The sequence below is a fragment of the Chionomys nivalis genome, chromosome 10 (genome assembly GCF_950005125.1).
Source record: "Chionomys nivalis chromosome 10, mChiNiv1.1, whole genome shotgun sequence".
NCBI lineage: Eukaryota > Metazoa > Chordata > Mammalia > Rodentia > Cricetidae > Chionomys > Chionomys nivalis.
The window spans coordinates 44,344,707-44,488,885 of NC_080095.1; the positions used below are offsets into that span (position 1 = coordinate 44,344,707).

Genomic DNA, 144,179 nt, shown 5'->3' on the forward strand with positions numbered 1-144,179 from the left:
CCTTTTTTCTTGTCACTTTTATATCATATTCCCCTTTTTTTCCTTTAGAGATTTTTTATTATTTTTGTCTCAGCAGTTACCTGCACACACACACACACACACACACACTTTAAAAAGAGGAAATCAAATTCCCATATCATAATTAGGATCAATTGCCCCAGTAGCCAAGGATTTTCTCCTTGTTCAGGGCCTGACAAGCCCAAACTGGCTAGGTAGCATCTCAATTTCTTATTCAAGGAAACTGTTGTGTTTCAAGGCAGAGCCTGTCCTGGAACTAGCTCTTGTAGACCAGGCTGGCCTCAAACTCACAGAGATCCGCCTGCCTCTGCCTCCCGAGTGCTGGGATTAAAGGCGTGCGCCACCACCGCCTGGCCAGAAAGAGATTTCTTAAATTTAACTCCTCTGTTTAGCTTTTTTCCTGGTTGTGACTAATAACAACTTGTAACCAACCCTTTTTAACTGATGACAAAAGTGCACAACCAATCTTTTGGGAATGTGGGTGCTGTTTTTCTAGGGTGCTTCCTGTTGTCTAGGGGTACTGGCACCTTTGAGGGATCCTGAGAAAAAATAGGATAAGTCTTGGCTGAAGTATTTTGTGAGGTTGGACCATCTCAGCAGCCCTGAAGCTGTCTTACATACAGAACTCTGAAGAAACTGTAGAAGAGGCATTTGGAGATGCTGGATCATCTGGGTCATCCATTTTCAGTGGTATCTTGTCTCCGTGTTTTGAAAACGCATTAACTTCTAAAGTAACGTACATTTTTGTGTGAATACAAGTATAGACTGTGTGTTGTACACAAGTTAGCCAAAGATGATTTTTTTGTTTTATGTTTGAGCAGGTAAAATATGTTTTGTATTTTTTTCTAGGTTTATTTATTTTTATCTGTAGTCATGATTTTCAGAGGGTCTTCCCCAGTCAAACCTGATCCATGTTGACCTGAAATGAATCCATTGCCTCTAATTTCCCGTGGGAAATAAAAGCATACTCTCAAAGCAACACACCTTTTGACTTCAATTTTGAAGTTGAGATATTTTAGAAATTTATAGGTTAGTTTAATCTAGTACCTTCCACAATCCACAATCCAATGTGTCTTAGTAGCTATTGCTAGCTCATCAGCCGTCAAAAAATTCAAAGACAACACAACATATAACATAACATATAGGATCCAGACTCTCTGTGTATTTTCTATCTTTCCATGACTTATTATCTTTTATTACTGTTACGCCCAGTTCACAGAGTTCCCCCAGAACCAACTAGACCAAGTCCTGTATGTAAAAGCAAAGAGCCTTTATTCTTTTGTTAAGAATTTTTTTTTTTTTTTTTTTTTTTTTTTTTTTTTTTTTTTTTTTTGGTTTTTCGAGACAGGGTTTCTCTGTAGCTTTGGAGCCTGTCCTGGAACTCCCTTTGTAGACCAGGCTGGTCTTGAACTCACAGAGATCCGCCTGCCTCTGCCTCCCGAGTGCTGGTATTTATTTATTTATTTATTATTATTTTTGGTTTTTTTCAAGGCAGGGTTTCTCTGTAGCTTTGGTGCCTATCCCGGAACTAGCTCTTGTAGACCAGGCTGGCCTCGAACTCCCAGAGATCCACCTGCCTCTGCCTCCCGAGTGCTGGGATTAAAGGCGTGCACCACCACCGCCCGGCTCTTTCATTAAAAATTTTATTGATTTGTATTGAGCTCTACATTTTTCTCTGCTCCCTTCCCTACCTCTCCCCGCCCCTTCAGCCCTCCCCCAAGGTTCTCATGCTCCCAATTTACTCAGGAGATCTTGTCTTTTTCTACTTTTCCAAGAGCCCTTATTCTTACACAAGTTTGCAAACTTGGACTCGTCATGTGTTTAACGTATTGGAGTGATTGGAGAGCCCCAAGCTCAGTTAGGGTTCGTTTTTTTATAGTAGCACAGGTGAAGGTGAAGGATTTCTAAGGTTCAGCACCCCTCATTGGCTGACATTTGTCTAGGGGTATCCTGGTGAAAAGCAATGGGTGTGTGCTGGCAGGTGCTCCTATCTACAATGGTTGGAAAGTTAAGAATTTCCTTTGGATGGTCTGTTCCTAGGTGGTGCCTGGGTGGTCTCAGTTTGTGGTCTTTCTTCGAACCAGGTATTGACTTAAGATAAAATACCGAGACTCAGGCCTCTATTGAGCTTATCATGACTAGGTCCTAAAATTACTTTATTCCTTTTTAAGGACTTTCTTATTTTTAAATTTTTAAAATCTATGACTGTATGTATCCTGTTGCTTTTCTCCAAAGTCTATGCATATTTTAAACACACTGTAACATGTTTAGAGTTTTTTTCCCATCTACATCTGTCTTTACTGAGTATTTGTATTGTTCTTTGATCACATGAGATGAATCTTAAACTGCTATGTCAGCCACCAGCATTGCTCAGTTTAGTGAATGGCAATAACACATGGTGGCTGGCTCCATCCTATAGGCAGCTGCCAGGTGATGTGTCTCTATACTGCGGGCAGCATGAGAGATACAAGACTAGGAAGGCGTGTTTGACTCCATTTTTGTATGTTTAACCTTTTTAAAGCTTTCTCAGGTCTTGTCTAGATGTAGGTGTTAGACATTTGGGTGCCATTTGTAGATAGAGTTTCTCTGTGTCCTAGCAGCTGCTCCCAAATAACTTAATATTAATTTAAATGTTTGGCTGATAGCTCAGACTTGTTACTACCTCTTACATTTTAAATTAACCCATATTTCTTATCTAAGATTTGCTACATGGCTTGGTACCTTTTCTCAGTATGGTAAGTTCATCTCCTTCTCTCTGTCTCCTTGCGACTCCCCAGACTCTTCCTTTTTCCATGAATTCTCTGTCTGCTTCTCCCTCCTAACCTTATCCTGCTCAGCAGTCAGCTTCTTTAATAGACCAATCACAATGACATTTATCCACACAGTATAAAGGAATATTCCCCAGGCACTGATTGACAGTGTAACACTGAAGCTTGGAATAAGGGTATTATTAGGTCAATTCAGAGTTAAGATCCAGTGATGACCAAATCTCTTCACAAACTTCCAGTGCCAATGTTAGTGGCTTTTCTCTTCTCACAGAGGCACTGAAACTATCCCCAGCACTGAATGGGGGAAATTCCCAGTTTTATAAAATACTTAAATTCATGCCAGGCAGTGGCCATACATGCCTTTAATCCTAGCACTCAGGGAGCAGAGGCAGGCAGATCTCTGTGATTGCAAGATTAGCAAGCATCATCTACAGAGTAAGTTCCAGGACAGACAGGTCTACATGCAGAGAAACCCCGTCTCAAAAAACAACAAAACAAAAAAACATTTAAATTCAAGGTAAATGATTCAAGTGAATCTTTGGAGAAGAATCTTTTCAAGGAAAAGATTCAAGTGAATCTTTGGAGAAGAAGCAGGAAGGAGGAAGGACAGGTAGATGAGAGTGGGGAAATGTGCTGCGTCTGTGGAATTCATTCATTTGTCCCTATGCATCATCGTCCATAATCTGCTGGAATGATTGTAACGGATTAATTGATGAACTAGCTGATCAATGCCTATGGCTTCAATGCCAGTGCTAGAGAGAGACAGCACCTTGAATGACTTGGGTTCTTATAGTAAAATTTATAACTGTCTGGAACATAAATTCTTCCATATATGTTGCTACTTCTCCACAGGCAGAACACAAGGATCTAGGAATTCAGGATTAAAGATGGAAATGAATTGTTTCTAAATAGCCACTTCCAATTCTGAGATGTGCAATTCCATTTCTGCAGCTTTGAGTCCTTCAGCTTTGTCGTTCTTAGTTCCCAACAGGGAAATGCTCCTGCCTTGAAACACCACAGTTGCCCTGAATAAGAAATTGAGATGCTACCTAGCCAGTTTGGGCTTGTCAGGTCCTCAACAAGAAGAAAATCCTTGGCTACTGGGGCAATTGATTCTAATTATGATATGGGAATTGGATTTCTTCTTTTTAAAGTGTGCGTGTGTGTGTGTGTGTGTGTGTGTGTGTGTGTGTGTGCAGGCAACTGCTGAGACATAGATGAGGGCCTTGGATCCCATGGAGCTAGATTTACAAGTGATTGTGAGCTGCCCAACAAGGGTGCTAGAAACAGAACTTGGGAGTCTCTGAAGAAACAGCAGGAGCTCTTAATGGCTGGACCATTTCTCTGGCCTCTGAATTTCTGTTACCTGATGGGGACTGGTATTCAAGTTTCTCTGGAATCAACGATTCTCTGGTCTTGTACATCCTGTACAAGTCTCTGTGACTTCATATGTGCATCACCCCCGTTGTGTCTGGAAGATGCTATTACCTTGGAGTCATCCACCACCTCTGGCTCTATGATCTTTCCACCTTTGGCTTCATGACCTCCTCCAGAAGCTAGCACAGGAACAGCTAGGCAGTTTCCTTCTTTTAAACTCATGTTCATTTACTTTATGAGTGCCTGGGGGTGGGGGTGGTACCACGCCATATGTGGGAGGTCAGAGGGTAAACTACAGGAGTCAGCTCTCCCCTTCCACCTTTTCAGTCCCGGGAATTGAACTCATGGTCATCCTGAGCCAGAGGGCCGCCACTTGGTGAACCTGCTTCTTCTAACTTCTTATGTATGTATATTCAGAAAAAAAAAAACAAAACTCTCCTGATTCCACTTTTTTCTTTTTCTTTCTTTAAAATATTCAGCTAGGACCCTGATAATAGACATTACCTGTATAGATAATAGGCATTACCTGTATATGGATGCTCTAATTTACTAATAAGTGGACATTTCCTCTGCTTACAATGCTCATTCCAGGGCTGACAAGATGGCTGAACTGGTAAGAGTATTTGCCACCACATATTTAGGCTTTTAAAAAAGTTGACGTGTATGAGCATTTTATTTGCATGTAAGTTTGTGCACCAGGAGCGTGCCTGGTACGTTGGAGGCCAGAAGAGGGTGGTGTCACTAGTTCTGGGACTGGATTTACAGACAGTTGTGAGCTAATGTGTGGATGCTGTGGATGGAATCCTGGTCCTCTCAAAGATCAAACAGTGCTTTTAACTGCTAACTGCTAAGCCATCTTTCCAGCCACCAGTTCCACCATTTCTCCCAACACCCCCTCCCCACAAAGTCTCACTGTGTAGTGCTGGCTGGCCTGAAATTCATAGAGATCCACCTGTCTCTGCCTCCTTAGTTCTGGGATTAGTGTGCTAAACATTTTTTTTCTTTTTTTCTTTTTCTTTCTTTTTTTTTTTTTTGGATTTTCGAGACAAGGTTTCTCCATAGCTTTTGGTTCCTGTCCTGGAATTAGCTCTTGTAGACCAGGTTGGCCTCGAACTCACAGAGATCCACCTGCCTCTGCCTCCCGAGTGCTGGGATTAAAGGCATGCACCACCACTGCCCAGCTAAACATTTTTTTAATATTGGAAAGTATTTGAACATATTAACTTTGGGAGAAAGGCCAGTAACATACAAATGTATTAACATAGCAGAGAAAGCAGGGGCAGTTAGCTAATGGAACAGGCCAATGATGAGATCAAATGAGAAGTTTCTTTGATGAGGTGGTATTTAGAGAAGAATTTTGCAGTGGGGAGACCTGAAATTCAGGAAGGTCTCGACTGCATGATCCTTGAGAAATGGCATAGAAGTCAAGGTTAAGGACTAGCTCTTGGAAGTGTGCTCAATCTATGAAGCTTTAGAAATGTTACTTTTTTTTTTTTGCCGAGACAGGGTTTCTCTGTATAGTCCTGGCTGTCCTAGAACTTGCACTGTAGACCAGGCTGGCCTCAACTCACAGAGATCCACCTGCCTCTGCCTCCTGAGTGCTGGGATTAAAGGTGTGCGTTTATCACCTGAGGTTGGTTTTTGACCTCCTGATCCTCATGGCTTGTTGTAAGAAGGAGGCCACTTGTTGGTTTCCTGCTGCTTAGCCCCTCAACAATCATACAGATCCTGAATTAATTAAATCACTGCTCGGCCCACTAGCTCTAGCTTCTTATTCGCTAACTCTTACATATTAATTTAACACATTTAAAAAAAAAATCTGTGTGTCGCCACATGGCTGTGACTTACCAGCTAAAGTTCTGTCTGGCTCCAGCCGGGCTACATGGCTTCTCTCTGACTCTGCCCCCCAGCATTCAGTTTAGTTCCTCCCCCTCGCCCCTACCTAGCTCTGTTCCCCTATAGGTCTGCTATAGACCCAAAGCAGTTCCTTTATTAACCAATGATAATCACAGCATACAGAGGGGAATTCCACATCAATGGCTCTACCTCTTGAATTCTGAGATTTCAAGTGTTTAGTATCACACTCATTGAAAACTTGTTTTTTAATGTTAGCTCAGTCCAAGGAGATGTTTTTATCTCTACAATAGCACTCCACTTTAAAATTTGTCAGCTCAATGGTTACCTAATTTTCACAGTGGATGAGTGATGGAGGCATTTTGGGGAGTTCTAGTTTGACCTTTCTGAAATCAAGCCCCTGACTATGGATGTCTCACATTCTCCAACACAGAAAGGGTCTAAGCCACCTCATCCTCTAATATACCAACCTCACAGTAGAGTGGGAAGGGCACACTCACAGGGTGTATGAGTCATTTGAATGTGGAAGACGTTTCTCTTCTCCATTCATCTGTGTGTGTGTGTTTGTGTATTGTGTAATTTTGAAGTTTTTTTAAGACAGTGTCTCACATAGGTCTTGATCTTCTGATCATCTTCTGTCTGTCTGCCCCTGGAATGTTCAGATTACAGTAGTTTTTAAATCTAAGAAAAAACAAAATAATCCAGCTTTGCTATTCACTACATAGATGAACCTTCTTATCCCTATTTTGTCTGGATGGTTTTGAGCCATCTTGGTGTCTTGACATAACACTTTTCTTTTTTGTTGTTGTTTTTAAGGTTTATTTATTTATTACGTATACAGTGTTCTGCCTACATGCCAGAAAAAGGTACCAGAACCCATTATATGTGGTTGTGAGTCAATATGTGGTTGTTGGGAACTGAACTCAGGACCTCTGGAAGTTAGTGCTCTTAACCTCTGAGATGGCTCTCCAGCCAGAGACATGATGTTGTTTTGTTTTTGTTTTTTGAGACAGGGCTTCTCTGTAGTTTTGGCACCTGTCCTGGAACTAGCTTTTGTAGACAAGGCAGGCTTCGAACTCACAGAGATTTGCCTGCCTCTGCCTCCTGAGTGCTGGGATTAAAGGTGTGCGCCACCACTGTCCCGCGACATAACAGTTTTATAGCAAAAATGGAACCTGGTGTTCCCTGAGTAGTATTTTTGGGGTACCAAGAAGTGGTGTTACTTTTTGTAGGAACATAAATCTTACATAGTAGGATTTTTCTTTCTTTTGTAGAAGATTTTATTATTTATTTATTTGTTTATTTATTTATTTTGTTTTTCGAGACAGGGTTTCTCTGTGGCTTTGGAGCCTGTCCTGGAACTAGCTCTGTAGATCAGGCTGGTCTCGAACTCACAGAGATCCGCCTACCTCTGCCTCCCGAGTACTGGGATTAAAGGCGTGCGCCACCATCGCCCGGCAAGATTTTATTTTTTTAACTATGTGTTTGTATGTGGGTAAGTGCACATGATGTGAGTGCCCTCAGAGCCCAGAAGAGGGTGCTGGATCCTGTGGAGCAGGATTTACAGAAGGTTGAGGACCATTCAATAGAGGTTCTGTGAACAGAACTTGAGTCCTCTGCAAGAACAGTGTGTGCTCTTAACCTCTGAGCCACCCCTTCAGCTCCCCCCGCCTTCCACCCCAGCAAGATCTTTACAATAACAATGGTTCTTAACCTGTGAGTCCTGACCCATTTGGGGGTTGCATGCCAGATATTTATATTCCAATTCACAACAGCAGCAAAATGACAATTATGAAAAAGGAATGCAATGAAATAATTTTATGGTTGGGGTCATCACAACATGAGGAACTGCATTAAAGGGTTGCAGCATGAGGAAGGTTGAGAGCCCCTGCTCTACAGTCATCTACAAGAAGGGATTGGTTTTATCCAGGGATAGGTAGGTGTCTCTTGCCAGGTATTAAGATAGTTGTCAGAATCGATAAATAACTCATGCTTTTACAAAAAGTCAAGCATTAACAGTCTGCTGGCTTTGTCAATGATAATAAGGCGGCTGTTAGTTGTGCACTACTTTGCAGATACTAAGAAACAATATTTTTAAATTCTGTTCCAATGTAGGCTTGGCATTTTGACAAGTGAGAAAACAACTGCTTTTCAAAAGCTGTTCCAAAGGATATTTTGAAAAATGATATTTAGAAGTATTTCCATTATGGTGTGTTTTATGTTGTATTTATTTTTTAAAATTGCTAGGGTCTCTGTGTGGTCCTGGTTGGTCTGAAATTGACTATGTAGAGTACACTGGCCCTGAGCTTGTGGTAATCTTCCTCTCTCAGCTTCTGTAGCTCTGGGATTAGAGTTGAAGTCATTTTTCTTTTCGATAAGTGTGTCATCAGGCATGTTGACTCACATCTGTAATCCTGCAATCTATGACACTTCGAGGTCAGCCTGGGTGTCACAGTGACACCATGTTAAGACAAAACCCAAAACTCAAAACAACACATATACCGTTAATTTCTAAAAGCTCACATACACCTGCATGAAAATAGCCTCGTGTAGCCTTGTGGAGCACTAATCTTTCAATGACTCCATTTAGAGCTGAGCTGTGGCTTTGCATGCTTGAGGCCTGAGGGTGAATCTCCAGCACCAGAGCAAGATATAGTGACTTACTCAGTACTCTCCAAAGATCAGTGTGTCAAAGGCTTTGAGGTTGTAGAAACACTGAGAAGTGGGCCCTAAGGGAGGTACAATGGCTACTATCTTTTGCCCCAGTCAGGGTATCTCTGCGTAGCCCTCATGTCCTGGAACTTTCTCTATACACCAGGCTGACCTCGAACTCAGATCTGTTTCTATCTCCTCAGTCCTGGGATTAAAGGTATGCACCATTATGCCCTGGTGACTAAATATGCATTCCTGGACGATTTAAAAAATTGTTTACATAATACGGGTGTTGGGGTGGGGTGTGCATGCACACCGGTGGAGGTCAGAGGACAATTTAGTGGAGTCAGATTTTCCTTTCAACTTTATGTGGCTCTGAGGTTTGAACTCCAGTTGTCAAGCTTTCAACCATCAGGAAGCAAGTGCCTTACCCACTGCAACTGCTCACCAGCCCAGTATTTTAATTCTTCACTTTTTAAGATTTATTTTTAGACAGGCACGGTGTTGCACACCTTTAATCCCAAAACTCGGGAGGCAGAGGTAGACAGATCTCTGAATTCAAGGCCAGCCTGGTTGGCTTACAGAGCGAGTTCCAGGATAGCCAGGACTACACAGAGAAACCCTGTCTCAAAAGCAACAACAGAGATTTTTTTTTATATCACGTGTATAAGTGCTTTGCCTGCATGCATTGCCTATATACCACATGTTGCATTACCTGTGGAAGCCAGAAGAGGACCCTCAAGTTCCTTGAAACTGGAGTTACGGCTGGTTGCCAGCAGCCATGTGGGTGCTGAGAATTGGCCATGGGTCCTCTGCAAGAGCAGCCAGTGCTCTGAACTGCTGAGCCATCTCTCCAGCCCCCAACATTCTCAATATAGGCAAATAACGTGGTGCTTCACCTCCTGATGTCAATTATTATAGGTAGAGTTAATTTGGCAAATAAAAATTATAGCTTACCCCAGTGAGTATGAATTTCGAATGAACAATGATTAATTACTTAAAAAGTGTATTGCCAATAGTTCATGGACATACTAACACTAAAATCCAATTCACCTGAAAATCGTATTGAACTGAATGAATGCCTTTTATTTTCTCTGGCAACCCTATTTATAGAGATGGGAATAATCCAGAAAAGCTGAGGGTATAGTTCAGGGTGGAGCACTTGCCTAGCATGCACTGAATCCTAGATTCAATAAAATCTCTCCAGAACAGCAGTAGGCTGTTAAGACTGGGTGGTCCTCAGCATTGCTCTAGTTGGTCACTGAATAGTTAGAGAACTTTCCAGCAAAGCCCTAGAACTGAGCTAGCTTGTGACCAGATCCTGAATTATTTTTAGGCTGAGGTTTTTCCAGGGACTGGGGGAAAAGAGTCATATTTAAAGTAGCGGATTAGAGTATGTACTTAAGAAGGGGAAAGAAGGTATACCTTACATATTGATGGGGTAAAGGCTACTTCAGACACATCATCATGATGCCTCTCTCCCCTACCCTAAGCAAAAATGGCATGAAAGAAGGACGGTTTATTAATTCAAAGGAGCCAGAAGGCCCTTTTTAAATGTGTAGTTGAGTATGCCAAGCAAAGGAACTGAGATGGGAAATAACCTTGCAACGAATGGATAGAACTTTGTTATTGTTCTGAGTTAGTCTGGAGCAGCCCAGGCTGACCTTGAACTGATTCTCCTACCTCCACTTCCCAAATCCTTGGATTACATCCACGCACCACTGTGTGCATAGGATAAAACCGCTTTTGTTTTTTGAGACAGGATTTCTCTGTGTAGCCTTAGCTGCCCTGGAACTCGCGCTTTAGACCAGGTTGACCTTGAGGTCATAGAGATCTGCTGTCTCTGCTTCCAAAGCATTGGGAAAGGCAAGTGTCCTGACAGTCCAGCAGGATAAAACTTTTAAAAACAAAGCATCACATGCCAGGCGGTGGTGGTGCACGCCCGGTCTACAAGAGCTAGTTCCAGGGCAGTCTCCAAAGCTACAGAAAAACCCTGTCTTGAAAAACCATAAAAAAAAAAAAAGCATCACATATTTTCCTAAAGGAGTATATTCCATTAGAGTTCTCATTTTTGAATTTGGTGACTTTTTAGTCAGTTTAGAATGTTACAATGTGGACTTTCAAATGAACTATTTGCAAAAAGACATGATTTTGCTTAGGTGAACCTCTTCCATGTCCATCCCATCTTTATCTTAAGAATTTCTTTAGTACATTTTTCATCAATGGTTATATTCAACCACTCCTGTGCCATCTCTGGTCCCGAGGATGTAATTTCTGCTAAATAGAAAGGGCAAAACCGACACCTGCCTATTTCAGGAATTAATTACCACTAACGACAGAGGATAGTTTCTTGGAAAAGCACTGCATTGAAAAGGAGACTTTTCAACTGTACCTGGTAAAATTCCAGTGCATTTACCCGGTTTCCTCACTGAGGTCATCTTGGGGACTCCTGCACTACGGAAAGGCAGCTCCTTCTGGCCCCGTATTGTGGCTGCTGGCTAACAGCTGTGCATCCTCAGAACTCCACACTCAAGACCTTTGGCCTCACCACTACCAATGAAATAAGATACAGCTATGTTCCTATAATGTTTCTTGTGGCTTGCAAATGCATCTGGAACCAATGGACAGAGGACTCTCTCAATTTAATTTTGGCAATTTTCTTTTCACTTTCTTGGGGTGGGGGGGGAATGGAGGGGATTGTTAGTGCTAGAGGTTGAACCCAGGTCTTGAAGCATGCTAAAAGCATGTGCTCTCTACACAGAACGACAGACTCAGTCCCTTTTTAACCCCTTTCTCTTTTCACCTCCGTATACCAAGTGTCCTATAACACTGAACAATTCTGTCTTTTTATTTTTAACCGCTGGGCTGGGGGTGGGACGGGTAAATTAGAGAAATGAATTGGGGACTTGAGGGGTAGCGATAAATTTTTGGAGGGGGGCAGGTGCACTGACAAAAAACACAGACAACCTTCTTCCAGACGTCCAGTTCAATCCCGGGTTCCGGGCGCTCCAAGAGGCGGCGAGCAGCGCTGGGCGAGCCGCTGCCCCTCTGGGGGAGGAAGCTGGGGGAGCCCGCAGGCCGGCTGCCACTCTGATTGTTACGCGTGTCCAACTTCACAGAGTGCGGCGCGCCGGGGTGCACCCGGGGGCCGCCGTCCAGCGCCAACCGCGGCTCGGTTCGGGCAAGCGGCCGCGGCAAGCCTCCGCCCGCCGTCTCCCGGCAGCCGTCCGCGGGGGAGGGGCGCCTGGCGCCCGCGTTCTTCGGCCCAGCGGCCGGCGGAAGGGCCCCGCACCGCGGAAGCGCGACCGCAGCTGGGGATCAGCTGCTGGAGGAGGCGGAGAGGCGGAGCCTAGGGGGGGAAGGGGAGGGAGGGAGGGACGCGACCGTGAGGAAGCCGCGAACGCCGCCGACCGTCTGCACACCTCGCTCCGTCTGCCATGGCTGGTTAAAGAAGCCTCGGGCTCGCCGCGCGCGCGGGGAGGGACGGGGAGGGGAGCGGCGGCCGGGCGTGCGGCCGAGGGAGGGGCGGCGGCGCGAGCGGCGGCGGCGGCGGTTCCAGCATGAAGAGGAGAGCTGGCCTGGGGGGCAGCATGAGGTCAGTGGTGGGCTTCTTGTCCCAGCGGGGCTTGCATGGGGACCCCCTGCTCACTCAGGACTTTCAGAGGAGACGCCTGCGGGGCTGCAGAAACCTCTACAAGAAGGACCTCCTCGGCCACTTCGGCTGTGTCAATGCCATTGAATTCTCCAACAATGGAGGCCAGTGGCTGGTCTCAGGTAAATCAACCCCCTTCCTTCCCCTCCCCGCGCCTCCCGGTCCCGTTGCCAGCTGCCCCTCGCCTTTCCCCGCCACCCTCCTGCTGCCCCGAGTCCCCACCCCCGCCCTTCTCAACCCCTCTCCAGCGGTGGGAAGATTTGGTGTGAAATTAATACCATTGCAGGGGGAAGGGAGGGAGGGGGGAGGGAGTGGAAGGAGAGGATGTCTCCTATAAAAAAAAAAAAAAAAAAAAAAAAAAAAAAAAGACCAAAATGGTTGACAGGTCCTTAATGCGCTTTATCCCAAGTGCAAAGTGGTCCCTCCAGATGCCTGCCCCGCAAGTGCGGGTCGGGGAGGGGGGCGAGGTTACGGCTTGACTAAGTTGGATGGCAAACTCTTCCTCTGCGTAGTTTAAAAGGTGCGGGGGGCACGGGGTGGGGGCTCGCAGTGGGGGAGAGGCCGAGGCGCGCCGGAGGCCAAGGGGAAGCTCGAGCCCGGGTCCTCAGTGTCTTGGAAGAAAAAGGGGGCCTCGGAGCCTGAGGCCGGTGGTGACAGGGAGGGACCCCGAGGGGCCAGCGGGGTCGCGGCGGGTGGTGACGGGTCGGCAGCTGAGAGGCGTCCCCTCCCCTGGGCTCTCGGAAGGGCCCAGTCCCGGCTCCCTTCACGCCGCCGTGGTAGCCTCTTCCGCGTCTTGTTTTTATTATGGTTCCGAGAGTAGCGAGGGGAGGGGACACCATCAGCCTGAACTTGGCTGTGCTGCTCCAGAGGCAGGGGTTCGGGACGACCCCAGAGGGACTTGCTGGCGGAAGGCGGACCCCGGCACCCCCCTCGACACGCGGCTCCTGTGGCGGGGTTGTTTCCCCTCCACCCCTCTCCGGTTTAGCTGGGCCTACTTGTCTCCAGCCCCCCTCCCCCCGCTCGGGTGGGGAAAGTGGTGCAATCGAGGCCGGGGCTCCGGCCGGGCGGTGTAGGCCTTGCTCTCCCGGGGCTCCTAGCGACAGGCAGCTGAATCGATAGCCTATTGCTCCCGGGGAGGCCCGGCCCGAGCGGCGGCGGTGGCGGCGCCTGCGTACGCCGCGGTCAGGGTCGCCGGCCGCCGCCCGCTCCTCCCTGGGGTCGCGGCCCCGAGCGAGGGCGGGTGGGGTTGGGCTCTCGCCGGGGAAGGGGCGGCTCCCAGAACCCCGACTGCGCTGCGGACGGCCTAGACCAGAACGGGCGTTCCCGCTCGCCTCCTTCCTCCGCTCCTTTTCTACCTCGGGAAGGTTGCTGGGGGAGGCCAACGCTAGACGTGGCGCTTAACTTCACCCGGGTGGGTCCCCGAATGGCTTTCTAATTTGCCTCAGTGGACCAGCTCTCCAGAAACTTAAGCGATTAAGGCAAAGCATCTGTCTTTGCAAGTAACAGGCGGAAGTGACACCATGAGTATGGTCCAGTTAGTCGGTAGCTGAGATAAGAGGTCTGTGACTGTTTCACGGTAAACCGGGAATTTCTCCAGAATTGAGCCCTCCTTTCACACCAGATCATTTTCTCCTTGTATAGAGTTTGGACTCTAGATGGCACCCCACTCCACACCCAAGAAACCTGATATACCACTTCAAGGCAGACCCTGCATTAAAAAGCTTCCTTACACACAGCACACCGTAGGATTTTTTAAAAATAAATTTCAAGTACAAAAAATGGAGAAAGACCCCCCCCCTTTTTTTTTATTTTTCGAGACAGGGTTTCTCCGTATCTTTTGGTTCCTGTCCTGGAACTAGCTCTTGTAGACCAGGCTGGCCTCGAACTCACAGAGATCCGCCTGCCTCTGCCTCCTGAGTGCTGGGATTAAAGGCGTGCGCCACCATCGCCTGGCAAAGACCCCCTTCTTTAAAGGCTGTTTTTGTGTTAGTAATACGACTCTCTCCTGAGACTAATGTATTAACGACCGAGGCTCCTAAGACAGTTTACCTAAGGAATGAGGGACTCAGGATACTCTTACAAATGAGCTAATTAATCCTAACCGATCACACATAGCCCCAGTTTAACACACTTTAAATATAAATTTGAAATATGATTACACATACCATTAAGTTATCCCAGTCAAAGTTAGCGCATTTTACATTTGTTTGTTTGTTTAGTGTTTTGGAACAGGGATTCAATCTGTAAAGCAGGCTGGCTTCAAACTCAGCTCTGCTTGCCTCTGCCTTCTGAATACTGGGATTAAAGGTGTGCTTAACCACTGTCCGGTGTATTTTATACTTAAATCTTAGCCAAAAGGCAGAGAAATAGAGAGATAATAGTTAATGCATTTTAAAAAGCACCAGTCAGGTCACTGAGCGGTGTGTACTCCCAGCATTATTTTGTGATCCTTACCTTGAGCATCTTTGTTTTTGTTTTGGAGACTGGGTCTTGCTATGTATCCCATGCCTTTCTCTATATCCTCTGTATTGTAGTTGAATCCCATTATCTCTAGTGTTTTAAATTTTTGTTTGAGAGTGAGTCTATGTAGTTCAGGAGGGTCTGAACTCCATAACACCACCTAGGATGACATTGAATTCCTAAACCTGCTACCTTTACCTCCCAGGTGTTGAGCTTATATTGCTTTCTTTTTTTATCTTTAGGAGACAGGGTCTCAGACTTCTCCCAGGTTATTGTGGAACTCACACTGAAGTTCTGACTGGCCCCAGCCTCCAGAGTGTTGGGATTGTAGGTGTGAGCCATGATGCCAGGCTCTTCCCTTCAGTGTATACTGTAGAAAAGGACGGTTTTTCTGCATAGGGGCAGGCTCTGGTTGTAGGTATTGGATTCCTTTTCTAGTCCTGAGTTCATTGCTATCCATCCATCCATCAGTACTTCCTGGGTTCCAGCCCACCTGCCCTCCCCAACACTCTTCCTATCCCTGTTCTTCCTGTTTTTGTGCACACGTGTGTTTGTGTTTTAATCTACTCCTGCCCTTGCTCTTAGTCCTTCCAGCAGTCAGTTTGACTCAGATTTCTTCCCAGAGCACAAGGTTTTGTTAAAAGCAATTCACCTTCTGTTATTTGTACACAGTTCGAGTTAACACAGAGTTCTTCCTGCTTGCTTTCGACAAGAAAGCCTTGGGGATTCATAATAACACCGTAACTTGTTAAAGCTAATTAAAAAATGTTTTCCCTTGAGAGGTCCCTCAGTGATCTTCTCATGTTTAAATCTATTTGAAGTGCTATATTTTCATGCTTTTTTCCTTTGCTTTATTGATTATTTATTTTACTGGTCTTATAGCCCAGGCTAGTATAGAACTCAATATGTAGCTGAGGATGACTCAGTGAACTACTTGATCCTCTTGCTTCCTCCTCACAGGTGCTGAGATTACAAGCATGAGAACCCCTCCCCTTTGTATTTTTTCCCCCACCCATCGCTGTCCCTTATTAACAATTATCACCTGAGAGGGTAATCACACACTAGTGCAAGACGAGTGCATCTATTCCCAGTAAGTCACAATAGTATTCACAATAGTATAGTGGGATAGCAGACTCTAGGCTTGTTATTAGAGTTGTTTGGTGTGTTTTGTTGTTTTTATGTCTTGTTTGGGTTGCTGAAAGCCCTTGGAGAATGGCGCTACCTCTGTCAGATTGCCTCCAGTTGCTTTCATTTGCTAATAGTTGGGGCAGGCCCACATTTATTTCAACAATAAATATACAGGATTTGATAGAATTAAGACCCAGACAAAAATATTTGTGTAATTCCTGTGACCATATAAAGTGTTATTAAGGATACATCCTGTCCTATCGCTGTCTGCCAGGGTACAATGAGGCTTGCAGGTAGTAAATGTAGTGGCGAGGAAATCAGGACAAAGAAATGGTGTTTTGTTATGACGGCAAGGGAGAGAATGTTTGATGCTTTGAATTATTTGACACTTTATTTTTTTATCTTTTAAATTTTTATTTGTCTTATGTATATAGTTGGTTTGTCTGCATTTGTCTATGTACTATATCTATGTCTAGTGCCTTCGGAGCTCATTGGATTGGAGTTACTGATGGTTGTGAGCCACCAAGTGGTTCTGGGAATTGAACCCAGATCCCCTGGAAGAGCAGCCAGTGCTCTTAACTCATGAGACATCTCTCCATTCTTATTTGATACTTTTAGGTTGGGAAAACTGGCTATGGTGACTCACACTTGAAATTCCATCTGCTTGGGAGGTTAAAGCAGAAGACTGGAAGTGACCAGTGTGGGTGTAATTTAGCAAGAGCCAGTATTTAAAAATGCTTAGTTGTATGTTCCTTTATAGAGTGATTGGCCTAGTTTTCAAGGCTCTCTGTTCAGTTGACACAATCTGGGATATGCATAGATACTCCTTGAACTTCTGGTCCTCCTCTTTCCATCTCCCCAGTGCTAAGATTACAGATGTGTGCTTCAACCATGACTGGTTTTAAGGAAAATTAGGCTATTTTCATCAAAAAAGTTACTTTTGTTATTTATTATTGACCAAACAAAACAAACGAACAAACAAAAAACTAGTATCACTGTGACACCTACCATGGAAACAAGTGTGGTGTTGTGGCATGATATGTTTAAAATCATTGCTAGGCTGCTTAAACCTTAGTTAGGTTACCAAGCCTCTCTGTAGTTTTCCTGGTCTGTACAATAGGAATACACTACCTGAAGGGTTATTGTAACATTTACATTAAGTAAAGTATATGTTGGGGGCTGAACAGAATACGAATATCTCATAATAAAAGCTGTTGGTGCTTATGTGGTGTCGCTCATAGTTGATGATAAACCTGTGCGAGTTGGGCAGACAGTATGGTCATGTGACTTTTTTGTTGTTGCCATGCTGAGTACTCCGGGCAAGTGCTCTCCCACTGAGCCATATCCTTAGCCTTTAGTAGATTTTTTGTTCTCTGAGACAAGGTCATATCACGTAGCCTTGGCTGACCTTGAACTCGTTATTAGGTCTGGCTGTCCTTTAGCTCTGGATCCATTCCCCTCTGCCTCCTGAGTACTACTATGCCTGTCAGCCCTTAAGTATTTTTGAGATATCTCACTCTCAGGCTGGTCTTAAACTCTGTATTTTTGTGTTGGCTCAAAGTGCTGGGATTGTAAGTGTGACTTACAATGTCATCCTAGGTGGTGTTATGGAGTTCAGACCCTCCTGAACTACATAGACTCACTCTCAAACAAAAATTTAAAATACTAGAGATAATGGGATTCAACTACAATATAGAGGATATAGAGAAAGGCATGGGATACATAGCAAGACTTCGTGAAATGAAGAGGCAATGTGATATGGAAAATACCTGGGAGAGGGTGACATATGATTTGATGTTAGCAGTCTTAACAGTCACAGATTATGTGAATTTAGGTAAATTCCTTCGTTTTTCATAAAATAAGGGTAATAGATTGCTCCAAGTACAGGACAGGTGGTAGGGAATGGTCAGTGAAATTACTGTGCACGAAAGTGCTGAGGCAACGGATGTAGTTCAGTTAACACACAGCTTGCCTAGCAGGCACATAGCCCTGGGCTCCATCACCAGTGCCACATAAACCTGGCGCTGGATAAAGCTGTCAGGGTGGTTCATGCTTGTAATCCTAGTACTTGAGAAGTGGAGGCAGGAGGGTCAGAGATTCAAGGACATCCTTGGCTACACGGTGAAACTGAGGCCAGACTAGGTTCATGTTTCCAAAGTCTAAAGCAAGCCTGTAGAAAGGCACACAATAAAAAAATGAAAACACTGAAGGCAGTGAAGACTGTACATCGTGGAACTGGGAATGTAGTGCAGTGGGAAACCATTTGCCGAGCAGGCATGAGACCCTAAATTCAAGCCTCACAACTCCAGATAAATAAACTACACCAAAGTGCTCCTCCATAGCTAAAAGGTTAAATCCAGGATATCCCCTCTGTATATATAGTACTCTAACCTTATTAATATCTTTAGCATTGCTTGCAAGAAACTTTCGTTTCTTGAATAATAATACAATATATATTATATACGTATGAAACTAATAAAGCACAAAGAGCTTTTACAGCTGCTTTTTGTTTGTTTTGTTTTTCAAGATAGGGGTTATCTGTGGCTTTGGAGCCTGTCCTGGAACTCACTCTGTAGACCAGATTGGCCTCGAACTCACAGATTTGCCTGCCTCTGCCTCCCGAGAGCTGGGATTAAAGGTGTGTGCCGCCACCACCCAGCTAAACTAGACTTTTAGGTTTACACAGCTGGAGTGATGGCTCCGTGGTTAAAAGCACTGACTGCTCTCAGAGAGATTCCATTACTTAATCTGTTGCATTTACATGGACCCCCAGCATCGATGATAGGAATCCATAGTTATGAAGAGAGGTTGAGATTCTTCACTGTTGCTAACTTAGTTGCCTTTGACAAGTCCTTTGTCCTCTGTGTCTCTCTCCTCTTTGAGGTCATGAGGTCAGCAGTATCTCACAGGTTATGAAGGCTGAATGAGCTGACACAAGGGACTTCATCCTGGCTCTTGTCTAGAGGTCCTCTTGCTGCTACAGTTGCTGTGTCATTTGAACCTCACAAATGAACAGAAATAAAGATGTGCTCAAGTAGGGTCAAGCTTTCTAAGTGGGTCATTTGCCAGTATAGTCTATCTGTAGTTTCATTGCCCTAAACATAGTAGTTTTTATTTAATTGGTGCCCCATAAGGGGACGTTTTGCAGGGTAGAGCTAGGAATTCTCTCCTGCTTAGTTTCCAGTGTTAAGCTGAGCTATACTTCTTACTTTGGAAGGTTTTTGCTTCCTTTCTAGAATATTACTCAAGAGGAATTTGTTTCATTCTTAAGACTGGTTTCATGTTCATGGCATTGAACTTAACTATGTAACTGAGAATGATCTTGAACTTATCCTCTCTTACATCCTAAATGCCGCTATTACAGGCGTAGTCCACTGCATATAACTCAGGAGGAGGGAGTTTTTTGTGTTTTTTTTGTAAATCTAGATACCTGTCAAAACCTTGTTACACAGTTTCCTTTATTCTGAACTCCCATTCTTCAAGTCTTTATCAAAATTCTAGTTATACCACTTGGCCTCGCTACTACTGAAGATGAAGTTTTTCTTTAGAACCTCCGGCTCCCCAAATAACCACATAGGAACTTAATATTAATTATAAATGCTTGATAGCTTGGGCTTGTTACTAACTAGCTCTTACAACTTAAATTAACCCATACTTCTTATGGATTTCTCTACCACGTGTTGTTACCTTCTTTCAGCACGTCATGTTTATCTGTTTCCTCTGCATCTGGCTGGCAACTCTGCCCCACTTTTCAGTCTGGCTCTCCTGCCTAACCTCTTTTTGCCTAGCTACTAGCCAGTTGGCTCTTTATTAAACCAATGAGAGTAAAACATCTTCACAGTGTACAAAAGGATTATTCCACAGCACACTGCTTAATTGATCCCCCTGAGGATTGTTTTTCTTAGTGATAAGTTGACTGAGTTTGATGGCTTCATAAATGTACTTTCTTTTTTTTTTTAGATTAATTTATTTATTATGCATACAGTGTTCTGCCTGCATGTATGCGTGCATGCCAGAAGAGGGCACCAGATTTGATTATAGTTGGTTGCTAGCCACCATGTGGATGCTGGAAATTGAACTCAGGACTTCTGGAAGAAGAGTCAATGCTCCAGCCCCATAATTTGTACTTTCAAAGTTACTTTTGAGAGCATGTGCATATCTGTCTGCTATCTCTCTCTCTCTCTCTCTCTCTCTCTCTCTCTCTCTCTCTCTTTCTTTTGCGTGCATGCACGCACACGAGTGTGAGTGTGTGTGTGTCTACATGCACACATACGAATAATTCTTGAATGTGGGTTCCAAAATATGTGTCAGTGTCAGAGGGCAATTTTTGTAGACTTGGTTCTCTATTTCCTCCTCTATGGTTTCCAGGGATTGAACTCAGGTCTTCAGGTTGTGCAGTACATTTACACACTGAGCCATCTCCATAGCCCACCTTGTTACTTGTTGCTATAACAAGCTCTGTGTTGCACAAGTTCTAATTGATCTTAATAATAAAAACCTGGAGCAGATATTGGGGCAAATGTTGAAAGATCTGAGAGAGAAAGGAGGAAGCCACACTCTTACCTTGCTAACTCCTCAGCCCAAAAGGGCCGAACTATTGTGTCCTCCCACCTTAAATTCCTCTCTTTGCCCAGTCATAACACTTCATGTCAATCTGTACAGACCTCCAGATCTCTATGGTTAACTAGTGGCTAGCTCTGCCCTCTGATCTTGAGGCAAACTTTCTATTCCCCCCCTTTTTTTTCTAAAATAAAAAAGGTTATAAGAAAAACTATATACAATAAGTATAATAGCTATATACAGTATATGCAGGCAATAAATATCAACAATGTCTAGTCCTTTAGCAATTGATAAATTCAGGGAAAATATTCCATATCCATCTATCTTGATGAGTCCAAAAGGTTGTACCTAGTTTACTTTCTATTTTAACTTGCATTACCAAAACTATCTTTTAATGTCTCTCCACCACACACACACACATCTTTAGTGAATTTCTTTTTGAATCTGGTAACAAGGAAAACTATAACTATAAAGTCTTCAACTCCTTCAGAGACCCAAGAGGGTAATAATATTACCTGAGTAAGCAGGAAGTTCAAGCGACTCCCCAAAAATGTGAGCTGTAACAAACCGCTGGCTGCCTGAACAGTACCCCAAGGTTCCTCTGCAACGTGGTGCCATATATCCTCAGCCTACAGGTCTAGCATATCTGACAGACTTTTCTATGACACAGAATATTCTGAAGGTCTGTCCTACCTTGTCTTGACAAAGTTCAGCAGTCCTTTCTTTTGTGTCCTGCTTGACCGATTAGGACAGCATAGTGTCAGCAGTTGAGGCAAAGGCACTTTCTTGCCCAGTGACTTACTTTTGCCTCAAAGAAAGTAAACTCCATTTGGAGTTTCTTCGATGACCATCATCTTCTCCAAAGTAGGTTCTGCCAGGAGCATACATATCTTATTGTCATAAAAGAAAAAAAAAAAAGAACCTATGTTATTAAAACATCTTAAATGCCATATTCTGTAGCTCTCTGAGTGTTTGAAGATATATATATATATATACATACATACATACATATATAAATAAAATATATCTGTTGAACCTTGTAAACATACCTAATATGACTGCAAGTTTTACTGTAATAGATGACTAATTACTAATCTGCATTTTTTTATTATCCTAAATAGTTTGTAATAATAAATTTCAAGGACTAGAAATTTGCATTACTCTGTTAAATGAGCTGTATATTGTATAGGCACAGTACTTTGAGCAAGATTAAAAATGTATGCACAGTACGTTCTAACAAAAATAATTTTAAATTTGTATCAGTATACAAAAACCCATCAGTGTAAAATATTTAAAACCAGTAGTGTTTTTTTGTTGTTGTTGTTGTTGTTGTTTAAAAGTAGATTCAAGGGGGCTGGAGAGATGGCTCAGAGGTTAAGAGCACTGTCTGTTCTTCCAAGGATTATGAGTTCAATTCCCAGCAACCACATGGTGGCTCACAACCATCTATAATGGGATCTGACACCCTCTTCTGGCCTGCAGACACACATACAAACAGAATACGGTATACATAATAAATAAAATATTTTAAAAAAATAATAAAAAAAAAGTAGATTCAATTGTCTACCTTTTTATTCTATTTCTATATCCTCTTTTTCTTTTCAGAGTAGACTCAGTAATCTACCCTTATATCCTATCATATCTATATCCCCCTTTTTTCTTTACAAAACGAGAATCCTGAATCTAAACTCCTTTGTTTAGCCTTTTTCCTGATTATTACCAATAACAACTTGTAACCATCTTCCCCTAAACAATGACAAATATCCATAACCCAAAGACCAAAACCTATCCATCTCACCTCTTGGGAATGTGGACTTTGTGTTCTTAAAGTTACTTCCTGTTATCTGGGGCTGGCAGCATCTTTAGGGGATCCTGAAAAGGAAAAATTGGGCTGTCAAGTCCCAGAAGTAGCTGTATCATTTGTGTCCAGTCTCTGTGTAATGGAAAGTCTAGGGCTTGGCTCAAGTCTTGGCTAGAGAAGTCAGTGAGGCTACTTATCTTATCGTCCTGAGCAGTTTGTAGTCCAAAGCTGATTTTTAGGTGGTAGTTTTTCAGCTTAGTGGTGTTATTATAGTCTGGTTGAAATTGTCATTGTGGAGTCCTATCTTTCTTTTAGAGACTTCAAAAGTTGCTGTTAGGCATGGTCTTGGTTCACTGCAGAAAACTTAAACGTTTTAAGTGTCATATGCAGCAGATCTCAAATAGGTTAAAGGATCAACATTGTTATGTACATCCAGACTACAAAAACTTAATTGCTAGCTACCTGATAAAGACTCAAACCTGAAATCATGTACAAAAAACTAGATGAAGCCCAATTCTATAATTAGTACTCTATATGACTATTAATATTATGACAAAAAGTTTAATATATATATTCTTATAAATTTTGAGATAATGTTTATACTTAAGAAAAGCTGTCAAAGAGTCAAAATAAAACCAAAGGATTATGTTATTAGTGACAATAAAATAGTCCCTTAATTTTGGTTTTTCTTCTGTCCAGTATCAGGTGGCTCTTCTGACATGAGACAAGAGATTTTGGATTTTACTTTAACAAGAATGCTTGGGTTTAGAGAAAGCCACATTTCAACTCCAAAGCCAAGTTGAATTTCAACTGGACTGGGTCTGCAAAAAGACTGCATTATATGTCTATAGACATACAGGTATCGATGGTGTGGTGTATGTATTTTATTTTCCAAATTCTACAAAATGGAATACGTCCATTTTCCAGATTTCATTCCTTTGAGTACTTCATGCAGGTAATGAAGTTTGGTTCTATAAGGAACAAGTAGGACATTTCCCTATAATTTCCTTGTCTTGTTGCCAAGTGATGGAAAAGTCTTTTTTTAAACCTTTGCTGTTGACATGTTTTTTATGATATTCTGAGGCCTCCAGCCCATTTCCTGTCAATAGTTGATCAATTTCTTCATTACCGTGTGTTAGAGGACCTGACAGACCGTTATAGAATCAGATGTGTGTTATGTATATGGCATGATTCCTATTCCTGAGTACTTCTTGTGACTGAATGAATAATACAGTCAATTCTGAATCATGTGGTATAAATTCAACAGTTTCAGTATGCAAAGCAACTCTCTCTGCATATTGCGAATCAGTAACTATGTTGAGGGTTCTGTAAGATTCATTAATATCATGAGAATAACATAAAACTGACTTTTGAACAGTTATAAGGGCTTGAGCCACTTTGCTTAAATTTTCTGATTTGTAACCTGTCTTTCCTGATTTATTCACATTAATATAGAATGTAGGTCTCCAGATAGTGGTTTTCTTGTATAATGCGAGAAACGATCCAGTTAGTTGTCTTTATAAACTAAAATCTCTTGCTTTTGGGATGTTTGCTATTAACCTCTCCCCCAAAAATTATTGCAAGCTCTTTGCCAATAATTTGTCAATTTCATCATTAGTAAAAGATACTATAATTTCTGCTGGGTCTATTCCTGCTAATTGATGAAGTCTCAGTTTTCCCTTAGAATCAACTCAGAGACTTTTTCCATATAAGTTTTTATGTTTTTACTTTATTTAGATGGTGAAAAGATCCATTCTAAGATAGTTTCTTCCCTCTGTATTAATATTCCTGTAGGAGAATGGTTAGAGGGTAAAATAACCAAAATGTAATCAACCTTTGGATCCACACAATCCACATGTGCATTCTGTAATTTCTTTTCCATCAAAGCCAATTCTTTCTCAGCTTCAGCTGATAATTCTCTTGGACTATTTAAGTCCTTTCTACCATCTAACGTTTTGAACAAATTACTCAGTTCATCAGGTTTTTACCTCAACAGTGGGCTGTAGATAGGAATTATCTCCTAGTAATCTTTGAAAGTCGTTAAGAGTCTGTAATTGATCTCACCTAATTTACACCTTTTGGGGTCTAATTTTTGTAGACCTATTTTATATCCTAAATAATTAATAGAATTTCTTTTATACATAAAGCAAAGAAAACCAGCCTACAATTCATAACTCCAGAGAACCTAGGCAACAAAGAGGATCTTAAGAGAGACATACATGGATCTAATCTACATGGGAAGTAGAAAAAGACAAGATATCCTGAGTAAATTGGAAGTGTGGGTATCATGGGAGAGGTAGAAAAGGAGGAGGGAGGAAGGGAAAGGAACAGAGAAAAATATAGCTCAGTAAAAACAATAAAACAATAAAAAATAAACTGAAAGAAAATCAAAAAATTAATAGAATCTCTTCTTTGTGTTTTTTCAGGAGAAATTTATAATCCCAACAAGACAAAATTTTCTTTTTCAAACAGTTTTTATAAAGTAACTACATTTGAATGAGCTAGTAAAAGGTTGTCCATGTTAGCTAAACTATAGATTGAGGAAATTGCTGCATATCATTTCCTGTGACTGATGTAGAAAATATTGTCACAGAGTGGGGGCTATTTAACCTGTGGGAGAACCTTCTATTGATATCTCTTAACAGGCTGAGAATTATTATAAGTTGGCACTGTGAAGGCGAATTTTTCTGTCTTTTTCTTTTAAAGGTATAGTGTAGAAAGTGTCTTAAATCAATAACTTTAACAGGTCAACCTTTAGGCGATAGAGAAGGGCAAAGAAATTCCAGGTTGTAGAGAGCCAGCCCATTGGCTGAATCACCTTTTTAACAGCACTTAGATCTGTTACCATTCTCCAGTTTCCAGATTTCTTTTTAATAATAAATACAGAAAAATTTCAAGGACTGGTTGATTCTTCAATATGCTGAGCATTTAGCTGCTTCTATACCAGCTGTTCTAAAGCCTGCAGTTGCTCTGTTGTTAAAGGCCATTGCTTACTTATTCAGGTTTGTCAACCATTTTACAGCAGCAGCTAGCTGTTGTGCCCTGTTCTTTTTTTTTTTTTTTTTTTTGGTTTTTCGAGACAGGGTTTCTCTGTGGTTTTGGAGCCTGTCCTGGAACTAGCTCTTGTAGACCAGGCTGGTCTCGAACTCACAGAGATCCGCCTGCCTCTGCCTCCCGAGTGCTGGGATTAAAGGCGTGCGCCACCACCGCCTGGCTTGTGCCCTGTTCTTGTACAACCTGAATGGTCGGTGACTGTTCTTTATAATATTTTGTAATATTTTTCCCAGAAATATTTGTTAATTTATGGTTATTTTCTAAGATTTGTGGAATGTTAATCTGAGTATTCCATTGCTGTAACAAATCATGTCCCCATAAATTTATTGCTATGTTAGCCACATATGACTTTAATTTTCCTCTGTCCCTCTGTCCCTATACATTCGATCCATCTCACACTCTGTTTTATCTGAGATAATGTTTCAGTCCCTAAAAGCTGAACATTTACTTCCTAAAGAGCCAATTTGGATGCCAAGATTCTGATGGAATTATTGTTACTTCTTCACCTGTGTCAACAAGACCTTCAATGACAATGCCATTTATTTGTATTTTTAATTTTGTTTATTTTTTATTCATTTATAGAAGTTTGCCAAAATATTTGCTTTACTGTTTCTCCTGAATTTTTTGTTCTCTATTCTATAGCTTTTCTAATATCCAGAGCAGTATGTTTTTTTTATAAAAAGCATTAGGTTATTTAATTGCTCTGGGATGATGACAGGAAACAACTGAACTGAATTTGGCTTGGGATCCTGCGAGGGGGCCCTCAAGGTGTTTCCCCACAGCAAAGGGTTACCTTGAAATCTCTTGTTGATCTACACTCATTAGTCTAATGACTGCCTTTGCCACACATCTACATAATCCCAGAAGGGAGGGGCGTCTGTTTAAATTAGGTTTAGAGAAAACATTGTTTACAATCCTTTTTTATGTGATTTTGTTTGTCACAATTGAAACATTTGACATCTAAAGTTTTCTTCAAACCTTTGGAAATCATCATCTCTCCTCTCCGAGCATCATCAGGGTCATGAGATTCAATATTGATTGTATCTCAAATCTATTCCTTCAAGGATGCTGATCTCGCCTTAACAGTCTAATTACCCTTTTGCCTTGTGCATTAGCATTTTCAAAAGCCAGAGACTCAATTATTTGTCTAGTTTTTGAATTTGGTATCATTCTGTTTATTGCTGAAGTCAATCTTTGTAAGAAATCTGTGAAGGTTTCATTTGAGCTCTGCCTAACTTTAGTAAATGACTCAATTTTTTTCCCTACTTCTCCAGTTCTGTCCCAAGCATTCAAAGCTGCTGTGCAGCATAAATCCAGGGCATTGTCATCATATACAGATTGCCTTTGTACATCAGCATAATTTCCCTCTCCAACAATTTGGTCTTGGAAGATTTCCATAACTCTAGCCCTACATCTTTGTTCAATGGTCTTAGCCTCATCTTTCCACCAGGTCATCCATTTGTAACTGAGGATCAGGTTTCAAAACTGCTGTGATCAAGTCTCTTCAGTCTTAAGGGATAATTCTTTTACAAGTTGACCATGAGTTTAACATTTGCTTCAAAAGGTGAATGCCTGTCCATATGAGACTATTGCTTCCTTGAATCTCCTTAAATCTAACATTTCCACAGGAGGTCATTTAATTTTTTTTTCCTTTTGCATCTTTTTTTTTTTTTTTACTTTTTAAATTGATTTTTATTGAGCTCTACATTTTTCTCTGCTTCCCTCCCTACCTTTCCTCTCCCCCCTTCAATCCTCCCCCAAGCTCCCCATGCTCCCAATTTACTCAGGAGATCTTGTCTTTTTCTACTTTCTACTTGCTGTGTAGATTAGATCTATGTAAATCTCTCTTGGTGTCCTCATTATTGTCTAAGTTCTCTGGGATTGTGGTTTGTAGGCTGGTTTTCTTTATGTTTAAAAATCACCTATGAAAACCGGGCGATGGTGGCGCACGCCTTTAATCCCAGCACTCGGGAGGCAGAGGCAGGCAGATCTCTGTGAGTTCGAGACCAGCCTGGTCTACAGAGCTAGTTCCAGGACAGGCTCCAAAGCCACAGAGAAACCCTGTCTCGAAAAACCAAAAAAAAAAAAAAAAAAAAATCACCTATGAGTGAGTACATGTGATAATTGTCTTTCTGTGTCTGGGTTACCTCACTCAAAATAATGTTTTCTAGCTCCATCCATTTTCCTGCAAAATTTAAGATGTCATTATTTTTTTCTATATGTAGTACTCCATTGTGTCTCACATTTTCCTTATCCATTCTTCAGTCAAGGGGTATTTAGGTTGTTTCCAGGTTCTGGCTATGACAAACGGCCATTTAACTCTTGCACAACTTTGGGGATATCTATCATTTGGCAGTTGTTCCTGTAAGGTGACTGAATAAATTAAAGTTGGTTGTTTGAAAACCTTAAGGTATTCCTCTCTAACCTTATAATGCAATACGTTTTTTTTAAAGTTATAAACTGATTGGCCTAGTAGCTCAGACTTCTTATTAATGCTTATAATTTATATTAACCCATTATTCTTGTCTGTGCTAGCCATGTGGCTCAGTACCTTATTCAGTGAGGCAGTCACATTTTGCTTCTTCTGTGGTGGGATCACAGTTGCGTCCTCTTCCCAGAATTCTCCCGTTCTTATTGACTCGCCACAACTTCTTGTCTGGTTGTCCTGCCTATACTTCCTACCTGGCTACTGGCCAATCAGCATTTATTTAAAATATAATTGACAGAATATAGACCACTGTTCCACACTACTTCCCCCCCTCTTTTTTTTTAAAACAAAGGAAAATATCCATAGTCTATTTTTTGGTAGTGTGGACATAGTTTTCCAGCTACTTCCTGCTGGTTGGGGGTACTGATAATCTTATGGGGACCTAAAGAAAATTTAGAATTATGATCAAGTCCTGACTGGAGTATCCTGTGAGTCTTGATCATCTCAGGCAGCAGTCTTGAATATGTTCTGGGTGTAGAACTCAGTCATCTGGGCCATCTGTTCCAACCGCAGATTTCTCAGGTGGTCTTTCTTATTCAAACCTGATTTTTTTTTAATGTAGAATGAATCCATAGTGTCTCATTTTCTGTGGAAACAAAAGCAAAGCCTCTTCTCGAAAATAACATATCTTTTGACTTAATTTTGAAGTCAAGGTATTTTCAAAATACCTATCTTAGATTAATTCAGCAGCATTTATAAACAAATATATTTTAGCATCTGTTGCTCCTTCCTCAGCATTCAAACAATTCAAAGAGAACATAATAACATATAGTATCCAGACTCTCTGTATTTTTCATCTTTATGTGGCATTATTTTAAACTCTGTTAGTTTTATTTTTACTTTTTGGCTTTTTGAGACACAGTTTCTATGTATCTTTGTCCTGGAACTCACTCTGTAGACCAGGCTGTCATTGAACTCACAGAGATTTGCCTGTCTGTGCCTCCCAAGTGCTGGGATTAAAGGTGTATGCCACCACACCTTGAACTCGCAGAGGTCTGTCTGCCTCTGTCTCCCTAGTGTTGGGATTAAAAGTGTGTACCATCATACCCAACTACTATCTTTCTTTCTTTTTTATTTTAAGGACTTTAACCTTTTTCTTTTCTCTCTCAAACCTGTATACATTTTTAACACATTGTAAACCATTAAGAGGTTTTCTTCATCTTTGAATCTCTCTTTACTGTATATCTCTCTTTTTCTGACCACACAAGTTTTTAATTTGCTAGGCAATAAGGCTAGGATTAAAGCCGTGGCTTTGACGGCTGGATCCAGCCCATTCCCTAGCTTTCTGAGATTCCAGCCTCATAGCAGAAGTACCGGCTATAACCATGTTTATTGCCACAACTCTATTCTGTCTCAAGGTTTCTGCCAGCAAGCAAGCTGCAGCAGTGTGCTCAAACCACACTCAAATGCTCTGTAGCTGGACCTCTTGCCTGAAAGAGTCAGAGTTTGCGCTGTCAGTACGGCCCAGAAAGCTAGCATTTTAAAATGGTGCAGCTTTTTTCCTGCTACGGCTGAAAACCAAAAAGCATCCAGTCAGCTTTTCATCAACACCATTTAAGTGTTTTGTAACGGGGCCTCAAAAGGGCTGGCTGCAAAGTTTTTGCAGCTAAAGCTGAGTCAGGAAGCCTCTCTTTAATGAGACGCATTTGCCTCTAGCAAACGAACTCACCTGAGAAAATGCTGCTATTAAGAAGCCATGCAACTCTATTCTTTTTTATCTAGAATTACTTCCCAACCTCTGTCAGGCTTTATGTGGATGCAGGCGTCCACATGTTGGGCACCATTTGTTGTCTGAAGTTTCTGTCCTGCCCGGTTCCCGCAATAATTAAGTCCCAAACAAATCGCACAGAGGTCTACATTAGTTATAAACTGGTTGGCCTAGTAGCTCAGACTTCTTATTAATGCTTATAACTTATATTAACCCATTATTCTTGTCTATGCTAGCCACGTGGCTTGGTACCTTATTCAGCAAGACAGTCACATCTTACTTCTGTGGCGGGGTCACAACTGCACAATAAGTTTTTCTAAGGCCTGTATCGTGGCACTCAAATCAACAACATTTTTAGAGATAAATGAAGAATTATTAAACCAACAATAAATATTATCAAAATGATAATTAGCATGTCAATCCCAGTTAAATTGATTATCCCTTCAGTTAATTGTTTCAGTTTTAAACCATCCATTGTGTAATCATAGAGACCTAACTTTCTCCATCATAGTAGTTTTTCCATTTTTTAATGTGGGGAAAAAACCTCTCTCTCTTTTTTTTTTTAATTTAATCCCTCCTGTAAGAATTCCTAATTGTCTCATCAAATCTGCTCACGGTGGAGCATGAGGCTGCCACTGCATAGTACCTGTGAGCTGAGAACACAGTGAGCAATCTGGCTGAGGACACTGCAGCTGTTTGCTTACAGCCGTGAGCTCAGAGTGTGTGGCAGTTACAACAACAGTAGATGCCTGAGTGGGTGTCAAGGCAGCCACCTAGTGTGGCAGCAGCTTGAGGAAGGGGTTCAGGAGAGAGGGAGTCTGCTGTCTGGAAAACTCACATGGGATTGTGCAGAAACAGCACTTGTGGCAAGAGTTGTTTGAAGGCAGAGCCAGCCAACCGGTCTAGGGTGGTAACTCCTGTGGTGTTTGGAACCCAGGTACTTCTGGAGTTTGGGTGGCAACTGGAGACTGTTGTGGAGGGAAAATACCAAACTCTCAGATGCTTAAAGAAAACCTAGCTGTCAGTGTGGTGACTCCTGCGGGAGCCCCCACATGTGTCAGTAGCTTCAAAGCCACAGGCATGTGGCTTTTTCATGAATTTGTGCCATAAGTTTGGGTGCCAATTGTTGCACGAGGTCTCATTGGTCTTAATAATAAAAACCAGAGCCAAATACCAGGGCAAATGCTGAAAGATATGAGAAAGGAGTAAGCCACAGCCAGCTCTTACCTTGCTAACTCCTCACAATTGAAAAGGGCCAAACTACTGTCTCCTCCCACTTTATATTCCTCTCTCTGCTCAGCCCAGCCATGTCATTTCATGTGTGTCTGTATAGACCTCCAGACCTCTATAACTAGCGGCTAGCTGTGTCCTCTGATCTTCAGGCAAGCTTTATTTATTAGGGCACAAACAAGATATCACCACAGCTCTGACAAGAACCGAAATGTGAATATTTGGCACCTTTGGTTTAGTCTCAAGTGCTGCAGGTGAGTAGTGACTAGTGGGGTCTGTATTGAGTCGATCTTAGAATTGTTAAAAAAAAAAAATAAAAAGCTTTATGGTGTTCATTTTTCCTTTGCAAAGAGTTTTTTTTTGTTTTTTTTTTAAGATTTATTTATTTATTATGTATACAGTATTCTGCCTACATTCATGCTTGCAGGCCAGAAGAGGGCACCAGATCTCATTACAGATGGTTGTAAGCCACCATGTGGTTGCTGGGAATTGAACTCAGAACCTTTAGATGAGCAGGCAGTGCTCTTAACCACTGAGCCATCTCTCCAGCCCTGCAAAGAGTTTTGTAAAAGTGTAGGCAGGTACAAAAACGAAATCATAAACTACTCAGAAGGTGTGCATGGAGCATCTGATATAATCAGAAAACTTATAGAACTCAAGTTATAAAAGAGTTGGGACTGGAAAGACCAATGGCTTGTGGTCTGGAAATATTTATATTTGCAACAGCTACTACCTTAAATACCCTTCCATGGATCCTTGCTATTTAACCACTGAAAAAAGCTGTTTGCAGTGTCTAGTTCTGTTCTAATTGCTTTTGTTCTTTTGACTGTCAACGATTCTATACTTGTATGATCCAATAAGACATTCACAATAGTTACCAGAATATGACAGTTATAAGATAATCCTCCCATCCATTTTTTATTTGTATTTTGTTTTGAGACAGAGTATCAACCAGTAGCCTAGGCTGGTCTTGAACTCACAAATAGCCAGTTGCTTTCGCCTTGAGTCCTGGGACTAAAGCTGTATGCTTTTTATTTTATTTTATTTTGTGTGCATATGTGAATGTGCACACTTAGGAGTCATGGCATTCATGTGGAGGTCAGAGAACAGCTCTTAGAAGTCATTTCTTTCCTATCACCTTGAAGGATCTGGGGACTGAGCTCAGGTCATCAGGTCTTTGTGCAAGTGTTTCTACTTGCTGGACTATCTTGCTCACACTCGCTTAGTTCTTTGTTTGTGTGTTGTGGCTGGAAGCATATGTCTCATGCATGCTAGGCACGCATTCCTTCATTGAGCCCTACCTCCAGCTTCCATTTGTAGGAAGTTTAATTTAAAGAAAAAGTAATTCTGGGGGCTGGCTGGCAAGATGGCCCAGTGGTTAATAGCACTGCCTGCTCCTCCAGAGGACTGGAGTTCAGTTCCTCGCACCCACATCAGGCAGCTTCCAACTGCCCATAACTTCAGGGGAATCTGACATTCCCTCTGCCAGCTCCTGCACAAATGTGGCATACAAGTGCATAAACACACTTAAATAAGAATAAGGAAAAAAAGGAAAAGTAATTTTTCTTACCTTGGATGACTATTGTTAATATCTGGAATGTATTTTTAGCCTTTTTGTTATGTGTATGTACTTTTTTCTTTCTTTTTTTCTCACCGGAGTCTCATATAGCCCTGGATAGTCTCAGACTATACTTATAGCTAAGGTTGCCCTTAAACTCCTGATCCTCTTATCTCCATTTCCTGAGTGCTAAGAGAGGATTGTGTAGTGATTTGAATAAGAATAGTTCCCATAGGCTCGTCATATATTTGAATACTTGGTTCCCAGTTAGTAGAACTGTTTGGGAACAATGAGACACTTCCTTGTTGGAAGAGATGTGTCACTGGGGGTAGGCCTTGAGGTTTCAGTGATTTTCAGTCCTATCTGCCTTGTGGTTGTGGATTAAGATGTGAACTCTCCTATTGCTTTGCTCTGCCATCATGGACTTGAGCTCTCTGAAACTGTAAGACAGATTAAATGCTTTCTTTTATAAATTGCCCTGGTTATGGTGTTTTATCAAAGCAGTGGAAAATGACTTAAGTCATTGTGCTTACAGGTGGGCAGCACCTGGCCTAGTAAACCCTTCATTTGGGGGCAGGGTCTCCTTATGTAGCCAAGGCTGATCTCTGTTCTTTCATGTCAGCCTCCCTGGTGTGCATATATAGGTGTGTGCCAACATGCCAGCTCTATTTTTAAGGTTTTATTTATTTATTTAATTTTAGATGCAGTCTTATAAAGCTTAGTCTGGCCTTGAGTTCACTATCTAGCCTAGAGCAGGGTATTAAATTCCTGATCTTCTGTTTCTATTTCTGAGTATTGGGATTATAGGTATATATCACCATACCCAGATTATGTGTATGTTTTAAAAATAAAATTGGGATGAGGTCATCTTTAGCGTTTGGTCACATTTTCTAATTAAAGTGAATATTTTCTTCGTGTGTTATTGACTATTCTGGAGAACATTTTCCTTTTAACTTAGCACTGTTGCCATTGGACTGAATATGTTTTAAAGTGGGCTATTCTGTGCACTCTAACAACCTTTACTCAGTATATCCCTTTGGTAACTGCAGTTCCCAGTTATAACAATGAAAAAATTTCTGTAGATATGTCCAGTGCCTATGGGAGACAAGAATCACTTGGGTTTTTTAAAAAATATTGCCGTAAAACAAAATTCTCAAACTTTTGATCTCAAGACTTTTTTTTTAACATTGAAATCATTGAAAATCTCAGAAAAACTAGTTTATCCCCTTTATGATTTATTGCATTAGAAATAAAAATATGAGAAAGCTTAAATACTCACTTCAAACAATAATAAATGTGTGAGTGGAGGAGAGAGTGTGTGTGTTTGTTTCTATTTCTGTTTATATTGGAGATAAGGTCTTAGTGTATAACTCAAACCAGTCCAAAATGCATTTTCTAGTTCCATGGGCTGGTCTTGAACTCAGGGTTGTCCCACTTAGCCTCTTGAGTGCCTTGCCATTACTTGATCTTGAAGATAATTTTGCTTTGTTTTGTCTTTTTTTAAAATTTTTTTTATTTATTTTATGCGTATGAACACTTTATTTGCATGTATGTCCTACATGCCAGAAGAGGGCATCAGATCCCACTATAAATGGTTGTGAGCCACCACATGGTTGTTGGGAATTGAACTCAGGACTTCTGGTAGAGCGGCCAATGCTATTAACCTCTGAGCTATCTCTCCAGACCATGTTCTGCCTTTTGAGACAAGTTTCTCTGTGTAGTCCTGGCTGTCCTGGAACTCTCTCTGTAGACTGGGCTGGCCTAAATTCAGAAATCCACCTGTTTCTGCCTCCCAAATGCTGGGACTAAAGGTGTGTGTTACCACACACAGGTCTCTTTCTTTCTTTCTTTCTTTCTTTCTTTCTTTCTTTCTTTCTTTCTTTCCTTCCTTCCTTCCTTCCTTCCTTCTTTCTTTTCTTTTTTTGTCAGACTCTCAGGTTTCTCAATCTGGCCTTGAAATCACTTTGTATCCTAGGATGACCTTAAACTTTTGATTTCCTGTTTCTACCTCCTGAGTATTGGCATTGCAGAGACGTGCCACCATGCCATGGTTAATCTGGGAACTACATCTACGGCTTTATGTATGCTCAGCAAGCACTCTACCAGTTGAGCCGCACTCTGTAAACAGAGACCGAATAATCACACAGAAACTATATTAATTACGACATTGTTTGGCCAATGGCTCAGGTATATCCCTAGCTAGCTCTTACATCTTAAATTAATCCATTTCTATTTACCTATGAGGCTGTGGTTTACCGTAGGTGATGTTCTGGCATCTTTCTCCTTCAGTGACTACATGGTATCTCTGACTCACTCTCTATATCTCTGTTCAGATTTCCCACCTGTCTTTACTCTGCTAAGCCACTGGCTTACAGAAGGACATCCCACATAATTTAAACTTTCAAATATTTTATTTATTTATTTATTTATTTATTTATTTATTTATGCGTGTGTGCAGAATGTTAGAGGACAATTTATAGGACCTGATTCTTCCCTCCCATGGTCAGGTTTAGCAGTTGGTGCCTTTACCCACTGAGCCATTTCACTAGCCCCTTAAGCTAAAAGACGTTAAATCACTTTGTTAGTATTGCCACAAGTTTCATCAGAAATACATGAATAACTATTGAATTCCCTGGCAGATACAAGTTTTTGGAAATTCTTTTTACTTTAGAAGTTGAATTATATCATAGGAGATATACTGCTAATTATTTTCCTTGAGATCACAGGCCACAGGCTTATCTTGTTCATTTTTGAGAAAATATTGCTAAGTCCCTGAGTCTTAAACTATAATTTGTCTGTTTTAGTAAAACTTAGTAAAAATGGAAAAGATATCTAGCTCAGCTTATGATGAGCAAATCATTGTTCTTCTGTGAGCTTATATTTTATTGAGTACTTTGAGTTTTATCATACGGTGTTAGGGAGTATTCTGTGGTTGAAATTTGTTTTAATTACTGTTTTATCAAGGACGTGCTAAATATAGATGACATTTTTAGTTTTGTTTTCCTACAAGTGATTAGCAGTTATGAATATACTAATGAGGGGCCTGAGAGATGACTCTGGTCAAGAGCACTTCCTGTTCTTTCAGAGGACCAGGGATTTGTTCCTAGCACCGCTTACTGACTTACTGCCATGTATAGCTCTAGTCCAAGGGAACTGACATGTATCTTCTGACCTGAAGACACCAGGCCACACACACACACCTTCAGGCAAAAGGCTCATCCACATAAAGTAAATAAGCATAAAATATTATAAAAAATATGCTGACCAGCACAACTTGTGTTATTGCTCTAATCGGCACTAAGGCATCATTAGTTTTGGAATATCAGTACAATGTCAACACACCTAAAAAAATAAGACTGATGAGATGACCCAGTGGCTAAAGGGGCTCACTATGCAATCCTGATACCTGCAGTTTGATCCCTGGAACCCACAGTGGGTAGAAAAAAATCCGAATCCCAAAAGCTTTCCTCCGGCCTTGTGGTGGTTTGAACTAGAATGCCTTCGTAGGCTCATATATAGTTAAATGTTTGGTTCCTGTTGATGGATGGTGTAGAAAGGATTCGGAGGTGGGGCTTTGTTGAAAGAGGTGTGCCAATAGGAGTGGGCTTTGAGGTGTCAAATGCCTACACCTGCTCTCAGCTACTGATTCAGCTCCACACCTGTCTGTCTGCCTCCATGATCCCCACCATGATGCTCATAAATTCACCATGTGAAACTGTAGCCAGCTCCAAATTAAATGATTTCTTTTATAAGTTACTTTGGTCATGGTGTCTCTTCACAGCAATAGAACAGTAACTAAGACAGAAGATGTTGCCAGGGAGCAGTTCCTGTTGCTGTGACAGGCCTGACCGCATTGCTTGCTGGTGGCATGTAGGCTTTGGTTTAGGAAAGTGGTTGAATGCCCTAAATGTTGGGATTAAAGAGTCACCCTTGTATGAGCATGGAAGACAGTAGTCCTGAGAGCAGTGTGGACCAGGAAGACCCAGCTAAAGATTTCATAGCAGAATGATAATATTAGCAGCTATGCTGGAGACTGTTCCTGTGATGTTTTGGCCAAGAATATGGCTGCTTTTTGCCTTTGTCCTATAAATCTACCAGATGTTAAATTGAAGACTTTTGGACTAACGCCATTGGCAGAGATTTCAAGACAACCTAGTATGCATTGTGCCATGTGGTTATTAAAAATCACTCTTGTACAGATTGCAATGGAAAGGAACAAGTGGGGCAAAAAATTCTGAATGTACAGTTTAGGAGAAAAAGAGCGCCAGGAAGTGTAATGTTGGAGCCAAGTCCTGTGTTCAAGGAAATGAGAAGTTTAAAGAAAGGTCTGTTAACTAAATGAAATAAAGAGAGTGGTGCCCTCAGGGCAAGACCCCACCCAGCTAAGCTTCCAAGTTGTGAAATGCCTAAGGAATCATGTCCAAAAGCAAAGGAAAGTTATGAACAAAGGAAAGCATCAACAAAAATCTATGATAATTATTTCATGTATGGGGCCAGATTCCATCCCAAGCAAGCTGTAGAACTTGGCATCCTCAACTAAGGTAGTTCGGGTTTTAAAGCCAAGAGTGCTGGAGTTAAGGAGTTGTGGAATCTTCCTCCAAAGTCCAGGAAAGCTGCTGAGACCAAATTTGTGGCAGGGGTATCCCTACATGGAGGCCCAGAGAGACCATTGAGTGAAGCTGTGAAAGTGAAGCCTGGGTTTCCTTGGAGACCCCAAGATGTTGAAGATGCCAGAGCCATGAGGTACCTGCCAGAGAGAGCTGCAGACATGGTGTGGAACCAGACCAACAGAGAGAAGTATGTAAACAAAGCTGAAAGGAGTGGGAGATTTGAAGAACCGGCTAATAAGCCATTTGACATCAGAAATAGAGTTACAGGATTTAGAGTTTGACTTGGTAGGTTTCAGTCTTGCTTTGGTCCTTTATTTCCTCTTTCGCCCTCTTTCCTTCCTTGTGGAATGGTAATGCATAATCAGTGCCACTGTTTGTTAGAAGTATGTACTTTGCTTTTTGATTTTTTCTCAGGGGTTATAGAAGGGAATCTCACATTATTTATTGGTGATATTAATAGTGCAAATTTCAAACCAAGCTGTACTTTTTTTTTTTCTTGACAGAGTCTCAATTTGTAACCCCCAACTGGCCAGCAACACAGTATTGTAGATCAGGCTAGCCTTGAACTCAGGAGATCCAACTATCTCTGCCTCTGGAGTGCTGGGATTAAAGACATGCACTACACTCTAGTCTTGAGTTCCACTTTTGGGGAACAAAAGGGTCCTTGTTTTAAGATAGTTGCATTGTTAATTCTATAATAGCCTTTATAGGGTCACCATTGTTCTTTTTCAAGGCTTCCATAACCTTAACATTTAACACACCTACTTCTGACTTGACCAGTTCTGTTTTTATTTTCCACAACAACCTCTTTCTCTTTTTGTGCAGTTGGAGTCTTATTTTCTTGAATGTTTGAAATACCTTCACCTTGGTTTTTAGCAGTTGTCATCTGTGTGTGTACTGAGATAAATCTTTAATATTGGCTTCCCGAAAAACTGTATAGGTATCTGAAGCTGGGCTCCTGTGACCAACCGTCTGGCTTTGTGATGACAAGAGGCTATTCTTAGATTTCTGCATAATGCCTCTTGTAATCCCTGGAATCTGCCGAAGACCCAGCTGGGACATAGCCTTTTGTTCATCGCTGACTGGCTCGTCATTGACTTGGGCTGCCGCCACCACCTGGGTGTGTGTGTGTGTGTGTGTGTGTGTGTGTGTGTGTAGCAGGTGTGATGTAGCCCTCGAGCTCTGCTACTGATGACTGTTGGTTGGATTCTGTGCAGACCCTGTCTCAGCCTGAGGCTGTGGCAACTGTAGCAGAGGTGGTTTCTGTGGGTTCACTCAGTATTTTGTGTAGAGAACATGGATCCAAGATGGCAGCAGAAAGAGAGCAATACCTTGGCTGATGCTTTTTTTAATTTTCATTTTTTAATGCTATGGATTGAGCTCAGGTCCTCCTGCTGGCAAGCATTCTACTGATAGAACCATCTCCCTAGCCTTTCAAAGTTTATTCCCCTTAAAAACAGTGTTTAAAAGGATTTTTTTTTCCAAGACAGGATTTCTCTGTGTAGCAGTCATGGCTGTCCTGGAACTCACTTTGTAGATCAGGCTGAACTCAAATTCATAGAGATCACCTGCCTCTGCCTCCTGAGTGCTGGGATTAAAGGCGTGCACCACCACTGCCACCACATACACACATGCACACGCACAACTTAAAAGGAAATCTTTTTTTTATTATTATGTATACAATATTCTGTCTGTGTGTGTATGACTTCAGGCCAGAAGAGGGCACCAGACCCCACTACAGATGGTTGTGAGCCACCATGTGGTTGCTGGGAATTGAACTCAGGACCTTTGGAAGAGCAGGCAATGCTCTTAACCTCTGAGCCATCTCTCCAGCCCCTTAAAAGGAAATCTTATATTACTATAATGTCTGTGGGTTTTGTTAGGTAGTCTTTTTTTTTTTTTAATAACATCTGAAAACTACAAAAATAATTTCTCCACTGCCTAGAATCATCCAGTGGTGTTTAGGAAGAGCAGAAACATGTTGAACTTCAGCTCCCCTCTTCCTCTAGTTGGTGGTAGCTTAACCTCTTTTGTATCAGTTTCTTTATGGGTAAAATGGGGCCACTGGAGAAAATGATCTCCCAGGTACCTTTCCAATCCTGTCCTGTGACTGGTGTAAGGAGACTACTTTAAAATGAGAATAACTTTTCTCTCTTACCTAGTTGGGAGTATGAAATAAAATTAGATAAAAAGGTTTATCTTTCAAAAGAAAAGTACTAGACAGGGCACTAGCAGAAGTTAGTACCTGTAGATGCTATTCCACCTCTGACTTAGTCTGTAGCTTAGGAATGCCTTGAAGTTTTTATCCTCCTGCCTCAGCCTCCAGAGTAGTTTTAATTACAGGACTGCTACAAGGCCTGATTCTGCTTCTGGCAGCTTCTGCAGTAAGGTGCAGAGTCCATATGTAACCTTTATCTCTTCAGACCTGCCAGTGCTTGGCATTTGATTTCCTTTATCCATTCTCTCCATTTAAGACGTGAACTCCAGCTTTGTGCCTTGGCAGATCACCCAACCTCGCTTACCCATTGGCAGAACGCAGCCATCATTGAGCCTACAAACGCTTGGGCAGGTAGTGTAGCTAGCTCAGCTAGTAGAGTGTTTGCCTAACATTCGGGAACCCTGGTTCCTAGCACCACACAATACCTGATAGTGTCTTGTCTGCTGCCTGTAATGGAAGCAAGAGGATCAGGAGTTCAAGGTCTATTTAGCTACATGGAAATTTGGGGGCCAAACTGAATCCCATAAGACTGTCTTTAAAAAGTACTCAATAGGCTGGATTGGTGTAGAGTAAAGAGCAGTTTCTGGAGCCAGATTACCTGGGTACATATCATTTTTTTCAAGGGTCACCTGTAGACTAGGTTGGTCTTGCATTTCTGATCCTCCTGCCTCTACTTGCTAGGAGCTAGGATTACAGCACCTGGCATGTGCCACCACACCCAACTAATATTCTTTTTAATTATTTTTTTAAGTTGAGAATCTCACATCATGCACCCATATTGCAATCACATTCCCAGTCTTCTCATGTTTACCCCCTTATGACCCTCCCCTTTCCCCCCAAAAAGACATCCATTTTGTGTTATCCATATATTCACTGGAGAATGACCATCCAGGGAGGATGGATGAGTCTTTCTCCATCTGCATCTGTGTCGTAAGCCATGAGCTGAGGAGAGCCATGCAGTGGCTGGAACTGGGCGTGACTAGTTCTCCTGCATCCACTGCCTTGCTTCCGTGTGGTTGCCACATTGCAGTTGCCAGTGAGGGGTGAGACCAGCTCTCCCTATGCTCACAGACAGTAGCATGGCTTCAGTTATCAGCCCTGCCCATGCAGATGTAACATGGGCCGCATACATCAACAAGGCCCTTGGCTGTATCAGGAGCACTGACCAATTTATGGCCCTCTGTGGCTACACAGACCGCAAACCTCAGCTGGTCTCAGGTGGTTACATGTGCCATTCACATCAGCATGGCTCCCCGAGGCAGCAAAACCTGAGGATGTCACAAAGGCATTGGGCAGTGCACAGGCTGCATGTGTCCATATGAATCTCAGGCTTCAAAGTAGCCTGGACCACAGACAACAACATGACCTCCTGTGGTGTCTTGGACCATGGTGGTCATTTGAGGAGGTCCAATCCAGAAAGTGAACCTTTCCTCATCTCAGGCCTACACCATTGCCCAGATCCAGAGCCATCTCGAGGCTGGCTGGGCGGCAGGTTTCAGGGATTGAGTTTGTATATCATCCTGCTAACCACTGCTGGTCAATGACAGCATGTAGACCTTAGCCCTCTCTCTCATCTGTCACCGCCATCGTGTCTCTAGTTCCTCCTGTGTCCCCAGTGCATTCCTACTTTGTTTTGGTTTTAGTTTTTCAGGGCCAGGTTTCTTGGGCACTTCTGGTGTTTTTGTTTTTAAAATGAGTCTGTGATTCATAGTCTGATATTATTTAAAAACATTTGAAAGACAAGGATAAATTCATGGATGAATAGTTATTATTATCATTATTATTGAGACAGAGTCTCTCTATATAGTCCTCGGCTGTTCAAGAGCTCACTATGTAGACCAGAGTGGCCTCAAACTCACAGAAATCCACCTCCCTCTGCCTCTCAAGTGCTGGGATTAAAGCACTTTAAACCATGCCTGGCTTGGTTTAAAATTGTGTGTATATGGTGCTTCTGCATGTGTATATGTACACCTGCATACAATACCCACAGAGACCAAAAGACAGTATCATATCCCCTAGAGTTATATAAGGTTGTGAGCCACCTGAAGTGGTTGCTGGAAACCTAACCTAGGTTCTCTGGAAGAGAGGCCAGTGCTTTTAAATACTGAGCTATCACTCCAGCCCCCATTTTGGCTTTTTGAAACAGGGTCTCACTCTGTACTCAAGTTGTCTTGGAACTCAGTATTCATATCCCAAACTGGCCTCAAACTCATGGAATCCTCCTACCTCAGCCTCCTAAATGTTGGGAATACATCATTATTGATCAACGGTTTTAACCAGACTAGTTGCTGGGTGTTTAAATGATTTTCAGTCTTGCTTCCTCAAGCATTGCCCAGAGTCTTGGGGTATTCCCGCAGTCTTGCCCTGTGCTCCTGTAATTTTTTGAGGACACTCAAAGCAAATTTTTTCTGTGCTCAGCTGTAACTTCAGCTGGGAAAGGGAGCTCGTCTGTAACTTCAGAACTTCTGTATTGTTGTTGTTTTTTACTATATTATTATTTAATGATTTTAGTGCAAAGGGAAATGAACCCAAGTGTTCATCAGCTGCACTTTCTTCCAGTTCTCAGAGAAGCTGAAGTTAAGCCCTGTCTGAGGAAACCCGGCCTTCTCTACAGCTGTTGCTCAGGGGTAGAGGACTTTTGTGGCGTGTGGAGGCCCAGGGGTGGATCCCTAGTGCCACCCAGGAAAAGCAAGCAACAAATGAACATACCCCTGAGTCTGCTTGTCCTTTGCGTGGCACTAAAGGCCTCGCCTTCTGTGAGGGACCTTTGTGTTTCCTCAGGCGCTCACAGACGACCCTGAGTGGAGTGATAGGAGATAAAGAAAGGGCAGACACCCATGTAGGACAGTTGGGATCCAGTGGTCTGTGCTCACTCTTCTGAAGCAATGCCAGCCTTTCAGGAGCGAGTGTAAGCACAGCACTGCTGGAGCACAGTGGGGAGTGGTTAGCTAGTCTGGGTAGAGGTTCTCTGCAGGGGAGCAGTCTCAGGTTGCAGTCATCCAGGAAGAAGCTACAGTTGCTAAGACTTTTGTTTAATTTTATGTATATGAGCATCTTGCTTGCATATATGTCTGCGTACCACCTACATGCTTGTCAGCATTAGCACTAGACCAGAAAAAAGAAAAAGGCTTTGCCATTCCTCTGAGCCTCACTGGGAAAACACTGGGATCTTTCACATGGCGGTGTCCACGTCAGACAGTCCACATTTACTCAGTACTTTGTCCTCTCCGTTCACATTCTCTCCTGGTTTCCTTGGCTCCCCATACTAAGCCTAGCTGGACTTTTTACTAAGGCTGAATCTATAAAGCAGCCACATGCCAGGCTCATGATACCATAAGTGATCATATATTTTACTTGGATGGTTTTGTTGTTGTTGTTTTCCAGACATTCATTCTACCTTTAAATTTGACTAGATGGGGCTGGAAAGATGGCTCAGTGGTTAAGAGCACTGGCTGCTCTTCCAAAGGTTCTGAGTTCAGTTCCCAGCAACTGCATGGCAGCTCACAACCATCTATAGTGGGATCTGATGCCCTCTTGTGACATAAAGGTATGCATGCAGACAGAGCACTCATACACATTAAATAAATAATCTTTTACATTTGACTGATGAGGAAGCTGGAGAGATTATGCAAGCACATAAGTACCAGAGTTCAGATTCCCCAGTATCCACAGAAAGCCAGTTCTGGAAACATTTGTAGTAACCCCAGTGCTGTAGGTAGAGAGTTTCAGAGGGACAGAGAGATATCCTGGGAGCTTGCAGCTAAAACAGAGAACTGCTGGTTCAATGAGAGACCGTGCCTTTTTAAAAAGAGAGAGAGAGGAAAGATTGAGTGCTATAGAGGAAGACACCTGATGACCTCAGACCCCAACACATTCATACATATGTAAGCAAGCATATTCTCACGTGAGTGAACACATAACCCATACACACAAAAGTTTTAAAAAATAGATAAAATCTAGTGAAGGGTAAGGATGTAGCTTTTAGTGGTAGAGTGCTTGGCCTAGTATGTGGGAGGCTCTGGGTTCAGTCCCCAGCACCACACACATAAAGGTGCTAGGACTGAAGAAGAAATAAAATTGGCTAGGTAAAGGGGGTGTGGTGGTACTCATCCATCATCCCAGCAGGGAGATGGGAGTTGATGGCCAGCCCTGGCTACATGAGAGCCCCTCTAAAAACAAAGCAGTAGGATTTGATGAGGGAGTCCGACAGGAGAGTGCTAGCTTAGGCAGGACTGCTCTGACTCAGGGCTGCATCAGTGCAGGCCTCAGTTTCTTTGCCACTTGTGGTTCAAAGTGTGGTCTCTGCGTGGGAATCTTAACACCTTGCCTAAGGAGGCAGAGGAGGCAAGAAGGGGGTGAGGTGGAAAGTGTGGGTGAGGGGTGGGACTTCCCAGCTCTGCCACTGTGGTTTACCTCAGTGACTTCCGTGGAGTTTGCTGCAAATCATCATGCTCAGTGTTAAGGTCACTGCTGCTAACCCCACGGCACTCGCCAGGCAGCCATGCATCCCAGCGACTCAGTACTTGGTACAGTTAACTCGTCCTGCAGATGCTCACAGTGGTTAATGATGATGCTGTTTGGATGGTGACACAGCCCAGACTTTAAGTACAAAGATGACACACTTTGTTTTCAACTTAACAGTTTTCTTCTTTTAAAATATTGTAAACATTTATTGTGTGTGTGAGTGCCATAGCATAGGTGTGGAAGACAATTTTCAGTAGTCCTTGTGGGTCCCCAGGATTGAACTCAGGTTTGGAGCCCAGAGTCTTCCTGTTGAACCATCTCACTCTTCCTGAATGCTCTTTTTTTTTTTTTTTTGGCCTGTTTGTTTATTTTGAGAAAGGGACTCGCTATGTAGCCTTGCCTAGCCTGGAATTAAGTATGTAGCCCAGACTGGCCTCGAACTTCCAGAGTTGCTCACCCCTGCCTCCTAAGTGCTGCGACTAAAGTTTAAAGTTATGTGCCACCACTCCCTGCCTGTCTCCTCCCACCCCCACATGCTCTAATTTGATTCCTGGCCAATGTTTTTTTTACTCAGTAAGAACGTTAGTAAGAGGTGTCTTCCATTGCTGTATTTCTTTGCCATAAATATTCTAGCCCACTGCATGAGTCCTTGTTTTCCTTTTCTATTGTGAAGTTTAAAAAGCCCGGAATATTTTATTTTAGAAGTGTGTGTGTGTGTGTGTGTGTTTACGTGTACATGTATGCAGATTCCCATGGAGGGCATAAGCAGGTGTCAGTGTGGTGCTGGGACTAGAACTCAAGTCCTCTTTAAGAGCAGTCTTAGCCTCCGAGCCATCTTTCTCACTCCATCTTTAGGAAATTTTTTTTTGTTTGTTTTTTGATACAGGGTTTCTCCATGTAGCCCTTGCTGTCTGGAGACCAGGCTGGTGTCAAACTCAGAGATCCACCTGCCTCTGCCTCCCGAGTGCTGGAATTAAAGGTGTGCGCCACCACTGCCTGGCTCCAGCAGAAGTTTTTAATAATACAAAAAGTAGAATAATGCAGTATGCCCAGCTACAATTTTCTACATTTTCTTAGTTTTTCTTTTTAAAAAATATTTTTAAAAAAATCCAGACATATGCCTTATCACCTCTTAGTATAATATATTCCTTACTGATAAAGACTTTTTGAAAAAAATATAACCGCAGCACCATTATTCCTATAAGACATAATATAATTCCTTATTTAAATATAAGGAACTATATATACCAATCGTATTTGACAAAATGTTGATAACTTGTTAGATTTACTTTTAATCACATTTGTTTTTCTTTTATTGAAAAGAGATTCTTCTCTCATACAGTATATCCTGATTATAGTTCTCCCTCCCTCTGCTCCTCCCATTTCCTTCCCTCCCCCTTCTGTTTCTCATTTAAAAAGAACAGGCTTCTAAGAAATAACAACTAAACATGATAAAATATAATATAATGCAGCAAAAACTATCATATGGAAGTTGGACACATCAGCTCTGTAGAAGGAAAAGAGTCCAAGGGCAGGCACAAGAGTCAGAGACCCAATCATTCTCACAGTCAGGAGTTCCATAAAAGTACTAAGCTAGTACCTGTAATCTACATGCAGAAGACGGGTGCAGACCCACGCAGGCCCTGTGCTTGCTGCTTCAATCTCTATGAGCACATATGCTCTTTACTTAGTTGATTTGGAGGAAGTTGTTCCTGTGTCCTCCATTTCCTGATTCTTACAATCTCTGAGGGATTCCCTGAGCTTTGAGGGAAGGAATTTGATGGAGACTTCCTATTTAGAAACACTCTCCGCATACTGTCTGGCTGTGGGTCTCTGCATCTGTTCCTATATGTTGCTGGAAGAAGACTCTCTGATGAGTGGATAAAGCACTTATCTATGAGAATAGCAGAATATCAGTAGGAGTCATCTTATTGATACTTGGTTTGTTTTGCCCTAGGTCTCTGGGCAAATCTACATATATACATACAGTAGTACCTAATTATTTTCATTTTCCTGGTAATGTTTGCCTATTTTCCCTTTGCTAATTTTTTTGATGAAGTATTTGTCATTCTAAAGTCAGATTGATTTTTTTTTTATTCTTTTAAGTGAGAGTTTATTTAGATTCAAAGTTCACGGAAGGGAAGCCAAGGTTGCGGGAGTTTGAAGTGGCTGTCATAGGACACCCGCAGCCAGGAGGAGCAGCGCATGTGTTCAGTGCCCACTTCACATACTCAGGTTATTTCTCATCAGCTGGTTCTAGGGATCCCTTACAATTTGAGTAATTTGTCAGATATGTCTGTAATTTTTTTCTTCTCTGTGACTTGTTTTGTTCTCTTAACAATTTAGTTCTTTTCCATTTTTACCATATTGAAAAGAAGCATCCCAAGTACAGTCTAAGAGTTATAGTAGTCACTGTAACAACTTCCGTAAAGTCACCTATGCATGGCTGTGAGGTACATGCAAGCACTTTCAGGGTTTACTTTAAAAAAGATTTTTATTTTAATTTTGTATATGTATATGCCTTCGTACATGAGTGCATTGCCATGGGAGGTCACAGGAGGGTGGTGGATCCTTACAGGCGATCCTGAGCCACCTGATGTGAGTGCTGAGCCCTGAACCCTGTTCCTCTGTAAGAGCAGTGCTTGGCCTTCTCTTCATCCCTAGCACTTTTTTTTTGAAACTGATATTTTTATTTGTATTTTTAATTTTCTATTTAATTTATTATTTTTTTATCTTTATCTTATTTTTATTATTTCTTTTTTAGTTTTTCTTTGGTGGGGGAAACTACAAGGGTAAGGAACAGATGAAGAGGAACTGGGAGATTGGTGAGATTGGGGTACATAATGTGAAATTCCCAAAGAATTAATTAAAAAAAAGAATAAAACTACATACTTTTCTCCAGCCATTACTTACAGAAGTTGTCCTAAGTAAGGGTGACTCTAAGGTACCAGCCACCAGCCTTTCACTTGTCCTTCCATGTCCCTTCACCCAATAACTAAGTACTGAAAACTTAACTCTGTCAGAGATAGGTCATACTGAACTGAACTCACTCTGTAGACCCCATCCCTAGCACTTTTAGTTCACTCAAAACTGCCAAAACTCCTGCTTTTGTGTAACTTAAAAAAAAAAAAAATGACACGGGGGCTGGAGAGATGGCTCAGAGGTTAAGAGCACTGGCTGTTCTTCCAGAGGACCTGAGTTCAATTCCCAGCAATCACATGGTGGCTCACAACCATTTGTAATGGGATCTGATGCCTTCTTCTGGTGTGCAGGTGTTCATACAGAGCACTCATACATAAAATATAAGTAAATAAATGAATTTTTTTTAAAAAGAAATGACACAAATGGGTAATGAATCACATACCTTTACACCCAGTTTTTACCCTTAGCTAAGACCTTTGGATATCTCTGCATTGGCATAACGCTCTATGGCATGACCTTTTATAGGTGTGCTTTAAGTGGAGCTAAGTACATAATTAACACAGTGCAGCTTCACCACTAGCTCAGCTATTCCATTCATTGTAGATTTTAATCTTTCCATCTATGCAAGATTAAAGAGGTTCAGAGATGCTGTGATTTGCTTTTCTTGTAACTTAATTTGGGGGAGGCATGGTGAAGTTGTTATAAAAGTCAAACAGGAAGTGTAGGAGATATGGCACTGCAGTTGTGAACATTGGGTTCTCTTCCAGAGGACTCAAATTCAGTTCTCATCACCCATGTCAGGCAGCTCACAACTGTGTTACTCCAGTTCCAGGGGATCCAACACTTCTAGCTTCTGTAGGAAGCTGTACTCTTGTGCACATAACTACATGCAGATATATTTGCACCTACACATACTTAAAAAAACTCAAATAGGGAGCTGGAGAGATGACTCAGTGGTTAAGAGCACTGGCTGCTCTGCCAGAGGTCCTGAGTTCAATTCCTAGCAAGCACATGGTGGCTCACAACCGTTCGTAATGAGATCTGGTGCCTTCTTCTGATCTTATAGGCATACGTGCAAGCAGAACACTGTTTACGTAATAAATATAATCTTTTTTAAAAAATCAAATAGGAATGGGTATAATAAATAGTTTAGTGGTGAACACTTGAGACTTGATATTACACAGCGCTTTGCATTCAGACTCCAGTACACATAACAGTTTGTGTATGTGTGTGTACATTTGTGTATATACCAAGTGAGAAATGTAATCTAAACTTCTCTTGTTTTCTAGAAGTAATCTTTGCTTCCTTCCAGACACTTGTTAACACATCTACAAGTATATAGAACAAGTATATTCTCATTCTCTAGGAGCTAGCTTATACAGTATGGCATTGCTTTTGCAATTCAGACACTGAGAATTGCACAGAGGTAAGAGTTGGGCTCCCATGAGAACTAGGTTACATCAACCTCCTATTAAGGCCAAGCAGGCCCTTAGTTGTCTGTATACTGTCCTATAGTCACTAAGTCCACTTCATAGATTGCTTTGTAAACTTTTATGCTAGAAATGCTATAAGAGTTTTTTGGTTGCAAAGCTGTAGAAACCAGTTCAGGTTCTATTGGCTATTCCCCTCTCCCTTCCCAAAAGACTTTACTAGAAAGGTTCCAGGTAATAAACAAATATTTTTAAACACTAGATTTCTAGAAAGACAAGAGGAATAAAAGGTATTGGGTAGGGAGTGTGTTCTCAATGTCAGTGCTTATTCATAATTTCTGTATTATCTGTTTGAGTCAAAACTTGGGAAAGGATAGGAATATAGTGGTAGAGCACTTGCCTAGTGTGCACAAGGCTCTGGGTTCTCTATCACCACTAAAATAAAGCAGTCAATCAGACAGCAAAAATAAAACTCAAACAATTCCTGGGAGAATATTGGCAGTTTAGAGTTCATGTCATGTACCTCACAGATAAGAATCCTGGATTTGTGTGCCTTCTCAGAATCTTCTATAGTTGTGGAGGCGTAGATTCAGAAAGGATGGGAGTTGAGGTGGCAAAATCAAGTGTTAGCCTTGCAATATCAATGGTTTTAACCCTAGATTCTTGGTCCTTGCTAAAGGAGGAGATGACCGCCGAGTTCTGCTGTGGCACATGGAACAAGCTATCCATTCCAGGGTCAGTCCCATACAGCTGAAGGGAGAGCACCATTCCAACATTTTCTGCCTGGCTTTCAACAGTGGCAACACCAAAGTCTTCTCTGGAGGTAAGAAGAGAGACTCTACCTTGGGAAATTAGTTGAAAGAATGGTCAAATAACATATTTTTCTTCCTAAATCTTACTGAGCTGTGAAATTACTGCCTTTCCATAGTTGGTTTGAACATGTAAATTAAGGTTCCATCCTCCTTCTCCCTGCCCTACATCCCTCCTTCCCTTCCTTCCTTGGTCCTTTCTTCAGCAGAACAGTCTTCATACAGAATACAGGAATAACCTTAAGTATATGATTGATTCACTGATTCGTGCTTTATGTTCTGTTTTATCTCTTCTGGGATTTTACTTTTTGTTGCTACTGTATTTATTTATTTATTTATTTATTTATTTTTTTTTTTTTGGTTTTTCGAGACAGGGTTTCTCTGTGGTTTTGGAGCCTGTCCTGGAACTAGCTCTTGTAGACCAGGCTGGTCTCGAACTCACAGAGATCCGCCTGCCTCTGCCTCCCAAGTGCTGGGATTAAAGGCGTGCGCCACCACCGCCCGGCTACTGTATTTATTTATTTTTAATTATTGCACATGTAGGTATGTGTACTCCTTCCAGTTTTCACATAGCTTCCGGGAATCGAACTTGTGTTACCAGGCTTGTGCTGCATGCAACCTTTTCTTTTTCTTTTTTCTTTTTGGAAAAAGGGTTTTTTCTGCATAGCCCTGATTGTCCTGGAACTCACTCTGTAGACCAGGCTGGCCTCAAACTCACAAAGATCTCTTGAGTGCTGGCATAATAGGTGTGTGCCTCTGCTTCCTCAGTACTGGGTTTGTAAGTCTGAGGAGTTTAGAGTTGCTTGAATGTCTTTGATTTCTGATTCTCCCGTATACTTTCTCTCTGAACATGAAGGGGATAATTGTCCCTAAAACTAAAAGTCCCATTTCCCCATAGCTCACCCTCCTCCTCCTAGTTTATGTAACTGGACACAGTTCTTTCCTTTTTTTTTTTTCTTTTTTCTTTTCTTTCTTTGATTTTTTTTTGAGGGGGGGGTGGTTTTTTGAGACAAGGTTTCACTATGTAGCTTTTAGAACACACTTTGTAGACACAGAGATCTCTCTGCCTCTGCCTCCTGAGTGCTGGGATTAAAAAGGTGCAGACCACCACCACCCGGCCAGACTCTCTATTTTTTTTTTTTTTTTTCGGTCTGGGGGAGGGGTTTGAAGCAGGGTTTCTCTACAGCTTTGGAGCCTGTCCTGGAACTAGTGCTTGTACTTGTAGACCAGGCTGGCCTTGAACTCCCAGGGATCTGCCTGAGCCTCCCAAGTGCTGGGATTAAAGGTGTGCGCCACTGCCTGACTTTGAATTCGTAAAGGACTGGACAGAATCTTATTCTCTTGTCCCTAGTGCCCCACTATTTTGGGCACATGGAAGTTATTAGTGTGAGTTTACTTATGCCATTAGTATGTACCCACTGGAGAATTTATAGCTAGCACTTTGAAAGTTGAGATGACTTAGACCACATCCTTACTGCTATTTTTGCTGTCTATTTTAGATGGCTTTGGCTGTGCATCTGAGAGTGGGATATGTCTTTCGTCCTACACAAATTTGCTTTAATTGTTTTTGGCTTTATAAACTATTTGAAGACATATCATGAATAGTGTTTTAGATTTTTAGAATAAGAATATAGAGAGAGTTGTGGAAGAAAGCTCTACCATCACTTAGGATCACAGTCACCAGATTTTAATGCTATGAAGGATTAGGTAGAAACAACAAACATTTATTGGAGGCCTATCAAGTTCAGCCTGATTGTGAGTGCTTTTATAGGCTCATATCCTTGTAATAGCCCAGTAAAGTAGGTGGTTATATTATCCCTGTGTTCATGTGGACTGCAGAAGCCTAGAGTTGTTAAGAGATTGTATTCTAAGTTTTAGCAGCTGATGGTTGCTTTGCCCCGGGGTGGGTGGTTTAGTGTGGATGAGTGAAATGATTGTCCACTCTTCCTGAATGGCGGCTAATGGTTTATTTTGGTCTGATCCCCTCAATAATGTATTCTAAAAAAGTTACCAGGTTTTACTTGCTTTTTTAAACAAACAAGACAAAAACTCGGTAAAGACTATTCTGCCCTTAATGGTTTTTTAGAGAAAATATGTGACTTGTGAGGCAGTTTCTCACTTATCCTAGGCGCCCTGAGCCTCCTCATTCTCCCCTTCCACCCCCCCATGTGTTGGGATTACAAGCAGGTATACTATGCCTGACCTCCTAAACGGTCTTCATATTTTTTCTAACTTAACATTCCTATTTTGTATTATTTTGTATTTTGAGTGTGTTGATACTTTGTGTGTTTGTGCGTGCATGAGAGAGAGAGAGAGAGAGAGAGAGAGAGAGAGCGAGAGAGAGAGAGAGAGAGAGAGAGAGAGCGCATGTATGCGTGCACACACGTGCACCAGCTCAATGCACATGCCATGGCACATACGTAGGACGACTTGCAGGAGTTAGTTTTTCTCCTTCAGCCATGGGTTCTAGGGAATCAAACTTAGGAAATAAGTTTTCAAGACAAGAGCTTCCACCTGCTGATGCCATTCATCATTTTTTTTCTGGAAACTTTAAAATTCCACATTATCATGTGGAAGGAACCACGTTGCAGGAATTATGAAATGTCTGTCTTTTTCCTTTATAGGAAATGATGAGCAAGTTATCCTCCATGATGTTGAAAGGTAAATAGATTATTGGTGTGACAATGACTGACCATGTTTTGGATGAACAGAGGCAAATATCTCCTTAGACGTGGATTTTAGTTTTTGAAGAAAATAATATGGAACCAATATTAGTTTTCTGAAAAAAGAAAATGATTTCTATAATAGTTTGAGGAAATTTCATATTTAAAAAAAGAAAAAGATTTGCAGAGTTGGCATATAAGTACAAGAGATAAGAGGGAAAGATTTTTCTCCTTTATTATATTTATTTATTTGATATTTATTACTTATACACAATAAAAATTAATAGTTGATAGCAGTTAGTATTTATTGAGTTCTTACTATCATGTTCCAGGCCCTGTTAAGGGATTTTTCTGCATTGAGTCATTTAACCATCACATTTATTTTGTGAGGGATACTGCTGTGATATCCATGACAGGAGGGCGTAGAGGCCCAGAGTTAGGCACTGGGTTCTGGCTTGCATGTTAATCACCATGCAAGTCTGCTGAGAGCTCTCTACCTCTGCTGCTACTAGGTCTGGCTGCCTTTTAACCTCCCCTCTGTTTTGGGAAATCTTGTACCACTTTCACCTCTCCATACAAGTAGATGAGTTTGTAACAAATAGAAACATGAGCTATGCTTAGTATGAAAATTATGAAATTTATAAAAGTAATAATACTTTTAAATGTATACATAGATATTTTATGGACATACTTTATATATTTTTTTTTCATTTGAGCATTGAACTAATTAGCTAATTCAATATCTTGTTGGTTTACTCTGGGAATGAGAGAAACTGAATCCTAGCTAGGTACCTTAGGGCTGGGACTCTGCACCTTGTCTGTGTGTGTGTGTTTGTGCCGATTGCCTCTCTGTTCTGTTTCTCAGCAGTGAGACCTTGGATGTGTTTGCTCATGAAGATGCAGTGTATGGCTTGTCGGTGAGCCCAGTGAATGACAACATTTTTGCCAGCTCTTCAGATGATGGCCGGGTTCTCATTTGGGACATCCGGGAGTCTCCCCATGGAGGTAGGCTACTGTGTAAGGAGTTGTTGGGTTATGCTCAACAGTGTGATAGCAAGTTAATCTGTGTGTGAGTTACAGCTATGGAAAAGAAATCTGGGACTCTGATAGGTAGCCCAGGTATGTGACACTGGAGGGCCCATCTTGCCCCAGGTAGTCAGAAGTAGACCACATTTACCAAACATTCTACAGCTGCCTGTGACTGTACAAACCCTGCCTCTTGGCACTCAGTGGTCCCAGAATATGTGATGCTTCATTGTGGGGGTAGCTGCCAAAGACTCCTCTTGTGTGGTGCTGGTCCACACTTTGTGGATTGTTTGCAGAGAAGAGGGACACTGTGTACTTCTTGTTTCAAGACCACACAGACCCTCACCTTAATTCCATGTGGGTAAGTGTTGGCAAGTACACTCTGTCTCTAGGACAGCGAGCTCCTCCTCCACTTTACAGTTGCTGACTGAAGGACTTGTTTTATCGACTCTGAGGTTCTTCAGGAAATGTATCTTCTTAGCTTATATCTTGCAGAGGGATTTCTCTTACTGTTTCTTCTAATTCTACCACCCTGCCCACTTTTGTCCTTAGTTTGATTCAGTAATGAACCCACAGTCTCTGTCTCACCTTCTTTGGCAGGCAGGACCAGGTCTGTATTTGCTCATATATCAGACTTTTACAGGTTCAGGATGACAAAGAAGCCTGTCCTTGGTCAGCAGAGCTGGTCACAACAGACAGTATCTGTTACTGCATTTCTGTGTGCTTGTATTCACACTAATCCCTTTTCTGCATGTTCTATTTCTGAGGTGTCTGAGTGCTTCCCCTGCCCAAGGCCCTGAACATGACTTACTTGGAAACCATAGATAATGAAGTTATTTTTGTCTTTGTTTGATTGTAATAGATCTTAGAGGAGTATGTTATTCCATGTAGCAAGGTGATTCTTTCCTCACCAGGAACTGTAATTTATGCAAAGAGAGCAGAGTTCCAGGTCAAGTTGATTAGGAATTGACTGGATTCAAAGGCAGCTCAAGTGTTAAACTTTAAAACAAAAACATATTGTGGGTATATAAATCAGGCTGGCTTTGACCTCACAATTCTTCTCCCTCAGTTACAGAAAAGGAACACTAGGCTTTTTTTTCCCCCCTTGAGGCAGGGTTTTTCCTGTCTAACAGCTGCCTGTCCTAGAACTAGCTTTGTAGACCAGGAACTCACAGACATTCCCCTGCCTCTGCCTCCCAGGTGCTGGAATTAAAGGTGTGTGCCACCATCGCCCAGCTCAGGCTTTTTTTGGATACCGGGAGTCTCCATTTAGGGAGCATCGTGAACCGGAAGGGGAACTGCACTGTTGCTTTGCTTTGTCTCGATCTTTCACTGTTTCGCTTTGTCTTCATTAAATCTATTTGTTTATAAAACTTTCAATTTTATAAATATTAAAGGTATAATAACTTTGCCAGGAGTTGTGAAATTTTCTAGCAGAATTCATCTTTCCTTTTGTAAGCAGCACATTTTTTCCTTTGAAACACTAGGTCTGAGTATTACAGTTTAAAGTGTAAACAGCTCACTTTTCCCCTTGAAACGCTAGGGTCTGAGTATTACAGTTTAAAGTTTGGCTATGCACATTTAATTGGTAATGGAGGCTTAGGGAGACGTGGAGGTGCTCGTGAGGTGTTCACTACACAGGAGTGGCACCATCTTTCATTGACTCCTGCTCAACTGCCTCCCCTCATAGAGTGGTGTCTCGTTTCTGTCTTCACAGAGCCTTTCTGCCTGGCAAATTATCCATCAGCCTTTCACAGTGTCATGTTTAACCCCGTGGAGCCCAGGTTATTGGCCACAGCCAATTCAAAGGAAGGCGTGGGACTATGGGACATTAGAAAACCTCAGAGGTAAGCCCCAGTTGAGGAAGTACTTCAGCCTTTGCCTTCTTCATTTCTCAGGGAGTGGAATCAGCCAGCAAGTGTTGCAAGAACTTGTGGTAGCAGCTAAGCTCAATTGAGGATCTTTTTTTTTTCTTTCTATTTTCTTCTGTCTTGTTTTTCAAGACAGGTTTTTTTTTCCACGTTACCCTACTTGTCCTGAAACTCTCTACATAGATCAGATTGGCCTCAAACTTACAGAGGTCCATTTGCCTCTGCCTGGGGTTAAAGGTGTGGGCATCTCTCTTAACCTGTCCTGCTTTTATAAAGTCAACAGCAGATGAGAGATCCACTCTCCTTCCTGTGGAGTCAGAAGTTGTAGTCTGAACCCTAGACAGAGTAGTTATGGAGCAATTGTATGAATGGGTAAACACCTCCCTTCAGTGCTTCTGGACTTGCACAGCTCTTCTGGGTGGGGGTGGAGTTTCCACGTTCATTGCCACAGAACTAGGTAGTTGGTTTTTTTTTTTTTTAACTTTTTTTTTTTTTTTAAAGATTTAAGATTCATTTATTATGTATGCAGTGTTCTGCCTGCACACCAGAAGAGGGCATCAGATCTCATTATAGATGGATGTGAGCCACTGTGTGGTTGCTGGGAATTGAACTCATGACCTTTAGAAAACCAGCTTCTTTGGAAGATGGCTCTTAACCCCTGAGCCATCGCTCCAGCCCCTGAACTAGAGTTTCTTAACTTCAGGCCACAGGGTGTCCCTCAGTATGCTTTAGTAGAACTGTAAACTCCTAAAATTATATGGAAATTCTATGTTATCTATTCATGTGATGTAGTTTTTGAGAAGGAAATTGGTTCACCTTTTTCATTCCCTTAACAGGACTAGAGACAACAACAGAAAGTTAATGGCTGATACCATGGGGTTTTGGGGAGCTAGCTTGTTTCTTCTGTTTTTTATATTAAAAAAAAGTACAGCCGGGCGGTGGTGGTGCACGCCTTTAATCCCAGCACTCGGGAGGCAGAGGCAGGCGGATCTCTGTGAGTTCGAGACCAGCCTGGTCTACAAGAGCTAGTTCCAGGACAGGCTCCAAAGCCACAGAGAAACCTTGTCTCGAAAAACCAAAAAAAAAAAAAAAAAAAAAAAAAAAAAAAAAAAAAGACACTGGCCCAGTCCTAACTTGATCATCTAAAGCACTAACTGGGGAATATCAGGAATTATTAAAAGTGGTAGGGGTGTAGGATGTAGGATGTTATTTCATGTTCCTTAAGTCCTGTGATGGAGGCAGGGCCTTTTGGCACTTGTACATAGTCTTTAAGTTATACAGGTATTACATATTATAGGTCAATAGTTGTTCATGTTTGTTGTACATACAGTCAGAACAATTAGGTTTTTTAGACACATAGAAATTGTATTCTGTTTATAAGGTAATCTTCAACCATTTCAAGGATCTGTAGAAAATGGCAACCTAGGGTTCTGCTGTCATGAGACACAATTGCACTAATTACTCCCGAGAGAATGTTGAGAACCAAAGACACTCCACTCAGAGTTTGTTTTCTTGGCACAATTGGCCTTTGGGCAAGGAACTGCCCATGCCTCAACCACTGACAAAGTACATAGAATCCAGAAATAGATAAGCAGGACACAAGGAAAAAAAACTGTCAAATTTTGCCAAGACAAGGTAAGACAGTTCTGAAAAGTTTACTGCCTCTAAAAATGGTCTGTCAGTTATGCTAGGCCTTAGCCAAAGTTGGTTGCTTCAGCATTGCTAATGAGACTTTGGGTGATTGCTCAGGTAGCTAATTGTCTCTGTCATATATTGCTCTCTTTGGAAGCTGCTTGATTGTACTTTCTGACTGCTCAAGTAATATTATCTCCCTTCTCAGGCCTTTGATGAGGTTGAAGATTAGATAGCTGTGGTTACTGTCCTCTTTTGATCTAGCCAAGCCATTTCCTATACAAGACTAGACTCCTTAGGATAGAATGTTTATTAAAACATTTAGCATACATTCGTTGCTTAATATTGTTTATGCTGGTTGTAATTCTAATCTTATACTTGATATTTGTTCCTAGTGTATATAGTTTTGTATTGGGTTTGGAACTCTCTTACTTAAAAGGGGGAGGTGCTGTGGGAACACATTCTGTCTCTTCAGCCAATAGCCTTTAAGATACCGGCCCACTTGGGTGTGATCTCTTATACTATTTATGCCGATGTAAAGTGTGTGTCCGGCCTCCTTTCCAGCTGGGGGATTTGGTTGCTGTTCTCTGTTCCAACAGATGATTGTGATCTGTGAGTCTACCCCTAAATAAATAACCCTCTATTTTCAATTCTGAGCTAGTGTGGGATTTTTTTTAAGCGTCTGTCTTCACCTGCATTGTTTATAAAAGGCAGTTAATGTCTCCGGAGATCCTGTGTGTAGGTAATTGCTCACTCCGTGAAGCAATGTTGCAGAGTGCCATAAAGAATAAGCAAGGTACTCCTTATTTAATGGACCCTCAGTGAAGCAGGCAGTTAAGTACAGAAGATTATCTTCCTTGATTTCCAGTACTGACTGAGTCTCTTCACAGGGCAGTTCAGGGAGTTGGAACTACTGCAGTGGAGGAGTGTCCCTCATGTTGAGCAGGGTTCCCTGAGGCTCCACGTGACTGAGGAGATTGCTGTTGCACTCTTCATCACACAGTCCCTCACCCCTCCTGCTTTTCTAGTGCACAATAGAGGCAGACCCTTCATGTGCCTTTGCACTATGTGTCCAAAAAGAACACAGGCTCTTTAGGTTCTTAGGTTTAGTTAGTTCTGTCATCGCATGGTGTTTCTGAACAATGGTTCTAGCTCATCCGTGCTACACAAGGCAGAATGTGAACTGCCTATGCCTGCCTGTTCCCAGCCTGCTTTCTGCTCCACTTAGAGTTGCAATGACTAGCTATTGCAGAAGTTGGTTTTCTTTACCATGTAGGTCCAGGGGATCAAACTCAGGTTGACAGGCCTGGTGGCATGCCTTTAACCACTGAACCACCTGGAGGTAGGGTGTGGTATTTTAAGTTTCCCTCTTTCTCTTTTCTTCCCTCCTTCCTTTCTTTGTTTTTGGTTTGTTTTTTGAGACTGCATTTTATATAGCCCCTCCCTGTGTGCTCCTGATTCTCTTTGCCTCTACTTCTGAAGCACTAGGGATTAGTGTGCACCATCAGTTTCTATTCTCTTTTTTCCTCCTCCCTCCCTCCCTCCCTCCCTCCCTCCCTCCCTCCCTCCCTCCCTCCCTCCCTCCCTCCCTCCCTCCCTCCCTCCCTCCCTCCTTCCTTCCTTCCTTCCTTTCTTTTGGTTTTTTGAGACAGGGTTTCCCTGTGTAACAGTCCTAGCTGTCTTGGAACTCGCTCTTGTAGACCAGGCTGGCCTCGAACTCACAGGGATTCACCTGCTTCTGCCTCCTAAGTGCTGGGATTAAAGGTGTGCACCATCACCACCTGGACTCCCTTTTCTTTCATTGAGAGCTTGCTTACTGTAAAGCCAGGATGCCACTAAACTTAAGAAAAGATGCTATTATTATTATTATTATTATTATTACTACTACTACTACTCCTTTTCCTATTGCTGTTATTGCGGGGAGTGTATGTATACCACGGCATGTGCATGGGGTGGGGGCAGGGACAACTGTCAGGAGTCAGTCTGTCTTTCTGCCTTGGGATCTGGGGATTGAACAGGACATCAAGCTTGCATTGTAAGAGTTTTTTACCAGTGGCCATCTTGCCTCCTTGAGCTTTGAACTTTGATCTTCTTGTCTTTACCTCAGAGTGATTACAAATGTGTGTCACCATGCCTAAGGAAGGTGTTTTTGATTTAAAAAAAAATCAAATTTTTACCATTACCACCAAAGGCTACGGTGACTTACAAACTACTAACTGTAACAGTGGCTGTGTGTTTCTCCAGACCTGTGTCAGCAAACTGATGCTAGTCTTCTGAAGGAAAATGATATTTATTGTTTTTATTTCTTTAGTTATGGCTGGAATTTTGTGTTTTCTCTTATAACCTATAGGTTTTTTTAAAGCCCATATTAAAGAAAAGCATCTAATAAGGCCAGTGGCAGTCTAGCCTGATTCTGTTTTTGGCATCAGTGAAGCACAGTCCCATGGGAACAAGGTCTTTGCCTTGCTATTTCAACCCTTCTAATGTTGTACAAGGCTTTGTTGGTGCCAGGTAGAAAGGGGCATGGCATACTCTGAGAGGCCTTCTTAATTTCACATACCTTGGAATTAGGGATTCAATTACAGCTCTTCTCTGTTTGAATTCCCTTAGTACAAGTTGGTGTAAAGGAGAGGGAGGGAGGCTGTCAGTCTTTTCCTGGTAGGATTAATTATGCCGAGTTGCAGTAGGTAATTTGTTTCTTGAATACAGCTCCCTAGACACCCCAGCCCAGATCTTCGGATAGTTTGGAGTCCCTCAGGAGGACAAGCTTTAGGCAGGATAGAGCTATTTCAGAGATATTTATAGAAATAAGTTTTAGGAGTCTTGTAAACCCCTTATAATTGCAAATAAAATTATATGTAGTCGTCTTAGAGAGTAAATGAAATTTTTTTTTTTTTTATCTAGCACAAAAAGATTTTACTTGGTGTTGTGGCACACACCTTTAATCTCAACACTTGGGAATCAGAGGCAAGTGGATCTCTGAGTTGGAGGCCTATGGTGTTCCAGGCCAGCCAGGGCTATATAATGAGACCCTGGTTTTGTTTGTTTTTTTTGTTGTTGTTGTTATTGTTGTTTTAAAGAAAGAAAAAGAAAGCTTTTATTGAGACCTCAGCCCAGAAAGGACAAGTTGTTTACCCTTAGGAGTCTAGGTTTGTCTGCTGTGGTTCTGTACTAGGTCTTTATCATAAATTATTTCCTGTGGGTGAATTCAGGATCTACTCTGACTGGCTGGCTATTGGACTCCTAGAGATAGTCTCCGTAAGAACCACGAGGATTCCCTCCTGAATATCTGTCCTTCTTAGCCCAGCGTATGGATATTAAGTTGTTGAGTTTTTGTTTTGTTTTGGTTTTTTGCCTTCTCCTAAACCAGACTGCTCTACTTTAACCTGAAGCCTATAGGTGTATGGGCACAGTCATTCTGTTCCACCACTGCCCTGAAATAAGCCCATGAGAGGGCTGGTTGGCAGGATAAAATGTTAGTGGTAGACAAGACTTGAGTTAGCATCTGGTCCAACCTAAGAGAACCTAACGGGGGCTGGGCGGTGAAGGCACACGCCTTTAGTTCCACCACTCGGGAGGCAGAGGCAGGTGAATCTCTGTGAGTTTGAGGCCAGCCTGGTCTACAGAGCTAGTTCCAGGACAGGCTCCAAAGCTACAGAGAAAAAAATCCTGCCTCGAAAAACAAAATTAAAAAACAAAAAATTGAGAGAGAGAGAGAGAGATAGAGAGAGAGAGAGAACCTAAGGGAAGAGGCCGCAGAGCTCGAGTGTTGCCAATGCTTTCTGGAGCCTTCAGACTGAGTGTAGAGCTAGGCCGTTGCTTCTCAACCTGTGGGTCCAAGGCCTCCAAAAGACTGTTAGAAAACACAGATAATTACATTACGATCCATAACAGTGGCAACATTACAGTTATGAAGTAGCAATGAAAATAATTTTATGGTTGGGGTCACCATAGACAGTATACCTTAGGAGCCATGTGACCCTGAGCTGACCTACGTCACCTTTCATTACCAGGGATAATGACAGTTATGTGAGTTATTGGCCTCTCTCTCCCACTCTCACTCCCACCCCAGGATTTCTATGTAGCCCTGGCTGTCCTGGAACTACTTTGTAGACCAGGCTGGCCTCAAACTCTCGGAGATCCACCTGCCTCTGTCTTGGGAGTGCTGGGGTCAAAGACAGGCACCACCTTCCAGCTGTCCTCTTATAAGATAGGTTCTTTTTGTTTTCTGGGGGGTTTTTTTTTGGTTTTTGGTTTTGATTTGGTTATTTGTTTGGTTTCTTGAGACAGGGTTTCTTTGTGCAGTCCTGGCTGTCCTCGAACTCGCTCTGAAGACCAGTCTGGCCTCAAGTTTATAGAGATTCACTCTGCCTCCTGAGTGCTGGGATTAAAGTGTGTGCTACTGCTGCCACCACCTGGCTTGTTTTCTGGTGTTTTTGTTTGTTTGTTTGTTTTGGTTATTGTTTTCAGACAGGGTTGTACAGTCCAGGCAGGCCTCAAATTTGCTACCTCTCTGAGGATGGCCTTGAACTCCTGGGTCTGCCTTTGTCTCTTTACAGGCTTGTGCCACCACATGTGACTATAGTCTAAGTTTGGTTTTATGTTTGTTTTTAGTATTATCCATATATATATATATATATATATATATACACATATGAATGTTTTATATATGTATATATGCACATAAGTGCTTCTCTTTGAAAAACTCAAAATATTTTATATATCATTGAACCTTTCTTTCTGTACTAAGAGCCAAAACTGAGTTAAAGGTTCTCCTTTAAACTTCTTGGTGTAGTCAGAGTCCCACCACTTCTTCTTTTTTTTAAAAAAAGATCTATTTATTAGAATCAAGGAAGACCGCAATGTCATTCAGAGGTTGCATTTGTTGGGAGAAGCTTTATGCACTTTGGCCAAAAGTCCCAGGCTCTGTGCTTTTTGCCTTTTCTAGAAAAGGCAAAGCCATTTTAATTCTCTTTTTGTTAAATATTATCTAGAATTCTATTGCCTTTTATGATTTTATCAGTCTGGAATTCAGCTTTCATGTTATAAGTTCAAGGCTCAGCCTCTCACACACACAGACAAACTTGGCTCTGTCTTTAGGATTTTTATCCTCTGACTGGGCCCATGGCTGCATGCTCCATTTCTTTTATATTTTCCCTTATTTTTGTGAGCCCTCCAATAAATTGTCTTCCTTCTGCCACACAAAAGATCTATTTGTTTGTTTATTTTCTTTTATGTGTGTGGATGTTTTGCCTGCATGTATGTCTGTGCACTATGTGTGTACAATGCCTGCAAAAGAGGGCATCAAATCCACTGGAACTGTAGTTAAATACAATTGTTAGCTGCCTTGTAGGTGCTGAGAATAGAACCCAGGTCCTCTAGAAGAACAAGCAAAGCTCTTAACCACTGAGCCCAGTTCCACCACTTCTTGAAGGCTTAATATTAATCTTAAACCCTCAGATTACTTGCCTGATCCTTAATTGGAAAGTTCAGCTTTAGGCATTTGGGCAGTGATGACTGACCTTAGGGAGGGGAAACTTGTGTAATTGACTAAAGGAGAGAACGTCACACCTACGAGTATATTTTACACAGTCAAACAAGATGTCGTTGGTTCCATTTCGCTATTTCTGACCTGTTTCCACAGCCTCCCTCCTTTGTCGGTGCCAACATCCCACTCCCTCACGCTCGGGCTGTTGTAGTGGTCTCCTCGCCCACCATCTCCTCCCTTCAGTCTTCTTAGATTCTGTCAGGAACTGTGGGTTTTATGCCAAGTAGCTTTGACAAGGATGATGAGAAAGTGGTTCTTTCTCATCTCACTTAATAATAAAACTAGGCAAACCAGGAATTCCTTTTAAGATTTACCTTAGTAGATGATATTTTAGGCATTGTATAAATGACCTGTGAAAAAATGAGCAGTGAGAAAGTACAGATTCCTACTTGTGAGTTAGTTTTTGTCAGCCTGACACAAAGCTAGACTTAGCTGGGAAGAAGGCATCTCAGTTACAGAACCTCCTCCATCAGACTGGCATGTGAGCAGTTTTCTTGGTTGTTGATAGATGTGGAAGGTCCCAGCCTGCTGGGGTGTAGAGCCCTGTGCAGGTCCTGGGAAGAGGTGTAAGAAAGGGATTCTGAAACAACCCAGTAAGCAGCAGCCCTTTGTGGTCTCCCTTCAGTTCCTGCTCCAGGGTCCTCACTGGCTTTCCCTGCGGATGGGTCTGTGAGCCAAGTAAACCCTCTCTTCCCCAGGCTGCTTTCGCCAGTGTTGTATCACAGCAGCAGGAGCAAGCATGGCTACCACTGTCAGAGAAAATTGCCCGGAGGACCTGGTCTGGCTCTTGGGATGTCTAGGTCGAAGTGTCTGCTTTTTGAGACCTGTGCCAATCCTACTTCAATAGAGACCAAAATAAATGTATCTCCTTGCCTTCTGGGCCAGCCGAGAAATGTCTGTCATACTGCATTTGAGGGTTCCTCATATAAAATGTTAAAACCAACCGGGCGGTGGTGGCGCACGCCTTTAATCCCAGCACTTGGGAGGCAGAGGCAGGCGGATCTCTGTGAGTTCGAGACCAGCCTGGTCTACAAGAGCTAGTTCCAGGACAGGCTCCAAAACCACAGAGAAACCCTGTCTCGAAAAACCAAAAAAAAAAAAAAAAAAAAAAGTTAAAACCTGGTATCCAACATCAAAGCCTTTGGTATTTGCTTCAACTTGAAAGAATGAGACTCTCCTGATCCCTCTTTCCTTATTAAAGTAGATAAAGTATTTGAAACAGGGTCTTACTATGTTGCTCTGGCTGGCCTGGAATTCACAATATTGACCAGAGAGCTGCCTGTCTCTGCTTCTGCTTCCCAAGTGCTGGAATTAAAGGCGTGTACCACTTTGTCCAGCCAAGTAGACAGATTTCTTAAATAAGCAGTTGGACACTCTGGCCCCTCGGGCACTTGAGTCCACATATACATCTACATACTCACACTTGCATATTTAATTCTTTTCAAAAGTACTTCAAAAGCAATGTTCATAAAAGAAAATGTTACTAAGGTGTTGGGGACCAGCCCCAACCAAAAACAAAACAAAACAAAAACATTTCTTACCGGCGTAGAGGTGTGGGAAAAATACACAATTCACACAATCAGGAGGGAGTTTCAGGGATTATTCAAATCCCCAAATCACCCATGTTTATTTTTCAAACAGCTTTTATATCAATGTAAACTGAGGGGGGAGGTAACAAAAGCTTCATTAGCATTCTGTTCCCTAGGTAGTGGGGAATGACTTAAGTCATGGCTTACCTATGTCCATTTGGTCAAGTAGGTTGAAAACACCTCTCCCCCAGGTGACCTCATAGTTATAATGGAAGGAGCAGAATTACATTAGCATGTTCTGGCACCTGTTGGGATTGCTTTACTTCAAAAGAGCCAGGTGATCCACTCCTATGTGGAAGGTGCAAATTGTGCCTGTAAGTCGCTCAGATTCTCTGACCACCAGACAGTGTGGAATATGGGCCTGCATATTTCGGCCCCTACACTTTTGTTTTGTTTTGTTTGTTTGTGTTCAAGATGGTCTTACTGTGTAGCTTTTGTTTTCAAGACCGGGTCTCACTGTGTAGCTCTGACTGTTCTGGAACTCATTATGTAGCCTCGTACTCACAGAGATCCACCAACCTCTGTCTCCCAAGCGCTGGGATCAAAGGTGTACACCACTGTGCCTAGTTTGACACATGTTCTTGATTCTAGCATTTGAGAAGCAAAGACAGGTGGATCTCTGAGTTTGAGGCCAGTCTGGTCACAGAGTGATTTCTAGGATAGGCAGAGCTACACGGAGAAAGCCTGTATCTAAAATCCAAATTGGATTTCATTAAAATTAAGAACTTTTGTTAAACAAAGACAGCATTACATCTGTGAAAAGGTAGATAGGTACTATATGCGTAATGTATATATTGACTAAGAATTCATATAGAGTATATAAAGAACTAAATCTGTAAATAGAAGTTCATTTTAAAATAATTATACTTTTTTATTATTTTTTGAGTGCATATGGGTATTTTGCCTATATTCTGTAATGTATTTTGCTTGTATTCTGTAAGCAGTGTGTGTGTGTGTGTGGTGCCCAAGAGGTCAGAAGGACTCCCTGAAACTGGAGTTACAGGCATGTGGGTGCTGGGAATCTAAGCCAGGTCCTCTGGAAGGGCAGATAGTACTCTTAACAACTGAGCCATCTCTCCAAGTTCCATTCTTTAAAATCAGCAGAAATGCTTTATCGAATAAGATAATCAAACAGACAATAAGCATTTGAAAGTTTAAGGTTTCTGTCTCACAACTGCAACCTAGTACTTGAGAGCTTGAGAGATAGAACAAGAGGATCAGGAGTTAAAGGTCATCTTCACCTGAATGGCAGGTTCAAGGCCAGCCTGAGTTAATGAGACTATTTAAAAGGAAGGAAGAAAAGTTAAAGTTAAAGCTTTGCAGCTTCCTTACTTACAAGGTAACTGAAAAATGCTCAGAATGATTACAGTGGGAAAAGATTGATAGTGTTGGCAAAGCTGTTAAAGTTAGGATGCCATCATAATTTGGACAGATCTGAATAGGTACAACTGTCAGAGAAAACTTTGTAAATGTCTGCTGAGGCTAAACGTAGGACCCAGTAACCTTACTCTTAGCTCTACCTAAGGGATATGATTATTATGTGTCTCCGCTGAAGATAAATACAAGAGTATTCCCAGCTGCTTTATCCATAGTAGCCAAAAGTTGGAACAAGCTGAAATATCCACTGAAGGAAAGTGGATAAGCAAAGTGTATGGTAGCCATATAAAAAAATTGGACAAACCATGAAAGGAACAGACTGTTGATCCACACACTGATGTGGATGAGCCTCATGTTTATAATCTTGAGTGAAAGAAGACAAGTCAGCCCACAAAGGAGCCTGTCCTCTATGATTCTGTTTGTGTGGTGTTTACAGACAGGCAGATTATAGGTGTCAGAGTAGTGGTTACTGTAGGGTAGGATATTTTTTTTTTAAATTTTTTTCCTTTATTCTATTTAAAGAAAAAGTATCTTATTTACATAACAATCCCAGTTCCTACTCCCTCTCCTCCTCCCATTCCCTCCCTCTTAGCCCCATCCCACTCCCATCCACATTGCTTTGAGGAAGGACCAAGCCCCTCCTCCTGACTATATGGACACTGAACAAGGTATCCCTCCAAAGAGAAAGGGTTCTAAAAAACCAGTACATGCAGTGGGGATAAATCCTTGCCCCACAGCCAGTGACCCTGCAGTCTACCCCAGCCATACAACTGTCACTCATACTCTGAGGACCTAGTTTGGTCCTATGCTGATTTCTTCTCTATCTGACCAGAATTGGTGAGGTCCCATTAGCTCAGGTAAGCTGTTTCAGTGGGTAGGCATCCTCATCGTGGTCTTGATCTCTTTGGTCATAGTCTCACTCCTCCCACTCTTCAGTTGGACTTCGGGGGTGCTCAGCCCAGTGCACTTTCATCACTTACTGGATGAAGGTTCTATGGTGACACTTAAGATCCATATCAATCTGACTATCTGGGATCTGGGGTAGGATATTGAGCCTAAAGTCACCTCTTGATCTGGCTGTGGTTCATTGGTGTATGTATACTTAGGAAATAATGCATTTAGATTATTAGTGTATAGTACTATGTTGTATTAATTGTTATGTATAGGTGTATGGTACAGAGGATCAAACCCCAGGGCTTCATACTCAATAAACATTCTACCCATGAGGTACATCCCTATCTTACATTGTATTGTAAAATAAGTTTGACAAAAATGAATCCAAAATGGAAGCTGCAAAACCAAGCATGTAGACAAAGGAGAAAATGTCTTTTGTCTGCAGAAAGCAGTGGTCCTACATGAACATGGAGGTCTCTGTCTGACTTAGAAGAGCTGGCTAAGTCTGATCGTTCACCTCCATACAGCTCTTTAAACCGTCACTCTTAAATATTGTTTTCTTTATATTTTGTTCGGTATCTGCTTATTTAATGTACTTATATTATAAGAGCAAACAAAAAGGAAACCAAGTGAAGTTACTCCTCCATTAACAAAATGAAAAGGAAAGGAAAATTAATGAAAGGCTCCTTTTGCTTCTATGAGTATTTACCTTTTCCCTGTGAGTGTAGTGCTTTAACAACCTCATTAACTCTGTAGAGAGATCTGACTTGAAGGGGCAGAGAGAACAGCATCAGGAGGCCCCACAAGTTTGGATGGCACGGTAGGAAACTGCACCTCCACCCTTGCCCATCCCTCTCTTCCCTGTCCCTTCTCTCTTCCCTTTTTGTATTTTCTTTGTATTTTGAGACAAGATCTCACTGTGGAGCCTGAATTAGCCTTAATTTCTGGCAGTCCTCCTGCTGCATCGGTCTTCCAAGTGCTAGGGTTACAAGCGTGAGCCACCGTACCTGGCTGGGCTGTCCTGCTCTCCCACTCACCTTTACCATACAAGTGTTCCACCCTGCTTTCTCCCCCAGCACTATATTCCATCCTTTGCTTTCTTACAGTCTTTTTCTGGGTGAAATCCTAGAGTCCTGTCTTTACCCATCTTCTGATTACGCCTGGAAGCTCTCGATTACAAGACCCTTTCTTCATCTCACAGCCATTCCCTTCTTTCCATCAGTGCTGTCCGCACTGGCTCTTGGCCTGTTGTGTTTAGTGCAGATCCTTAAACATCATTTTTTGCCATTCTCTTATACCTTGTGTGGGTTATCTTTGTTCATATAAATATGCCCAGAACCTATATTGTGTAGGATGCTATAAAATAATATAAATATTTTTGAATGAATAATCTATTTCACAAGATAAACGAAAGCTGCCTAAGAGCAGTTTGCCCTTCTCAGTGCAGTCTGTATTCCACATACAAACACAGGATCATTTGTCCTTTTTTCTTCTGTAAAAATTTTGTCTGCATGTATGTCGTATACATACCTAGTGCCTGTAGAGGCCAGAAATGGGCATCAGATCCCTGGAACTGGAGTGTGTGTGGATGCTGGAAGTCAAACTCGGGTCCTCCGTAAAAGCAGCCAGTGCTCTTACCCACTGAGCCATCTCTGCAGCCCTGGAGAGGGATTTCTTTATTCAGAGTCTCTGTAGAGCATGTAAGGCCTGCTATGTTCATGTTGCATGAGTCAGTCACTTCTTTTGCTGCCGTTGGTTACTAAATTGACTGTTATCTTCAGTGAAACCAGTTTCTATCTTTGCTGTCCTTTCCAGGGTGCAAGGATTGCTTCCCAGAAAGAGGCACGTTAGCTTGCTCCATAGTTCTTGTACTTTTCTGTGAACTTGAAAGGACAGGACCATGTTCTAGTCATCCTTAATCTCTAGTGCGTAGCATTGAATGGATGCATCCCTCGTTTGTTTTCAGTGTTTTTTTTTTTTTTTTTTTTTTTTTTTTTTTTTAGGGATGGGGTGGGATCAAAATTGGCCTAATCGTCTGTCTCAGCCTCTCCAGCCTAGCACTCTGTATGTTCAAAGTGTAATAACGTGAACCAGAGTCCTGTATCTAAGGACTAAGTCCTCAGGGCAGGGTGCAAATGTTCTTGTTGGGCTTTGACTGTTACTGGCAGGGGACAGAAGACCAGGTATTCTAGTAAAATTGCTTTCTAGCTTTAGGTCACAAGGTGGCGCTGTGAAACCAGTTTTGCTCATTGGTTGGACTCCAGGCTCACATGCCCTCCTGACCTCCTGTTAATCAAACATCAGGATCACCTGGTTACTGGTTAAAGCACTCTTTAATGAAATTTGTACCCAGAGGTTGAATTGTTGGTCTAGAGCAGTGGTTCTCAACCTTCTAATGCTGCCACCCTTCAATACAGTCTATGTCGTAGTGACCCCAACCATAAAATTATTTTCATTGCCATTTCATAACTGTAATTTTGCTACTGTTATGAATCGTAATGTAAATATTTTTAGAGATAGAGGTTTGCCAAAGGGGTGGCAACCCACAGTTTGAGAACCACTGGTCTAGAGAGACCTGTGAGCTTCTGGTTTTAAGTAAATACTCTATAAGCAATTTTAGCATCTGGCTTTTCTCCAACAGTGGAAGGTGTCTTTGGTTACCTAGAGAGGTTCATGTTGAATAGTCTACATAGCAAATTCCAAAACAGGCAGGATTACATAGAGAAATCCTGTCTCAACTTAAAAAAAAATACACATATACGTCTCAAATTTTTAAAAATATATACATACATACACATACATGCACACGCACACACACATTCATATAGTCTGCCATATGGACTCACTTGATTATGCAAAGATATCTGTCAGAAATATAATTAACTCCTTCAGTAAAATTAAATTTCTAGATATTCAAAATATGAACTCAAACTCTTGGTGAATAATGTTCAGTGGACAGTAAATTTGTTCAGTCACAGTTGTTCAGGTCTATTTCCCCTGGTGGTGGGGGGAGGTTCATCCTTGGGACTAAGGGTCAGGCTGTTTTGGAAAAACAAAAGCAGCATCTTGTGGTCAGAAGTTTGATGTTAGAGTCTAGGAACACGAGGCCAGTTTGGGAAGCATAGTGGGGGGAGTGTATCATCAGTCGTTCCTGTGGAACAGTAGAGACAGAGGCAAAGGAGAAGAGGAGGAATGAGAGGCTCTTTGCTTCGCTCCCTCCCAGCTCATGTAAAAGACATAATTAAGAGTTTATCGGGTTACTAAACACAATTAAGTGGATATTATACCTATTTCTAGTGTCTTCTAGGATTCTTTGTATTCTATATGTTGAATTATAGAAATTACAAAATATTTCAGGTTCCATATAGGTCATCCTAAAGCAGAAACTCATATGGAGAAATTTTCTCCCTGTGATCTACATGAACGAGCTCTGAGTTAGAATAGCACAGCCTTGACCCAAACATCAACATACTGGGGAATGGGTGCCGTGTGCATTGGAAATCGTGTTAGCATCATCAGGCAGCATCAGATGAGTTACTTAGCCATGGATTTATGGTAATGGATTTCGGACTTTGTGGGGTCTACACTTGGAAGCTTCTTTGGTTCCCCATTGTGGTTTTGAATGAGAATGTTCCCCCTCCCCCATAGACTCATAGATTTGAATGCTTGGTCACCAGGGAGTGGCAATATTTGAAAAGATTACAAGGTGTGGGGACTGGAGAGATGGCTCAGAGATTAAGAGCATTGCCTACTCTTCCAAAGGTCCTGAGTTCAATTCCCAGCAACCACATGTTGGCTCACAACCATCTGTAATGGGATCTGGTGCCCTCTTCTGGCCTACAGGCATACACACAGACAGAATACTATATACATAATAAATAAATATTTTTTTTAAAAAAAAAAAGATTACGAGGTGTGGCCTTGTTGGAGGATGGGTCACTGGAGGTGGGCTTTGAAGTTTTCAAAAGCCCAAGCCAGGCTCTCTTTCTTCCTGCTGCCTATGGATCCAGATATAGAACTCTCAACTGCTTCTCCAGCATCCTGACTGCCTGCAATGCCTTCATGCTCTCCACCATGCTCCCTGCCATGATGACAATGGACTAAACCTCTGAACTGTAAGCCAGCCCCAATTAAATGATTTCTTTTATAAGAATCTTCACAATAGAGCACTAAGACCCTTAATACTGAGCTAGATATGATATTTCTAATCACTTCCTTGGCCTGTTTTCTTTTTTCTTCTAAGACCTTGGCCAAGTATTTTTATCCTGCTAGAGCAATAAAGAGGTCCAGCTGAGTATTTTCTTAACAACTAGCAAACTAAGTACAGAAGTCTACAGTAGTCTGGGCTATTAGGGTCTGGTCCGCTTCACATCCTGTCTTAAGTCTAAGGTCTTTTGCACACTGACCCTTATATCACCTCCTACTGTGATCTTGTTGCATTGTACAGCAAGTCACTGGCTGAAAATATTTTGGAAATAACCTTTTATTCTTCCTTTAGGGATGTTTTTACTTGACTCATTCTAACGTGTTGGCCAGTGCTTCCAGGTGCCACTCAAATTTGGGTGTGCAGCAGCTGCCAGTTGTTGAACAGTAAAGACAGTGGCAGCTTTGTCATTGGTGTTTTGATCTGGGCAGTGGTGATGTACCCCTTTAATCCTAGCACTGATGGGGAGGGGCAGAAGCAGGCAAATTTCTGTGAGTTTGAGGCCAGCCTGGTCTGCACAGTGAGTTTCACGACACCCAGGGCTATAGAGAGAGACTTTGTTTTGAGAGAGAGAGAGAGAGAGAGAGAGAGAGAGAGTGTGAGAGAGAGAGAGTGAATGGATTTCTGAGAGCAAGTCAGAATAGAGGCATTCTTATAATGGTGGCGCATACCTTGAATTCCAGCACTCCAATAGGCAGAGGCAGGTGTATCTATGTAACTGGAGGTTTCTCTTCCCCCTGCCAGTTCACAAATAACCACTCTGAGGTTTGATATTAATTACAAACTGTTTGGCCTATTAGCTCAGATGTGTTATTAACTAGTTCTTAGAATTTTAATTAACTAATTTCTATTCTGTATTTTGCCACGAGGCTTGTGGCTTAATACCTCACATCTTCTCTGGTGGCTACTATTGTCTGCTTGACTCCGCCTTCTTTTTCCCTGTCCTTTTGCTTGGATTTCTCACCTAGCTATAAGCTGCCCTGCCAAAGCAGCTTCTTTATTAACCAATGGTAATAAAACATATTCACAGCATGCAGAAGGGAATCCCACATCATATTTACGTGAATTCAACACCAGCCTGGTCTACAAAGTGAGTTCCCGAACAGCCAGGGCTACACAGAGAAAACCTGTGTCAAAAAATAAAAAAAAAGAAAAGAAAATCACTCAGTCCTCATATAGCAATGAAAATTTTCTTTTTTGAGAAATATGCTAAGGATGGAGGCTAGAGTAGAAATGGTGATTGCAGATATTGTTGGTGGAGTGGTACTGTGGTGTCAAAAAGAATTTTCTGGGAAAAGACAGGAGGCTTTAAATTTTTACATATTGTTTTGTTTGCATTTCATTGAGACTCTGGTCATCTTTTCCCATCTTGCTCACCCTTATTCCAAAATGGAATCATGATTCTGAGAAGTCTGCATTAAAAAAAAAAAAAAACATTTGTTTATTTTTTGACAATTTCATATGTGTATAGGATATATTTTATGTCTTAATCATATTCAGCCCTCCATTTGTCCTCTCTGATTTCCCTCCCACTGTCGAGATGGTTCAGTGGATAAAATCACTTGCCACAAAGCCTGCTGATCTGCATTCAATCCCCAGGACCCATATAGTACAAGGAGAACCAATTCCACATGCAAGTACCAGTATATATGCGTATACTCAGAAGAGAGAGAAAATTTAATAATCATAAATATTTAAACAACCATTTGGCAACATATCCATTTAGCAAGCAATAGTAATAATATGTTCCTCCCTAGAGCCTTGGCCTTCCTGACCATGGTCCTTTGACCAAGTTTACAGTACCAGGGATGGATTCTCTCTTCTGAATGCAGGCCTCAAATTCAGTAGGAGTGTGGTTGGCCACTCCCATAACAGGCCGCTATTGCACAGTGGGCACATCTTGCTTGGGAGAATGGTATTGTAGCATAACCTGCAGGGTCTCCTGCTGGATAAGATACTAGGCTGGTTTTTCTACTCCTGTAGCCTGCCCGTCTTTCAGCGCTATGAAAGCTAGCCAGCAGAGAGGGAGCTTCCATTTCCGTTTAAGCTTGATCAGTCTGTGCTGCAACCAAAGTGTAGTCCTCAGCAGTAGGACCTTACATCTAGTTCTGGCAGGCAACCAAGAGCAATGATGATTTTAAAATTTTATCGGGGGCAGTGGTGGCACACGCCTCTAATCCCAGCACTCAGGAGGCAGATGCAAGTGTATTTCTATGAGTTCAAGACCAGCCTGATCTACAAAGCAAGTTCCAGGACAACCAGAGCTGTTACACAGAGAAACCCTGTCTTGAAAAATTAAAAAAAAATTATTATATTTACATATGTATATGTATGTGAGTGCACACATGCCACAGTGTAAATGTTGCAGAGGGCAGCTTCTAGAAGTTGATCCTCTCTTCTACCATGTGAGTCTGGGCATGGATATGGAGTTGTCAGGTTGGTGGCGAGTACCTTACCTGCTGAATGAACTATCTCTCTAGCTCTCCATATAGTTCTTTAAAAATGTCCTTGGTGGGGCTGGAGAGATGGCTCAGAGGTTAAGAGCACTGACTGCTCTTCCAGAGGTCCTGAGTTCAATTCCCAGCAACCACATGATGGCTCACAACCATCTGTAATGAGATCTGGTGCCCTCTTCTGGCCTGAGGGCATACATGGAGGCTGAACACTGTGTATACAATAAATAAATCTTTAAAAAAAAAAAATGTCCTTGGTTTTAGTTAACTTTCCCCCTCAACACTTCCTTTCCTCTACCCCCTCATCCTCACTTAAACTTTTGTACCTGGTACCCACCCCCAATACTCATATCACTTATGTTCTACTACCACCACCACCATGACTACCCCACCCGACTCTGCTGCCCTAGGTCCCTCCTGCCCCTGACCATGAGCCCTTTAGCTTACTGGCCTCTACAGCATTGCAAATTAAACACACATCTAAAAATTCAAAGCTAGACTGGGCGATGGTGACTCAAGCCTTTAATCCCAGCACTCAGGAGGTAGAGGCAGTCAGATTTTCTTGAGTTTGAGGCCAGCCTGGTCTCCAGAGCGAGTTCTAGGACAGCCTCCAAAACTACACAAAGAAACCCTGTCTTAAGAAACCAAATCAATCAACTAACCAAACAAACAAACAAACAAAAATTCAAAGCTAGGATGTATGTGATAGAGAACATATGGGGGCCTGGGTTACCATACTCAGAATAATATTTTCCAGTTCCATATAGTTTCTTGCAGATTTCATAATTTTGGTTTCTTTCACAGCTGAGTAGAATTCCACTGTATATAGGTACAACATTTTTGTTGTCCATCCAGACTGACTCCGTTTCCCAGTTACTGTGAATAGAGCAGCAGTGAGCATGGATGTGTGCATCTCTCTGTAGTAGAGTCTTTGGGTATGTGCCCAAGAGTGATGTAGCTGGATCATACGGAAACCTGCATTTTAAAAAGTTCTAGATCACCTTTAATCCCAGCACTGTAGAGGCAGAGGCAGGCAGATCTCTGAGTTCAAGGCCAGCCAGGTCTATATAGTGAGTTTCAGGTCAGCCAGGACTATGTAAAGAGAGTCTGTTTCAAAAAAACAAACAAATTTTTTTCCCAATAAAAAATAAATTTGTAGATATCCTCCCTCTAGCCCCTATTGTCTTGGCGTATAGTCCATGCTAACTTTCACCTGTGTCTCCTGAATGTTGGAATTCTAGGTGTATGCTGTTATGCCTGCTCTCTCTCTCGCTCTCTCTCTCGCTCTCTCTCTCTCTCTCTCTCTCTCTCTCTCTCTCTCTCTCTCTCTCTGTGTGTGTGTGTATTACGCTTGGAACTATGAACCATAGAACCTTTTAAACTTTTTTTTATTTAATTTTTAAGAGTGTGTGCAGGAGGGTTGCACTGGAAACCAGCAGAGGGCATTAGGTCCCCTAGAACAGAAGTTACAGGTAGTTATGAGTCCCCCAACCTGTGTGGTGGGAACCAGACTTATGTCCTCTGAAAGAGCAGTGCATGCTCTTAACCACTGAGGCAGCACCCTAGCCCTGAACTGTAGAATCTTGACAATACTGGATCCTGACTATGAAGGAAAGCTGCCTTTAAGCCTTTTCTCCTGGCAAAATAGATGATTCCTTATTCTCTCAGGGAGTGGTCAGCTGCATTCTCCATTTCTGCTGAGAATAGCTGTTTATAAGACTCACTTTCTGGAGTTATTATTCCATCCTTCTGGAAGGAATCTCATTTTGTTCTCTATGAATCAGGTGTTTAGGTGCCCTCTTTGTGTGAAAGAGAAATGTTCCTACCCAGAAGTGCAGGAAGGAGAAAAGTCACTGGAGCCTCAGACACCTGCACTGTAACCAAATTGCAAATGGCCGGTCAAGGAGCTTGGGTTGGAATGGGATAGACCCACAGGCCAGTGCTGAGCAGGCTCCTCTTCAGGCCTGACTAGAAGGGACAGAGAAAATTGCTGTTGACTGATGAAAAGGGGTTTGGCAGAGGCCCCGGCTTCCTGTTGGGGACTTGAGCTCATGCAAACCTTGCTGTTGAGCGGGTGGGGCTGGCCAAGCTTGTTTCTGGTGAGTCTTGTTTCACCCCCACCCACCCTCAGTTCCACAGATGCTGGTTTATTGCAAGCTCCATGCTGACTGTAGACTGAAAGCCTCTCATTGTTTTTGAGCTCATGTTTAGATAACTGCACATGCCTGTGGTGGCCAGGGCACCCTGTAAAGGAAATGCCTGGGCTCCAACAGCCCAGTCCTTCTTTCTCTGTATGAGTGAGTGAGTGTAGCTTGTATTCAGGACATTATAAGACCATTTATTTCTTTGTAGGATTTATTACTTGAGGGATTCTAGGCTTCTCCTCAGTACTTGGAATTTTGGGATGGTTTTTTTGTCTTTTCTCCCTTCCATCCATTCTACCCAGAAGGATTACAGGCTATTTTAACCAGGCCTTCTTTCTATACACAGCTGGGATACCGCAGCATTCCTCCCCTTGGTGAGAAGATTGCTTTGGGAGGGTGAGGTAGGCATGACTGTGGTGGGGTTAGCAGGTTGTTTTTATGACCATGGTAGGGTTAGCAGCCACCCCTGCCCTGATGTTTTCAGGGCAGCTCTTCCTTAGATTGTCTTCGTTGTCCTCTTTTTCATCACTCTCCTGTCCCAAAAAGCTTCCACTTGGGTGCTCAGTAAGCCATAGAGCACTTACTGCTTTTGCAGAGGACCCAGGTTAGATTCCCAGCATCCCCTCGGTGGCTCACAGCCATCTGTAACTCCAGTTCAGTGGGGCTGATGCCTTCTTAGGACCTCCATGGGCACCAGGTACACATACTTATTTGCAGGTAAAATATACACAATACATAAAGTAAATTATTATAAATTTTTTTAAAAATCTGAATCTGGGCTAGGTATGTAGTTCATTTCCTAGCATGCATGTAGCCCTAGGTTCAGTCCTCAGCGCCGCACATGAACCTGCTGTGTGGCACTCACCAGACAAGTCAGTCAGGACCTTGGCGTCAACAGTCATTCATTTAGAGACATAGTACGTTTTCTTTAGGTTTTTTTTTTTGTTGTTATTGTTGTTGTTTGTTTTGTTTCATGTACATTGGTGTTTTGCCTGCATGTATGTCTGTATGAGGTGGTCAGATCCCCTGGAATTGGAGTCACAGACAACTGTGATTTCCCATGTTGATGCTGGGGCTTGAACCTGGATCCTCTGGAAGAGCAGCCAGTGCTCACAAGCCCCCATCTCCACCCCGACCCTGCCAAAAACAAAAACAAAAAAAAACTTGTTTTAACTCTGTGTGTGTGCGAGAGTGACACGTGTGCCATTGTGTGCGAGTATGACATGTGCCACTGTGTGTATGACACATACATGTGCCATTGTGTGTGTGTGATTCACGTGCCATTGTGTGTATGAGTGACACATGTGCCATTGTGTATGTTCTGCTGAAGCAAGTTCTCCCTCAACCACATGCGTCCTGGAAACTGAGCTCGGGTAGCAGGCATCTTACTGATTCATCTTTTAACAAATTGAAAAGAAAAATAAATACTTCTTATGCTTGTGCAATCATTGAAAATTACCCAGAGGAACACTGATGGTTCTTGTGCTTCTAATACAAAAGAGAAATATATTGTTTAAGAATCCATTATTAGGGGCTGGAGAGATGGCTCAGTGGTTAAGAGCACTGCCTGCTCTTCCAAAGGTCCTGAGTTCAATTCCCGGCAACCACATGGTGGCTCACAACCATCTGTAATGAGGTCTGGTGCCCTCTTCTGGCCTGCAGACATACACACAGACAGAATATTGTATACGTAATGAATAAATAAATTTAAAAAAAAAAAGAATCCATTATTAGTTAATTTCAGCACTCAGGAGACAGAAGCAGGTGGATCTCTGAATTCAAGACCAGCCTGGACTACAGAGTGAGTTCCAGGATATCCAAGGCTACACAAAGAAACCCTGTCTTGAACCACACACCCCCCAAAAGAAAATCCATTATTGGACAGTTGGGATGGACATGACTCCCTTCTCTGTTTGGGCATGGTTAAGCAAAATAACTAATGATTTTAATGTCTCCTTTTTTTCAAGATATGTTAATACTTTTTCTATTAATTTTTTTATATTTGTGTGTGTGTGTGTGTGTGTGTGTGTGTGTGTGTGTGTGTAAGTCAAAGGATAACTTTCAGGTGTCTGTTCTCTTCCCACCATGTGGGCCCCAAGGTCAGAATTGAAGTTCAAAGTCTTGGCAGCAAGTGCCCTTGCCTACTGAGCCATCTTGCCCTTGGTAATCTTTTCTTGTAAAATTATTCAAAATTTACCTTTGGAGATTAAAAGGGAGGCTGACATTTTAAATAACTTATTTTAATGCAACCAAGAAGTCATCCTTTTTTTCTTTTTCTTTTTTTCCAAGGAACCATTCTTTTTGTTGTTTTATTTTTTGATACAGGTTTGATACAACCTCTGAGTGCTGGGATCAATGGCATGTGTCACCACCACTCAGCTTCAAGGAGCCATTCTTAACTACTATATTTTAATAGAAGATACTCTTGCATTTAAATGCCCTTTGTTGAAATTCTGATGTAAGCCTTACAGGATAGCCTGGACACATGTAAAGAAGCTAATTCAGTGTGTTTTACAGGCTTTTATCCTATCTGCCTCAGACTTGATCCTTGTGCTTTTTGCCTTCCAGTTCTCTCCTGCGCTATGGTGGCAACCTATCTCTCCAAAGTGCCATGAGTGTGCGATTCAATAGCAATGGGACCCAACTCCTGGCCCTGCGGCGGCGCCTGCCCCCTGTCCTTTATGACATCCACTCCCGCCTGCCAGTGTTCCAGTTTGACAATCAGGGTTACTTCAACTCATGCACTATGAAGAGCTGCTGTTTTGCAGGGGATCGTGACCAGGTGGGTGCCTTGGCCGTCTACACCCCCATGTCTTACTGTACTGCTCTCAGTTTCTCTTCTGTGCCACATGAAGTAGAACTGTTGATGTATATATATTTTTTTTTATTTTAAACTTTTTTCATTTTACATATCAACTCCAGTTTCCCCTCTCTCCCCTCCTCCTGCTTCTCCTTCCCACCCTTTCCATTCCACTTCTCAGAGGGGGTAAGGCCTCCTCCCTTGGGGAGACAACAAAGTCTGGCATACCAAGTTGAGGCAGGACCAAGTCCCTCCCCCTTGTATCAGGCTGAGCAAGGTATCACACTATGGGAATGAGCTCCAAAAATCCAGTTGATGTACCCAGGATAAGTCCTGGTTCTACTGCCGCTACCCCTCTCCAGCAGGTCACACATTCAGAGGGCCTGGTTTGGTCCCGTGCAGGTTCCCTACTGTTGTCAGTTCAGAGTTGTGAGCTCCCACCAGCTCTGGTTCAAGATGGCCGACTTGGGAGAGGTATGGAGAGTGAAAGCAATGAGATATCTTGATATAGGGAGCCATTGTGGGGTTAGGGAGAAACCTGGTGCTAGGGAACTTCCCAGGAATCCACAAGGATTACCCCAGCTAAGACTTCTAGCAGTAGTGGAGAGAATGCCTGAACTGGCCTTCCCCTGTAATCAGATTGGTGACTGCCCTGTTATAGCACCTACACCCAGTAACCGATGAAAGCAGATGCAGTGACCCACAGTCAAACACGGGACTGAGCTCCTGGATGGAGTTCAGTTGAAGAGAGAGAGGAGGGATCATATGAACAAGGGGGGGAGGGTCAAGATTATATAAATATATATTTTTAAATGTATTTTGCATGCATGTATGTCTGTAAGGGTATTGGACTTCACGGAACTAGAATTACAGACAATTGTGAGCTGCCATGTGAGTGCTGGGGAATTGAACCTGGGTCCTCTGGAAAAGTAATCAGTGCTCCCAACCGCTGAGCCATCTCTTCAGTCCCTGACTCTGATAGTTTTGTCTCATAGTGACTGTCTTCATCCAGGATGCCAGGAGTCCAGTCATTCAAGGCGCTGAGCCATCTCTTCAGTCCCTGACTCTGATAGTTTTGTCTCATAGTGACTGTCTTCATCCAGGATGCCAGGAGTCCAGTCATTCAAGGCGCATCCTGTAAGCCAAGGCTAGCTACATGATTCTAAGCAACCAGCTCTGCCACATTTGTGGATGGATCTTGAATTTTAAGAGTGTGCCATTCTGAAAGGAAAGGAGCTTGTGGCACAGTAACCTGCCAGTGGAAGGCATTCCCGTAACACGTGCCGTCCCAGAGCCATGTATCTTGAATGGCTTCTTTTTTTTTTTTTTTAATATTTATTTATTTATTATGTGTGCCCGCAAGCCAGAAGGGGGCGCCAGGTCTCGTTATAGATGGCTGTGAGCCACCATGTAGTTGCTGGGAATTGAACTCAGGACCTCTGGAAGAGCAGTCAGTGCTCTTAACCACTGAACCATCTCTCCAGCCCCTTGAATGGCTTCTTGAATGGCATCATTTTCTTGAATGAAATGGCCTCAGCAGCCTTGTTTGAGAAAGAACCAGCATTCTAATTAGGACTGACCAGCCCTAGCTCTGTGTTCTAGTCTTTTCTGAGTTGCTGGGACTAGAGATACTGATGATTTAATGGAGACAGTTTAGGGGCAGGAGAGATGGCCTAGGGGTTAAGAATATTTGCTGTTTGCCCAACACCCACATCAGGCAGCTCATAACCACCCAGCTCCAGTGGGTCCTATGCTTTATTCTCACTTCGGAGAGCACCCACACACATGCAATCATACATAAAAACATAAATGGACACATAAATAAGTTTAAAAGGTGGCAGTTTAATAATGGACTTGGCACACTTATATCTATCTGAGCCATAGAAATTGTGAAGTAGTTGTCAGTCATCACTTGGACTGGCCTCAGTAATTGAGCTGTGTAAAGACATATAAAGAATCTATTGCTGGTGATTCTTCAGCAATACAGCTTTTTCTTTTCAAGGATAATGAATCTTATTGTTGCCTTACATCCAGGTAGGGGGAAAAAGAAATGCTAGTCTCTATTAATGCTGTGGACCCATCAGCTATGTCAAATTTTGACATTAAATTTGACAGAGGCAGTTGGGTGTGGTGGCACACACCCTTACTACCAGTAATTGAGAGGCAGAGGTAGATGAGTCTCTGTGGGTTTGAAGCCAGCTGTTTATCTACAGAGTGTGTCTCACACCAACCAGGTCTACACAGTGAGACTGTCCCAATCAATTAACTAAAGTCTCCCTCATCTCTTTTTTTTTTTATTTTTTTTTTATTTTTTTTTTATTTTTTATTTTTTCCTCATCTCTTAAGAAATATTTGTTTCTTTGCTTTTGGAAAGGGGCTTAAATGAAAGAATTCTTTGAGACTCTCCAAAGACCCTGATTTTATTTTTTGTTTTTGTTGTTTTGTTTTTCAAGACAGGGTTTCTCAGTGCAGCCCGGCTGTCCTGGAACTCACTCTATAGACAAGGCTAGCCTCAGTCAAGCTCACAGAGATCTGCCTGCTTCTGCCTCCCGAGTGCTCAGATTAAAGGCATGCACAACTGCCCCCCCCACACACTCCGGCTAAAATAGACAACTTTTATAGGTAGAGAATAGATACCCAAATTTAGGGTTTATTCTCAGTTTGAATCCTAGGGCCTACTAATTTAAAATCCTCATTGAGCACCACTAGATGGCCTCAGTTAGATAAGGGTTGTCTCCTAGGGAAGGCCACAGAACCTAAATGATTTTGTTTTTTATTTGCCTGGGGGTATTATAGACTTAAAAAAAATTGTGTGTGTGTGTGTATGTGTGTATGAGTATATGGGCACCATTTGCATGTTTGAGCCTACAGAGGCTAGAAGAGGGCTTTGGATTCTCTGGAACTAGAGTTAATGGGTAGGAACCAAACCCCAGTCCTTTGCGAAAAGTTGTAAATGCTCTTGACCACTGAGCCATGTCTCCAGCTCTCCACTTGGGTTTTTGTTTTTGTTTTTTTTTGAGGTGGGCTTTCATGTAGCTCGGACTGGCCTAGAACTTCCCATGTAGCTGAAAAACCTTATACTTGCTAATCCTCTTTCCTCACTTCCTGAGCACATGCTAAGGTTATAGGTGTAAGTCACCAAGCATAATTGATGCTGTTCTTGGGGCTGAACCCAGGCTTCATGCATGCTAGGGAAGTTTCTATGAGCCACACCTTCAGACACAAGTTTTCTCTTGAGTGCAAAGAAGAGTCATGTTCTAGAGATGAAGTGATCGGATTCAGCTTTCTGTTACATAGAATGACTGATTTGGTTTGTGTTACTGTGGAAATGCCAACCTGGCATCCTCTTCCCTTTTTCCTTTGTTCATTGTTTTTGTTAATCTTTTTCCATCATCTTTTAACCTATTATGCATGTAATTCTTTTCTCGTTGACGAATATGGACATGTAGTAAATGTAATAGCTTCTTCTCTTACTGCCAAGAAAATAGGCTGAAGGAAAGATGAAATAGGTTAAAAAAAAAATGTAGATGTTATGTTTTCTTCAGACTACATCAGCATCCGAAGCCTGTCTTTATGGTATCCTTAAAACACCCACATCAAAGGCCTCTGCCGCAATGTAGAGCATGTAAGACCATGGTCTCAATCTTAGCACTATGAGTATTTGGTCTGATGAGTCTTAGCTATGATGGTTTTTTCTGTGCTTTGTGAGATGGGTAGCAGCATCCCTGGCCTCTCCTCATTGGATGTCAATAATGTCATCTTTATTTGTCTTCCTAAGAGACAAAAAATGGCCAGACACTGCCGAATGCCCCTTTAAAGGGGAACGTGTTCCCTGATTGGAAAACTATGATCTGGTAAATCGTAAATATTCAGCATGCACAGAGACACTTGGGTAGGTTTGCCAGAGCAGAGCCATGTAAAGTGTTTTCAACTTAAGACTGGGTTTTGCCTTGTAGATTAATATATAATGATAAAAAGCGTTGAGTGCCTTTTGATTTTTCTCTATTCAGATTTGACATAATTATGACTTTTATTCTAGTGGGAATTTATATAGAGACATTATAGTGTCTTTGATAAATTGCATTGCATTTTGATTACAGTAAATGGTTTTTCTAGCATGAAGAGGTTATAAAAGTTATTGACTCTGGCCTTTAATAAGTCTTCAGCCTACTTGTATCCCCCTTGTAGATTATCAGAGATGTCTGACCCAGTGGATTAGGAAATAGATTTGTGTTTGATATCTACTCACTCCTTAGGGACTAAGAACATAGCTAACCCATCACTGTCTTGTCTCCAAGCCCTAGGATGTAGTAAGAGCACGATAAATGCTTGCCAAAGTGACTCTTGAGTACTTTGATCAATATGTGGTATTTAGCGCTCTGGACAGAAAGCTTCAACAACTGTAAATCAGGATTGATAGTCATTTCTCCTGGTCAAATTTTAGAGGCCTTGATTAGAATGAATCCAGTGAAAGTCATCAACTAAGCTTATAGTTTTAAGTGTGCCAACAGTTTTAAGTACAAAACAGACTTACTGTCCTAGTCTTGGGACATGTCTCTCATAGGCTCTGCCTTCCACACTCAGGGCTTACTCAGCAGCAGCCAGTTCACTGCGATCTGTACAACTGGGAGGTTTTTTTTTTTTTTTTTCTCTAGTCCAGACAGGATCTTTTTTGCTGTTTTTAAGTTGTTTGGGACAGGGTCTCAATATATTGGCCTCAAGCTTGCAATCATGTCTCAGCCTTCTAAGTGGGTAGGATTATAGGCATTTGCCACTGCATCCATATTTATGTTGACATCATTCCTGTGTCTACACTCTGAAAACCCCTACAGCCTGGGGCGCTGTGCTGTGCACTCTTCATTTAGTCATAGGCTGGGTAATCATCCCAGGGAGGAATTTGAGAATTTCCATAATAGGAATGGATGAACATGGATGATCCCATCCATCTGAGACAGGAGATTAGTCAGGTCCCATGAATGGATCCAGATATTGTGCCAGAAGGCCTGAACTTATCTTTATTTTTTACCATTCTAGGTTCACTAGGTAGTCCATTTGCCTCAAAATGAAATTAATATTTTGAAAAATTAGACTCATGAAATAAAGTATGAAATGATGCTGAGCCCATTTTGTGTCTTTTAAGTTCTAACCACGGAGCTTTCAGAGATCATTCTGAACCAACTCTTCCTTTTGAGAAAGCTAAGGTTCAGAAAGGTAAGGTGCCCAAATCGCCACCTGTGTGCCTACAACTAACATTTGTGCTATGGTTGAGTGAAGACTAGAACTCAGGCTCTTAGAAGTAAGGCAGACTGTAATTTTTTTTTTTTTTTTTTTTTTTTTTTTGGTTTTTCGAGACAGGGTTTCTCTGTGGTTTTGGAGCCTATCCTGGAACTAGCTCTTGTAGACCAGGCTGGTCTCGAACTCACAGAGATCCGCCTGCCTCTGCCTCCCGAGTGCTGGGATTAAAGGCGTGCGCCACCACCGCCCGGCTTAAGGCAGACTGTAAAAATTAGTGTCTGGAGTATACATGAAGAAGCCGGGGAAGCTAGCTAAGTGGAGAGCCTATGTTCTGTCAAAGTAGGATAGCTCCCACAGTGGACCATCACTGCTATGGCAGCCTGTGTCGCCAAAACAAGATAGATTTTCTTTAGAAACACTGGAGTTGGTACCTCATTGTAGTGATGGAGCAAATCTGTGTGTTATCTGTGTCCTGATGTGGGCCACCATGAGATCTCTGTGCCACACTCCACAGTGTATTTTATCCACCATGAGATCTCTGTGCCACACTCCACGGTATATTTTATCCCATGTTTGGCTCCATGGTCTGTGATTAATGGGTGAGTGAAAACAACATTTCCCAGCTTTATACCTTTTAAAATTAATAAAACAGATGTTTGGTGAACATTTATTATGCTCCAATAAATGTTATGGTGGACCAGTTCACATGACCTTGCATAGTTTGATTTTCATTCCAAGCTCTCTATATAGTCTGACTTCCCTGCTTTAGGCTACAAATGCATGGTTTGTTTATCTGCGGTATACTTGAAATATCCAAATTTAATAATATTCACTGCTAGATTAGGTTACAGTAGCATTTAGTTTGCTGGATATCAATAGAAGCAAAACCCTAAGAAAAGAAAAGATTTGAGCTTTTTTTTTTTTGGACACAGTCTTATTATGTTGTAGCAGGCTTTCTTTTGGTCACTAACCAACTTCCATATCATGACACGAAGACTTATGATTAGTTGTGAATGTTTGACCTTATCTTATGTTTATCCCACTAGCTCTTATAACGTAATTTAACCTGTTTTTCTTCATCTACATACTGCCTTGGGGCTTTTTATCTTTCTTTCATTCTGTATGTCCTACTCTTTGTCTGGCTGACTGGTGGCTGCCTGATTGACAGGCCCTAGGTGTGTCTCTTTCTTTCTCTCTCATTCTCTCTCCTCTCTGTCAAGCCTAGGTTCCTCCTCCTATTTATTCTCTCTACCCACCAGTCCCACCTATTTCTTTCTATTGGCTGTTCAGCTTTTTATTAGACCAATCAGGTGCCTTCGTCAGGCAAAGCAACACATCTTTACATCGCTATTATTCTTAGGGTATGAATATGTATATAAGCTCCTCCTCTGGGTATGAATATGCATATATGTCCCTCTTTGGGATGTGAATATGCATATGCGCTCATCCCCTGGGTATATATACATGTACGTGCTCATCCCCTAGGTATACATACATGTATGCTCTCATCCTCTGTGTGTGCATGTGCATATGCTCTCATCCCCTGTGTGTGCATGTGCGTATGCTCTCATCCCGTGTGTGTGCATGTGCGTATGCTCTCATCCCCTGGGTGTGCATGTGCGTATGCTCTCATCCTCTGCGTGTACATATATGTGTGTTTTCATTAAGAGCCAATGCAATTCTATTTGTCTTATTACCAACTAAGTCTCTCACTTGCCCATTTCCAGAGAAATTTCCTTTAATGTTTTAGATAATATTTGTGTCAGGTACTAGTATAAATAAATTGTATAATCAGACATGTATTTACACAAGTAGCGAACCCTTCTCTAGAAATGATCTCTAATGAAGTGTGCCACAAGTTGTGCTATCTTATTTTTTCCCCTGTTAACAAAGGTCAGGGAAACTAAAGAGCTATGTTTAATTAAATAAAAATAGTTATTTCTCTTCTATTATGGATCCTGGCAAAAGAGCCATCTGGTTTTTCTAGCCTAGTCAATACAGTTAATTAGACAAACATGCCATTTACTGGAGAATAATTAATCAATTATTGTGGAAGGAGTCTTTGGAGAGAACTCTAAATTGATCAACACACAATGAGTAGTAATTGATATATTTCCTTCAGTAGATGGTGAGGAATATTGAAAGCTATGTAGACATGCATAACACACACACACACACACACATTTTGTGTGTGCTTGTCTTTCCATCCATCCATCCATCCATCCATCCATCCATCCATCCATCCATCCATCCATGTAGCTGTCAAGAGAGCAACAAGAGATTTTCCTCTTACTAAAAGGCCTGTTGAGACCTTTTTGAGTATTAACTGGACAATGTCTAGTGCTTGACTTGTCTCTTGATTTTTTTTTCCTTTTAACTTGGATAGGTTATTTTTTGTTGGTAACGATATTTCTAAAATCATATAAAACTTACAGTGTAGCTGCTAGTAATTTGCCTGTACTCCAGATAGTACTGTGAAATCATGTTTTCTGTAGTAGGTCTAATTTAGATCTTTATTTGAACTTTAAGTTACTAAATTGTGTGTGTGTGTGTGTGTGCATTTGTCTTGGGTGATTCCTGATTGAGCTTTTAAGATAGTAAAAGTACCTTGCAAATAGAAAGAAATTTCTAGAGAAAGTTGTTATTTAAGAGATAAAGAAGGGCACTGGAAGGATGGTGTTTAGTTACTTGTCTGTTGCTGTGCTGAAACACCATAACTAGGGCAACTTCTAAAAGAAATGAATTTGGCTTACAGTTTCGCATGGTTAGGGTTCATAATGGTGTTATGAAAGAACAGCTGAGAACTCCCATCTTGATCCACAGGTAGTGATGGGGCGGGGGACAAGCAAACCCACACTTCCTTCCAAAAGGCCAAAACTCTTTGGGTTTTTTTTTTTAAGGTTTATTTATTATTTATACGGTGCCTACTTGTAAGCCTGTATGCATGAAGAGGGCACCAGATCTCACTGCATATGGTTGTGAACCACCATGTGATTGCTGGGAATTGAACTCAGGATCTCTGGAAGAGCAGGCAGTGCTGTGTAGTATGGAAGTGCGGGCTGCTTTTCGTATTGCCCAGCTCCTGGCGGCATGGCTAGCTTATGCCTGAAATAACCACACGGAGATCTGTATTAATTAAATTGCTGCCTGGCCCATTAGTTCTAACCTCTTATTGGCTAACTCTCACATCTTGATTCAACCCATTTCTATAATCTGTATCTCACCACGAGTTGTGGCTTACTGGGAAAGATTCAGCATGTCTGACCTGGCAGCTTCATGATGGGCGGCTCTCTGCCTGCCTTCTTCCTCCCAGAATTCTGTTCTGTCTACTCCACCCATCTAAGGGCTGCCCTATCAAAAGGCCAAGGCAGCTTTATTCAACCAATGAAAGCAACACATAGAAAAAAGATCCTCCTACACCAGTGCTGTTAACTGCTGAGCCAGTCCAGTGCCACACTTCTTAGTCCTGGTTTGAGACATTACACACAGTTTGCTAATTTATTTTTTGAAATATCCCAGAATTCTCTGCCCTTTTCTGGAATAGTCTTCTCCCAGATATGTACATAATTTGCTCCTTCATTTCCTTCAGAGCATTGCTCACAATGCCATTTTATCAGAGAGGCTTCTGTGAGCACCCTACATAAAATGGAAACCAGCTACCCCACCACTCCCTAGCTTCTCTACCCAGATGACTCGCTTTCCTTCTAGTGTTTACTCACCCTGAGAACATCATGGATGTGTTTCTTGTTCCTAGCTTTGTTCCCCTTTTCCATGTTATATAAGATGATAGTTCCAAGACGGTAGGGACAAGGTCTCTCTTGACCAGTTTTGTATTTCCTTCCCTGGAACAGTGCTCAGCACATAGTAGACGCTCAATAAATATTTGTTTAAAGAATAAAAGAATGAACTCATTTTTATTTCAGACTCTCACAGTTAACAGTATTCCAGGCAGCCAACTGTTAATGTTGGCAGGAGTCCAACAGACAACCGCTAAATGACATAAATAATTCCTCAGGGCATCTTGTAATTCTAGTGTTGGTGAGCATTTACTCAGTCTGACTAGATGTCAGTGGGTCGCGGACACCCCCCCCCCCGAAATTATCCCAAGCAGTTCTGTCCTAGTAGATGGCAGAGAGGTTTTAAGGCTATCAGGACTTGCCTTATCCCTAAAAGCATTTAAAGCATTCCAAGCATTTTCTGTGTGTTTGAGGAGTTACCATATTAAAGCTTAACAGGCTTAACTCTGTGGGAGCATTTTCTTCCTTCTAAGGTTGTCTTCTGAGTCAGCGTTCTGTCTGGGTGGTTCCTTTAACATTCCCAGGCTCTGCCCCAGTGAGTATTAAGCAAGTAGCAAAATACCGATGCTTCAGTAAAGTAAGATCTCCAATAAGCAAATCTTTGCAGTACCTTTTTTAGTATGCATTTTTGTTGTTGTTGTTTATTTAGTTTGGGGAAGGAAGAAAGCAGGAATTCAATATCAGGTTTAGTGTCTTTTAAGCAGAACATGGAACAATGAGATGTTGACTGGTGAGTTTTATTCGATGCGTATGTATATACATGCATGTAATTCTTAGGTGAAAGAGCCAGGTTGGTCGTTCTCCAAGAATGAGTGGTGGAACCCAGATGAATCCCTAATGTTCCTAATCTATCACCTAAGTGGCTGACAAATGACTATGTAAACTTGCTTGACTAGGAAACTCAAAGGTGACATGTTATACTTGAATTGAAAAGTTTCCTTGCAGTTAGGAAGTTGGAATTCAGTAGCCCAGGAATTTCACAAGATTAACAGAAAAGATTTACTCACTCCATGCTAACCCAGATCAGCTGGTATGCCAGCTACTCTGTTGCTTACAAAGGCATGTAAAGTGACACCTGGATTCTCAGGGACTTACATTAAATAGGCAGTGTTGTAAAACATGTAGGTTACAAGTTGCTAGGTTCCATTAAGAAAATACAGGCTTGACAGGATCAGTGGGAGCACTAGGCTAGCTTCAGAGAAAGTCGTGAGGGCCAAAGATGCACTCAATATGTTTTTTTTTTTTTTTTTTTTTTTTTTTTTTTTTTTGAGACAGGGTTTCTCTGTAGCTTTGGAGCCTGTCCTGGAACTCCCTTTGTAGACCAGGCTGGACTCGAACCCACAGAGATCCACCCGCCTCTGCCTCCCGAGTGCTGAGTGCTGGGATTAAAGGCGTGCGCCACCACCGCCCGGCTCACTCAATATGTTTTTATGAGTCTAATTAATTAGTTAGATGTAGCAATCATGACCCCTTCCAGACTAGGCAATTGGAAATCACTACATAAAAACAATGTCATGTCCTTGGCACTAAGTCATGTCTGGGTTGAGGACAGCTTGCTGCTCCAGGATGTCAGGGGGATACAGTGACATTTAGGATGCTTGACCTCATGTTAATGATCTCTATGAAGATCCTGGGTTGTTTTTTTTTTTTTCTACCTTGTGATCTGTAAATATTTGTACTAGGCTGTTTGCTTTGTGACACCTTCAATATATGACAGTTTATACTGTTTTTTTTTTAAAAGTATGTGTGTGTGGAGAGAGAGAGAGAGAGAGAGAAAGGAGAGATGAGACAGAGGGAAACAGTGAAATAGTAAGAGGGACACAATGCACATGACCCGTCTTGCTCTCCACTGTAAGATCTAAGGATCAAACTCAGGTTATCAGACTTACACAGCAATTGCTTTTGCCTGTTTTAAATAAAATTTCTCTTTACAGAATGATATAGGTATATCACAAGGCTATATAGTATGTGTTGTATTATATTTGTAATTGAATAATTATCTCTCCAGTTATAAAATAATATATACAGTGTCTCTTTTGTTCCAACAGTATATCCTCTCAGGCTCTGATGACTTCAACCTGTACATGTGGAAGATTCCTGCTGATCCAGAAGCAGGTGAGTCTGTCCCTCTGTGGATGTGCCACTCTGCTTGGCTCTCTTGGACCGTGGCGTGCAGTTCCCCGAGAGAATATATTACAAGAGATAAATATACTTCTTTAAAAAAAATTGTTTTAGATTTTTATTTCATTTTACGTGTACAAATGTTTTGCCTGTTATGAATGTAGGTGTATATGTGTGTCTGGTGCCCTCAAGTATGAAGTCCTTTGGGACTGGAGTTACAGGTGATTATGAGCCACCACGTGGGTGCTGGGAACCCAACCTGGGTCCTCTGCAAAAGGAACAAGTGCTTTTGACTGCTCAGCCTTCTCGCCGATCCCCAATACTTCTTTCTTTTAATATAAACAGTTTATCAGAAAATGTCCAAGGGAATTATTAAAATAAAGATTAGAAGAAGTCAGGTCATTTATACATGGTTGTATCTGGCATAAGTCATGCTTAGATATTTTTTCCTAAGAACCTTCTTTTTTTTTTTTAGAAGTTTATTTTACATTTACTTCTTGAGTATGTGTGTGTGTACACACATTCATGAATGCACATTAGCCATGACACACGTGTGGAGGTTAGAGGACAATTAATTTGCCAGAGTCAGTTTTCCTTCCACCATGTGGGGCCAGGGATTGAACTCAGGTTGTCAGTTTGACACCAGGAGGCCGGAGTCTCTACCTTTTATCCTTAGAGATGGACCGCATCTCTAATCCCAGAACCTTTCTTTCATTCACTCTTTTCCCCCACTTTGTTTTTTTTGTTTGTTTTGTTTTGTTTTTTGTTTTTGCATCGGGGTTTCTCTGTGTAGCCCTGGCTATATACTGGAACTAGCGCTGTAGACCAGGCAGGCCTCAAACTCAGAGATCCACCTTTTCTGTTAAATGCCTCCCTCATCCATCACATATCCTGCTTGCTATTTTATGCATGATTGCTTCATTGGTGGTGTTTACTAAAGGAGGGCTTCTCTGATGGTGAGTGTGTTTCTTGAGGTTTGGTCCTCCAGGCACCCAGTACTTGCCTAGATGTATTCTGACGAAAGCCTATAGTTTTCCCTAAATTTGGATCTAAGTCATCTTGAGTTTTCAACATAAGCAAATCTTTTTTTAAACAATTTATTTTATGTGCATTGCTGTTTTGCCATGTGTGTCCGCTCCCATGGACGCACATGTCTGGAGTTACAGACAGTTGTGAGCTGCCATGTGGGTGCTGGGAATTGAACCCAAGTCCTCTGGAAGAGCAGTCAGTGCAGCAGGGGTTACCTCAGCCATCTCTCCAGCCGCTCACCTCATTTTTTAAATAAGATTTATTCATCTTATTGTATTGTGTTTACCCTCATATTTGTCTGGACTGTGTACCATATGCATGCTTGGTGTACATGGAGGTCAGAAGAGAGGGCATCAGACTCCTTGAAACTGGAGTTACAGATGGTATCGGTGCTGAGAATCAAACCTTGTCCTCTGCAAGAGCAACGAGTGTTCTTAACTGTTGAGTGATCTCTCCAGCTCCTCAAACTTCATTTTTCAATAATGGCATTCTCACCTATTTAATGTTACCTACTGCCAGAAAAAATGACTTGTTTTGATCTTGAGGACAGCTCAACTCAACCATCTGCTATAGGTGATACATGGGTAGCATCAAACTTGAAAATGGTCATCAGAAAAATAGCAGAGAACTCTGCCAAGTGTATGACAAGAAATATGTCCGGTGCTCAAAAGTTAAGAGACTTTTTTGGTTTTGACTGTTGCTGAATGAATAACACCACTACCAAACCTTTAAAATGGGGTCAGCCGGGTGGTGTTGTTGCTCACTTTTAATCCCAGCTCTCAGTAGTCAGAGACAGCCAGATCTCTGTGAGTTTAAGGCCATCTTGGTCTACAGAGCAAGAACCAGAACAGTCAGCGAAGCTACCAGAGAAACCCTGTCTCAAAAAACTGAAAAATAAAAATAAAATGGGGGTCAGGGTAAGGTGTATCCAATTGCTGTGGTCTAATTGCCAAAAAAGTTATAAAGCACTTTCCTTCTGGAATGTGGAAGTGCAGAGAAGCAGCTTCACTCTCAGGCACAGCCAGATGTGCAGCAGTCTGCCCAAGTAGGGAGAGCTGGAGTTTCCCGCCCTCACAGATCACACATTGATTAGCTGAGAAATAACCTTTGGGTTTAGTTGTATCTTCTACCTGGACTTGCAGTGTTTTTAATTATTAAATCTTTTTAACTTTTAAAGTAGAAAGTAGGTTACCCTCTGCCCTTTCTGGAACTGTTCTCTTCAATCTTTTCACACTTATATAAAGAAAAATGGGAATTAGCAACAGAATGGGAGATTTTGTTTGTATTTTTTTGTTTTGTTTTTGTTTATTTTGGTTTAGGGTATCTTCCAAGTCCTTTGTGTAGTCTGCCAGGGCTACAATACCAGAATAGCATAAACCTGATAGATTAAAAGATATAAATTTTAAAGCCAGGCATTGTGGTGCATTCCTTTAATCCCAGTATTCAGGAGGCAGAGTTCAAGGCCAGCCTTGTCTGCATAGCGAGTTCCAAAACAGCCAGGGTTATATAAAAAGACCCTATCTCAGAAAAAAAAAATTCCATAAATTTATTCCCTCATATTTCTGAAAGTTAGAGGGTCAAGGTACCACCAGTAGATTGTGTTTCTCTCTTTTACTTGAAGATGGTCTTCTTTCTCTGTCCCCACTTTTCCCTGTACCCCTGATATCCCCTCCTCTTCTTGCAAGGTAGCTTTCAATTCCCTTTCAAGATAATCTTCAGAGATAGTTTATTTTGTAGTTCCTCAAAGAAGTGAGGTTGGTTCTCCTTGCTGCACTGATTTCTCTCTTGAGTTTGTCCTGTCTCTGTGTGTCAGTTAATCCAGTCAGTGGATTCCACAGATGTAGTCAGACTTGGTCAAAGGGTGGGGGGGCGGAATCATTGCCTCATTGATTTTAAAGTGTGCTACATGGTGATTGAGAAAGCAGACCCAGGGCCAGGTGCACACCTTTAATCCCAGTACTGGGAGACAGAGGCAGGTGGATCCCTGTGAATTCCAGATGACCAGTATTAAATAGTGAGACCCCATCTTAAAAATAAGTAACAGCAAACCAGAAAGTAAAGCAAGATTCATATAAGCTGTAGGAGGCTCCAAACCTCACATCCACTTACATTATACTTGAGTTGTCCAGAAGCCCATCATTTCCACACTGGCTATTGCTGGACTCAGTGTCAGGGTTCTCTGTTTGCAAGGGCAGGGCCATGTGGTTTCCCTCAGAAGCTGGTAGTTGTGGGCTTTGCTTTCTCTGTATGCCTCTCCAGCATTACATCATCAGTAACAGAAAGTCAGTTCCTTTAATCATCATCTTGTTCTGCATGAAATGAAAGTACCTTTTGCAGTTATTTTTAGTAATCTTGACTCATTTGGGAATCCAGCCTTGCTGCCATTACTCCGACAGAACCCATCAACACTCTCTCGTCTTCTGTGTGACTTTCCTTTTCTTTTTGGGCAGTCTTCTTCTTTTTCTCTACTTCTGCTATTGTTGTAATTAAATTATTTTTGTTAAAGTCATACATGTATGTAATTTTTCCCTTTTTTTTTTCCGAGACAAGGTTTCTCTATAGCTTTGGAGCCTATCCTGGAACCAGCTGTTGTAAGGAGAGGGGGCCCGCTTGTTTGTCCCAGCCACCCGGCTAGCTTAGTCCTGAAATAACCACACAAAAATTGTATTAATTAAATCACTTTTTGGCCCATTAGCTCTAGTTTCTTATTGGCTAACTCCCACATCTTTATTTAACCCATTCCTACCAATCTATGTATCACCATGAGGTTGTGGCCTACCAGAAAAGTTTCAGCATGTCTACCTCCGGCCGCGGATCCATGGGGTCTCTCCTACTCTGCCTTTCTTCCTCTAGCACTCAGTTCTGTCTTCTCTGCCTGCTTAAGTTCTGCCCTATCAGGCCAAAGCAGTTTCTTTATTCATTAACCAATGAAAGCAAACAGAAGTACCTCCTACACCATTTCCTCTTTTCTTTTTTTTAATATTTATTTATTTATTATGTATACAATATTCTGTCTGTATGTCTGCAGGCCAGAAAAGGGCGCCAGACATCATTACAGATGGTTGTGAGCCACCATGTGGTTGCCGGGAATTGAACTCAGGACCTTTGGAAGAGCAGGCAATGCTCTTAACCACTGAGCCATCTCTCCAGCCCCTCCTCTTTTCTCTTTAAACAAAAAGGAAAGCTTTAACTTTAACATAGTAAAATTACATATAACAAAACAGGTATCAAATAAGAATTACAGTTACAATACTTATATTTACTTTATCTTTTATCATAACTAAGGAGAACTATAACTATACCTATAAATTCTTCAACTCCATCAAAGACCTCAGAAGGATATAATATTACCTAAGTAAACAGGAAGTGCATTGTAAGCAACTTCCAAAATTCTATAATTGACAGACATCTCACTGCCTGTACAATCACCCAAAGTTCTTCTGTACCTTTGGGGCATCCATCTTCAGCCTGTAGGCCCATAGTGTCCAGCAGATTTTTCCATGAAGCAGGAAATTTCAAAGACAATTCTGCCTATTTTGGCAGTTTGCCAGTCACTTTCTTCTGTATCCTGCAGAATGTCTCGCAGACTCTTTCATGAAGCAGGAACCCTGAAGGATCATCCCATCTTTAGGCAAGTTCAGCAGTTATTTCACTGTGGGTTCTGCATGTCAAGTTTTTACAGCATACCATGAAGCAGTCCAGGCAAGAGAAGTTCTTGCCCAAATGGCTAGCCAACTCCATAAGGACTCTCTTCATTGCCCATCATCCTCTTGAAATAGCTTGGTACTGCAAAGAGCAGATGTGTCCCATTGTCATGAAAAGTCCTAAGTTATTAAAACATTTTAAATGCCGTACTCTGAAGATCTCTGAAAGATTTGAAGAATACCTAACTGAAATATATCTTTATATAGCTAGAAAATCTAACTAACATGATTATAAGCGTGGCTATTATAGATGATTACCTATTAACCTATATTTTTTAATTATACATTACACTGTTTTAAATTATTCATTTATTATGCATACAATATTCGGTATATATTCTGTCTACATATATGCCTGCAGGCCAGAAGAGGGCACCAGACCTCATTACAAATGGTTGTGAGCCACCATGTGGTTGCTGGGAACTGAACTCAGGACCTCTGAAAGAGCAGGCAATGAATGCTCTTAACCGCTGAGCCATCTCTCCAGCTCCTATACATTTTTAAATGAGCTACACAATCACAATACCTTAACCAAGATCAGAAATTTATACACATATAACAAAATTGACCTTAAATTTGTATCAATAAACCAAGATCCATACCAGTGCAAATTATTCATATGTATATCATATCCCCCTTTAAATGTAAATAGACAGTTATAAACAATATTTGGGAATATGGGTGTAGTACTGTCCATACTTATTCCTGCTGGTTTGGGGTACTGTTAATTACATCTATCATGGTGAATATGTGCTAGGTTCATCTCAGTCAACAGTTGGGTGAAGTAATTTTTTGAGGGTGTTCACGGCAACCTTTCAGGGGGGCATGGTCTGTCATACCATATTGGGGTAGAAGCAAACCTCAGGTTCTTCTGTGAAAACAAAAGAAGAATCTCTTTTCCCAAGCAACATGTCCTTAGACCCAAATTCTGAAGTCAAGATACCTTTATAATATACATGCTGGTTTAGCTTAGCAGTCCATACAATGAAATGCCTCTCTGTACTTAACTCCTTCACAGTCAAAGAAATTAAAAGATAACACAATAATATACAGAATCCAGACTCTCTGCGAATTTTCCATTTTTACGTGGCTTATTTTTCTTTATTCCTTTTAATCTGATTATCTGTACTCTGTCTCTTTAAAGACTTTACCCTTTTTTTTTTAAAGCATTAACTTTGTTTTATGACTCTCTATACTCTTTTTTCTTCTCTCTCCCAAGCCTACGTACTTTTATCCAACACTGTGACCCATTTTTGGGGTCTTTTATGTCTGAATATGTCCTATTGTGAATCTGTAATTCTTTATTGTCCAGGATCACTTGTTAAAATGCTAAGCACTTCTTAAAAACTTAAGTTACACCATTAGTAGGGATAATATGGTACTACCTTTTGCCTGCCCAGTCTAAAACTTAAGCTGTGCTATTATGATAAATACGGTAGTTCCTGCTCGCTCTGCACAGTCCAGCATGGAGGAGCTGCTTGTGCCTCTGAGCTGTGCACACTCTACCCCACTTTCAGGCACACGGAGTCCACATTGCTATCAAGCAAGCTGTTGCACTTTACTCACAAACCCCATCCAAATTCTCTGTCTCCCATAAGAGCCATTGGTCACACTAGCAGCATAGCCCAGAAAGCCGTCATTTTAAAACCGTCACTTTTTTCCTACTGTGGCTGCTGAGTCAGGATATATTTGTGTGTGTGTGTGCATATTGTCTAGAATTTCTTTTTAAGCCCTCTCAGGTTTTATGCGAAGTTAGTTGACCACATTGCAGTGCCAATTGTTTCAAGGAGAGAGGAAACAACCCCCCCATTCATCCTGGCCACCTGGCTAGCTTAGCCCCAAAATAACCACACAAAAATTGTATTAATTAAATCACAGTTTGGCCCATTAGCTCTAGTTTCTTATTGGCTAACTCCTACGTCTTTAGCCCATTTCTATCAATCTGTGTATCACCATGAGGTCATTGCCTACCAGAAAAGTTTCAGCACATCTACCTTCAGCCGCGGATCCATGGCGTCTCTCTCCTACTCTGCCTTTCTTCCTCCAGCACTCAGTTCTGTCTTCTCCACCTGCCTAAATTCTGCCCTATCAGGCCAAAGCAGTTTCTTTATTCATTAACCAATGAAAGCAAACAGAAATACCTTCTACACCAACTAGCTCTTGTAGACCAGGCTGGTCTCGAACTCACAGAGATCAGCCTGCCTCAGCCTCCCGAGTGCTGGGATTAAAGGCATGCGCCACCACCGCCCAGCTAGTGTATAATTTTTAAATGAAATAATTATTTAAAATTTGAAGACTTCTCTGCTTTGCCTGATAACAGCTTATAGTTTATTTGTTTGTTTAATTTTTTTGTTTTGTGGGGGAGCTTGGGGTTTTGTTATTGTTGTTTTGGAGATTTTGTGTGTGAGTCTAGCCCTGACTGTCTTGGAACTGGCTGTGTAGACCAGACTAGCATCGAACTCAGATCTGCCGGCCTCTAGAGTGATGGGATTAAGGCATGTGCCACCACACCCATTTTATTTATTATTAAGACAAGATGTCACTGTGTAGTACTGGCTAGCCTGGAACTCGTTATGTATCTTAATTCTATATGGAAACTATTTGAGGAACAGTTAAAAAATGACTGTGAAGGCCAGAAAGATGGTTCAGCTGATGAAGATACTTGTGTACAGGCCTAACAGCCTGAGTTCAATCCCTCGACCCCGCAAGCTGACGACAGAAGCTAAAGAGTTGTCTTCTGATCGCTCTACCCAGAGTACTATGGCAAGAGTAAGCCACACCCATTCACACAAACACACACACACACACACGAGTTTAGATTTAATATGACTATAAGAGCCATGCAGCAATGGTTCTCCTAGATCTCCAGGTTTTTTTTTTAACTCCAACTTATGCCCCCAGAGTGGAAACTTTTTCAGATCACTGTCAGTTGACAACTCCCAGGCCTCAGCTAAAGTGGGGTGTTCAGTTCCTGGCAGGTGGGCTCTGGAGAAGTTATGTGATGATATAACTTCTCTCTCTGCATGTTCTCAGCCTTCAAACAGATTTAATTAATACTTTGTATTGTCAGGTGGTGGTGGCTCAAGCCTTTAATCCCAGTACTTGAGAAGCAGAGGCATGCAGCACTCTGAATTTGAGGCCAGCCTGATCTACAGAGCTAGTTCCAGGACAGCTAGGACTACATAGACAAACTCTTGTCTTGAAGAAAAAAGAAAAAGAAAACAAAGAAATGCTTGACATCTCTTTTTTATACATAGTAGCTATACGTTTTAAAGAATATATTTATTTTATCTGTGCATAAACATACATGTACACATCTGCTTTCAAGCACACATGCCCGTGTGCCTGGGGCACATGTGGAGGTCAGAGGACAACCTTTGGGAGTTTATTCTCTCCCACCATATGGTTCTTCAGAATTGAACTCAGGTTGGACAACTGAGCAGCAAATCCCTTTGCTCGCTGAGCCATCCTTCTGGTCCTCTTAAGTTTTAATTGCTAGCTATTCATGGTTTTTTTTTTTTAAAACATCTAGCAAGTTTTAGCAAAGCAAGCCACCTTGAGTTTTTGTTTTGACTGTGTCAATGAGAAGTGACCGAATCCACCCGACAGCCTTTCTAAATTAACTGTTTGGTTCTGGGCTGTGGACAAGCATGGCTTCCCTCTCTGGTTGTATTTGTTGAATATAAGACACTAAGGCGAGCTAGTAAGGGAAGCCGACTAATTATTATGAACCTTAATGGCACAATTACTGCATGACTCTCAATGACAAGCAGTTGACATTAACTGGATGCCTGCTGTGTGCTTCACAGTGAATACCAAATGCTGAGAGTCCTGAGTGAGTCAAAGTCAAGGGCATTTGTTTAATGTTATATAAATTCTAAAGAAATTAAATTTTTAATGCAAATAATTCCGACATAATGATTTGGCTGGTATTCATGTAAGACTTTAGACTGGGCTAAGGAGAGTGTTTCTATTTGTAAGACCTATGCCCTGTAAACTTGTACCTAGCAGGGTTAGGTCACTGTCTTTAGTTGATAGGACTTGCTTCCAAGATCCCCATAAGTCACAGGAAGGAATAGAACTGAGGGTTTTGCCATGGTAAAGAAAATACCTGTGTGAGTGTTCACACCTCTCAGATGGGATAGGAAGGTACCTGTGTGTGATCCTGAAAATGAGATCAACTGACTGGACGTTACATATGCAGCCAGCAAAGGAGCTTGGGCCTGGAATCCAGTCCTGCCATACTTGAAGAGCTGGGTAAGGCAGGTCTCAAAAACAGGAATTAACTAAGGTCGTTTCTTTTGTAAAATGAATCCACTCTTGTTGCCATATTGTAATGATTTAATAACCCTAGAAACTCTCTGAAAAGTGTGTAGAAGTAGGAGACATGGGCTGCCCTGGATATGGTCTTCAGCACCATCCTGCAAGTCTGCAAGTTGTTCTCTGGCAGCCACACGTATGCTGTGATGTGTGCATATCCACACATAGAAGCACACACAGAAATAAATAATTTTTTTTAAAGACAAGAATTCTGTGATGTAGCCCTGGCTAATGTGATATGACTCTGCTTTAATACCATACTACACATGTCTATTTTCTTCTCTTTCTCTGCCTCGTGTGTGTATGTCTATCTGTCTCTCTCTCTTTTTTCTCTCTCTTTGTGTGTGTTAGAACCTAGAGCTTGTTGCATGCTAGGCAAGTGCCCTACCACTGAGCTATATATTATATATTTCTAGCCTTGACCTTATTATTTATAGACAAAGATGTAATGCAGATGGAATGATAGTCCTGTTTTTAAATTCCTAATCCATTCATCTTGTAGTTGGGGACTCTAGAAAAACACTCTAACCCTTCCAAGCTCCTTCTTCCTATGTGAAAGGAATGATGACGTCTACTTTCTTGCTATTAATATGAGAGAGAGAGTACTCAGTGATTATTCTTCCTCGTTTAAAATGTTTCCTCTCTTTCTGAACACTCCTTTTAAAAAAGCAGGATGAAACATTGTCTTTGTATCTTCATGAATGACTGACCCAGTGGTTCTTATGTGAAGACTGCTGGAGTCATGAGTCCTAAAGGGTTCCCTTTTTGACAGACTTTTCCTGGATGGAAGGGAAAGCCATGCATTTTCACCATCAAGTCACTTCATCCACCCAAATGCAGTAGGCTAGCAACAACTGTGAGGTGTATTTGTCAGCCTGCATGTATGTGTAGACAGTATCTCTTACTTTTTTCTGTATTTAACTTTACTTTGTGTGTGTTTGCATATGCACAAAGTTCAGAGGACAACCTACAGGAATTGGATCCCTCCTTCCACTGTGGATCCCAGGGATCAAACTGACCATCAGCTTAGGAATTGCCTCTTCCTTCTGAGCCATGTCACTGGCCCTCTTGCTTTTCCTAAACATAATTTGCTCTCAGTGAGTTAAGCTTGGGCATCTGGTTTGTGCCTTCCTTGTAAGTGGAAAAACAGCTGTTTTCAGTTGGTCACACGTAGTTGGTTGCAGACGCATGTGAAGGAAGAGCTCAGTATAATTGTCTCTTTGTATAATTAAACATTGCTGCCCATGGAGTGCTGGAGCTCTGCTGACAGCACTGTTGTCCCCATCTGGCTTCTCTCATCTCTTAAGTGGTTACATGTTCCCCAAGAGACAGCCACTGCTCGCTCTGTCTTGTCAGTATCCTTGATTGTGTTCCTCTGTGATTTGAAACTTAAAGCTTTCAACTGTTGGTTCAGGCCTTTTGAAAATGTTAGGATTTCTAAGGCTTCTCTTCTAAGTATGCCAGGAAGACATTATTGCAAAGTTGTTCGGATAGATCATTAAAAGGTAAATACTTTTATTTTCTTTTGCAGTGCTGGGGGAGGTTAACCCAGGGCCTTGAATGTACTAAGCAAATGCTCTACTGTGGAGCCACACTCCCAGTCAATAAATACGCTCTTGACATAAGAATTTCTGTGATGATCCGGGAGGTGGTAGTGCACTTCTTTAATCCCAGCACTTGGAAGGCAGAGACAGGTGGATCTCTGTAAGTTTGAGGCCAGCCTGGTCTACAAAGTGAGTTCCAGGACAGAGAAACCCTGTCTCAGAAAACCGAAAGAAAGGAAGGAAGGGATGGGCAATAGGGTGTTATCTGCATGTGCATATACTCAACTTAAACATGATTCTGGTTGGGTATCTCAGGACTGCTGTGGGGTATTTGTACACTGTGAGATGTGTCTTTCCCAAGGTGCCTTCTGATTAGTTTACTAAAGAGCTAACTGGCTGATAGCTAGGCCTGAGGGAATAGGCGGGATTTCCAGGGAGAGAGAAGAAAAGGAGGAGGAATCTAGGCATGCAGATTTCACCAGAGTCTGAAGAGGTCGGACATATTGTACAGAACAGATGTAACTGAGCTTCATGGCAGAATGTAGATTAATAGAGACAGGTTAAGTTAAAAGAGCTAGCTGGAAAAAAAAAGTCTAAGCTAAGGCAAGCTTTCATAATAAGTGTCCAGGTTATTATTTGTGGGCTAGCAGTCCAAAGATAGTCAAACAGGAAAACTTGCTACACAAAGACATGAGGATTCTAAGGTCCATAAAAAGATAGTTATTAAGAGAAGTATGAATAGACTTCAGGAGCTTGGTAAGATTTTCATGGAAATGACATTTTAAAGTATCATGAAGGATAAATAGGTAGGAGTTTAACTGATTTTTCGTTGGCTCTTACTGTAGTAAAAATGTTATAAAAGAAGCATTCTGCTGGGTGGTGGTGGCACAAGCCTTTAATCCTAGCACTCAGGAGGCAGAGACAATGAGTTTGAGGCCAGCCTGGTCTGCAGAGTGAGTTCCAGGACAGCCAAGGCTACACAGAGAAACCCCATCTCAAAAAAAGAAAAAGAAACATCAAAAATTAGCATCAGGAGCATAGAGGCAAAGAACCATCTAGATAAATCCATATGCTAGGCAATTAAGCCTACAAGTGAGGTTGTTTTTTGGTTTGTTTTTGTTTTTTCCCTTATATTCATGTTTCAATTTGTTAATCAAATATGTATTGAAAACATGCTGCTAGGCAGTGTTCTAGACACTGGGGAGACAACAGAGCCAGAGTTCTGCCATCACAGAGTTCACTCTAAGTGAAGGAAACTTCAGATAAAGAGCGGTAGGCAGGAATAACACCACATGTCTTATTGAATGATGGAAAACAGTGGAGCAGAGTAGGCTTGTAGGAATGGCATTGGTGGGCTTGGGGAATCAAGAGATGCATTTTTTGATTGGATGTTCAGTAGAGGCTTCATTGAGAAGGTCACATTTGAGTAGAAACCTCAGAAGGTAAGAGAGATAGCTGTGTATGAGTCTTGGAGAAGGACATTTGAGGGAGCCTGCAGAAAGGTCTTGGAGCAGGATTGGGCAATGTGCAATTGACACACATGGAAGCTAATGGGTTGAGGCAGAGCAAGGATATTGAAGGAGTTATACAATGGGTGATGAGGTCCACTGTAAGTGGAACAAAGGAGAATGGATATTCAGCTGTGTGAATTTATTGAATAACTGAGGAACGATTAAAAAATGATGAGCATGGGCTAGAGAGATGGCTCAGTGGTTTAGAGCACTGGCTGCTCTTCCAGAGGTCCTCAGTTCAATTCCCGGCACACACATGATGGCTCATAACCATCTCTAATGACATCTGTTGCCCTCTTCTGGCGTGCAGGCATACATGCAGGCAGAGCACTGTATACATAATAAATAAATCTTGAGTAAAGAAAACAAAAAAAGAAAAAGAACTACCATATAGTTTTAAAAAACATGATGAGCAGAGGAACTACCTGGTATGACCTATTTTATTTTAAGAGGATTGCTCTGGTTGCTGAGTTGATGGTAGGTAGTAGGAGTGGGGCTGTCAGGAAGAGGAAAATGGGGATACATGTGAGAAATTAGTGGTGGCTTGAACCAAGGCCCTAAAGGTAGATGAGAGGTACATGTAGAAAATAAAACCATTAGGATTTCTTGAATAGAAAAAAAAAAGATCAAGAATGAATAACCATAGCCAGGCATGGTGGTATATGCCCACAATCTCTGCAGGTTGCTGAGGCAAAAGGAGTCATGGCCAGCCAGACTGTATAGCAAAAGCCTGTGCTGGGAGGGAAGAGGGGGAGGATGAGAGAGAGAGAAGGGGAAAAAAAGAAGGAAAAAGAAAAGAAGGGACATCAATAGTCTTGGGGAAAACAACACAGAGGAGGTAAGCTGTGTTGAATCACACATGTCAAATAGATTGAGGGCAAACTGGATTAACCATTGGATTCTTTGGTAAATATCACATGCTCTCATGTGCTAAAGTTTCTTAAGCCCAAGAAGGTCATTTCAGTGGTGTTTTTTTTCATATCCCTGTGTCATTTGAATTGCTAGTTACCTGATACTTCTTCTAAAATGTTGTATTACATATTGTGAATTTGCTCGTAACTATGCTTTACAGATTGTTAAGGTTCTTCTGAGACTGTTTCAAACATTTCCTATACAATAATCTTTCTGCTTGAGTGTAGAATTGCATGCTACTAACAGTTCTTCACTGGTTTGCATGTCACAGTCTGTCAAGCTCATCTTCCGTGCCTGACTCTTAGTATTGTGGGTATGTCAGCGTCTAAGTCTGCAGAATCCAACTTCTTTTTCTCTTTGTGAAGGCCTGTGTATTTGTTTGGAAATGCATTATTATTATTATTATTATTATTATTATTATTATTATTATTATTATCTGCCTTAATTTTTTGGTTTGTCATGGCCTCAAGCTCAGAATCTTCCTGCATCAGCCTCTGGGATCTGGGATAACAGGTGTGCACCGTCACACTCAAGCTGCCTTCTTCATTTTCTTGTTGCCCTCCTCCAGTCATCTGGGGTCTGTCCCTTAGTACTGCTTTAATACTTTTGTCCTCCTCATCTTAGTGTTGATTTAATTGGTTTTCCTTCCTCTTCTCACAACGGTGTCTGGTCTGGAAAGGGGGGGAAATGCGAAGATTCCAACAAGAAAATCAACAATGGTATTTTATTAAGGTTGCATTTTCTATTGATTTTGTAGAAAGTACAAGTTTTCTATGTGTTATGATCACTGAACACTACTTCCCTGCATGATTAATTAGGTGCTACTAGACAAAGGCATCAGCAAATCTTGACCACATTACATTTAGCTTTTAAGTTGAAAGCATAGTTGTTCTTGGTGACTCTGAAGCCAATGGCGTTGGCAAGAAACAAGCAGGTGAAGTTGACAAGTGAGAGTAACGTCTAACTATTGAGAGGCCCAAGGAGGTAAACCCCTGACTGGATGTCATGAAAAGAGAGTAAGCACAGAAGAGGACAGAAATTAGGACTTTAATGTTTAGTCCTTGTCTTCTCTGTTGGGAACATTTGGCCCAATTTGGAGGGGAAAACAAAAGTCATTCTGGCCTTTTTCTTTTTCCTTCCTTCCTGGCATTTCTAGGGACTGAATTAGGCAAATGCTCTACAACTTAGCAACATCCCCAGCCCTAGACACCTATATTCTATACAGAGATCACTAAATTGCCTAGAGTGGCCCTGACTTTGTAATCCAGTGGCTGAGATTCTAGGTTGTTTGGTTATTACAGACAAGATTTTATTAGTTCTCACTGTTTAGCTCAAACTGTGTCAGTCCTCGAGCCTAAGCCTCCCGAGTGCCATGGACCCCACAAACCCACTCCCACTCCATGTTAGAAAGGCCTTTAGATTCTGAGTCAGTGTTTTCTCTGAGTTACTTGGATCCCAGTGTCCTCTAAGGTAGTGAGAGTACTTATATTTATGGAATTCTGTGAGAAGATCCACTATTAACCCTCACACACACATATGCCACTGTGCAATAGTAAAAGTCAGGACAACCTCCGGTGTCACTCTTTCCCTTTCTTGAGACAAGGTGTTTTTGGTTTGGGGGGGGGGTTGAGGTTTTTATTTGTTTTTGTTTTTTGCCATTTTGTATATCAGACACTACTTGGGTTCTAGAGACCTGAGCTCAGGACTTATATTTGTGAGCAAGCACTTTACCATCTCCCCAGGTCTACTTTGACCTTTAAAAATAAAGCTTTATTTATTTTATGTGCATGGGTGTTTTGCCTGTGTGTGGTGCCCACAGAGCAAGAAGGCGGCCTTGAATCCTCTAGAACTGGGTGGCTATGAGCTGCCATGTGCATGCTAGGAACTGAACCCAGGTACTCTACAAGAGCAGCAAATATTCCTCAGTAGTCTCCATCTTTGGCTTTTTGAAAGAAACATACAAACAAGTGCCATCACGTTTGGCAAAGTTAGCCAGAGCAGATAGCCCCAAGAAATGACTGTCCTACGGAACTGTGAACAAGTAATGGCTCAGAAAGACCTGTCCTTTTCCCTGGGCATGTTCATTTGTTTAAACGGTTTACTAGCCGTTTATGTACTCATTATTAGCAATTAGGTCATAACTCAACAAATCATTTACATAAACTGTGCAGTTAATCTGAATTCAGTCATTTGAAACCCAAGAACCAGAATACAGAGCAGGGCGTCTTAGCTTTTCCCGTTGCAACCCTTCACCTTCCCTGGGTGTGTTGGCACATGCAATAGGCATACGGCTCCAACAGTAACTTACAATAAATGATAAAAACTGTTTTAAAGCGATTATTTGGTATCCATATAATTTTAGCATTTAGTATAAAAAAGAAAGCAAATTTGTATCCTCATATACCTACTGCACTGCTGGAGACTGCTCAGCACCTTGGGCTTGCTGGGCAGTGCCCCACCACCGAGCCACCTCCCCAGTGTGCTTGTCTATTTTTATGTAAGGAATTATTCCATCTTGGCTGAGTTTTTGATACTGCAGACATAGAGCATCTTCAACATTGTCCAGAGCTGATAGATACTTTGATTATGTGATCATCAATGCTGAGAGTGCTACCTCACATCAGAAGGTAGTACAGAGTGATGGTATGTTTAGGGCTATTTGAAAAATTGTGGAGCATTCTGACATAAATGCAAGCAAAACTCATCTTAACAATTTTTTAATGAAACTCAAGTTAGCAACTGAAACAGCAAGGTTTGGAATTAAACATTTAGCACAACGCAGTCCAAAGATGTGTTGATGCTAATTTGACGCTTCTGTACTGAGGAAAGCTCTGTAAGTGACTGAGAGCCCATCCACTGCTGTGGTTCTGGGAACACAGCCTTGCTTGCCCTAACAAATGGCAGAAATGCTTCCTGTACCTGTTTTACCATCAGAACCTTGGCTCTGTTGGCAAAAAAAAAAAAAAAATCAGATTTGTTGGATTCCAGGTTGGAAAGGAAAGAGAGGGAAAAACAGTAGGATTAAACAAAATATTAACACTAGCTTTAATCAGTTTCTTTACTACTCACCACCCCAATTTGGGGGTAGGGACAAGAATATGTTTAAAAAATAGAAATCAGAGAACCATGGCCTGTGTACTCCTTGACAATCAGCCTTCCCTACAACAGAAATGGACATAGCTGCCATTGCTGGTTAGTTCCAACCTCAGTCTAGAAGTTCCTGGGTAGAGGGTTGCAGGGAGAATTGCTAGATGAGGCTGGCCTGTGGACATGTCTCTGGAAGATTGTTTTATTTATTCTGAATTTTCTTTTTTTGAGACAGGGTCTCACTTTGTAGCCTTGGTGTCCTGCAACTCACTATGTAAATCAAGCTGGCCTTGAACTCATAGAGATCCACCTTCCTCTGTGTCTTGTTAGTGCTGGGGTTAAGGTATGCTCCCACAACCAGCTGGAAGATTATTTGGACAGCCTTAATTGATATGACGTGGGTAGCACCGTTTGGGCCCTGGACTGTATATGAATAGACAGCTAGCTGAATACCAAGCATGTCTACATTCCTTCTCTGCTCTTGACTATGGATGTAGTATGGCCAGCTATCTCAGGTCCTGCTCCAAAACATGCCCCTAGTAATGGGCTATAATGTGGAATTGTTAGCCAAAACAAACCCTTTCTTCCCTAAGTTGCATTTTATTGAGATGTTTTATCACAGCAGGAGAAGTAAAGGTTGCTCCTAAGGGACGCTGTGAGCCCTGTGTCTAGATAGCTGCTGACCACCTTAGGTTCCTCTCCCTAGGCCCAAGCCATCTTTGCCTTCTCCCTCCTACGCTCAGATACTTGACATTGTGACACGATGTGTTAGGCTAACTCTTGTCCTGGGATATGTGCTGCCCATGGAGCACAGTTCGGACACACCTGTATCCCACCAGATCAGCTCCCTTTATCCATGAGGCAAATGAGGAACTTTGCCAGGAGGCCAAATGCAGAAAAATCCCTAGGAAAAGATGACCTGGGGGGAAGGCACATTGGTCTAGTTATCGTTCCTTCCCTGAGATACTGGGAAACGTTTGGAATGAGTGTTGATCAAAGTATTGCTGGGAGCAGAATGGGGTACATAGAACAGAAACTGTACTTAATAGTCTTTTGTCTCCGTGGTAGAGACACAAAGAAAGTATCCATTGATCAGATAACACTGGCTTGTGTCTGGATGCCTCACTCTGCCTTATTAGCTTAGTGTGTACTCAGCTGTGGGTGACCACGTAGAAGCAGCTTCGTTCAGAATGTAATGCAGGTGTTTCGTGTGGTTGTAATTGTATGTAACTGTAAATGTAATATCACCATTGCCAATCTGTATTGAACCTCTGAGTTTCTCCTAATTAACGACAGTATCTTTACTGTGCTAACACATTCCAGGCCCTTGGTACTTTTCTCATTCTCTAAAGAAGGATGCCTACAAGCTGTTCCTTAAGATATAGCTTCAAGCCTGGCGTGGTGGTGACACACACCTTTAATCCCCGCACTCGGGAGGCAGAGGCAGGTGGATCTCTGAGTTTGAGGCCAGCTGATCTACGGAGCAAGTTCCAGGACAGCCAGGACTACACAGAGAAACCCTGTCTCCAAAAAAACAAACCAAACAAACAAAAAGATAAATCTTTCTATAAGTGAACTGTTGGCTGAACTGTACATGTTGTTCTCAAGGCCTACTCTGTAGTTCAGAGTTTTTTGTTTTTAATTACATTTACTTATTTACTTCGGGCAAAGACAACTCCTTCCATGGTTGTGAGGCTCTAAGACTGATCTCAGGTTGAGTCTGGCAGCAAGTGCTTTTACCCATGAAGCTATCTCACTGGTCCTACTTCCAACTCTTAATACTTGCTTATTATGAACGTGATTCAGATCTCCTTTGTCTTCAGTTCTCTTTGCTATCCAAGGACAAAAAAAGTGTTCTTTGCATTGTTAACCTGTTTTCCTTCATCTAGTACCATCTTAGTATAAACTGAGAGTTTAACAGATCAAAGATGCCTTGTGTATTTAAACCATCACATGATTCTGGTTTTGCATGTTCCTGCCTTAGCTGCCTAACTTGTCCCAAACTTTCAATCTCATTTTGCTCTATTGCATTTTCTAAAATGATTAGAAAATTTGGATTAGAACTTGGAGACCAAAAACTTGAAGTTTTAAGTGGCTTTGGGTCATTACAGTGGAATTGTTGTGGGTGGTCGTGGGCATTGCTTACAAGCTAAATAAAGGCTCTTGGTAAGAGCACATGTGCTGGGAGGTGTTCCATCCCTCTTTCCATGGCAACTTTATCTGTGAGATTATGCACACTGCTCTCATATAGTTGGTAAAAAAAAAAAAAAATCTCAGCTCCTATTCTGAGTTGTTTATGTGTCATTACTGGGGCCTGTTTTATCATGTGATTTTGTTAACTTCTGTCTTTCCAGGTGGCATTGGCAGAGTGGTCAATGGAGCCTTCATGGTGCTGAAAGGGCATCGGTCCATTGTTAACCAGGTCCGGTTTAACCCCCACACGTACATGATCTGCTCTTCTGGTGTAGAAAAGATTATCAAGGTGAGCGCGTTCCCCTTCTGTCCTTTTTAGGGAAATGTTTGTAGTTCATAACTGGAAAAAACTGGAACAGTGTATAGAGGGATTTATATCTAAATATATGAGCATTTATCAAAACTCTGTGAGTGCCAAGCATGGTGGTACATGTCTCTAAGCCTGACACTTAGAGCTGAGGTTAGGAGACTCCCAAGCCCAAGTCACCTGTGCTCTAGAGCAAGACTTTGTCTTTAAGGGGGTGGTGTGTCAGCGATTTAAACATAGAATATTAGAAGCTGATATTTTATTTTATTTTTTTATTTTTTATTTTATTTTTTTTTTTTTGGATTTTTGAGACAGGGTTTCTCCGTAGCTTTTGGTTCCTGTCCTGGAACTAGCTCTTGTAGACCAGGCTGGCCTCGAACTCACAGAGATCCGCCTGCCTCTGCCTCCCGAGTGCTGGGATTTAAAGGCGTGCGCCACTATGCCCTACTTGTTTGTTTTTTTAAGTAATTTTTTAATGACTTCCTTTCAGAACCATTGTAACATGTTTATTAGTAAATCAATGTACTTAATAAATCTGTGTTTTATATGTGTTTATTTTTAATCAGAAATGTACATTTGTTTGGGTATGGTGGCACATATCTGTAATCAAGTATAAACATTTGAAATGTAGAGGCAGGAAGATCAGAAGTTCAAGGGTTATTTTGAGAAGACCATTATACAGTTCTCAGTCTAGATTTGATGGCCGCAAACCAAACTTTCAGGCTCCTGACCCAATGTCCCCTGACTTCCCATTGACTTTGAACTATATCTCCAGATCCACCTTTAGAACTAGTCACCAGGCTTTGACTAGTGCTTTGCGTGTTGTGCTATATAGTAGTAGCTTCTGATCTTGGCTGGTGAGTTCTGCTCTCCACTCTCATGTGATCTGGAGAACCATCATCTCTCCTATTACCCAGCGTGCTCTGTCCCGATCTGGCACAGGTTTAGCCGAGTAGTTGTCAGAATCATGGTTAAGTTGTCTTAGGATGGATTTTAAAAAACAAAACCAAAAACCTGCATGTGATTTTGATTAAGGCAAATTAAATAGGAATACTAACCATATCTTCTGAACAAACTCATCTTGGCTAAAGAGTATTTGTGTAGCTACCACAAAGGGAAGCAGCCTAACCTGTTTCCACAGAAAGGGAACCTACTTCGGTCACTCACAGTCTAGGTACTAGCAACCTTTTTCCATATCTGAGGAAATAAAGGTTGAGGGAAAATGAGAATTCACACACACACACACACGCTGCCAGTACTAGGAATTATACCAAGGCTTGGCTTTACCACTGAGCTCTGTCTGTTCCTGGCCTGAAAATGAGAAATTCTTTAGGACCTGTGGTAATACGACTTTTAAATAGGCAGAGGTTATGCTTCCCACAATAGTTAAAATTGCTTAGTTTTTAAAATGACAAATTAAACCTGAGAAAATTTTCAGAGGAAAAGTAAAAGTGTATTTATGATGATTTAGCGTTATTATTGTTTGAGGATTTCATGCATGCTTATAATGTATTTTGATCAAATCCACTCCCTATTCTCCTGTTTACCCCCTATTCCCCCACCACTATCCCCTCCCAATTTTATGTGCTTTGTGTTTTTTAGCCCACTTAATCCCGCTATCAGTGTGTGTATGGGGTTAGGACCTTCTGGGTGTGTGGAGCCTCCTGTGTTTGCTATCTCTGAAGAAAAGTGAACTCCTTCCAGCGGCCATCAGTTGCTAATAGTACCTCAGCAAGGGGTGGGACTTAGTGACCACCTTCCCTTTCATGTTAGAGTTTTTTGTGGTTTGAAATTGCCTGTATGAGCCCATATGTGAGCTCATATGTGCAGCTGTCCTGCTGTATCCAGAAAGTGGTTTTGTTGTAGCCAGCCACCATCTGCAGTGGGAAGAGAGAATGTAGATGCACCATCTGGGATGGAGTACTCTGCAGTCCCTTGTGTTTGCAGATGTTGACATTTAAGTTACAGATTACTGTTGGAGTCGTGTGGCTAATGTGTGGAAAGCCAGGCTGGAGCCTTACCCTACTCCATTCACCATGCTAGGGGAAAGAGACTGGACGGCTGACTGCACCATCTCAGTTGTCCTTCACTTGGACAGTCACTGAAATAGCCCTGCCCCTCACATTACTTTCCCCTCTCATTTGGCCTATGATTAATAGGTTGGCACTGTAACATGCCCTTTCTAGGCCCGTTGACGTCATTCTCTACAGAGAGCTCTCCACTTGGGCATCTCCTTTAGAAGAGAAATTCCTGTTTGGCATGTGCTCAGATGCTTCTGTGCTGAGTCTCCCCAGATATTGTTTAGTCAACTGAAGTCTTAACTCTAAAGGTCATAGGTTGGAAACTGGCCAAGTTCTCAAGAAAGAGGAGAAAATGTTTGCTCTGTGAGGTTATCCAGACTGAGCTGTGGAACTCACTGCTCCCAGGTTCCCATAGGAACGGAGAGGCACAGTTGGCCATTTAAAACCTTAAGTGTGCACAGTGAGAGAGAAACACAAGGGGGTTCTCGGCTTCGGTTTCTCACAGATGTTTCCCCATTTGCCGTCTGGCTGGAAATAGAATGAAAAGCATTACAGGTTGTGTTTGGTGATGCACACTCAAGAGGCTGAGGCAGGAAGATAGCATGTTCACAGGTCATTCTGAGCTACACAGTGTGGCTTTGTCTCAAAAAAGAAAAAGAAAAAGAAAAAAAATACTCAGGAGAGGCAGAGGGGAGAATAAGGTTGAAAGTAAGTGCTAGCCCTTCTCTCTGTTAGGATTACTGTCCTTGCCTGAGCTTCCGTTCTCCTGAAAGGCCCCTAATTCGCAGTGTCTGTGTGTCTCCTATTGTAATTGAGGGTGTGGCACACCTCTTTGCCTTGGGATCTACGGGCCTGACAGTTGCTGTTTAATGAAAAGTGACTTTGCTGCTTGCATTGGCTCCAGAAACATCATCCACCATGAAATCTGATTTTCTCTGTCTACTCTCCTCCCTGTCCGCATCCTTTACTGCCATCTTTTCTACTTGGAAAAGAGCCCTCTTTCACACCCAGAAAAGGTCCTCTGTTTGCCTGAATGCCCACACTTATCAAAAGAAGGGGTTTGTTTTATAGCTAAGTGGGGAGGGGGGGGCAAATTCTTTTTTTCCCCACTCAAAGCTCTGTTCTATATTATGATATAGCTACTGTGTGCTGTTCATGGTAGGCCCTATGGGAAGCATAAAGATAAGGGTCACACAAGTCCCCCTAGGAATTGATGACCCAGGGGAGAGAAACAAAGATAAAGAGGTTCCCAAGAGCCGGGCGGTGGTGGCGCACGCCTTTAATCCCAGCACTTGGGAGGCAGAGGCAGGTGGATCTCTATGAGTTCGAGACCAGCCTGGTCTACAAGAGCTAGTTCCAGGACAGGCTCCAAAACCACAGAGAAACCCTGTCTCGAAAAACAAAAACAAAAAAAAACAAAAACAAAAAAAAAAAAACCAAAGAGGTTCCCAAGAAATGGAGACAAAACACTGGAGAGGGGGATTTTTCTCACTTGGGATAATCTCAATAGAGGTTACTGCTTGTGCCATCTTTGCAGCCCTTACAGTTTAAAGACTGAAGACATGAATCCAGTGCCAGGGATCCATACGCTAGAAGGAAAGACCAGCTCCTGCACTGCAGGTTGTCTTCTGACCTCAGTACATGCACTGTGATTCGCACTTACACACAAACCTGTGATAAATAAATAGGGGCGGGCCGGGCGGTGGTGGCGCATGCCTTTAATCCCAGCACTCGGGAGGCAGAGACGGGCGGATCTCTGTGAGTTCGAGACCAGCCTGGTCTACAAGAGCTAGTTCCAGGACAGACTCCAAAACCACAGAGAAACCCTGTCTCAAAAAACCAAAAAAAAAAAAAAAAAATAGGGGCGGCGGGGACCAGTGGTCTGTGCCAGGCATTGTGCTTATAAAGAAATGGTCAGAAATAGGAAAGCATATGACTGTTGAAAAAGTGATCTTGGGTAGCCAAAGGCAGAGAACAAGGAGAGGACTAGTACCATTCTGGAGGGCCCTAGAAGGTCCTGGCAGCCACATTGCAGTGTCTGCAAGCCCCATGTAACAGATAGGACCTTAACCTATGTACAGGTGATCATGGGTTCAGTAGATGGTCAAATTCAAAGGACTTACACAGAGAAGAGGACTTAGAGCAGCTACTTCAGCACATCCCAGTCACTCAGCTCAAACATTTGGTATTCCATAAGAATTGAATTTTATCCTTTTTTGCAACAGCTTGAGAAAACTGTGCTTGTCAAGAAAACTACTCAGACCTCAAAGAGGCACACCTAACCACACTTAATAAGTAACGGGGTCTCCTCACCCTCTCAGAGTTGTCATTTATTAAGAGATAGTTGCAGTATAGATTTAAGTACAGTCGCTAAGGTCCAGAGCAGGTGCTTACAATGACCACATACCCAAGATGCAGGTTTCCCAAATAAATCTAGCAAGTTGTTTTTCCTGTGATTTGCTTTTTAAAAAATTATATGTATGAGTGTTTGTCTGCATGTATGTATATATGTATGTATGTATATATGTATGTATGTATACCACATATGCACAGATGCCTGTGGAGTCTGGAGGGCATCAGATGCCCCTGGAATTGGAGTTACAGGTGGTTGTGAGCTGCCATCTGGGTGTTGGGAACTGAATCTGGGTTTCTTTGGAAGAGCAGCCAGTGTTCTTTAACCACTGGGCCATTTCTCCAGACCCAGCATTGCTGTACTTTTGAATCGTTGGCTTTGAGGTAAAGAAATGGACAGTTTCATAAATGATTGAAATGGTTCTGAACCAGGATGATAGGGAGTCGGTGATTCTGATGTCCAGCTAAAGCATTTTGGTCATAAAGGTTTCTGGTTGTGGGATTCAGCCACCAAATTAAAGAGAAAGCTGCACGCTGATTAGTGCTTGACCATAGCTTATGTCATTTTATCACTCAGATCTGTGGTTGAGAAATGGAGGCTTTCCAGGGTAAGACGTTTGCTTAGGACTGTGGGAAATGGTGAGATGTGGGCTTCTGCTCTGTCCTGCTCACACACTGACTTCTAAGAGGCCGTTTTGTTTCGCTCTGAATCTTAGGACTACGTTAGGGCCCATCTAATTCACGGCTTAGATGAAGGAACCAAGCCTAGGAGTCCACACTCCAAGTCTCCTTTTGATCCAGTCTTGTTCCATTGCCCAAGCTTCAGAGGTACACAGTTCAGCTCAACTTATCACATTCCAGAGCCCAAATAAAACTGACCTTTAATGCTGTGATTTTCATTCCTGAGGAGAAAATGTAGGGGCTGGGAGATCAGAACTTTAAAACCGGCTTGTCAGAGGGCTTGAGAGATGGCTCAGTGGTTGAGAGCACTTGCTGTTCTTACAGAGGACCTGGGTTCAATTTCCAGCACCCACATGGTAGCCCCTGACTGTCTATAACTCCAGTTTCAGGGAATCTAACTACCTCTTTTGGCTCCAAGGCAGACAAAACACCCATATATGTAAAATAAAATTTTAATTGTAAAAAGTGGCTTGTGAAGTAGTTAGACCATTTCTGTTAGCAGAGTCTGGAGTTCTATGAAGGAGATTTGTTTTCATATTAGGGAAGATAGCAAATAATGTTTTGTCATTTTTAAACTGAGAAAATGAATCACTTGCCCAGAATTAAGAATGAGACCCAACAAGCATCCTAACCTTTTGAACCCTTCAGCTCACTTCCTAGGACACCAAACTCTGAGTTATCAGAAATCTGTTGGCAGAGATATCCATCTGTATGTAGCTAGAGCCTTGTGCTGCCTAGGTGTTTTCCAAGCATTGCCTGTCACAAAGAATTTGAATGTCCCTCAGAGAAGATCTTTGTTTTCTGCTTCTTGCTTTATGCTTATTATATGCTAGCCTTTACTAACCCTGCCTCACCTCTACTGATCTTTTGAGTCACAGTCTCTGGGGTCAGAGTCAGCCTGTTCTAGAGGTATCTCTTGGGCACACTGCTTCCAAGTTCCTGAGTGGAAATTTGAAGCTCCAGAGGGCAGGACACTTGAGTTGTAGACGGGAAACAAGACTAAGGAGAACACATCTGGGCTGGGGAGGCCAAGAAGTAGCTGGCCCTGTGAACTGAAAGGAGCCTCTCCCGGGCGATGGTGGCACACGCCTTTAATCCCAGCACTCGGGAGGCAGAGGCAGGCGGATCTCTGTGAGTTCGAGACCAGCCTGGTCTACAGAGCTAGTTCCAGGACAGGCTCCAAAGCCACAGAGAAACCCTGTCTCAAAAAAAAAAAAAAAAAAAAAAAAAAAAAAAAGAAAGGAGCCTCTTGTGAACTGGAAATCTTCTAAAGAGACCACCTCTCAGGGATCAGTAGGCCTTGGGACATTTCCGGAGGTGAATTTTTTCTTCCTGAGCTTTGAGGAAGCAAATGGAGGAAGTTGGGAGACACTGACTGTTCTCTTGAGTAAGATGCTATCTAAAGATAAAACACCAACCTGTCAGGCAAGAAAATGACTGGAATGCCTGTCGAGAGATGCTCTGGCTATGGGCTGCTGTAGCTGAATTGCTCTGTACTGCTCAGGGGACCAGCAGTGTCAGGTTAAGTTAATTGCTCTTGTTTACAGTGACAACTTCATTACCTTGAACTTGATTTTGCCTAACTCAACAGAATGGTAAAGCTCAGTTTTTGAGTCAAAAATACCTGAGTTAAAAACTCTAGTTTTACTAGATAGTGGTGGCACACGCCTTTAATCCTAGCACGCAGGAGGCCAAGGCAGGCGGATCTCTGAGTTTGAGGCCAGCCTGATCTACAGAGCCAAGTTCCAGGGTATCTAAAGCTGTACAGAGAAACCCTATCTCAAAAGATCAAAAACAGGCCGGGCGGTGGTGGCGCACGCATTTAATCCCAGCACTCGGGAGGCAGAGGCAGGCGGATCTCTGAGTTCGAGGCCAGCCTGGTCTAGAAGAGCTAGTTCCAGGACAGGAACCAAAAAAAGCTATAGAGAAACCCTGTCTCCAAAAAAAAAAAAAAAAAAAAAAAGAACAAAAACAGAAAACAACCTCTAGTTTTGCATCTTTGTAACTGTGGGTGTAGTCCTGGACAACCTGGTAAGGGATGGGGATGCAGTCACCCCTCCAGGGACAGTGTGCCTTGCCTTTTCTTGCTAAGCAAGCAAGCGACACCCTGGTTAAGAGAACCCCGTTTCCCAGGTAACCGATGCTTGCATGTCTGAGAGAGGGAAATGCAGTGGAGGCAGTTGTCTATTCTTATCAAGCCCCAGTGAGTAATTCCCATTGGTTAAAATTGGAATATTACTGTTTGAAAGAAGTGGAACGATGGGCTGAAATCTTTTTAGGGTGTTTACTTTTTAGACAAGGTCTTACAATGTAGCTCTGGCAGGCCTGGAACTTAACTCTATAGACCAGGTTGGTCTTGAATTCACAGAGATCTGTCTGCCTCTGCCTCCCAAGTACACCACCATGCCTGGCAAGGCATATTTTCAAATCTACTACCTAATATTCAAAGCATCTTCCACCTCTACTTTTAGATTAAGGTTATAATCCTATGTACTGACAGAAAGCATAAGAGGAAAGAGACAATATATGGGTATCTTCCACCTAAAGACATCCTTAGGTCTCTGAATACTGTCTAGTTCTATGCTCTAAACAGCTTTTGCCTACTCCTAAAAGCCTCAGTTTTGATATACATTTATTTTATAAGAGTCAGTTTACTAAATTAAGAGCTTTTGTTTTGCGTAGGGTTCAATGGCTATTTGTTTTGTTTTGAGACAAATTCTGGCTATGTATCAGTTGATGAGGCCTTGTGATCCCCCTGTCTCAGCCTTCCAAGCGCTGGTATTACAGAAGTGTGCCATTGTACCTGGAAAGAAAATATTTTTAAAGTTGTTTGGTGACTTTAATATGACAGCATCTGGGAGAAGCTCAGCTTTAGTGGTCTTTATCATGGCCAGCCGTAGAACACTTCCCATTCAATCCTGGTTGCCTTTGTTTTTCGTCTTCTGTGTAGATCTGGAGTCCATACAAGCAGCCAGGATGTACAGGAGACCTCGACGGTCGGATTGAAGATGATTCCCGCTGCCTCTACACCCATGAAGAGTATATCAGCCTTGTACTGAACAGCGGAAGTGGCCTGTCCCACGACTATGCCAACCAGTCGGTCCAGGAAGACCCCCGAATGATGGCTTTCTTTGACTCTTTGGTGCGCCGCGAGATCGAGGGCTGGAGCTCCGACTCAGACAGTGACCTCAGCGAGAGCACCATCCTTCAGCTGCATGCAGGGGTCAGTGAGCGCTCGGGCTACACTGACTCAGAGTCCTCAGCCTCACTGCCCCGCTCCCCACCTCCCACAGTAGACGAGTCTGCCGACAATGCCTTCCACCTGGGGCCCCTGCGAGTCACCACCGCAAATGCCGTAGTGTCAACCCCAGCAACGCCGACGTGTGAGGATGCAGCATCTCGCCAGCAGCGCCTATCTGCTCTGCGTCGCTACCAGGACAAGCGCCTCCTGGCCCTGTCCAATGAGTCTGATTCTGAAGAGAATGCCTGTGAGGCTGAACTGGACACAGATCTCTTCCCTCGGCCGAGGTCACCCAGTCCCGAGGATGGATCCAGCAGCTCCAGCAACTCCAGTAGCTCGGAGGAAGAAGAGGAACTGAACCAACGCCGAGCCACCACTCGGCAGCGAAATGCCATGCGGAGGCGGCAAAAGATAGCCCGGGAAGAGCGGCCCAACGCTCCAGTCAAGGCCACCAACACCTACATTGGTGAGGACAATTACGACTACCCCCAGATCAAGGTAGATGACCTCTCCTCCTCCCCAAACTCCTCCCCTGAGCGGAATGCTTCCAATCTGGATATCCAGCCAAGCCGGGCCCCACCAACTGCCAGCATGGAATCAGTAGAGCGAAAGATTTATAAAGCTTACAAGTGGCTCCGCTACTCCTACATCTCTTACTCGAATAACAAAGATGGAGAAACTTCCTTAGTGGCAGAGGAGGCAGATGAAGGGAGAGCAGGAACCAGCCCCAAAGACAACCCAACCCCTTCTTCCAGTAAGGAAGCCTGCCCAACCCAGAGAGACCAGGACCTGCCCCCTGAAGGCTGCAGCAAAGATGCTTGTAAAGAAGGGACTTCCACCAGGAATCCCAGCGGTGGCGCAAGCCATGAGTACAGCAGCCATCCTTGGGCAGAGGTGCCAGAGAGCACCTCTCAGGACACTAACAGTAGCAGCCCTCTAGAACACTCTTTTGAAACCAAGAAGCTCAATGGGAAGGCCCTGAGCAAGGCCCTGAGCAGCCGGACTGAGGAGCCACCCTCTCCTGTCCCCAAAGCATCTGGTTCCACTCTGAACAGTGCGTCTGGCAACTGTCCCAGGACCCAGTCTGATGATAGTGAGGAACGGAGCCTTGAAACCCTCTGTGCCAACCACAACAATGGACACTTGCATCCCCGACCCCCTCACCCCCACAACAATGGGCAGAACTCTGGGGAGCTGGAGACAGTGATCTACTCTTCCCCAGGACACCCAGACACTGACCATGATAACCCATCCCTGACAGGGACACTTCTACACAAAGATTGTTGTGGGTCTGAAATGGCCTGTGAGACCCCCAATGCTGGAATGAGAGAAGACCCCACTGACCCCTCAGCCATGGACAGCAGCAAGGGTGTTCATGACCACAGTGGCCTCAAAAGGCATCGAATTGAATTGGAAGACACAGATTCAGAGAATTCCTCTTCAGAGAAGAAATTAAAAACATGATAAAAAACAAAGGGAAAACAAAAAGCTACAAAAAGTAGCCTTGCAAAATCATTTTTTCTTGTTTAGTGAACACAGAGGAAAGGAAAAAGTATTAAAGGCACATAAAACCGGGGCCTGAACGTGTCTGCTGCTGCTCCTTCTGTTCACCATTCTCCAGGGGGTCTTCTCTAGTGAGATGCGAGCATAGCATTCCTCTGAGGCTCTGTGACAGTGGTCCTGTCTTCGGACATTTAGCTTGTTGTGTGTATGTACCCACTGGCACATGTGGGCTTGATGTCTTATGAGGCCTTTCTTTCAACTGTCTGTCAGCAAAGCCCTGTGGGTCTGTAGCTTTTGCCATTTCGCCTGTTCATTGTTCACATGACATAGGTGTTCTGGTCTTAAATGAAGAGTGTCCTCTAGATCAGATCGTGCTGCAGTGAGTTGTAGATTTATGCTAGCAGAAAGGAGAGGCCTGCCTTCAGCTCATTGGCTGTGCTGAAGAGGAAAACATGGCTCTTCTTTAAATGCCCCATGTTTTCTCCAGCTAACACATCATTGAGCGTTTACTGTGACTCTTAAGTGGAACATTGTTCCTACTAAGAAGAGGTTGACACTTGAGCTCAGATCCTGATAGTGCCGCTGTTTGCAGAAGAGGCAGAGTTACACTCTGTGCTGTGAGATCCTTACAGCAGCTAGTGAACAACACATTTTAACCACCTAGTGCTAGCTCCTAAGAAGCACTCGAGGCCAGCAGGTGCTAATGGAGTCCAGGCATCCTGAAAGAAGAAAGGACCCCTCAGGAGAGCTTTTTACCCAAACTAATAAACTGACTGGGATACTAATAAGTTGTAGTGAAGAGTGGAATGCGGTACTGTATCCAGTGCCAGTCCGTCAGTCAGAATGTGGTACCGCATCCAGTGCCAGTCCGTCAGTCAGAATGTGGTACCGTATCCAGTGCCAGTCCGTCAGGCAAAATGTGGTACCGTATCCAGTGCCAGTCCGTCAGGCAGAATGTGGTACCATATCCAGTGCCAGTCCGTCAGTCAGAATGCGGTACCATATCCAGTGCCAGTCCGTCAGGCAGAATTGGCAGGCCTGTCACCCTCCCTCAGGCTTGGAGTTGTCAGAGGCTGTGGGTTCCACCTGAACTTTGCAGAGTAGTTGGCATCTGTTAGGAGGCAGGGAGTGTCGAGAAACAACTCTCTTTGGTCAGTGTTCTGGCTCCCTGAAAACATTTTGTTCTGTTGAAGTAGGTAACCGTGGAGAGAAGAAAATATCAACTTTTCAGTGTATAGTGGTGTTGGTAGTCCCTGAGTTGTCAGTGAAGGGTTGTGAAAGACAGGAAGACCTAAGGCTGCCCAGATGTCCTGCTGGTGTAGATGTTGAAGCAGGAGGAAGAGAGAACAGTGGAACTTTGCATATAAAGGTGCTAGACAGCTGGAGCCTGGCTGGAGCTGGCCTAGGGAGGACTTAGCACAAGGCATCTCTGGCCTCACTGGTGCAGCGTTCCTTTCAGAGGAGGACCTGACCTGCTGGGATGGAGCCGTGAGAAGACCAGCTGCGGAAGCTGAAGGATGGACGACGTTCAGTGCCGGGAGCCAGGGTTCTTATGAAAGGAAAGTGGTTGGTAAGAGCCAGGAGGATAAACCGTTTTGCTGAGCTTTGTGGAAGGGAGATGTGCTTAGAGTCTGGTGATGTGGCTGAGGTATGAGAGCACGATTTGGGAAGGGGAGGAAGGCGCTTGAGTAGCGTGGGGTGCATACAGTCAGCAGCTGGACTCTTCCTGGGTAGTGGGACAGCAATTCTGTAACCAACATTAGAATTACTTTAGATTTGTAATTAAAATGGTTCTAGGATTTATCTTTTGACTATTCATAGATAATTGTAAATTCTGGTTTTATAAGCCCAAGTCATTTTACATTTGCTTTTCCAAAATTATTAAATTGGAATTTTTAATCCTTTATATACAAGAGTTATAACCACTCAATGTGTGTCTCTCTTCCCCTTAGTCAGCATGTCTTGTTCTTGTATTCCATTCTACCCTAATCTAATCAGATAGATCCACACTCCACATTCTTCCTGGAGGAAAAAGAAAGCAAAAGTTTTCAAGTGCCAAGGGTGGGCTTTCATCTAAAAGCAGTCTCTCATTTGGGGACTCCAAACCATTCAAAAGTTAGAGTTCACTTAGTCCATAGTGTAGACTCCGAGAAAGGTCACCCTTTGAGGGATGCACTCCATCCTTAGGAGGGACTTCCCGCCCCGTAGCGTAGGTTGGGTTGTCAAGAGATGGGTCCTGCAATAACCACCAGAGTAAGAGAAAGAGCGGTGCTTCTGCTAGCCACTCCACACTCGTTTCTAGTGATCCTGTGTTGTATGGTCCTGGTACTAGAAGCCTGGATGGGAATCACTTCTAAGATCCCTTTGCTGGGACCATTGTAGAATCCAGGCCTCCCATGTTGAAAACTTATTCAGTCCCCAAATTGTTCCTTGATGGGTGTTTTTCCTAGCAGGAGAGGGCACTGATCAGGCTTAGAACTCCTGAAAGTGCCTCTTAAGGATTTTTTTTCCTGCATCCTGTACATAATGTTTTAAGCAGCAGGTCCAGGTACATGAAGCTGTTTCTCTTCCCTTTATTTCCCACCTGGCTTTGTAAATGATTCTCAACCGATAAATGAGTTCATTAAGTCGTTGGCTTGAGGCAAAAGAAGCTTGCAGTTGTGCTGATTTAATAGGAGTCTCGTGTTGTCTGTCAAGGTGCCTTCCTCTGCTGAAGCCTTACCTCCTCAAAGCCCTGCCTCTTCTCACCCAGCAACGCTGACTCTTCTCTGTATATGCAAATAAACCTATTAATCACTTCTCCCCGGCTTCCTCCTCTCTTCCTGGGAAGACTCGGTTGCTTAGACACCCTCTTCCTTTATTTCTTTGCTATTTTAATTTCTGCCCTGTTAGAAACTTGAATTAGAGTCACACTGAAGACTAGAAGACAAATCTCATGTCTAACAGTGGTCATATCACTTGTAGATATTGGGACAGAGGTCACATCTGACAATAAAAGGAAGGGAGGTGCTGTGTCCACTTGGTCAGGACAGTGAACTCCCGGAACTGACATTTCGCACTGTAGTAAAGTAGCATGGCCGCCCCCTCTGTTTCCTGATGCTTCCAGATAAGGTGATGCTTTTCATGACTTCTTAGGTGCATTGCATACTTGTTTCTTTAAAAAGAGAACAGAGTGAAAAACAGTAAACGTGTCATTCTATAAAGCTATAGGAGTCTGTGTTTAGCTGAAACATTCCTGCCAACCAAGATACTTGTCAGAAAAACACTCCAAAGGAAGCCTGTTCTTTCCTTACAGCTGAGTACAACTGTGGTGCACTGGGGTAGGGGCTGGAGGTGTCACCAAGGTGTGCAGTGACACTCCTAAGTCCTGGACTTGTCCCTAGTGACAGGATAATGGCTTTATTTTTTTGTTGGTTGATTTAATTGGGGGGGGGTAGTTTTGGTGTTGAGTTTTTATTTATTGTGTTTTACTTCAAAAAAAAAATCAAGGCTGGCAATAGTGGTGCACACTCTTAATCCCAGCACTCGGGAGGCAGAGGCAGGCGGATCTCTGTGAGTTCGAGACCAGCCTGGTCTACAAGAGCTAGTTCCAGGACAGGCTTTAAAACTTCAGCAAAACCCTGTCTCAAACAAAAACAAAACAACAGCAACAACAACAAAAAAAAACACAGTCTCATAGTAAAGCCCAGGCTAGTTTCAAACTGTGACAGTTCTCCTGCCTCAGCCTCCTGAGTTCTAAGTTCCAAATACAAGCCACCATTCCCTGCTTGTGCTGATTTTAGGACAGGGTTTCACTAGCTAGAGCGCTGGGATTACAGATGGACATACATACACCCCATCGCACCCAGCTCTAGGTCTTCAGCAAGCTGCATGACTTTCTGATGGGGTTATTCCAGTCAGAATGTTCATTTGTCCTTGGGCATCCATACCAGAATGAAATAACATGAGTTTGAATAACAAAGTAACTTTCATTGTCTTTTAAAATCTTGTGCTTCTGACAGTATAATGAAAATCTGCCCCATTTGGACTCTAGTTGTATTTCATTGCTAGTTGGTAAGTTGCTTCTTGGGATTGAAACTTAGAGGCAGATATGGATCAGGGAATAGGCCTGTGCAGTATGCAAGCAGGAGGAGTCGGTTCCGTTCACAATATGTAGAAGGGTTCTGTGGAGTTTTTCCTACTGTGAGGAAGTAGGTTATCTAGCATTTCAAATGGCCTAAGTTGGGAAATGACTCCTTTCTGAGCTCATGGGCTATTCCAGCAGAACTTTATCTGCCTGTCACTACTCCACCAAAGCTAGGGAAAGACACACACTAAGATACCCAGATGTCTACAAAGAGTACTTGGACAGGAGAAAAGTTGTATTGTCTACAGAAGTTGAAATATGGGGGTTTAGAAGACTTGAAAGACTGCAGTGGAAGAAAAGGAACCTTAAGTAGGATCAACAGCTTTCTGGATCCATATAGCTGCTATTCAATATACTAGTTAGGGGAGGAGGCTCAGTGGTATAGTACTTGCCTGCTATGCCTCAAACCCTGGACTTGATACCCTTGTCTGAAAAATAGAACAAACACCAACCAAAACCCTTAGGTATAACTCCAGATTTATCACTGAAGTCAGTAGAAATGTAGAAAAATTCTCCTAGAATCCATAAATACTATGGCAAGAGGAGCAGGGAGAATATGATAACCAGAACACCAGCATCGTTACACACGGTGAGTGTGATGGTGATTGACAGGATTCCACACAGTAGCGTACTTCGATTTGACTGCTCCAGACTGGCTAGTGACTATTGAAGGCTTGCATCTACCTTTTTGTTTCACTTACCCTTATTAAGATTTATTTTTATTTAATTATGTGTGTGGGCGTGTGAGTGCATGCATGTAATTACAAATGCCCACTAAGGCAGAGGCATCGGATCCCCCTAGAAGCTGAGTTTACAGGTGATGTGAGCCACCTAATGTGAGTGTTAGAAGCCAAACTTGGGTCCTCTGCTAGACGAGTATTCTCTGTACCTGCCTGAGTCATCTCTCTAACCCCACTTTATCCTCCCAGTGTGTCCCAACATTTCTAGGTGCTCCAAGACCCCACCTGAAATAACTCCAGCCAATTTCCTTTCTTCCTAAGAGACCTGTGAGTGGAAAGAGCACTGAAGTACATCCTATGTTGGTTCTGAGTGAAGAACATGAGTCAAGCAACTCCCCATACTCCTGGGAACTGTCAGATAGATGCCTCAACCCTGAAATGTGACTCCTACCCAGAGCCTTGGGCCAGAGGGCTCTCTAGATTCTACTCAAACTATCAGTTTTTGAGACATCGCTGTAGTGCCCACCAGAGCTTCTTGGTGAGCCTGCTCAAGCTCCTCTGTGTGTGAGAGAGAGAGCAAACCAACATAGGCTCTCTTTGTATGTGTGTTTACAGAATAATGTGATATACACATACCTGAGAATGACACGATACAGAGAGAACACAAGAACCTAACTGTCATCGGCACATCTCCTGTTTTGTTCTTGTACTAGTTGTCATGACATTCATGTGCACACCACTGGAAGGCTTTTTGGATAGCGGTCCACTAAGGAATATGGGTAGTCAACATCCTTAAGAGAAAGAATGGCTGTTTATCAGCAAGGCTTGGAAACCACAGTAAAAGAGATTGACCCCATTGCTATGAACCAGATGAAACTTGCTTTTGGAGCCTTTGGCACAACCTCCAAGACATCTGAGTTGGGGAGCCAGCCCTAAGAGCGTGAATCTTTTTTTTTTTTTTGGTTTTTCGAGACAGGGTTTCTCTGTGGTTTTGGAGCCTGTCCTGGAACTAGCTCTTGTAGATAGACCAGGCTGGTCTCGAACTCACAGCGATCCGCCTGCAAGAGCGTGAATCTTAAAAGCCAGGCATAGCTAACAGATACTTCATAGATCTTTGCTCTCGACAGGCTTGCAAAGGTTGGGATAAGGAGTGGCTGCATTTCTGAGGTCAAGTTCTTAGACCAGGTGCTGAGCCAACCCTAAGAGAATGTGCGGAAAAGTGCTGCATGTGCCAAGGAAGAGTTAACCAGTTTTCCATGCAGGGTTGATTGCGGTGTGTGTGTGTGTGTGTGTGTGTGTGTGTGTGTGTGTGTATGATCTTAGTATCTTATCCAAGAAGAAGCTAAACCATAAAAAACAACAAAGAAGTCTGACTAGACCAAGGAAGGAAAGGTGAAGTTCACTGCCTGTCTCAGTAGTCAAGGAGTTGTATTAGTGATGCAGGGGCATGGCTGTGGTTCTTGGAGAGGGCAGAGAAATGCGAGAGGGGTTTTGCATTGCTGGTGGAAAAGAGGCAATGGAATTACACTTAAATTACACTTTACTTGAATCTTCGATGGTTTCAAGTAAAGCACATCTGCCTGAAGAGAGACCAGAACACAGAGTACCATGGGGCAGACAAGGCCCAGAGGAGTCAGAACCGAAAGAAGCACTTTTGAGCTGACACTACAGGAGAGGGAAAAGCCACCACCCCCACCCCCCCTCCATCAGCCGCTTCTGTTCCTTTATAAAGGTGGAAAGTAAATTCTAGTTTGTGGTGCTCACTAAGGCTAGTGTTTCCATCAGAGATCTCAACTGCCTGCTTCCTGAATATGGTTCCTGGGTCCTTGCTTCTGCATGAAGTTCCATTTGACCTGACTCTTACCAAGTGACTGGGTTTGATCACAACAATAGTAAAGGATTGCAGACAGGCACATGGAGGCAGGTTGAGTTGGGTGGAGCCTTTGGCAAAAGAGAAGAGTGGACGGAGTTTGGACCACCCTCGCCTTGCACCCAGGAGTTTGCACCTCTGACTACATTCTCCACTGTTTGGCCGCAAGAGAAGAGCCGCCAACATGCCAGGGGACAAGGAAAGAAGGATAAAAGGAGCTAGAGAATGGGAGCCTGACTGCTTAGGTTTAAATACAAATGGGTTTAAGAATAAGAAGACCCTTCAAAGAAAGAGGTTAGTAGCTGTGTGTAGTGGTGCATGGCTTTAGTCCCAGCACTTTGAAGGCAGGGGCAGATTTCTGACCCAACCTATACAACAAGTTCCAGGACAGCCAGACTACATAGGATGACCCTGAAGGAAAAGAAGAAAGAAAGAAAGGTACCCATGAGGCAAGGAATCATTTTGAATGCAATCCTCCCAGTTACAAGCCCAACCATTATTCTTGAATGTTGGTGGTTCTCCTTAAACTAACTGGGATACACAGTTGTAGCTCATGTCTCTCTATGGTTTAGGGGTGGGTTTGTTTGTTTTGTGGTACAAAGGGTTAAACCCACTCAAGTTGGTTGGCACAAAAGGTGGACAGTTGGTCTCAACTCTGCCTGATTCCACTCATGATTTTCTGTGGGAGCAAGAGTTGGCTGGCACAAAGGTCAGTACCCGATCACCATTCCCCAAGCTAGAGCCTGCCATGGAGAGACCTAATGGAAATAGCACAGATCCTAGTCCCTACTGCTGCGGTGGGATGATGCTTGTGTTCCTGAGGAGGTTGGTTAAGTCTAGTCAGCATCGACTGACTCTCTACCTGGCTTCTGGTCCAGTAGGCAAACATTTCATAAGACCAGGAGATAAATTCCTCCAGATACACGTGAAAGGAATCCAGAGGAAGGTAAGTTCTTGGATTCTACTTGGAATAAAGGAAGGGCCGATGCTTGCAACACAGTGGCAAGTGTGACTCTAGGCTCTTCCAGGTCTACATAGTGAGACCCTGTCTCAAATAATACCATCTACTCCACACACACAAAGCCAGTAGGGCAATGATGGTGCACAACTTTAATCCTCCAACACTTGGGAAGCAGAGGTAGGCAGATCTCCGAGTTCGAGATCAGCCTGGTCTACAGAGTGAATTACAGGACAGCAAGGACTACCCAGAGAAATCCTGTCTCAAAACAAAACAGAAGCTGCACTACATTTTTGTTTAAAATAACCAGCTCATCTGTTCTCGTTGAAATTGTCATCATTATCATTAACGCAATTATAGATCATAGACTCTCCTGTAGGCCTGGATCCAGGCACTGGCCAACAGAAGGGGATCAAGTCTCTACTCAGGCTCTAGGCTTCCCAACTTCAAAGTCTAGAAGATCTAGATTCTAGAAGGCAATGCCAAACTCCATACAACCTCTCTACACGATAGCTTGACTGCCATGGGTCATACAATCCTTAGTATGTGGAATAGCCAGTCCAGAAAGGGGCATTAGTAGCTCTCTGGTCATTTGTTTGTTTTGACCTCCTCTTTCTCCCAGAACATGCACATCGCCATTCGGTCTCCCTTCCCCCACTCTCCCAGTCCCAACAGTAGCTAGCCAAGGTTATGGAGCAATCAGATGGAGGGAAAACCTGAGCCAACACACACACCTTGGGTACCTGCAGAGTTACAGGTACATTCTTCCTGTCAGCCCTCATTGGAAATCAAGGCACAGGAGTGGTTGAGCAAGTTTCTCAGACCTCTCCTGCTTTTCAGTTCTGACCCCTCCAGGGAACAAATATCACAGCCCCCACTCAGTGGAATCGCAGGAGGAAGCCGAGAAGGAGCTTTATTGCCAGGTCCAGGTCTTGCCCTCCACACCATTCTGCATCACTTCCTGCCCCTTGCTGGGCATTGATCTCCTGCTGCTGCTGCACCTAAGTTCCAGAAGAAAGGGAAGAAGATACTGAAGTAGAAGTCCTGGGGACTCTCTGAAACTGCCTTTTCTCAAGCTTCATTCTCAGCATGTATGAAAGCACATAAGCAAACGAAGCCCGGTGTTGCAAAACCAGGGTTTCCTTTTCCTAAACACTTCTGAGTAAAGCGAGCCACAGAAGCATCTAGAAAACCAGAAGCTTTGACGGGTGAAATGGCAGCAGCTTGGGGGAGCCCTAGGCACCAGTAGCAGCTACTTTCCATCCTGGCTGCCAGCAGGCCTCCAGTGACATTGCTGGTGATGAGCTGGTACTGACTGCTCATTTAGGGCGGTGGTCTGTCAGGCAGGATTATTGCTTTCGCTTTAAAAGGAGCCTATTATGGGAAAAGCAAACTCATGAAGCCAAAATGAGGACAAAGCGATTCACATTACATATGAATGATTCTTTGCCAAAGACTTCAGCAGACACCCCACTGCCCCTTCAGAGGCACCATGGGGATGCACGGCAGCTCTTGAGTGGGATCTTTAAGGAACCCAAATGGTGTGAGCCCACATGGCCCATGTTTGCCCAAATAACCAACACCCCCAACATTCTCAAGAGAATTGCTACATAGGATTTGTGTCTCTCTGGGAAGTCACCAGACTTCATAGATTAAAATTCCCATCAAGTCAGGCAGTGGTGGCACACACGCCTTTAATCCCAGCACTCAGGAGGCAGAGGCAGGAGGATCTCTGTGAGTTCGAGGCCAGGCTGGTCTGCAAGAGCTAGTTCCAGAACAGCTAAGGCTGTTACACAGAGAAACTGTCTCAAAAAACAAACAGCAAACAAAAATTCCCATCAAATCATTTCAACTCTTTCCTCTTCCCCTCCCTTGAGCATCCAGGTGCCAGCAAGGGTCTCCAGAATCACTCCTTCCTAGGACTTCTCTCCCCAGTTACAAACCACAGACATCATGTTATGGGTCATTGCTCCCCAAGAACACAAGCATGTTCTTGGGGGAGTAGTTTCCCTTAAAAACTAACCCATGAGGTATAAAGAAGAGCCTTAAAAGGGCCAGGGAGTTTAAGGGGATTGAGGTGTTTCCATACAGGCCTGATATGAGCTCCATCCCTGGAACCCACATAAAGATGGAGGAGAGAGCCAACTCCATAAAGTTGACCTTTGACCTCAACACATATACTGGGGCACATGTATCATGTGCCCCTCCTCACCTCTGCACACACAATACAAAATAAAAGATGGAGCTAGCAACTGTCCCTCTGTAGCTGGATATACCTCATCACGGAGACCCCAAGGTTTGCAGATCTGCCTGCACAGGAAGTGTGTCCTACCTAGCTCCTGTTTCTGGGTGGGAAATCCGTGATAATAGTCCTGTCTTCCTGTGGTCCTAGACTTGTTGACCATCAGAAGGGGAAAGACTGCTCACAATCCAGAACCTCAAAGGAGGTGACCACACATTCTCTGAGATAGCAGTCCACTCCTGGACATGTGTTCTAGGTGTTCCCACCTGGTTGTGAAGCACTACTTGGATGTCCACTGCAGCCTCTGAGCAGTAGCAGACAGCTGGGCCCACAGGCTTTCACCCTCATAGGGGATAGATATGCGCAATGTGGCAGCAACGTATTCCCAGAGGCAGTGCAGCTGCTGGCAGGAACGACCAGATGTGCTCGTGGCGACATGGGTCATCCTGTAAACACAGTGCTAGTGGAAGGAATAATACAGAATAATGGCTATGTATAGCAATGGATATAAATGAAAATTGCTTGTGCAGGGCCAGGTATGGCGGCATGCATTTTTAGTTCTAGCACTCCAGAGGCAGAGGCAGGTTCGTATCTATTGAGTTCAAGGCCAGTCTGGCCTCTATAACAAATTTTAGGACAACAAAGAGTACATAGTGTGACCCTGTCTTGGAAAAACAAAAGGATGAAGAAAAATGCATGTACATAGAGGGAGAATGCACATTTTCCATGCCGTATAAAATAAAGGGCATTTGTACCACACACTAGGATTAAGACCCAAGTGAAGACAGATGGAGTTGTCACAGAAGAGGGGACCTCACAACCACACAAAGATGTTGCTAGCAGTGGACAACTCAACCGATGATAACCTGACACAATGGGTTCTTATGCAACCAAAAAAAAAAAAAAAAGCTCAGAACTGGGTATGGTGTTGCTCCACTAAAATCCTAGCGCTCGCGAGGTAGAAGCAGGATTGTGCGTTTAGAGCCAGTCTCAGCTACGTAGTGAGTTCAGGTCCAGCCTGAGCTACATGAGACCACTTCAGAAAGGGGTGGTAAGGAGGGAAGAGGGGAGAAGATTTAAAAAAATATGGACCTTTAAAGTGGACTTTAAAAATATGCTAAATGCCAGAAGTCGGTCGCAGAGACCACGTGCTGTACGATTCCGCGTGTTACCTAAAAGTGACCTGGGGCCAGTGGGAACTGATGCTGGGGACTAGAATGTACTGTAGCAACAGTGCAGCTGATTAAAGGTACTACAGAGTACTGAACTGTGTCCTTTGTATGGTTAGATTGTAGGGCACACAAACTATCTCATAAAAAAATGTTTAAAAGGAAAACTGAAAGGGGGAGGAAAAGCGCCAGTGAATCGGTTGGCCTTGGCTCCTTCCTCTTTGCGCTTCTGGTTTCAAACAGGAACTGGGTGAGGTTCACCTACCTTGACCCTGCCTAGGGGCCATTGCACCCCAGTAGCGCAGAGTTGCCTCTGGCCCTTCAGGCTTGGGAAAAACAGTGACTAAGAGTCCCTAGAAGGAACTCAGAACCACAGCTGGTCCTGATTGGCTGCCTCTGCTAGCTGAACACTTCTTCTGCCGTCTAATGACCTCAGGACCGTACCTACCCACGCCGTCCTCATGGCACAGAAAAGGGACATCAGTGGTAGCTGGAAGAAGACGTGTGTTTTCTTCTTGCTGGGACCAGTATGGGTTGAGTAATGTTAGAGCTCCCGGTGACTCAGTTTCTTTCTAGGAGGTGGATGTGAAATCCCAGGAGCAATCTGGATAGGAAATTTAGGAAATACATGGGAAAACTCCTAGTACTGACCTGTCCTCTAGATAGAACCTGCTGGGTGTTTGCTGAATCCCAAACCTAACATGCCTCTCGAACAAGCAGCCAAAAATAGAATGCAATCTTGAGTTGGGGGAAGTCGATAGAAGGGTTAAGGTAGAAGTAAATACATAATCATAGTTGACGTCCTGTGTGCCAGGGAGTGTTGAGTGCCGAGAAACAAAGACGAACAAAACTATTCTGAGTCAGCTGTCCTGGGAACAAGAGACTGGAACCCAGCAGAAGCACAGTGGCCAGCCAGGAAATGAAGCGGCTCACTGACAGTTTCCAGAACTGTCCAGCCTAGAAAACTGTTCATCCTTCTCAATGTACAGACAGAGATAGAGACGAGAAAAATCTCCCACAGATCCCTGACCACCCTTCCTGTGGAAACAGAGTGGGTGTGTCCCGTGAGCCAACAGGGTGCAGCTGTGGTCATTGGGAAGCGATGACCGAAGCCAGTCTCCCAGCAGGAGCCTTTGAAGCCTGAATAAATTCTTGGTTCAAAAAGATACTGGTGGTGACAGGTGATAGAAAACGGCTGAGGTGCCCATTGACCTATCAAAGCGAACCTGGTCCCATGGTCCCTACCTGTTACAGGGTATGGAGGGCATATCCCATCCCCTACCCTAAATGTTTCCAGCCCAGGAACTGGGCTGCCCTACTCCCAGCTGCCCTTCCCTATATAATCCAGCCATTTGCTCCACCAATTCTTTGGCTCTAACATCTACCCTTCACCTTCCTGGTCTCTTGGTCTGGGTCTTCCCTCTCCTCTTCCCCCTGTCCTCACGTGGCTTTCTGAAATCCATAATGGAGTCAGAGGGTGGCTCTGCCTGGACCACTCCAGCCAGGACAAGCCTCCAGCTCCCAAGGCTAGGAGGACAAGGGACAGAACTGATGGGAGATGGTGAGAACCCTCCTGGAGACCATGATTTGCGTCCGTAAGGAGACGAATCGATGCCAAGAGCACAGGCCCTAGGGTTTCCCACGGGGTCATAAATCTGGTTTCCAGGTGGGACTGGTATCAAAGGCCTCCCAAAGTTCAACATCTGGTTTATGATAAATCCAAGACCAGCTGTCCCCAGTCTCCTCAGTGACAGTGCAGTCAGCTGCTTTGGAAGCAGTAATGTCACCTGAAGACCTTGACACCACCCCATCATGAGGGAGACTGAGCTAGAGCAGCTACAAGGGGTAAGAGCGGTACAGGGATGAGCCCATTAATTCCGGGATGGGCCTCAGGGAGCCTGAGGTGGGCTGGTCCCGGCCGTGTGTTTCAGATTTGTCATTTCCTGAGAGGCTCCGGCTTCCCCTCCGCTCTCACCTCCGCTTCAGCTATTCCCAGGCTGAAATGGACAAACCAGGACTGATAACTGAGTTAGGGCAGTTTCCTCCCTGGCCCTGCCCTCCTCATAATCTAATTTCCAAGGGATGAGGGATGGCAGTGTCCAGGCTCAGGAAGAAATCTGTTCCCTCATGTCCGCTAGGCTTATTAATTGGAGAGGACTGGCTGAGCTTGTACAGAACCCTATTAGGAACAGATTTCCTCTGGTTCCCACAGACCAACCCTGGAGAATTCTCCAGGCCTCGGGATACAGGGAAACTCAGCTTCCATCAGTTTCCATATAAGTGAGTTAACTTTTCTTTCTTGATTTATTTTATGTGTATGGGTGTTTGGCCTGCATGTTTATCTGTGCGCATGTGCATGCAGTACTGGTGGAAATTGGAAGAGGGCATCGGATCTCCTGGAACTGGAGTTACAGGTGATTGTGAGCCACCACGTGGGTGCTGGGAATTGAATCCAGAACCTCTGGAAGGACAGTCAGTGCTCTTACCACTGCACCTTATTCCAGGGTCCTCAGGTCTTTATTAGAATAGTAACTGCCAGTGACCGAGTGCCTACTGTATCAGACCTGCTGCCGAAGACCTTAGCATCTCCGCTGGCATGCTCTGGACTAAGTAGGATGAGACTGTCACTCTTGGCTGAGGGTCCCTTTTGCCACAAGAACCTCCCTCTATTTGAATGGATGTATGTCCTTGGGCAGACCTTCGGGCAGCATCTTAGTTAGGGTTTCTATTACCTTGAAGAGACGCCATGACCACAGCAGCTCTTGTAAGGAAAAACATTTAATTGTGGTGGCTCAATTACAGTTCAGAGGTTCAGTCCATTACCATCATGTCAGGAAGTATGACGGCATGCAGGCAGACATGGTGCTGGCTACATCTTGATAAGAAGGCAACAGGAAGTGGACTGAGACACTGGGCATTATCCTGAGCATAGCAACCTCAAAGCCCACCCCCAAAATGGCAAACTTTCTCCAATGTAAATACTCCAAGAAAGTCACACCTCCTAATAGTGCCACTCTCTATAAGCTTATAGGGGGCAGTTACATTCAAACTACCACAGGCAACTTGTTTGTGGGGGGCGATTTGTCTGATTTTTGAGACAGTCTCATTGTGTATATCAGGGTGGCCTTGAACTCATGATCCTGCCTTTATCTCTCAGATGCTGATGGCTAGTTCTGTCGACTCTTCAAGGGCAGTTATATTTCTAGGGAAATATAGTGCCCGAGTGTGGAGTGGCTCCCCAGGGAGCTGCCCAGCACCAAAGTCTACCAGGGTGCCCCAAGCTGTGGCCTACATTAGCTTCCTGGACAGGCCTCTTCTCTCTGAATGCTTCCAAGGGGCAGGCCACACAGTGTTCAGCCTCTGCTCCTGCCACCTGTTCTCTGAGCCTAGAGTCAGGTCAGAGCCCTGGGTGCTGAGGTGGCGCTAACGTGGACTCCCTTCTTCATGCGCTCCAGGACTCCCTCTCCTGAGCTGGCTGCTGCGCCTCATCCACCTGGCTGGCTTAGTCAGCACTGTGCTGGACCGTGCCTCTCTCTCTATCCAGAGGCCCTCTTCCTCAACCTGTTCGCTCTGTGAGGCCGTCGGATGGATGCTCGGTAGGGTCACTCGTTTAGTTTTGTCTGCTCATGCCGAGAGAATGTGAGAGCTCCGTGAACAGGGCTGTGAATCTCTTTCTCCTTCACAGTCCTGGGAACAGGGAGCATTTCATCCATGCCTGCTGAATGAACAGATGATGAAAATACTTGTTGCAACATTTTCTCTAGGTAGCTTTTATTTGTTTTGGTTTTCTCTTCTACCCAAGAGTTAAATGTACTTCTTCCTGCTTTCCTTCTTTCCTTTTCTTCCTCCTAGCCCCCTCCCTTTTTCTTTTTAAATAGAGCCTCATGTAGCCCAGGCTGGCCTCCAACTCTCTACATAGCAGAGGATTACCTTGAGCTTCTAATCTTCCTGCCTCCACCTCCGGAGTGCTGAGATTACAGGTGTGCACCATTTATGCCCAAGGCTTCATGAATGCCAGGTAAGTACTTTGCCCTAATTTCTATATTATCTCTCTGTACATGAGGGTTCCACATTCTTTAATTGAGCCTACTGAAGACTGAAAAAGCCAGTGCCTCTCCACTGACCTTTGCATCGTCTTTCCTTGCCGTTATTCCTTGAACAACACAGTATAAGAGCTCTATGTAATGTGACCTTGTGTTAGTCTGGTATGGCTAATCATGGCTAACCATAATCTTGATGGGACTTGAGGGATACCTAAGAGATGGGTGAAGTACACTTCACGGTGTGTCTATGAGGGCATTCCCTAAAATGGTTAAGCAAAGGAAGTCCTTGCCAGGTGGTGGTGGCACATGCTGTTAATCCAAGCATTCGGGAGACAGGGGCTGGCAGATCTCTGACTTCGAGCCCAGCCCGGTCTACAGAGCAAGTTCCAGGACAGCCAGGGCTGCACAGAGAAACCCTGCCTCAAAAACAAGACAAAGCAAGGAAGACCCATCCTGTGGGGTGCTCCATTGAGTAGGGTGGAACAAAAGAGGCGGGCATGTTTCTCCCTGCTTCCTGGCTATGGTGGGTGAACTGCTCTGTCCCCCTTGCCCTTCCACCATGATGCTCTCTCTTGGCCCAGGCCCCGGAGCAATGCAGCCAGTTGGCCATGCCGTAACCTCTGAAACTGGTAGCCAACATGAACCTATCCTCTCTTGAGTTGTCTGTCTCCTTGGGTATTTTGTCGCTGTGGTAAAGGAGACTAATCTATAGCCGTCACACATGATCTAGAGAGTAAAGTATGCAGGACCACATGCATAGATTATATGTAAGAACAGTACCATCGCACACCTGTAGGTCTGGTGTGCTAGGAAACCTTAGAACAATCCCCGGAGGACACTTAGGAAGAGCTATAAATAGAATTTGAAAAATTATTATTTTGAGCAAACTAAACGCTGATTTAAGGAAACCTGAGAACTCAAGAATGGGAGGGGCTCTGAAGGAGGAATATCTTGAATTATGTTCATGACTAATTCTAATAAGTAGTGCTCAGAACCTATTAATTCTCTGTTTAATTTTTTTACTCCAGCTTTCTTTCTACCTAAGCATGAATGTTTTAAAGTTTTGTATAGCCAGGTGAGGTAGTCCACGCCTGTAACTTCAGCACTCAAGAGGCAAGATTGTTGTGAATTCAGGCTAGCCAGGACTATCTAGTGAGAACTCATCGCAAAAACATGAAAGAAAAAGAACAAAAAATCATGTTCTACCGAAAAAGAAAAAGAAAAGAAAACCCACACAACAACAGGATTTTTTTTTTTGCTTTTTGGCATGATTTTTTTTTTCTGGTTTTTGAGGCAGGGTTTCTCTGTAGCTTTGAATCCTGTCCTGAAACTAGCTCTTGTAAACCAGGCTGGCCTTGAACTCACAGAGATCCACCTGCCTCTGCCTCCTGAGTGCTGGGATTAAAGGTGCGCGCCTGGTCAGGATTTTTTTTTTTTTAAATACTGTACGGTCACAGCCTCATCAACAGAAGAAAAATTATGGTGTATTCAATGGAGTGTACTGTTTAGCATTATAATTGTTTTAGTGACTAGTTCTGGTTCATTCCAAGAGATAAATGAAAACATCCCACCTTAATTGTTATGACTTTCCCCTTGGACATTGATTCACATTTATTATTTTTTCGTGGGGAAGGGCACACACACCACAGGAAGTACGTGGATGTCAGAGGACAGCTGTAGGAGTTAGTCCCCTTTTGGCCAGGTAGGTCCTGGGCATCAAACACAGGCGGCAAGGTTTAGGAGCAGGTGCCTGCTGAGCAATCTTACAGTCCCTCCTCTTACATTTGTCTCTTTTGAGGCTGGTCTCACTATGCCGCCCCTGCTGGCCCAGAATTTGCTGTGTCGACCAGGCTAGCCTGGAACTCCTAGAGAAAGGCCTGCATCACCACACCCAGCCTTGCATTTTGAATAGTTTCTGTCATCTGTTATTAACCACTATTTATTTGATGCACATGGATTTGTGGGTGCTTACGGGCTGCTTTTTATTGAACACTTAGGGTAGAAATAGATCCAGAGCGAGACCCTTCCATTCTCAGACCTGCTGGTGAAAATCTGCTTCTTATTGACGTGTGGACTGAGAACACAGGCGGAACAGCAATGGTCTCGGAACACCGCCAGCCCTCTGCAGGGAGAGGAAAGAAACAAAATGCTAACCCCAGCCTGTGCTGGAGGGAACTATATGCCTGAACCCTCCATCCGGGCGCTAGGACTATCGTTCAGCTGTAGAGGGAAAGCAGGCTCCCCAAAGCTTCAGGACTCACAGCATAGTTCCCATAGTTCAGGAGACAGAGGACTTGCCCAGACTCCCTGCATTTTGACTCTTCCCACCAAAGTTCCCGCTTCAGCAAAAGCTACGTTTTATTTGCTTGCTTTTTGTTTTGCTTTTCAAGACAGGGCTTCTCTGCATAGTCCTGGCTGTCCTGGAACCCACTCTGTAGACCAGGCTGGCCTCGAAATCAGAGACCCGCCTAGCTCTGCCTCCGGAGTTGCTGGGATTAAAGACATAAACTGTTTAGGTGGTAGCTCCATTTAGGACCCACCTCTTTCTCTCTCTGTACCTTGCCTTCTGAAAGCCCACCAAGCGGCGGTGGCTCCTCCCCGTGAGATGCCCGGGACCACGCCTACAGGGTATTTAAGACCTGGTCTCTGGACCTGCCACGTGATTTCTCTCCTACTTTCTTTTCCTGAGAACCACCGGTAGTTGCTTTGCTTAGATTAAACCTGGTTTTATTAATTTGGCTGGATTTGGTTTATTGCAACCAGGGATTCCAAAAGTACTTCTCAGGCACCACCGCCCAGCGAAGCTACGTTCCTTACTTTGGGGTTAAAGAACAAGGAGATACTTAGGAGAAAGGCTGGGTTTTGTTTTACTTTTGCGAAAAAAAAAAAAAAAAACCCACAGTATTTTTAATGTTTTTCCTTTCTTGTTTGAGACAGGATCTTGCTATATAGCCCTGGCTGGGCTGCAATTCCCTACGTAGACCAGCTTGGCCTTGAACTGTGGCAATCTTCCTGCTTCAGTCTCTGAAATGCTCAAAAATGGAGTTGCAACCTACATGCAATTACGTGCACTGATCTTCAGTGCATTCCAGTGGGAATTCCAGTGGCTTTTACATCACACACCTGTGGAATCGTACTCCAACCCAAGACGTGGAGCACTCCTGCCACCTCAAGGCACTCCCTGTGTCCTTTCCTGTCCCTACTCTGTACTGCACCCTAGCCCTGTGCCAATGCCCAGTGCCAGCAGCTCTTCAGCCTTTCTCTGACATGTGTGCAGAGGCTCCAGATGGCCTGGGACTGGAGTTATAGATGAATGTGAGCCACCATGTGGATGCCGGGAATTGAACCCAGCTCCTCCGGAAGAGCAGTCAGTGATCTTAACCGCTGAGCTGTCTCTCCGGCCCCTATACCCTTCATTCTTATCCTGAGGGACCCTACGATTTCTGTCACAGAAGAGAAATCTGACCGGCTTTGTGTAAATGAAACACTGTGAGAGGGAGTTTGCCGCGTACCAATACCGCTTCCCACCATATGCGCAGCGGATGAATTCGGAAGGGCAGATACTAAAGTCTCAATGGCTTCCAGGCACTGCTGAGGATAATCAACAACAGCACGAGCAGAGGTTCCCTGGTGCAAACACTTAGCACTTTACCAGGCGTGTGTATCCAGCCTGCCCTAAACACTTGCAGTTAAACGATTCTCGGAATGATGGAATAATTGTGATACCCAGTGTACTTGTTGGAACTGTAGGATCTTATCTTTTAAGATTTCATTTGAGATTTTTGAGAATTTCATACACAAGTACTATATTTCTCTCTGTTTTTCCCCTTCTACGTTTCTGTAATGTTTAAGTTGTCAATAATAATAATATATTATTTTGGGGGGACTCAACGTGTGTGTGTGTGTGTGTGTGTGTGTGTGTGTGTGTGTGTAGATTGGACCTAGGGCCTTGCACTGCTAAGCATGTGCTCTGAGTCCTTTAGAATGCTTTAATCGAATTCATCCATTCCCCTGGTTTCACTTTGCTGTGTTTTTCCTGTGCTGGGGATCTGTGCTAGGACCCTGGACATGCTAGACAGGCGCTGAGCTCCTGGTGTGCACCAGCAGCCCTATTGTTCCAGTCTTTCATGTATGATGACTATGGCCCTCCCTATAAACCCACATGACCAGCACAGTCACAGTCTGAGCATCTCCGTCACCCAGAGGGCTGGCTCCCAGTGAGTGTAAGGGCAGCCTGGGCTACAGAGCTACTTTCAGGCCAGCCAGGGCTACATAGAGAGAACCTATCTTGAACCCCTCATTCCCACACTCTTCTCTCTCAGCTACCTGTTCCCAGCTGGTCTTGAACTCACAATCCTCCTCCTTAGGCTGCTGAGTCTTGGGGTTACAGGCATGTGCTTCTTCACTATATCCCTTTCCAGTCTGTTCACCTTTTGCTTCTATTCTGTGCCTTTTGTGCTGTGTGGGATGACAGTAAAATATTGACAAGAGGAGATAAAGAGATGGCTCAGTGGTTAAGAACACTGACTACTCTTCCAGAAGATCTGGGTTCAATTCCCAGCACACACATGGCAGCTCACAACTGTCTGTAATTCCTGTTCCAGGGGATCTGACACCTGCACATAGACATACATGCAAGGAAGACCACTAATGTACAGGCCAGGTAAAACGCGTTTTTAATCCCAGCACTCAAGAGGCAGGGGCAAGTAGATCTCTGTGAGTTCAAGGCCAGCTTGATCTACAAAACAAGTTCCAGGAAAGCCAGTGCTATTACACAGAGAAACCCGGTCTCACAAACTAAAATATAAAAACTATGTATGTGTATATGTGTGTGCTAGGTCTATATATGTGTATTTATGCTATATCTATATATACATATATAGCTTTTATTTTGACAAGAAGTGGGGAAGACATATTGTTTTCCCCTTTTCTCAGTCTCCAGGGGGAAGTAATAGGTACTATGTTGTAGCGAGCCTTTACCAGGTTAGAAAGTCCCCTTCTATAATAGTTTGCTGAGCGACTTTTAAATTTTGTCAAGTCGTCCTTTTATATAGTTCCAATGATAAGGCCATACAGATTTTAAGACTTGAGCTACTGGGTAAGTTCTAATGACTGACCCTCCATGCTGAACCAGGTTTTCCTGCCCCACGTCAGCCCAATTCGGTGCTGCCTCATGGCCTCATTTCCCTTTCTCTCCATTGCTGGATTTGATTAGCGAAAATACTGTTGAGTATCCTGTGTCTGTGTTCATTGCAGACTCATTTGTCCTTGTAATCTTATAATTGTCCGATTTGGGTATTCACATAAGGCTTGGCTTTAAAATGAGCTGACACGCCATTTCCCTTCCGTTTTCTGAAGGACTTTGATCCTATTTTTTTCTTAAGTTTAGGTGGAGTTTACTACTGAAGCCAGCTGGACCTGGGACTTCCTTGAGGGAAGAGTATTTTTTTTTTAAATTGATTTAACTGTTTTTGGGGGGGAGGGGGGCAGGGTAGCACTGGCTGTCCTGAAACTTACTCTGTATACCAGGCTGGCCTCAAACTCACAGAGATCCACCTGCCTCTGCTTCCCGAGTACTGGATTAAAAGTGTGGGCCACCACTGCCTAGCCATTGTTCCCCCGACCTTTTTTTAAACTGAAATAAACTTCACATGACACCAAAGCCATCATTTCAACCATTTGAGAGTTGTTTTTTGTTTGTTTTTGTTTGTTTTACTAGACTCACAGTGTTGTTACCATTTTCTCACTCCAGAATATTCCCTTGCTCCAGAAGGAATCTTTTTACCTCTCCAGCCCCGAGTTAACCACTCTGCCAATGTGGAAACCACACAGGGTATGGGCTTTTGAGTCTGGTCTGCTTCGCTTAGCATAGTTATGCAAGGCCCGTGTACCGCACATGGATACCTTATCCCTTTACTGCTGACTAATAGGCCTTCTGTAACATGATAATAGGTTTCTCCACCAACGCAGTAAGCCACAACAAGCCAAAGTGAAAAAGTTGAACAAAGCAACTCCCGGGTGAGCCCTCCAGTCCCAGAGATGGGGACAGGATAAATCTTGCAGCTGAATTAAAGCAGGGAGCTTATAGACCTTGTAGGCTAGGGGTGATGATGTGTTCTCCACAAGCTGGATTTGTGCCTAAGGATGGCCAAAAGCTGACTGCTTAAGATGGAGCCTGAGTGACAGACAGCTTCAGGTGAGGAGCTGCTGCAGCCGCCAAGAATGCAGAACTGGGTTTTTTGGTGCCTTTTCTTTGCTGGAGATTCTGAGAGGATCAAGCAGGAGTGAGCTGAAGAGCACTGGCTAATTTTTCAGTGGGTGACACCCCACATGTTGCTTCTCTGTTCATCAGCTGGTGAAAACTAGAACTCTTCCTGTTTGTGTCTGTTATAAATAAGGCTACCACGCGCATTTATACATATAACCTTTTGTGTGATTTCAGTTCTTTTGGATATAAACCAAGAAGTGGAATTCTATATATGCTAACTCTGAGTTTAACTTATTTGTCTTAAAAGATTTATTTTGGTATTTATGTGTATATGTGTGTGCGCATATATGTGCATTGTGTGTGTGTGCCTGTGGAGGCCACAAGAGGGTGTCAGATCCCCTGGAACTGGAGTTGCAAGTAGTTGTGAGCCACCCAGTATGAGTACTGGGGTCCAAACTCGGGTTTTCTGCGAGAGCAGGAAGTGCTCTTGACCGCTTAGACACTTCTTCATATCCTCCATTATTCTTTCTTTTAATAAATTGTAGCTGGTTATGGCAGGATACGTCAATGATCCCAACAGTTGAGAGCCTGAGGCAGGCAGATCCCAAGTGTGAGATCAGTCTAGGTTCTATATCAAAACTCTAACCAAATATATATGCACTATAATTATTCTACTGGGTGTGGACTGATGGACTCCTGTGGTTTAAGTTGCATGGGTCTAACCATCAGTGTCATTAAGCTTCTTCTTATTTGCTTACTAGGTTTATTTTATATCTTCTTGGAGTAACATCTATTCAAATCCTTTCATGAATTTATTTTTGTTTTGTTCATAGGGGCTTTGTTTTGTTTGTTTCCTATTTTGTTTTTTTAGGGGTGAGGCTGGTGGTTTTTGAGACAGCATTTCATGTAGCTTAGGCTAAGTTTGAACTTGTTATGTAGCTGTTGATCTTGAACTCCTGATGCTCCTGCTCCCACCTTCCAAGCTCTGTGCTTAGGATTACAGATGGCACCAGCATGCCTGGTTTCTGTGATGCTGAATTGAACCCAGGGCTTCATGTACACTAAGCGGGCAACTCTACCAGCCTTCTCTACTCAATTTTATAGGGGTTGTTTGTCCTTTATTGTTGAGTTGTATAAGTCCCTTGTGTATTGTGGGTTCTAGACCCCTAAGAGATACATGATTTTTAAAAACTTTGTCCAAATTGACGGGTAGATTTTCTTCTTTGAGGCAGGGTCTCGTGTATCACAAACCAACCTCAAACTCTCTATCAAGCTGAAGATGATCTTTAGCTCCTGATCTCCCCCCCTCCCCCGACTCCAAGGAGCTGGGATTACAGGTGTTTACAAGCACCAGAGTATCTATGGTTCTGGGAAAGCCTGTGTGAGCTGCAGAAGCCATCTGCCAACGGAGCTATGTCAACAGTGTTATTTTACTTCCCCCGTAATTAGTTTTTCTTCTAAGTTCTTGTGCTTTTGGTTTTGTTACCAAAGGGGGGGGGGACAGGAGAGATGGCTCATTGGTAAACAGTAGCTGCTCTTCCAGAGCTTCTGGGTTCAAGTCCTAGCAACTGCATGGTGGCTCACAACCATCTATATAACTGTATTCCTATTGGATCTGATGTCCTCTCCTGTGTGCAGATGTACATGCAGACAAAATATCCATATAGATAAAATAAAGACATCTTTAAAAATAAGTAAGTAACTAAAGAAATAAAAGAGAGGTTGGCCTATTTTTCTAAAACTAATAATAACAAAATAAAAACTATTGAATAGGGCTGGAGAGATGGTTTGGCAGTTAATGACCACCCGTTATTCCAGTTGCAGAGGATCCAACATCCTCTCCTGATCGCCAAGGACACAAGGCACCCATGTAGTACACAGGCAGACATGCAGGCAAAATGCTTGTACACATAAAATAAACGGAAATGAAAATGTTTTTAAAAACAAAACAGGGCTGGAGAGATGGCTCAGTGGTTAAGAGCACTGCTTGCTCTTCCAAAGGTCCTGAGTTCAATTCCCAGCAACCACATGGTGGCTCACAACCATATGTAAGGAGGTCTGGTCCCTCTTCCGGCCTGCAGACATGCACACAGACAGAATATTGTATACATAATAAATAAATAAATATAAAAAAAAACAGCCGGTTGTGGTGGCGCACGCCAGTAGGGTTTGCTGAAGGAGGCAGAGGCAGGAGGATCACGAGTTCGAGGCCAGCCTGGGCTAAAAACAAAACAAAGCCTGTTACACAGCCCAATTTCACAAAAATATATGCCTATGTTTTCTACTGTTAATTATATGGATTTATGGGCCAGCAAGATGATTCAGTAGGTCAGGACATCTGCCACTATTCCTGAGGATTTGAGCTGGACACCTGGAACTCCCATGGTAGAAGCAGAGAATTGACTTTAAATAGTTGTCCTCTGATTGGGCATGGTGGCACATGCCTTTAATTCCAGTGCTTGGGAGGCAGAAGCATGAGGATCTCTGTGAGTTTGAGGCCAGCCTGGACTACAAAACAAGTTCCAGGAGAGCCACGGCTACACAGAAAAATTCTGTCTTGAAAAATAAAACTAAACAAATTGTCCTTTGTTTTCCACATGCATACTATAGCATGCTGCATGCTATAGTATGTAAAAATGTAAAAAAATGTAAATTTTATGTAAAAAAATGAAATTTTATAAATTCAGCTTGTATATTTAAGTATTTGACCCCCTTTTGTATATGGTATGACACAGTCATCTTTTTTTTTTTTTTTTTTTGGTTTTTCGAGACAGGGTTTCTCTGGTTTTGGAGCCTGTCCTAGAACTAGCTCTTGTAGACCAGGCTGGTCTCGAACTCACAGAGATCCACCTGCCTCTGCCTCCCAAGTGCTGGGATTAAAGGCGTGCGCCACCACCGCCCGGCCCACAGTCATCTTTTTTAATAAATACTCAGTACTTCAGCTATATTTCTTTTTTTTTTTTAATATTTATTTATTTATTATGTATACAGTATTCTGTCTGTCTGTGTCTGCAGGCCAGAAGAGGGCACCAAACCCCATTACAGATGGTTGTGAGCCACCATGTGGTTGCTGGGAATTGAACTCATGACCTTTGGAAGAGCAGGCAATGCTCTTAACCACTGAGCCATCTCTCCAGCCCCTTCAGCTATATTTCTAAAAAAATTTGTTTGTTTATTTTTGTGAGTGTTTGTATGTGAGGGTGACCGTGCCACACTGCACATATGGATATCAGAGGACGACTCGAAGAATAAATTCTCTCCTTCCACCGTGTGGGTCCTGGGATTGAACTCAGGTTTCGGGACTTGGCAGCAAGCACTCCTACCCAATGAGCCACCTTGCAGGCTCTTTCCTCTGTTGAGCTGACCACAGCAGATGATAATCGGTTGACCACATCTGTATGAATTTTCTTCTCTCCCTGTGCAGCTCTAGCTGTCCTGGGGCTCACTCTGTAGTGGTGCAGGAGAATTGTCTGTATTCTGTCAATTATATTTTAAATAAATGCTGATTGGCCAGGTAGGAAGTATAGGCGGGTCAACCAGACAGGAAGTAGAGGTGGGGCAATGAGAATTGGAAAATTCTAGGAAGGAGGAAGCCCATTCCTCCAACACCTGCCCAGACCAGAACAAGCAGGATGTGATATGCTCTGATGAAAAAGGTACTGAGCCATGTGGCTAACATAGATAAGAATAATGAGTTAATATAAGCTACAAGAGCTAATAAGTAGCCTGAGCTAATGGGCCAATCAGTTTATAAGCTTATGGAGACCTCTGTGTGATTTTCTCTGGGACTAAAATGGCTGGGGGACCGGGCGGGACAGAAACCACAATAAGCAGGCCCTAATGTTACACTGTGGACCAGGCTGGCCTCGAACTCAAAGAGATCTGCCTGCCTCTCCCTCCCAAGTGCTGGTACTAAAAGTAGGCACCACCACCTATCTATATGTACTTTGTGTATGCAGATGCCTAGTAGAGAGGCAAGAAGAAGATGGTGGAGCCCCTGGAACTGGGTTGCAGGTGCTTAAAAGTGAGCCATCTCTCCATCCAACACCAAGTATTATTTTTCTTCTCTTCTTCTTCCTCCTCCTCCTCTTTTTGTTATTTTGAGTTATCTCTATGTATTCCTGGCTGTCCCAGAACTCACCAAGTAGAATAGGCTGCCCTTGAACTCACAGAGATCTGCCTGCCTCTGCCCCTCCCAAGTGCTAGGATTAAAGGTGTGTGCTACCAGGCTGGAGAGATGGTTCAGGGGTTAAGAGCACTTCCTCCTTTTCCAAAGGACCCAGGTTCAATTCCCAGCACCCACATGGCAGTTTACAACTGTTTGTAACTTCTGTTTCAGGGAATCTAACACCTTCGCACAAACATACTTGCAGACAAAATACTATACAATTAAATAAATTATTCTTTTTTTTTTTTTTTTTTTTTTTGGTTTTTCGAGACAGGGTTTCTTTGTGGTTTTTGGAGCCTGTCCTGGAACTAGCTCTGTAGACCAGGCTGGTCTCGAACTCACAGAGATCCGCCTGCCTCTGCCTCCCGAGTGCTGGGATTAAAAGCGTGCGCCACCATTGCCCGACCCAAATATATTATTTTTTAAAAAGCCGGGCAGTGGTGGTGCACACCTTTAATCCTAGCACTTGGGAGGTAGAGGCAGGCAAATCTCTGTGTTCAGACCAGCCTGGTCTACAGAGCTAGTCCCAGAACTGCCAGGGCTACACAAAGAAACCCTGTCCCAAAAAACTAAAAAACAAACAAAAAAGTATAATTGGGATATAATAAATTACATTTATTTAGAATGCACAGTTTGATACTAAGTTTTGACGTATGTATATAGTCTTGGAAATTATCATTGCAATCCAGCTTTGTTTTATTTGTTTTATTAGTGTTTGTATGGTACGTCTTATCCATTGTTTTACTTTAAGCCTACTCTGTTTGTTCTACAAAATTTGTTTGTTTGTGTGTGTGCTCGCGCGTGCGCGCGCGTACGTGAGTATGCACGCGCTTGTGTGAGTGTATGCACGTGTGTGTGGGCACACACGCCTATCTGCTGGTGTAGAGGCCAGGCCAGGGCATCGGTCATCCTCTTCTTTGTGCCAGGGTCTCTCCTTGAACCTGGGGCTCGTGCTTTCTCACTAGGTTGAAAGCCTGCCATCCTCCTATCTTTGCATCTTCGGAGCCGGGGTTCCAGGTGTGTGCAGGACACCCAGCAGATTCCCAATTCTCTTCTCTTCATCCTCCCCACCCCCAGCACTGGGATTCCAGGCCTGGGACACCACACCTGGCTAAAAAAAAAAAATTTAGTTTTAAAGATCTTGGGAAATAGTAAGTCATACGCAGGCCTGCTGCAGAGGCATTCCTTCAACATGTGTTTCTCTACAGCTTTGAGTCTTTTGCCTTCCTTTTTGGAAAGTATTTCTACCGGGCATGACATTCAAGTTTTTTCCCTTCAACACTCTGAAAAATATCATTCCATTCTCTCTTGGCTCGCATAATTTCCACAAGAAATCTGCTTTAGTTCTTAGGTTTCTTTCTATTATCTCTTTTAAAGATATTTTTGGCTGCTTTTGAAATTTTCTTTTTATTGTTATTTTTGTGATTTTTTTCAAATGTTTTCTGGTTCTCCATCACTTCTAGCTCAGTTACACGCATAATTGTCTTCTTGCTGTTGTCCTGCAGGTCTCCTAGTTTCTATCTTAGAGTTTTCATTCTTTTTTCTTACTGTATTAGTTATTTTGTTGCTGTTGCCGCTGCTGCAGCAATAAAATACCTGAAAATGAAGGCAACGAAAGGAAGGAAGGAAGGAAGGAAGGAAGGAAGGAAGGAAGGAAGGAAGGAAGGAAGGAAGGAAGGAAGGAAGGAAGTGTTTATTTGAGGTCATGGCTGGAGGGTAGGTACATCCATCAAGCAGGGAGATGTATATGGTGGCAAGAGTGTGAAGCAGGTGGTCACACTGTTTTCAGTCAGGAAGCAAGGAGAGATTGAATTCTAGCACTCAGCTTACTTCTTACTTTTTATTCAGTCTGGACCCAAAGTCCATGGAATGGTGCTCCCCACATCCAGGGTGCACCGTCTCCCCTCAGCTAAGCCTTTCTGGAATCACCCTTATGACACCCATCATGTCACACACACGACAATTCTACACACAGGCAAGATGACAATGGACATTAACCATCACAACTCCGTCCCCTGTCAACTTCACACCTGAACACATCACTAACTCGCAATGCCCCATGCCTCGGCTTCTCAAGCCTCAGGTTTATCCCATAATGTAAAATGCATGTAGTCTATCTTTACAAGTTCCCAAAATTTCAACATTCCCAGCACTGTTCAAGACTCCAAAGTCCCATGTCTTAACTGTGGTTCCCT

The 144,179-nt window shown here is 42.9% G+C and overlaps 1 protein-coding gene and 1 non-coding gene across 3 annotated transcripts; both read left to right on the forward strand.

The window, feature by feature from the left end:
- Positions 1 to 12,082: 12,082 nt before the first annotated feature.
- On the forward strand, positions 12,083 to 118,323 carry Dcaf5 (DDB1 and CUL4 associated factor 5). Of its 2 annotated transcripts, none has more exons than XM_057782837.1 (9): positions 12,083 to 12,443; positions 48,632 to 48,775; positions 51,386 to 51,422; positions 52,290 to 52,429; positions 54,168 to 54,297; positions 76,731 to 76,944; positions 88,043 to 88,109; positions 106,577 to 106,704; positions 114,727 to 118,323. In XM_057782837.1, the coding sequence occupies exons 1-9, from the start codon at positions 12,230 to 12,232 to the stop codon at positions 116,479 to 116,481; spliced, it is 2,829 nt and encodes a 942-aa protein (XP_057638820.1). In that variant the 5' UTR covers positions 12,083 to 12,229; the 3' UTR covers positions 116,482 to 118,323. The 2 variants fall into 2 exon arrangements, with proteins under 2 accessions (XP_057638820.1, XP_057638821.1); XM_057782838.1 differs by having other exon boundaries at positions 12,172 to 12,264.
- LOC130883235 (small Cajal body-specific RNA 3) lies at positions 65,750 to 65,889 on the forward strand. The gene has a single exon (XR_009057929.1). It is a non-coding gene; the product is annotated as a small Cajal body-specific RNA 3 (non-coding RNA).
- Positions 118,324 to 144,179: the final 25,856 nt, after the last annotated feature.

Excerpts from the sequence above, each read along its gene's own strand:
- Dcaf5 (XM_057782837.1), top strand. The coding sequence starts at position 12,230 with ATGAAGAGGAGAGCTGGCCTGGGGGGCAGCATGAGGTCAGTGGTGGGC. Across the intron at positions 88,110-106,576 it reads TCCTGCTGATCCAGAAGCAG|GTGGCATTGGCAGAGTGGTC; the intron begins GTGAGTCTGTCC and ends CTGTCTTTCCAG. Across the intron at positions 106,705-114,726 it reads GTGTAGAAAAGATTATCAAG|ATCTGGAGTCCATACAAGCA; the intron begins GTGAGCGCGTTC and ends TCTTCTGTGTAG.